General features: G+C 42.0%; 5 protein-coding genes across 6 annotated transcripts; 1 reads left to right on the top strand and 4 right to left on the bottom strand.

Annotated features, from left to right (window-relative positions):
- Positions 1–5,452: 5,452 nt before the first annotated feature.
- LOC108442753 (zinc finger protein 239-like) lies at positions 5,453–36,764 on the bottom strand. Of its 2 annotated transcripts, XM_037544336.1 has the most exons (7): positions 36,202–36,764; positions 34,206–34,286; positions 18,357–18,442; positions 14,371–15,283; positions 13,709–13,731; positions 10,136–10,301; positions 5,453–6,855 (listed from the first exon to the last, which is right to left on the bottom strand). In XM_037544336.1, exons 4-7 carry the CDS (start codon positions 15,201–15,203, stop codon positions 5,757–5,759), a joined length of 2,121 nt encoding a protein of 706 aa, XP_037400233.1. In that variant the 5' UTR covers positions 15,204–15,283; positions 18,357–18,442; positions 34,206–34,286; positions 36,202–36,764; the 3' UTR covers positions 5,453–5,756. The 2 variants fall into 2 exon arrangements, with proteins under 2 accessions (XP_037400233.1, XP_037400232.1); XM_037544335.1 differs by lacking the exons at positions 10,136–10,301; positions 13,709–13,731; positions 14,371–15,283; ... (1 more) ...; positions 34,206–34,286; positions 36,202–36,764 and adding an exon at positions 7,695–7,737 and having other exon boundaries at positions 5,453–7,080.
- LOC108442752 (zinc finger protein 208-like) lies at positions 19,782–52,108 on the bottom strand. The gene is made up of 9 exons (XM_037531948.1): positions 52,077–52,108; positions 50,903–51,026; positions 47,235–48,427; positions 41,790–41,895; positions 41,212–41,328; positions 39,652–40,506; positions 38,748–38,813; positions 25,984–26,454; positions 19,782–21,301 (listed from the first exon to the last, which is right to left on the bottom strand). Exons 1-9 carry the CDS (start codon positions 52,098–52,100, stop codon positions 20,361–20,363), a joined length of 3,897 nt encoding a protein of 1,298 aa, XP_037387845.1. The 5' UTR covers positions 52,101–52,108; the 3' UTR covers positions 19,782–20,360.
- Positions 52,109–53,666: 1,558 nt separating this feature from the next.
- On the top strand, positions 53,667–63,877 carry LOC108442757 (mitochondrial ubiquitin ligase activator of nfkb 1-A). Its single transcript, XM_017722940.2, has 6 exons — positions 53,667–53,779; positions 53,901–54,020; positions 57,314–57,401; positions 59,457–59,574; positions 60,693–60,836; positions 62,249–63,877. Exons 2-6 carry the CDS (start codon positions 53,904–53,906, stop codon positions 62,592–62,594), a joined length of 813 nt encoding a protein of 270 aa, XP_017578429.1. The 5' UTR covers positions 53,667–53,779; positions 53,901–53,903; the 3' UTR covers positions 62,595–63,877.
- Positions 63,878–64,716: 839 nt separating this feature from the next.
- Positions 64,717–77,783, bottom strand: eif2b5 (eukaryotic translation initiation factor 2B, subunit 5 epsilon). The gene is made up of 16 exons (XM_017722947.2): positions 77,560–77,783; positions 76,265–76,389; positions 75,985–76,170; positions 74,926–75,103; positions 73,637–73,717; positions 73,475–73,552; positions 72,389–72,701; positions 72,145–72,290; positions 70,968–71,112; positions 70,755–70,856; positions 70,182–70,289; positions 68,671–68,761; positions 68,077–68,200; positions 67,057–67,182; positions 66,384–66,494; positions 64,717–65,201 (listed from the first exon to the last, which is right to left on the bottom strand). The coding sequence occupies exons 1-16, from the start codon at positions 77,773–77,775 to the stop codon at positions 65,142–65,144; spliced, it is 2,190 nt and encodes a 729-aa protein (XP_017578436.1). The 5' UTR covers positions 77,776–77,783; the 3' UTR covers positions 64,717–65,141.
- A 12,957-nt stretch (positions 77,784–90,740) lies between these two features.
- Positions 90,741–124,271, bottom strand: si:ch211-168b3.1 (arf-GAP with coiled-coil, ANK repeat and PH domain-containing protein 2). Its single transcript, XM_017722939.2, has 24 exons — positions 124,136–124,271; positions 116,816–116,873; positions 116,194–116,313; positions 116,038–116,091; positions 115,320–115,378; positions 114,952–115,135; positions 113,364–113,408; positions 113,157–113,252; positions 112,563–112,637; positions 112,249–112,260; positions 110,206–110,318; positions 109,903–109,954; positions 109,517–109,617; positions 108,093–108,201; positions 106,545–106,747; positions 105,008–105,077; positions 103,449–103,543; positions 101,169–101,362; positions 100,843–100,944; positions 97,843–97,935; positions 96,379–96,593; positions 95,090–95,199; positions 92,922–93,032; positions 90,741–92,416 (listed from the first exon to the last, which is right to left on the bottom strand). The coding sequence occupies exons 1-24, from the start codon at positions 124,186–124,188 to the stop codon at positions 92,266–92,268; spliced, it is 2,475 nt and encodes an 824-aa protein (XP_017578428.1). The 5' UTR covers positions 124,189–124,271; the 3' UTR covers positions 90,741–92,265.
- Positions 124,272–124,743: the final 472 nt, after the last annotated feature.

Genomic DNA, 124,743 nt, shown 5'->3' with positions numbered 1-124,743 from the left:
ATCATTACTGTCTGCAAGGTAGTTGTCATCTTGGAGGTGTGTTTGAGGTCATTATCGAGTTGGAAAACCGCCATGTATTTACACACATATATATACACACACACACACACACACACACACACACACAGAGCTCAAAAAAAATAAAGGGAACACATAACACATCCTAGATCTGAATGAATGAATACTTGAATATCATTGAATACTTTGTTCTGTACAAAGTTGAATGTGCTGACAAAATCACACAAAAATCAATGGAAATCAAATGTATTAACCAATGGAGGCCTGGATTTGGAGTCACACACAAAATTAAAGTGGAAAAAACACACTACAGGCTGATCCCCAACTTTGATGTAATGTCCTTAAAACAAGTCAAAATGAGGCTCAGTATTGTGTGTGGCCTCCACGTGCCTGTACGACCTCCCTACAATGCCTTGGCATGCTCCTGAAGAGGTGGCGGATGGTCTCCTGAGGGATCTCCTCCCAGACCTGGACTAAAGCATCCGCCAACACCTGGACAGTCTGTGGTGCAAAATGGCATTGGTGGATGGAGCAAGACATGATGTCCCAGATGTGCTCAATCAGATTCAGGTCTGGGGAATGGGCGGGCCAGTCCATAGCGTCAATGCCTTCATCTTGCAGGAACTGCTGACACACTCTAGCCACATGAGGTCTAGCATTGTCCTGCATTAGGAGGAACCCAGGGCCAACCGCACCAGCATATGGTCTCACAAGCCATCTGAGGATCTCATCTCAGTACCTAATGGCAGTTAGGCTACCTCTGGCGAGCACATGGAGGGCTGTGCGGCCCTCCAAAAAAATGCCACCCCACAGCATTACTGACCCACTGCCAAACCGTTCATGCTGAAGGATGTTGCAGCAGATCGCTCTCCACGGCATCGACAGACTCTGTCACATGCGCTCAGTGTGAACCTGCTTTAATCTGTGAAGAGCACAGGATGCCAGTGGTGAATTTGTCAATCCTGGTGTTATCTGGCAAATGCCAAGCATTCTGCTCGGTGTTGGGCTGTGAGCACAACCCCCATCTGTGGACATCGGGCCCTCATACCATCCTCATGGAGTCCATTTTGTGCAGACACAAGCACATTTGTGGCCTGCTGGAGGTCATTTTGCAGGGCTCTGGCAGTGCTCCTCCTGTTCCTCCTTGCATAAAGGCTGAGGTAGCGGTCCTGCTGCTGGGTTGTTGCCCTCCTATGGCCTCCTCCACATCTCCTGGTAAGCGCCTCCAGCCTCTGGACACTACGCTGACAGACACAGCAAACCTTCTTGCCACAGCATGCATTGATGTGCCATCCTGGATGAGCTGCTCTACCTGAGCCACTTGTGTGGGTTGTAGAGTCCGTCTCATGCTACCACAAGTGTGAAAGCACCACCAACATTCAAAAGTGACCAAAACATCAGCCATAGGTACTGCATAGGTACTGAGAAGTGGTCTGTGGTCCCCACCTGCAGAACCACTCCTTTATTGAGTGTGTCTTGCTAATTTCCACCTGTTGTCTATTCCATTTGCACAACAGCTGTGAAATTGATTGTCAATCAGTGTTGCTTCCTAAGTGGACAGTTTGATTTCACAGAAGTTTGATTTACTTGGAGTTATATTTTGTTGTTTAAGTGTTCCCTTTATTTTTTTGAGCAGTGTGTATATATATATATATATATATATATATATATATATAGGTGGAATTACTATCCAGGTCACCACGAATGTGAATAAAAATTTGAATGATTAAAATAATAAATGAAAAACAAATATATACAGAAAACTGAATATAATTACATTTGTATTGTGTGTGTGTGTGTAGAGCGAGCTAACCGCTAACCCGAGGAGAGAGAAGCTGAGGGAAAGAGAGGGAGTTTAAAACCACAGCGAGCTAACCTCTAACCTGAGGAGAGAGAAGCTGAGGGAAAGAGAGGGAGTTTAAAACCACAGCGAGTTAACCGCTAACCTGAGGGAAAGAGAGGGAGTTTAAAAACACAGCGAGCTAACCTGAGGGAAAGAGAGGGAGTTTAAAAACACAGCGAGCTAACCGCTAACCTGAGGAGAGAGAAGCTGAGGGAAAGAGAGGGAGTTTAAAACCACAGCGAGCTAACCGCTAACCTGAGGGAAAGAGAGGGAGTTTAAAACCACAGCGAGCTAACCGCTAACCTGAGGGAAAGAGAGGGAGTTTAAAACCACAGCGAGCTATCCGCTAACCTGAGGGAAAGAGAGGGAGTTTAAAACCACAGCGAGCTAACCGCTAACCTGAGGGAAAGAGAGGGAGTTTAAAACCACAGCGAGCTAACCGCTAACCTGAGGGAAAGAGGGAGTTTAAAACCACAGCGAGCTAACCGCTAACCTGAGGGAAAGAGGGAGTTTAAAACCACAGCGAGCTAACCGCTAACCTGAGGGAAAGAGAGGGAGTTTAACACCACAGCGAGCTAACCGCTAACGTGAGGAGAGAAGCTGAGGGAAAGAGAGGGAGTTTAAAACCACAGCGAGCTAACCGCTAACCTGAGGAGAGAGAAGCTGAGGGAAAGAGAGGGAGTTTAAAAACACAGCGAGCTAACCGCTAACCTGAGGAGAGAGAAGCTGAGGGAAAGAGAGGGAGTTTAAAAACACAGCGAGCTAACCGCTAACCTGAGGAGAGAGAAGCTGAGGGAAAGAGAGGGAGTTTAAAAACACAGCGAGCTAACCGCTAACCTGAGGAGAGAGAAGCTGAGGGAAAGAGAGGGAGTTTAAAAACACAGCGAGCTAACCGCTAACGTGAGGAGAGAAGCTGAGGGAAAAAGACAAACGTAGTTTGTAGTGATAAAAAAACACTTTACATTTTATATTGTACTGGCTAAAGTTACACAAAATTTCCTATTCGTCGACTAACATTACATATTTAAATTTTCTATTCCACTTTAAATGGTGCACCAGCTAACTACATTGTGCCTGGTTGCATAGAACCCCTTAAGTTGTATGAAGTATTCCTTAAGGTTATTGCTTAAGGTTAAAATTGCCGCAATGCATTTTAGCTTAACTTTTGAATTTTCTTTAAGTATTCTGTCAAAAAACGCAGGTACCAGACTGTTTTGGGCCAATTCTGCCGTGCATCCACTGGTGTTCGTTGACTTCTGCATAGATATTAGGTATGTGGGCCAGAATTGAGCCAGATGCTGGAGAGCTGTGTAAGGTTTTGAGACATATTTATGTTCAAAGGCCAATTCAGTGGCCCAAAAGTGGTGATGAAGGAAGACGACCACGTGTTTATGCTGTGGCATATCAATGCTCAGTTGATTTACAAGTACTTTTGGCCCATGTCAGGCATATCATAAGTTACCCATTACTGAAGTTACAGAAACACCTGACGCTTGTCGTTTAAGAATGAAAGAATTAAGAATTTAAGAATTATATTAAGAATTTTACCACCCAAGTTCATCATTTTTAAATAGACAAGCCAGCAGCTAGGTTTGAAGAGAAAACAAATAGAAGAGTGCATTAAGAAGGTAAGTAATATATTTTAAAAAGCACACTATGGAAAACTAAAGTTATAACTATAGCTAACAATACCGCTAATTCGTTGAGAACAATGTTAACATATTCCTTTTAAATGTTCAGAGTAGTTAGCCAACGTTAGCTCGTAGTTAGTGCTTTAGCTCAGAGCTAATGCATTAGCTCCAAGCTAAAGTGCTAACTGCAAGCTAATGGTAGCTAACTACTCTGAGCATTTACATGGAATACGTTAACATTGTGCTTTTGAAGTGTTCAGCCAACATGGAACAGCATGTTTAGCACCAACGTTACAGTTTGCGGTTAGCACATTAGCTTGGAGCTACAGCGTTTGCTCACCACTAGCGCGTTATCTTGTGATAGCAGAATAAAGTGGTTGTAAACTGAGGCAATATTTCTGAAAAATATGACGGTCCATTGTCAGGAGTGCTTTCCATTAGTTAGACCTGTAAGTAGTTGCATTTTGATTATGGGTTTATTAATGATTGTTAGAACAAAAACATTCTTGTTTACAGATCTTGCAGTTGTGGAGTTCTTGCCTCATTATTCAGTTTCTAAAATAAAACTCATCTATTCCAGACAAGCTGTTATTAGAGTTTTGTTACTGCTTACAGCAGAACAACTTCCAAAGTAACAGAGCTCATTCAGTCTTCAGAGGGATCTGATGGAAATGCTAATGGTTGTGTTATTCCAGTTTGTCAAGAAAAAGTTGGTCAGTTTGAAACAAAAGGTGATATGGAAATAAGTTGAAAAAGTAAAAGCGTATTATTTCCTCAGGCATTATTGTTGTTATTGTTGTTATATATTACTACAGGTTATGTAATTAACAAAAACATGCTATTATTATTATTATTATTATTACCTAAATTAAGATTTTGCTTCTAATTTCTCCAGCCTGTTCGAACTTAAGGAGTCACTAGCCATTGTATGAGATTCATCTACAGTAGACCAAAACATTTGTGTATTTTGCTTTTGTGCATTAATAATTTTTTCTAGTTTTAAAATGTTTATCATTGTGGTGCACCATACACACTCTAATTACTATACTACTCCAAATGTTTTTGCTTTTTGTTTTGTTTAAGGGATTCTGCACTGGTGAAAATCAACGTATGCCAAGAAAAGCATTATGATCATAATATATGTACGCAAGCTCATGAGTCTGTATAGTTGATGTCTTATGTTATAAACACCATAGGTGGGTTTACAAACTGAGTCAGTTTACATGCAGAAGTGGGATCAAATGCACATCCCCAGAAGGGCCCCATGTTTAACATAATACAGGATAAAACCATGTATTTTAAATTATAAGCAAAACAGCAGATTTGTATTTGTCTGTGTGAAAAAATACTTTAGTAGTCACACTAATTGTCACATACAGAATCAGAAAACTTAGCTGTTTATCAAATTATATTACCAAACAGTGTCTTACAGCTGGATTGATCTCATGTATGTATTCGAGGCAGAAAAGACCATCTAAGCAATAAACAGTTAATAAGGAGGGAGTATAGGTTTGCCTGTCACTCGCTAGCAAACTGAAAGATGACCTCTACCATGCCACAAAGCTAGGTCTGCATAGTTGCATCATCTCAGTTATTTGAATGGTTCAATAAAGAAGAAAGTCTGTGGAAAAAAAAAAGTGGTAGCTAGTTTTAGCCACACGGTTTAGTCTGCCTCCTTGGGGATTGGAGGCGAAAGTAAACTGTACATGCCTGTCCATTGTTCCCCTAAAACACAGTGGTCATACTTTGCTAATAGTAATGTCTTTACAGTGTTGCCTCAATATGGCTGATGAGACCTCAGGGTCACTGTAACTTGTGAAGTGTAGATAAGTGCTGTACAAGAAGTCTTGGTCTTACACTTTTCACAAAAGCTAGTTTTACTCTTCTAGGGTATATTTAACCCATGACATATGTCCTGATATCCAGGAGGGGTCTTGAAAATATTCCTCACAGTCATTCCTGACTTGATGTCAGATTTTAATAACCTGAATTACATGACATTTACCACCAACACTTTGACCACCTCTATAACATGCTTTAATTTTAACTCATAAGGAACTTAATAAACAGCAATAAAAATTAAAACCTTAAAATTATGGGTTGATAGTTAATGTACATGTACAAGTCGGGATGTTCAATCTTACAATATTAATTGGTTTCATCAGATATTAGGACATAAATATGAAAAATTGAATGCAACTCTGTACATGTACATGAAAAAAAAAAAACAGAAAAGCTATGTTTATTAAACTGATACAAAGGTGTCAGGTTTCTGCCTCCTTCTTAATGCATTTGTGTCTCCGTAAACTTGTCAAATGCTTGAAACTCTTCTTGCAGTCTGAACAGTAACACACTGTCTGTCCTGTGTGAATGCGCTGGTGTTTTTGGAGATAATTCTGTAGAGTGAAACTCTTCCCACACTGTGAACAGTTAAACGGTTTCTGTCCTGTGTGAATGCGTTGATGTTTTCGAAGGTAATTCTGTAGAGTAAAACTCTTCCCACACTGTGAACAGTTATACGGTTTCTTTCCTGTGTGAATGTGCTGGTGGGTTTGGAGATTACTCTGTAGAGTAAAACTCTTCCCACATTCTGAGCACTGATACGGTTTCTCTCCTGTGTGAATGCGCTGGTGCTTTTGTAGATTAATCTTCTGATTAAAGCTCTTCCCACACTCTGTGCAGTGATATGGTTTCTCTCCTGTGTGAATCCGCTGGTGAATTTGTAGGTTAACCTTTTGATTAAAACTCTTCCCACACTCTGAGCAGTGATAGGGTTTCTCTCCTGTGTGAACGCGCTGGTGTTTTTGGAGAGTACTGTGTAGAGTATAACTTTTCCCACATTTGGAGCAGTAATACGGTTTCTCTCCAGTGTGAATGCGCTGGTGGTTTTGGAGATGGCTCTGTTGAGTAAAACTCTTCCCGCACTGAGAGCAGTGATATGGTTTTTCTCCTGTGTGAACGTGCTGGTGTAGTTGGAGAAGCTTTTTGGCCGTAAAACTTTTCCCACACTCTAAACAGAGATACGGCTTCTCTCCAGTGTGAACGCGCTGGTGAGTTTGGAAATGACTCCGTTGAGTAAAACTCTTCCCACACTCTGAGCACTGATATGGCTTTTTTCCCGTGTGAATGTACTGGTGTAGTTGGAGAAGCCTTTTGACAGGAAAACGTTTCCCACACTCTGAACAGTGATACGGCTTCTCTCCCGTGTGAACGCGCTGGTGCGTTTGGAGATGACCCTGTTGAGTAAAACACTTCCCACACTCTGAGCAGCGATAAGGCTTCTCTCCTGTGTGAATGCGCTGGTGTTGCTGGAGATTACACAGCTGGTTAAAACTCTTTCCACAGTCTGAGCAGATATGAGTTCTCACGTTGTCTTTAGTTTCCTTTGTCTGTTTGTGAGATGTGTTAGTGTGGAGAGTATTGGAGCTTCTTTTGGATGCCATACTCTCATATATACTGTCCTAGTTTCAGCGGTATGGTGTATTTCCTTTTTTTGGCCCCTCCTGAAGTGTTTGTGGAGGTAAATTTAGACAGTGTATGAAGATGAACATGTAGAGGAGAAGATCCACACTGGTAGGTCACTTATTTCTAAAGAAGTAGAAGGAAAACAATATTCAAAACAATGCTAAACACAGTGATCTCTCTCTCAGTGGTTACGATATATATTTTTTTTATTAAAGAGAAAATGAAAGAAAGAATAACAAGTGTTCACTGCATTCAAGTATGAATCTATTTCAAAATAGTCAAAATACAGTCTATTGTTCCATTTAGGTTTACTCAGTAATGGCAAGCCTAGAAAAGTCAGCACAGACCAGCAAGGCTAGTCACCAGCAAAAACGTGCTTTGGATGCTGGCATGCTGGTTAACCATCAGGACCATGATGGGGTGACCAGCTAAACCAGAACCTGTCCCGGAGCAGCTCAGACCATGAAAAGCATTCTGGCTTTTTCAGTAGTTTAATTGTATGGCCTGTGATTGTGAATTAAATGTCTAAATGTATTTTTAGATCCAGTTAATCTAAAAAGAAAGAAAAAACACTGTCATAGCCTGCTTGTTACAAATCGTTTTCAATCCATATTAGCAACACATTTTTACTGCATTAACCCTTACTTCTACACTAGTTCACATTCTTCCCTATTTTCCCCAAATGTACTGTTTATAGCGTTTTCTCTGCTTCTTCTTTAGCGAAAAACGATACCAACATAGTGAAGAACGCCTCCTTGCCTTCAGTAATGCAGCTTCTGTGTGCTGGAGCCTATCCCAGCATTCATCTTTCACTCATCAATCTTTTTTTAAAGTGTACATCCATACTTGCTGTGTCTCTTGAAAGTTGAGTCTCATGACTGTACAAGATTCTTATTACCCCACTTAAGGCACTGTACATTTTTGGTTGTCATTACAGATGTACTTAAATAGGTAAACATCTCTTTGTGAGAATCCCTGAACATTAAGTGAGAAACATGAAAAATTAGATAAGCACATAAAGAATGCGTCACATTCTGTAAACAGTCAGAAAGTTTAAACATAAACATTAACAACACAGCTATCCTGGAAATAGCTCACATCTAATACACCTGGAAAGTTCTATTGAAGAGGTAAGATTGCAGTATTTTTTTTTATTTAATTTTCCACAGACTGAATTTTAGACAAGGCACTATCTTGCAATTTACCAATGTTCTTGAGTGCTACCAAAATATATCTCATCAGAGCAAGTGACTTTGCAGCTGGGTGCTTGTCAGAGGGTTTCAGGTGATGGGGTGTCAAAGAAATCTGATTCAGAAGACTTTGCATAATTGTGAACCTAATCTGGAAAAACTATATCTTCCTTAGTAGTTAACTGTTTCTCTGTTCTAATCCAGTGGTGTCCGCAAACCATGTACTTGAGTTAAAGTAGAGGTACCCTAGGTAAAATATTACTCCAGTAAAAGTAGAAGTTCCTCCCTTTAGACCTCCACTTGAGTAAAAGTACCAAAGTATTTGCCTTCAAATGTACTTAAGTATCAAAAGTAAAAGTACTAAAAGATTAATTATGGCTCTAATGTCCTGTTATCATTTTTGTATTAAGACTCATTTCATCAACTCATTTTAGGTGAAAATAAACCAATCTTTTAATAGAACGTCATTAATTCGTCTGGCGCTGATGTTGATTAAAATGATCAAAAGCACAAAACAAGGGCAAACAATTTCAGAATTTCACAATTGCAGAACTGAGTGGCTATGACATTTTGCGAAGAAGCAAAGTTTCTGTTTAAGATTTATTTGCAAGTTTAAATTTATTAAAAACTTGGAGTTCTCTTAGTGCGGAGAGCACTGGTGGATGTTTGCCAAGTACTTGAGCTTATTTTGGATTCCATACTCTCATATATACTGTCCTGATTTCAGCAGTATGGTGTATTTCCTTTTGGTGGTTCCTCCTGGGGTGTATGTTGACGTAAATTTAAAGAGTGTATGAAGATGAACACGTAGAGGAGAAGATCCACACCAGGAGGTTATTCATTTCTGAAGGAAAAATAAAAATAAAATTCAAAACTTAATATAAAACACGATGCAATATTCAAAATATCCCCTGGTATTCTGGAGGTTCTCAAGTTGGCTGGCTGCTAACTCACCCACAGTGCTGGTACATGCTTCACTTGCAACAAAATGTTCGGCTCAACAATTCTTCTAGAAATGCTCTTTTCTAGTTTGGTTACGCGCTTTTCCAGACATTAAGTGAGATCTTACATATCTCTTTTGTTTTCTATAGCAGTTGTTTCCACCAGGCTCTTGGGGAAACTGGGCAAGTTTTCAGACTTACAAATATGCAAAAGCAAATTGTAGAGGTATCCCAGGCATAGTTACAGTTATTAGGTTACAGAGCACCAATTGGGTGAACCAATCTGCTACAGGACCACCATGAGGCAGACCATTGCTGCATCTCTAATTACTTAAGAATGGTAAAGACAGAAGCTCGCTGATTGTGGGTGAAACAGTTAAACAGTGACATTTCCCTAAATTTGTATTTGTGCGTCTATTTTTCCTTAACGGACAACATAATATCATAAGTTTATCTCCAAGTACTTTTCATTAGTTAAATGATTTTGAGACATTCAAGGGACTTAAGCGGCTAACTGATCGGGTCCCATACCCCCCAGGAGCCCCTGTATTTTGCACCTTGATGCAATGCTCAGTTGGTCTATGATAGAACTATTTTAAAAAGCTCTATATTAAACCATATCCAACACATTCTCCATCAATCTGAAGAAACATTTCACCATACAAAGAATCATTTAAGCATGCAAATGATTCTTAAAGTGTTAATGTTTCTAAATAGAACCATTTCCTATTTCTGACATCACTAAAATGTATTTCAATAATAACAGAAGAAGAAACATGGCCAAGTTAGTACAAGTGTACTATATTAATAAAATATGTTTCGTTATACTAATATTCTGGATATGAGAAAATGCAAAACAAGACAGGATGGTTTTTGATATGAAGATCTGCCTTCATTGAAAGCCATTTAAACATGAATATGAAAAAATTCTAAACAGATTACATCTATTCACAGATGTCCTAGAGTTCTGCTTCTGTCTTAAAGCATCTGCGTCTCTTTAAGTTGCTCAAATGCCTGAAGCTTTTCCTGCAGTTTGAGCCGTAATACGGATTCCCTCCTGTGTGGATGCGCTGGTGGGTTTGGAGACTAACCTTTTGACTAAAATTCTTTCCACACTCTGAACAGTGATGCGTTTTCTCTCCTGTGTGAATGCGCTGATGTGCTTGGAAATGATTAAGTCTACTGAAGCTGTTCCCACATCCTGAGCAGTGATCTGGTTTGTCTCCTGTATGAGTGCATTGGTGTAGCTGCAGATTCCTGTCTTGTAAAACTCTGCCTACAGTCTGGGCAGTGAAACAACTCAACTCCTGTGTGAATGCGCTGGTGTTCGTAGACAGCTCTGTTGCTTAAAACTCTTTCCACACTTAGAGCAGTGGTGAATTCTGTGAATTTGCTTCTGTTTTTCTGGGTTCATGTTTTAGTGCAGAGCGTTTCAGATGATGTTTGCTGAGTACTTGAACTTCTGGCTGCCATATTCTCATGTGATGTAGTCCATTTGAGTGGCATTTGATGAGTTTGCAGACAAATTTATTCTCAGTCTAGTTTTTAATCTCCCCAAACAGATTTTAAATACAAAGCCTTAGCATTAGCCTTTTATTTTAGAAAACAAGCTAAAATAAATACTATAAACAACTGAGAGAAAAAATAATGCCATGGTCTAATATAAAATTATTTTATAGAAAATGGTGTTGCTGACGCTGTGCTAAAATATTGTGTTAAAATACTTAACGAAACTATATTACAAGGTATAACTAAAGAAAGGAATGAAGGAAAAAATAAGTAAATTGGACTGTGAGAGGAACATGAAGTGGAATTTTGTCTATTACTCTGATTAACCACCGGTGGGCCACCCAGAAAACGCTGAGCAAACCACCAGTGGACAGCCAGCTTTGCCATCAGCAGGCCAGCAGTGTTCCACTATCCTCTTACTATCACTTTAGAAGCAGAAGGTCTAACAAACCTGGTGAAAACTTCAGGAAAACTAATTAAACTATTTCTATCTTTCATTTCATTAAACACAATGAGCTTGCTTCAAAGCATGCAAACATATTCATATTCTGGCCTTTCTTCAAATCTAAATGCAGGTTTGCCAATTCAGTTGTATATTAACAAATGCATTTCCAACGTGAGTGTGCATTATTACTGACATAATTCAAATTCAAATGCATTGTTTGTATTTATGTTAGCATTTTGGGGTATAATGGCTAAAGTTAATATGGGAAAGCAGCTGTACTAAAAAAACAGCATAGACCAGCATGGCTGGTCACCAGCAAGACTAGCATGGTTTTGGATGCTGGTATGCTGGTCAGCAGCGATGGAAGTTGATATGCTGTTTTTAAAATGCCATTTCATTTTCATTGTCATAATGATCTTAATCGGACACATTAAAACAGAGAATAACAGTCGTCTATTTGCAATTGCATTTCTTCATCGTCATACTCTGTCCCTGCCAAAATTAAAATGTATTTGCAACCCTGTTTACAGTTGCATTACAGGTGCGGGGTGGTTTTTTAAGAGGAAGTGACGAAAGAGTCTAAACTTTGGTGCTACTTCAGCATTGGTAGCCAATATTAGTGACATTTTAACACCGTCAACCAAGCCAGAGCTTAATTACTGGTTAAATAAATTCAGAAATTCACCACAGCCTTGTACATCTTCAATATTGATCAGCATGCTGACCTTTAAAAAATTACAAGCCCTTTCATGGCCTGATTTTCACCTCTTAACCTTAAAAGTAATAAACACATCATATATTACAGTGAAATTATGGTGGATGCTGCTAGCTGATAGGGAATGCACCATGCTCTCTGGTGCCAAACCATGCACTTAAGATGTCCTTTGTAACTAGGGCAACCATATTTTGGTTTTCAAAAAGGAGGACAGTGCTGTCCTCCTGGGCAGATTGTAAAAGGAAATGAGAACATGAAAGCAAAGCCAAATTTCAGACATTTTAGATAATTCAGAAATCCTGGTCAGGCATGTCGGGCAGGTCCCAAAAGGACGTCCTAGAAGACAAGGACGTATGCTCTCCCACTTGGTGATGGCATGACTGGTGAATGGAGTTTGGGTTGAGTAGTATAGTGGCTTATAAGAATGATTTTTTTCTAAGCGTAGTTGATATCAGATTTAACGTGCCTCATATCTCATTGTGAGTCTACTTTGGCTGATTAAAATCAGCTAAAGCAAATGGGAAATTACTCAACAGTGAACATAATGTCAATTGTCGGTCATAATTGCCAAAACCAATAAAGTAGCTAATGTTAGTACATTAAACTATCCAGTCACTCCAAAACCACATCACACCTTTCATAAAACAAGTGAATCCCTTTATTTCACATTGCATATCAGAATTATTCATGAAAAACCTTTATGAGCGATTTACAAAACAGTGTATTAAAATAGAAGAAAAAGTGTGGAGAAAGAAAAATATTGAATTTAATGATAACATTGCAAAAAGATCCATATTTATTTCACTTTCCTCCCTATTGATTTTTTGTAGCTGTACTAAGAAATAAAGAACTCTCAGACTCTCATCCATGGTGCTCCAGCTGGGTACTTGGAGTTTGGAGATTAAAGTAATGTGTACATGTCTGGCCCTGTCCTGCAACTCAACTTTTCCACCAGCTCCAAAATGAGTAATAGCTTTTATCTTTTTTTAATCTTACATCTTTTGCACAACCCCATTACCCAAAAAGTTGGGATGCTGTGCAAAATGTAAATAAAAACAGAATGCAATGATGTGCAGATCATTTAAACTCTATATTTAATTGAAAATGATTTTAAAAAAAGACAACATATGTTGAAACTGAGAAATGTTATTCGAAAAATAAATGGCCATTTTGAATTTGAGAAGGTGGTGACAGTGTTTCTGGATCCTGTTTATATTTGATTTCATCTTTGCAGGGTAGAGTTTTAACTTGCATTTGTAGGTGCAGTGATGAACTGTTTCCACAGACACTGGTTTTCTGAAGTGTTTCTGAGCCCATGCAGTGATTTCCACTACAGAATCATGTCTGTTTTTAATGAGGTGCTGTCTGAAGGCCCAAAGATCACGGCCAGTCAATATTGGTTTTTGGCCAATACTGACTACATAACTGACAAACATCATTCTTGATTTGTTGCACTATTTAATGGTGCAGTCTTTCACAGAGTGGTGATCCCTTTCTCATCTTTACTTCTGAAAGACTCTCTGGGATGATGTTTTTATACCCAGTCATGTTACTGACCTGTTGCCAATCAACCTAATTAGTTGTGAGGTTTTTTTTTTAGCATTACAAAACTTTAACAGCCTTTTGTTGCCCTGTCCCATCTTTTTTGAAACACATATATATATATATATATATATATACACATAGGGTTTAAATGATTTCCATGTCACTGTATTCTGTTTTTATTTAAATTTTGCACAACAACCCAGCTTTTTTTAGACAGGGTTGTATCCTCCAAGTACAAATTATAAATTCTCTATAGATATATAATAACCATATTACATTGAGACCGTATGTACTTTCTTGGTCTACTTTGCTGATACCAATGTCTCTTACCATGCGGCCACAAGATGTTTCATGCGACCTCAGGATCACTGCACTTTTTAAAGAATAAAACAATGTTTTTAGACACACAGGTGCACAAAATGAGTCTGGGTGTAAAGTTTGGTTGAGGAGGGATGATGCTATGGGGCTGTTTTTCAGGGGTTGGTCTAGAACCCTTAGTTCCAGTGAAGGGAACAATTGTTCACTTACAACTTTGTGGGAACAGTCTGGGGAAGAATACTTTCTGTTCCAGCATGACTGAGCCCAGGAGTTCCTGTAGATGGAATGTGTATGTTTCCCAATACTTTTGTTCATGTAGTGTATTTGGAGCCAAAATGACATCAGGTATCCATGGCCCAAAGGTCACCAGCCCTCCTCCTGGATATCTACCTTCCTATAGTTCCAACCTACATTTAACTGCATGACTTCTGAAGATAGTTAGCTGGAACAGATGTGGCAGATTGTGTACCAGACTCCACAGCAAGGTAGCATTCCAGGACCAGGCTTGGTGATCACTATCATTATTTACTTCATCTTCTTCTACTGTAGAAGGGTACAGAAATTCCTGAGACTGTAGGACAGTGGTCACCAACCTGTTCTGGAGACCTGCATCTACCATTCTCTTTTTCTGCCTTTACTTAAACATACATATAAAAACAATTTACATCATATTAACTTAAATAAACAGATGAAACTGTTTATTAAATTGCCACAAAAATTTAGTGGGATTCTGGCTCTGTCTTAATGCATTTGTGTCTCTGTAAAGAACTCGAATGCCTGTAGCTCTTCCCACATTCTGAGCAGTAATGTGGTTTCTCTCCTGTGTGAATGCGTTGGTGAAGGTGAAGATGAATCTGCTGACTAAAATTCGTCCCACACTCTGAGCAGTGATACGGCTTCTCTCCTGTGTGAATACGCTGGTGTTTCTTGAGAGTACTTGGATCTCTAAAGCTCTTCCCACACTCTGAGCAGTAATACGGTTTCACGCCTGTGTGAATGCGCTGGTGTGTTTGGAGATTATTTTGCCGAGTAAAACTCCTCCCACACTCTAAACAGTGATACGGCTTCTCCCCTGTGTGAATGCGTCGGTGTATTTGGACACTACTCTGTCTAGTAAAACCTTTCCCACATTCAGAACACCGATATGGTTTTTCTCCTGTGTGAACACGCTGGTGGGCTTGAAGATTATTATGTGTAGTAAAACTCTTTTCACACTCTGAGCAGTCATATAACTCCTTTTCTCTGTTTTGATGATTTTTTAGATGATTTTTTCCTCTGGAATATGGCTCAACTTCTATAATAACGCACCGGTGTTTCTTTAGGTTATGCTGTAGAATAAAACTTCTCCCACAGTCTGAACAGTGATACGGTTTCTCTCCTCCGTGAATGCACTGGTGTTGCTGGAGATCACGTTGTTCTTTAAAACTCTTTCCACAGTCAGAGCAGTAGTGAACTCTCTCATTGCTTTCATTTGTCTGTGTTTGAGATGTACCAGGTGATGTTGGCTGTGAACTGGAGCTGATTAAGTATTCCATATTCTCATACTTAATCTCTTCTGATTTTAGCTCTGAAGCGTATTCCATTTTTTGGCATCCGATGTGTTTGCAGAGGTAAAAGTACTGATGTGTGCAGAAGACACCTTGCACCAAGATGTCATGTGTTTCTGGAGAAGGAAAAGAAAAATAATATTTAGTAAAATATTCAAAATAAACAAACTAAATCAGTGGTTTCCTTTTGTGAGGTATCCCTGCATTACAAACTGTAGTTAGTAATGAAAATAAACAAATTACAAAAAATGATCGGTTTTTCTCAGTTGACTGAAAGTGGTTATACAGAGTAAGATGAGGCCTAAGTATCACAATATTTTATACAATCCCCTGTGGACTCCCTGAATCTGTATCTCAGCATTCTCAAATGCAGCAACTTATTGTGTAAAATACATGAAAATATGTGTAGCACACTAAAACAGCTTCATCTAAAAGTATAGGGGTCTAAAAACACAGAATTCAGTATTCAGTTTGATAGAGTGATGTCTTGATACAGCAAAAATAAAGTGTTCATATGTTAATGTGTTGTTTATTCTCAGTTGTGTAGGTGGGATGATGAAAGCTCTGTAGACACTAGCTGGATTTAAACATGAACAACTTTATTTAAAATGAAAGATGGCGCTAAAAGCCCTTGTTGCAGAGACCCAGGAGCCAATGCGGAATCTCTCCCAAAGTCCGAGATGCTTCAGCTTTTTAAGGCAAAATTTAAAACCATCCCTGACTGGTGTTCCTCTTTACTCCCAACACCCCACATCCAAATGAACACATTTAAAGTGACAGCTATGTGGCAAAGGAAAAACTGCATGTCACAATTAAGTAATAAACACCTTTTCATGCTCAAGACAAAAGCAAGCAAAAGGAAAAGATCTAAGTGATTTTGAAACAAGGTTCATTATTGGGAGTCTCTGTACTTTAAACCCTATCAGAATGTGGTGATGAAGTTGTATATAATGACAGCAAGTAAACAGAAAATCTTGTCTACTGACTTCCTGCTGAAGTTCTAACAATATTTACTTAGATATCTAACCTCTATGTTGCATAGGAAATCCACAGCATAAAAATGCTGCTTACCTAATTATTCAGATACACAAATTATTCTGGACTGTGCATGCCATCATTTATTCATTCAAATCAATAATACAGACCAACTGGAACATCACTGTATAATTCACACTCTGTGTACAACCACTAAACACTGTTTCTGTGTTTCATGAGCAGGGGTAGAATATGCCAAGTAAGAAAGGCTGTATCAAATTCTCTGCTAATTATCAGTCTATCAGCAGGTTTCTTCACTAATTGCTTAAGGACATAATAATACCTTATATTATTATTATAAATATGGTCTTGTGGGAATTCTGACCATTGAAGAAAAGGGTGAAATGGGTCAAACAAAGTATCAGAGAAACAGATGGACTGTAACTGTAGAACTACAAAGTGCAGCTATACAGTAAGTGGAGCTGATAAAATGGACAATGAGTGTAGAAACAAGGTGGTTTTGATGTTACGGCTGATCAATGTGAAACGCACAAGAGAGATAATCATAATATGTTTTCTTTAATCCTAATTGCTGCAGAAATGACAATCTGTGACCCAACTGACTTGGCCACCTACATGATTTGACAGTATGATAGCCTAGTCATTAAATATTACAATTTCTTAGTATGTTGCACATGGTTTTATTTTAACATGTACAGTCATGGCCAAAGGTTTTGAGAATGATACAAATATTAATTTTTACAAAGTCTACTGCTTCAGTTTTTATAATGGCAATTTGCATATACTCCAGAATGTTATAAAGAGTGATCAGCTTAACAGCAATTAATTGCAAAGTCAATATTTGCCTAGAAAATGAACTTTATCCCCCAAAACACATTTCAACTTCATTGCAGCCCTGCCTTAAAAGGACCAGCTAACATCGTTTCAGTGATTGCTCCATTAACACAGGTGTGGGTGTTGATGAGGACAAGATCAATCTGTCATGATTAAGTAAGAATGACACCACTGGACACTTTAAAAGGAGGCTGGTGTTTGGCATCATTGTTTCTCTTCTGTTAACCATGGTTATCTCTAAAGAAACACGTGCAGTCATCATTGCACTGCACAAAAATGGCCTAACAGGGAAGAGTATCGCAGCTAGAAAGATTGCACCTCAGTCAACAATCTATCGCATCATCAAGAACTTCAAGGAGAGAGGTTCCATTGTTGCCAAAAAGGCTCCAGGGCGCCCAAGAAAGACCAGCAAGCGCCAGGACCGTCTCTTAAAAGTGTTTCAGCTACGGGATCGGGCTACCAGCAGTGCAGAGCTTGCTCAGGAATGGCAGCAGGCAGGTGTGAGTGCCATGAATAAAGAATGGTACCAGAATGTCCTCCAAGAGCAACTTCTCCCAACCGTCCAAGAGCAGTTTGGTGATCAACAATGCCTTTTCCAGCATGATGGAGCACCTTGCCATAAAGCAAAGGTGATAACCAAATGGCTCAGGGAACAAAACATAGAGATTTTGGGTCCATGGCCTGGAAACTCCCCAGATCTTAGTCCCATTGAGAACTTGTGGTCAATCATCAAGAGAAGGGTGGACAAACAAAAACCTACAAATTCTGACAAAATGCAGGCATTGATTGTACAAGAATGGACTGCTATCAGTCAGGATTTGGTCCAGAAGTTGATTGAGAGCATGCCAGTGAGAATTGCAGAGGTCCTGAATAAGAAGGGTCAACACTGCAAATATTGACTTGCTGCATTAACTCATTCTGTCAATAAAAGCTTTTGTTACTCATAATATGATTGCAATTATATTTCTGTATGTGATAAAAACATCCGACAAACACACATAAAAACCAGAGGGCAGCAGATCATGTGAAAATATAATATTTGTGTCATTCTCAAAACTTTTGGCCATGACTGTAATATTGGCATCATCCTTGAGCATTAGTTTTGAGTGCTTTACATCTTTTGAACATAATGTTTTTTTTTATTTATTTCTTAGAAGGTGTAGTGTACATCCTTGTGTATGCAATGGACCAGAATCAAAAGGAAACTCGCCTATGATAAAGGAGAGGGAGACTCGTTCCATCACTAACACTAGATAAGTGCAGAGTGATCTTTACAGCCTGTATAAGAAAAAAGGAGCTCTAAAGACATTATACAGAAAAAAATATGTATTGTACACTCTTAAGAGTGTGCATACTCACCAGGAGTGTCTATAGGAATCACCTTCTGGAGGACAGACGGTTCCACAACGATCCCAGATGTGTGCTGCAGGGTGACTTAATGTAACCTATAAATTAAAAAAAAGTATTATTAAGTAAAAATAATATGTTTGGAGAGCGAGTAAGATATCAAGAACAATCTTCTTCAAGATAGAGCGAACCACCAGGCCATAAGTAGGGTGTGCTCCAAACATCGACACAATATCATGTCATCCATATCACAATATTGATCATATCACACAATATGACAAAATATCACAGATGAGTTTGTGGCGAGACACATATCAATACAGTGATGGCTCCAAACATATTTCTAAATTTACTTGAAGTTTAACTCATTAGTATTTACATAAAAAGCCCCCATTGGGATGTCGCATGTTCTGCAAAAACAAAAGGGAAGTTTGTTCATTAGTTTATGGTCTGATGAGTGCATGAATGAAGTGAATGAAGCGTTGTGTGCTAACTTTTGTAAAGGCCTATGTAATCAGTTGTCTTCTACATTGGCCCTGACTGAGTCGACAAGCTGCCCCTAGAAAAACTACAGACTGTTTCAAGGCCTGAATGAATGATTTTCCCCTCATACCTAAAAACATACACCATATCTTAGAGAGAACCTGCGGTGGATGCTGGAACACTTCAGGCTTTCTAATACCAAAGCACTCCGTTAAGATACCCATGGTTAACTCTGACTGGTGAATGGATGACAGGCAGTGTAGTGAAAACAAAGATGAAATCAGACAGAGATGCAACTACAACATTGTATGTTATTGTAAGTATGCATTGGCAAATTAATATGAACTACAAACCAAATGGAGGAGCTTCTCCTCAGTAAACAGAGTGCCGCTTGTAGTTTACAGTTGCAAAAAAAAGGACAAATTATTTAAGTTAGTTCACTAAACTGTCCGTTCCCTCTAAAGCCCGTCACATCTTTATTAATAAAAGTCAGTCATTGATTCCAAACTGCATCAGATTTATTCAGTGGAGTTTGATAATTACAGAAATTGATTTCATTTAACAACATTAAAACAGTAGAAAAACGGGGAACCAAAATATTTCATAGGCAGTTCATAACACTGCAAAAGATATATACTGGTTAAAGCTGGTTTATCTCCATTTCAACAACTTACTGCATGCTGTTACTCTTAAAAAAAAGATGGTTCTTCAAGGGTTCTTCAGTAATGACAATGGTTCTATATAGAATCATGAACACTCAAAAACATTTGCATGTCTAAATCATTCCTTGCCTGGTGAAATAGTTCTTCAGACTAATGGAAATTGTGTTAGATATTATTATTATAGTTGTTTTATGTATAGACACAAATTTTTGGGAAAAGGGTTCTATATGGCACCAAAAGGATTCTATTGATAAGAACCCTTTTCAAAAAAATTCTATATAGAACCATATATAACACAACTCCATCAACCTGAATAACCATTTCATTGTGCCAAGAATCGGTTGAGCCTTGCAAATGGCTCTTTGAGTGTTCATGGTTTTATAAAGAACTACTGTGTTTACTCAAGAACCCTTGAAGAACCACCATTTTCAAGAGTATACTAAATGAAAATAAGTTTAAGGCTCATGCCTAGCCATGTTTCTCCATCGGTGTACAGCAGTTCTAGACATTTGACCTCATTATCTCTCAGATCTGCCAGGCACAATGGGAAGGGAGAAAATGCTCAAAACCCTAAAGCGGGAACAAAGTGATTTATTCATTAAGACACTAACTAAACTTACTGTCCTGAAAATATTTCACATGGTCATTCCTGACACGGTACAAGATTAACAGGCTGAATTCCATGAAATTCGCCCCCACCATCCCTGCACCTGTTTCATGCTTAATTCAGAAATCACACTTAACTAAAGATGCAGAATTAAACTTACAGCTGTTTAGGTATAACAATTACAATCATATACACACTAAATCACACAGCTTCCATATAGGCATTTAGTCAATATTAACAACCACATTCAACAGAACAAACATCTTAGGTTTCTGCCCCTGTCTTGATGCATTTGTGTCTCTGTAATGAACAAGAGTGTCTGTAGCTCTTTCCACACTGGGAGCAGTAATGTGGTTTCTCTCCAGTGTGAATGCGCTGGTGGATCTGGAGATTACTCTGTTGATTAAAGCTCTTTCCGCACTCCAAGCAGTGATACGGCTTCTCTCCTGTGTGAATGCGCTGGTGGGTTTTGAGAGTACTTGGATCTCTAAAGCTCTTGCCACATTCTGGGCAGTAGCACGGTTTCACTCCTGTGTGAATGTGCTGGTGGGTTTGAAGTCTATTTTGACGATTAAAACTCTTCCCACACTCTGAACACCGATACGGCTTCTCTCCTGTATGAATCCGCCGATGCGCTTGGAGACTCCCCTGACGAGTAAAACTCTTCCCACACTCTGAGCACCGATACGGTTTCTCTCCTGTGTGAACGCGCTGATGCGATTTGAGATTACAGTGTTTAGTAAAACTCTTCCCACACTCGGAGCAGCAGTACAGCTGCCTGTCCCTGTTCTGGTGTTTTTTGAGATTATTTCTTGCTCTGGAAAATGGTTTGACTTCTATAATAATACACCGGTGTTTCTGTAGATCATGCTGTAGAATAAAACTTCTCCCGCACTCTGAGCAGTGATACGGTTTCTCTCCTGTGTGAATGCACTGGTGTCGCTGGAGATCACGCTGCTCATTAAAACTCTTTCCACAGTCAGAACAGTGGTGAACTCTCTCATTGCTTTCATTTGTCTGTGTTTGAGATGTACTAAATATTGATTGAGAACCAGAGCCGATTACAGATTCCGTGTTCTTGCATTTAGTCTCTTCTGACAGCTCTGCAGCGCATTCCATTTGTGGCATCTGATGCGTTTGTGAAGGTAAATGTAAACTGTATAGGAAGACGGACACGTAGCGCAGAAGACGACTTGCACCAGAATGTCATTTCTGGAGGAGAAAAAGAAAAACAAAACCCAATGTGAAATACAAAGAACCAAACAAAAACTGAGATTCTAATTCAGTTCTCAGTATGTTTTTTGAAGGATCCCTGCACTACACAGTTTAAACAGCGCTGCAGATGACCGCTTTTAATTTGACTGTGAGTTTGCAAAACAGTTTTACAGACAACGTGAAGCGTAATTATTGCAAACGTTCAAAGAATTCACTGCTGAAAATATCTTCTGTCCTTGAGTCTGTGTCCAAGCACCAGCCCTAAATAAAATAAAGATCTCTCCAAAAGTAACAACGTTTTTATATTACATACACAAAAAATTGTATAAAAGTTCACAGTAGCTTCTGTCAATAGCAGGGATGTTTTCTGCATTTTACTTGCTGTTCCAAACTGAGAACTGGGATTGAAGTCTGGAGATTTTGTTGGTCAGTCAGTCTCTCAGTGATCCCTCCAGAAGCTGGAACATTACTCTGATAACAACCTGTCTCTCAATATCTAGAGCAGGGGTATTTAGCTAAAATACAGTAAGTTCCAGTTAAAGAAAATTTCCTCTAGCGAAGGTCCAGAACATCATAATGTCTAACTTCCATTATAATGCAGTGCCATATACTGTTTACTGAAGTAGCCGAGTAGGAATATCAACATCTTATACAGTCAATAACTGAATATCAGATCAAATAAAGTCCAGTTCAGTCAGATTTCAACAACATTTACTGTCAGTTTTCTCTTTTTAGATCACGTCATGTGAAATAACTTCTCTCTGACTGCTGTTTCTCTCCTCGTCCCTCCCCTGTGTGGCGTCACTCACTCGAGTCTCAGTGCTCATCGTAATGCACAGATCTGATTGGCTGAGTAGTGTCACGTGTGATATGTACAATGCATGTGTTGGGCTGCGAGTTTCCTAGGCCGCTAAAGCTACCGCAAAGGCTTGAAAAGTTACGCTGATTAAAATAGGACCACCGAAATTACATAATTCTCAATAGTTTATCTGTTATAGGTCTAGGTCCGCCTAGATGATACTATGATGCTGAGGCATAGCCACGGGCCTGGGGGGTCATTTACAAGTCTATGTAGATATGTCAGTTACAAATATTATAACACCTAACATGTATTTACAAATATGCCATGGTTTATCAGCATCTCTGACTTTCCTTGGTTTTTCCTAAACAACCATTACAGCGTCTGGAAAGTGATGTGCAAGAAAATCATGTGCAGACACACAATGATCCATTTCTAACCTGTTTCTCATGTCAGTTTTCCCCTTTAATACAAATACTTGGCTTTCCCCTTATTAAAGCAGGGTTAAACACTGAATCATAATTCTTCAGTGTGAGCAATGTTTTCTGAGACTTTTTGCAAGTCACATTACAGCCTAACAGAGGGTCTTTTTAAAAAGCATATTTTGCCCTCTGGCAAGGGAAAAGAAAAACAGTGAATCATCAAATAAAAAAAATAATTTTGTACTTGGAGAAAAAACAAAGTTTATTTGGTTCTGTTACTATATAGACAAAAAGAAAAAGTTGCCAAAATCATTTCTAAATAGATTGGGGGAAAAAAACTTGGGTGTTGCGTGGGAAACATTGACAACCTGCGCACACAGAGTACAATAAACACATCACCAAACACTGCTCCAAAATATCAGTCAAATCTAAACATTTGTCTGATTTTTTTAAGCAATATTGGCCGATATAATTCTGATATTCATCCCTATCAACATCAAGAAGACCACAGACTTCGCTGTAGACCACGGGAAATGTAAAGGCTGGCAAGAGAACACATTTAGCTTCAAATACCTGGGTGTGCACACCTCTGATGACTTCTCTTGGGCCCTCTCCATCCTGGTCAAAAAAGCACAACAGAGAAAAGTTCTTCTATCCTCTCTACACCTGGTGAGCTTTTACTGCTGTGCCATCAAGAGTATTCTGACCAACTCACAGTGTGGTACAGCAGCTGCTCCATCTCTGACCAGGCACTGCAGTGGGCGATGAAAGCCACCCAATGCATTCTCAGTGCTGTTTCCTGTTATCGAGGACCTCTAGTGCAAGCTCTATACAACAGTCAAACGATCTGACCTCAAATTTGGATTAAATAGGAAAATATCTAAGTGACTTTAAAACAGAGTTCATTATTGGGTGTGTGTGTTTTAAACCTCAGCAGAATGTTCATTAGATCAGTGACAAAGTGATGACAATGTTCTATATCACCCACTCACACACACACACACACACACACACACATCTTCTAAGCCACTTGTCCTGGAGCCTATCCCAGCTGTCACTGGGTGGAAGGCAGGATACGCCCTGGACAGGTCACAAGTCCATCACAAGGCAGGCAGACACATACATGCATAATCACACCTAGTGGCAATTTAGCATCTCCAATTGGCCTGACTGCATGACTTTGGACTGTGAGAGGAAAACAGAGAACCCAGAAAAAATATATGAAATCCACAGAATTAAAATGCCGCTTACCTAACAGTTCATGAGTTACGTTATTTTTATTGACAATGACAATGTATGTCATAACTTACTCATTCAGATCAACTGTATTTTTCACTCCTCTAAATGCCCAATTTCTACTGTGTATTTACACTATATTTCCAAAAGTATTCACTTTTCTGGCTTCACATGCATATGAACTTGAATGACATCCCATTCTTAACCCATAGGGTTTAATATGATGTCGGCCCACCCTTTGCAGCTATAACAGCTTCAACTCTTCTGGGAAGGCTAGGAAGGTTTAGGAGTGAGTTTATGGGAATTTTTGACCATTCTTCCAGAAGCACATTTGTGAGGTCAGACAGTGATGTTGGACGAGAAGGCCTGGCTCGCAGTCTCCACTCTAATTCATCCCAAAGGTGTTGAGGTCAGGACGGCAGGCCAGTCAAGTTCTTCCACATCAAACTCACTCATCCATGTCTTTATGGACCTGCTTTGTGCACTGCTGCGCAGTCATGTTGGAACAAGAAGGGGCCATCCCTAAACTGTTCCCACAAAGTTGGGAGCATGAAATTGTCCAAAATCTCTTGGTCTGCTGAAGCATTAAGAGTTCCTTTCACTGGAACTAAGGGGCCGAGACCAACTCCTGAAAAACAACCCCATACCATGATCCCCCCTCCACCAAACTTTACACTTGGCACAATGCAGTCATTGTTCTTCTGGCAACCACCAAACCCAGACTCGTCCATCGGATTGCCAGACAGAGAAGCGTGATTGGTCACTCCAGAGAACACATCTCCACTGCTCTAGAGTCCAGTGGAGGTGCTTTACACCACTGCATTCCACGCTTTGCACTGCGCTTGGTGATGTTAGGCTTGGATGCAGCTGCTCGGCCATGGAAACCCATTCTATGTAGCTCTCTACGCTGTTCATGTGGCCTTCAAGTCAGCTCAAGAAGTTTGAGGTCTGTAGCGATTTAATGCAGAAAGTTGATGACCTCTGTGCACTATGCCCCTCAGCATCTGCTCTGTCATTTTATGTGGCCAACCACTTCGTGGCTGAGTTGCTGTCGTTCCCAATCGTTTCCACTTTGTTATAATCCCACTGACAGTTGACTGTGGAATATTTAGTAGTGAGGAAATTTCACGACTGGACTTGCTGCACACGTGGCGTCCGATCACGGTACCACGCTGGAATTCACTGAGCTCCTGAGAGCGACCCATTCTTTCACTAATGTCTGTAGAAGCAGTCTGCAGGCCTAGGGGCTCGGCTTTATACACCTGTGGCCATGGAAGTGACTGGAACACCTGAATTCAATTATTTGGATGGGTGAGTGAATACTTTTGGCAATATAGTGTGCTCATTGTTTACAGTGTACATATTATAAGCGCTTACATATTGTAGACCTTTGCCTACTTTGTGCATACATTTTCTTCACTTAATTTTCCTGGTAGTTTGTGTTTAAAAGACAGTACTAAACAAGAATTATAGCAGACCTTTTTGTTGGTTGACATCCAACATTTAATGAACTAAACTGTGATTAAGTTCATGAGAACAGCTTACTCAAAGAGAATTTATTTGAAAACTATTTGTAATCCACAACTAACTGACAGGTTAACTTGCGTCCTGCACTGTACACAGACAAGTGCCTCAAGTGGCATTTATGACCATAATATTGTAGCCAGCATTAAAGAATTTATACAGCAAACGCAACACAAATAAATCACACAAAAACATAAAATATTCTGAGCATTTAATTTTGACAGGCAGAATATTGATCAATAGGTTCTTTGCTTCTCACAAAACAGGTAAACTGTGACATTGTGCAGGACGGTCAACAATCAAGAGAAGACTTGGCACAAGTTGCAAACCACTGGCAAGCCCAAAAACAGATCAGACTAGTTTGCGTGTGAGCCCAGATTGGAGCGATTAAAGAAATGCTTTGAGTGAGGAATGTAAATGTCTGCCACTCCGCTCCACTCACATACTCTGCTGTAGATGTTTGAAGACAGTCAACAGCTGTCCATACCCTATTTTATCTGCTACAAGTGCCGAGATGTGAGTTACAGAAGTTCCTTCTAAGACTGTAGGGCAGCTTTCACCAACAACACCAACCTGGAGATTTGCATCCAGCAAAGGTACAGTTTACATCATTTATGTTCACATAATCACACAATGAAAAATGTTAATTAAACTGTTGCACAAATTTCATAAGCTTCTGCCTCTGTTTTACTGCATTTGTGTCTCTGTAAAGAACTAGCATGCCTGTAGCTATTTCCACACTCCGGGCAGTAATGTGGTTTCTCTCCAGTGTGAATGCGCTGGTGGGTTTGGAGATTACTCTGTTGACTAAAACTCATCCCACACTCTGAGCACCGATACGGTTTCTCTCCTGTGTGAACACGCTGGTGTTTTTTCAGCGCACTTGTATCTCTAAAACCCTTCCCACACTCTGAACAGGGATGCGGTTTTTCTCCTGTGTGGATGCGCTGGTGTTTTTTGAGATTGCTTGGATCTCTAAAACTCTTTCCACACTTGGAGCAGTAATGTGGCGTCACTCCTGCGTGAATTCGCTGGTGTTTCTCGAGTCTACTTGGACGAGTAAAACTCTTCCCACATTCTGAGCAGTGGTACAGTTTCTCTCCTGTCTGAATGCACTGGTGGGCTTGAAGATTACGCTGGAGAACGAAACTTCTCCCGCACTCTGAGCAGTGATACGGTTTCTCATCTGTGTGAATGCGCTGGTGTCGCTGGAGATCACGCTGCTGATTAAAACTCTTTCCACACGCAGAGCAGTGGTGGATTCTTTCGCTGCATTCATCTGTCCGCATTCGAAATGTACCAGATGATGTTGGCTGAGAACCGGAGCTGATTAAGGATTCCATGTTCTCACATTTAATTTCTTCCGATTTCATCTCGGCAGGGTCATCCATTAGTGGCGTCTGATGTGTTTGCCAGAGTAAAAGTAAACTGTATAGGAAGACAGACACGTAGAGCAGAAGATGACTTGTGTCTGAACCAGGTTTTCATGTATTTCTGGAGGAGAAAAAGAAATTGAGTTTCATTTGTGAAATGCAAAAACAAACAAAGCAGGTGTTCAGTGTTTCTCGGCTGCTTTTGTGGGCGATCCTTGTACTACACAGCATAGGCATTCATGAGAATAAATATTCATGAGTGAACAAACACAAGCAGTTTTACAAAGATTTGATCCAATTCACTGTTGGAAAAAATTGCATCCCTGAATCTGCGTCGGAGCACCAGTCAAAAAAAAACCTCTCAAAAGTAGCAAGTTTTAATATAGCACATGTTATAACTAGGACATGTAAGAATAAGCAAAATTCAATACTTGATTTGATTCTTTATCTTTATATGAATGTGCATCTGAATTTATGCAAAGTGTTTATAAATTATTGTTTTCAACATTAACATAAGCATTTACAGGATGTGCCCATATGCCTTGTTATCACGGCCAATTTTCAGAAGGTCTCTCATTTATGAGATGAAGAAATTTACATTTCAATACAGTTTCATATTTACATTTACATATAACTGTACTGACAATTGGCTGTGGTCATAGGCAGAGTCCCCCCCAGCTAACCAAACTTTATAGTGTTAAAATTACGATGACTGGAAAGAATAAAATATGAAATAGGTCAAAACAAATATTATATCACTTACATTTTTTACATTACACTATATATACGTTGAATATATGAACATATCATTTAAGATCTGCAGCAAGTTTCTTATTCTTTGACACATGATAGACATTTGCATGATTATTACTGCGACGCACTTATTTTACTGTCAGTTGCCCTTTGCCTCTTCTGAGATCATTTGTATAGTGTGCATACTGCTATGTCGACGACCTGGTTGCAAGCATGAAATGTCATCTCATGTAAGCAGTAGAGTGACTGAGACTGAAAGTTGTGTAGTATCCACATGACCTTATTGTGGCAAGTTATTTGTGCAGTGCTGCATTTACTTTCTGACATATGCACAACTATATTTCACTGTTCTAGTAACAATTAATCTATAAGCTGCTGTATACACTTTTAATGGCTATATAATTTCTTGACTATTAACACGGTTTCTGCCTTGACACTTTTCAGATTTCTGCAGTGTATGTTACTTGTAAGGCTCCAAACTGGGAAAAAAAAAAAAATACCTTGATGGCCTGTAAAAGAACCCAGTTTGCGATATCTGGCACAATAACATGTGAAGGAGAGTAATGTCGCCATCTAGAAAGCCTAGAAAATGATGTGGTGTAGATTCCAAGAGTCAACATGTTGGGGTTGACACTTGACCAATGACTCAAATAAAATCAATGAAGAAAAAAAATAATAAAAAAAAAAAATCACATCACTATGATCTGTAGCTACTCTAAACTGTGTAAACCTATCAACAACTTTGGCACCATCAGTTAAAATTAGAGTCAAAGCATCAGGGCCAGCAGCAGGAGTCCAGAGTTGATGTTGACTCCAGAAAACCCGGAGTGCATCACTTCACAATGGAGTTGGGCTAATGGAGCAAGTTACGCTATTGTGTCCTTATGTGTACAATCAAAAAACAGTCCTCAAGTTGAATGAAAAACCAAACTATCAAATATCAAGTGTTTATCAGAAATTAACTTTTAACTTTTTGAACCTTAACTAAAAGCATTGGTCAAACATGTGTCGAGTTATTATGCAAAAATTGAAAAACTCACAAAACGTGGTGAAAATGAAAGGAAATCTATATATTTCCTGTATATGTATATATAAATATTTACAAGCATGAACGTTACCACTCATGCATGGTTTTACTGTAACATCTCAATCCCTACCAAACATGAATTGCTACTATAACGGGAACATGCGCATGCACAAGCTAGTTGCCATGCTCAACTCTCCATTCCTCACTGCATTTCATAATTTCTCCATCCCATCTGCTTGATGGTTTCCTGAGAACAAGAGGCTTCTTGCCAACATGCAGGTCCATTTCTCACAATGCTGAAACCAAGCCTAACAGAAATCATTCTACTCCAATTTTCTCATGGTTCAATGTCCTTTTTTGAGTAACATGCTGTTACTACCTTTCCCCACTGAACTTCATATCATTGTCATGCATCAACCTCATTGTCCTCTATGCAACTTTATAGATGAAACAGACATGTTTCTGGAGTCTCTTCCTAATCAATGGAACCCCACTTATTCTCCTTCGTGACTTCAACCTTCCATTGGACAAGCTGCAGTCATCCTGCTTCCCACCACTGTCATCTGTTGACCTCAACCTCAACCAGTCTCCTCCAGCATACATCAGGCAACGTTCTGGACTTGATCTTCAGCAGACCCATTCCTGCACTGGATATTACCATAACCCCTCCTCACTGCTCAGATCATTATGTTCTTTCACACTCTTCCTGTGCACTTCAACCCTTCATGCTCTTCCTTCAATCTGCACAACCTGCACTCCATCCTTCTAATCTCTTGCTTCAACTATCCTCACCACCCTTCCTCAACCTGTCTCCTTTTTTTCCCTCTCTCCCTGGATACGGCTACAGATACATCCCATTCTTCACTCTCAACTCCAATTATCCCTCTTGTCCTTTCACCTCCAGGTCAGAATGCTCCTCCCCACTTGCCCCTTGGCTGACAAGGGTCCAGAGCAACCAGAAAGAACCAAGAAAAGCTGAGCAAAAGAGGTGGAAATCCCACCTTGACTCTGATCTTCGCTTTTACTTATCCTTTCCAAGCTCTCATTTGAAGTAACTGCTGCACAGTCATCTCCCTACAGAGGGAAACTGGAAGCATCCGATCTGATTCACGCAAGCTATTCAGCATTTTCTCCTCTCTCCTTAACTCTCCTTCTCCATCTTTTCTCAGAGGATTTTGACTCCTTATTTAAGAAGTTTAACAGACACTGCCATTTTTTCATCTGTCTCCACTTCCTCCATTAGGCCTTGTCTGCTTCATTCTCTACCCTGTTCTATTTTGTCTTTCCACAGATTACATCCTACAGCTATTCAAATCTAACAATCCAAGCACCTGCCCACTGGATCCCATCCCCTCCACACAGCTCATTCAATTTCTGCTGTCCCTCATCACTGTCAACATAATTTGACGACAAGGAGCAGTTTGTTCCATCAGCATCCAACACTGCCAGGGTGGTTCCCATCTTGACGCCCACACTTGACAACTCTGATGTCAGCTGCTACTGACCAGTATCACTCCTTTCTTTCCTCTCAAAAATTCCTGAATGTGCAGTCTATAATCAGTTGTCTCTCATATGCAGAACCAGGTCCTTCACTCAAACCTGTCTGGCTTCAAACCAACAATGACTCCACGCAGCAAGATCAGCCAAATGGTCATCTGTTCTTATCCTTCACAACCTCTCTGCACCCTTCAATATGGTCAACCATAAGATTCAGCTGCCTGTCCTCACCAACCTTGGAATCACTTGCTTTGCATGAAGGTGGTTTGAGTCCTATCTGGAGGGGCACTCTTATCAGGTGGTCTATATTCACTCCATGCAGACTCTCCACTGGTGCCCCCAAGGCTCAGTGCTGGGTCCTTTTCTCTTTTTTACTCTGCACGCATTCTCTCGATGACATAATATGGTTCCTATCTTCTGATACTCAAATTTCCAGTTGCATCTCAGCACATCTGACTGGCTGGACCGATCACAACCTGAAGCTTAATCCTAGCAAGACTGTGCAGCTTTTCATCACTAGAACTACAGGTCATCACCATGAACTTGCCATATCATTCGAGGACTCCTTGGTCATTCTGCCTGAAAACGCAAGAGGCTTTGGAGTGATTCTGGATAAGTATTTGTTGTTCTCAGTTCATACTGCGAACCTGAATCAGTTATGCAGGTTTCTCCTCTGCAACATCTGGAGGATTCAACTCTTTCTCTCTATGTGCTTGTTCAGTCTCGACATCTTAATGCTTGATTACTTTAACATGCTCCTGGCTGGTCTTCCTATGCAGGTCATCAGGCCCTTGCAACTGATCCAGAATGCAGCAGCATGGCTTGTCTTCAGTCTTCCTAAGTTCTCACATCACTCAACTGGTGCGTTACCGTCACTGGCTTCCAATATCAGATTTAAAAACCTAATGCTGGCCTACAAGGCCAAAAATGGACCAGCCTCCCCCTACCTGATGGCAACAGTCAAAACTCAATTTGTTCATTGAACCCTTCGAGCTTCGAATACAGCTTGGCTTGACATGCAAAGATGCAGGGCAGACAAGCATCAAGACTCTTCTCTGTCCTGGCACCCAGGTGGCAGAACAAACTTGCTGTCTGAACAGACTCCCTTGCATCTTCAAATGTAAACTGAAGACCCATTTCTGGGTGTGTCTGAAATCAAGGGTAAGTTGGACTAACCTATTTATACTTCCTAGGTTACACTGTCTGAGAGGACAATAAAGCACTTTTGAAAGTCACTTTGGGTAAGAGCACCAGCTAAATGCCGTAAATGTATATGTAAAAAAGTAGAAATACCAAGTCCCTCTGCTACACATAAACAAGGAAAAGGGCAAGATGGCAACCACAAATGCCTTTAGTCCTATAGATCATTCAAGAAGTTTCAAGCAAAACTGTAACTATGCTAGCAGAGAAACTCAATCAAGTGGTCAACACAACAGCCTCAAACAACTTGGAAAACGGTAGAGGTAGACAGAAAAACATCAAAATTATTAGCCTACCTGAAAGTGCAAGAGGAGATCACCCGTCGTCTTCCTTCAGAAATGGATTCCAAAAGCGTAAAGCATTTGCCATCTGGGCTGAAGAGGGCACCATCAAGATTGAGCCGAGTCCATCACACACCAGGAGAGCATGGCCAGAACTAGCTATAGGACATTGACGTGCAGGTCTCAGTAGTTTCAAAAGGCTTTTTGATCTATCTCCATTCCTAAGATTAAATGTAGAAAAAGGGCCAATCTGATAATGTGGTAGCCTTCGCAGGGGCACAGCCATGGGCATCACAGAACTACCTAAACAAATCATTTTCCTGCTCACCATGTTTATCTCTTTATGAGACGTTACGCTGCCAGAGTACCAGAGTAACTTTGACTTCTTAAGATGTACAGGTATGCGGTACCCAAACACTCTTAAATAGATATTTCTTAAACAGTTCTTTAGTAAAGTGAACAGGTCTATTTGTTTTACACAGAACCATTTTGTGCTTTTTGTTTTTTTGTATGGTGAAGTGTTTTTTTTTTACATTGACAAAAAACATGTTGTATAAGGTTTTATATACAACCCCATTTCCAAAAGCCAGGATGCCTTGGAAAATGTAAATAAAAACCTCAGTATGAAATATAATATTTGCATGAGATTTTATAGTGTTGCATCACCTCTTCTTTTAACACTCTAAATGGGAACTGAGGGGACCAAGCTGTTGACTTGAAATATTTCCCCACTGTTGCTTTATATAGGATTTCAGCTGCTTTTGTTTTATTGTTTTAAATGGGCGACAGGTTTGAACTGCAGGCAGTTTAGCACTGGGTAATCTTTAAGACAATGTCTTCCTTATGATACTGAAACACCTGAAGTAATGGATGGGTAAGGTTAGTATCATTTACATGAATACCTAGAATCATCAAACCATCACAACCGATTGCTATGGTGCTTGAACTTTTTTTGCTATTAGCAGCTTTCTGTGGGCAGGCAAGAGGATCATCATCCATTTTATCAGCTCCAATTACCAAATAGGTGCACTTTGTAGTTCTACAATTACAGACTGTAGTCCATCTGTTTCTCTGATACTCTGTTACCCTGTTCTTCAGTGGTCAGGACCCCCATGGACCCACACAGAGCAGGTAGTATTTATGTGGCGGATCATTCTCAGCACTGCAGTAACACTGACGTGGTGGTGATGTGTTAGTGTGTGTTGAGCTGGTGCGAGTGGTACAAAGTGAGCCTCATCACATTGTAACAAAAACAAACAAGCAGAATGTCTTCAGGTGGCAAAACAGACATTAGTGAGCTTCTTTCCATTTTTAAAAGTTAAAGGAGCACAGAGAGTTTCACCATCTCAATTAGGAGCTGGAACTTTGTGCTCTTTCATATACAGCTCAAACATTTGTAATTTAGTTTGAGTCCTATTTGAGTTGCTTTAGGAGATGATAAACCACCAGAGAGAAACCACAGCACAAACAAACCCAGTTACCACAGAAAGCGCACAAATATCAAACAGAGTGCAAATAAAATAAAGTCTCATTTCTGCCATCCGGAAAAACGTATTTGCTGTGTGGAATATGACCCGTTATACATGTGATCGAATTAATTCACTGTCGTCATTCGTAATGAATTAGAACAGAAAGTGATCAACTGCCGCCCCGTACTGAATGCTCAGTAAACTTTTTTACATAAAGAAGCCAAACAAAACACGGCGTCCTAACTTGTGTTTTATTACAAACTCAAGGCAAACTGCCTGGCTGTTATTGCATTTCATTATTGTATTACATTTGTTTGCACTTTGACTGATCTCACCAGTTCAATTCTGTGGGCTACAGAAGCTTTTGTAGTCATTTGTGTGGGCCACATGTTACAAAAAGTCAGGAACCTCTGCTCAAGAGTATTTCGGGGGGAGTTGAAAAGAAGGGGAAAGATAAAATACATCATGCAAAAACAGCAACTTATGGCTAACCTTCTTTTTAATGTCAGTTCCCTGTTAAAGCCATGGTAAGCAGTCCAGCATGAGGCTGTCAAGACTCTGTTACTAACTGTTTGAATTAGAGCTCTAATTTGAGGAAATAATATCTTCCTGGTAAAACCAGGTTTTAATGACCTGGTTCAGTCCAAATGCGTTTCCTACTGCTCTGTATTACTGGCTAAAATGTATTCCACTCCATTTGCTTCCAGGTATTATCAATATCATGCTGGTTACCAAGCTACCTGTCTGGAGCAGAAGGAAATATCTTTGTAAGATTTTACAGCAATTAAGAGAAAAATGGTGATGAGACAGACATGGCTGACTTTAGCATGAATGAGGTATAAAGTGGTTTTGAGCAGCTTAAACACTAGAAGAACCTGAAGCATGGTTACCCCCTTACTCACTGACAAGAAGACTTTGTGGTTAAGACTCAGGCTGGTGCTACTTATGACTATTTATTAGTGATGTTCCTCGAATACCGTGTAGCATATCTAAAAATATATATAATATAAATTAAAAGATTAATTAACAGGTTATTTAAAACCCTACATAGTACCAATCGAAGAAAAAAAATCCAATAAATAATCATAAAGAAGAATAATAATGATAAGAAAACAGAAATTGCTCTGATTCAATCATGAATGTCAAACACACATGATGAGCTTTTCTTGGTCTTCTAGTATATTCAAATACTCAAGATACTCAATATCATAGAAAACACTCAAAGTATTCTAGACGGCTGTTAAAACACAGTCACTCTAAGAACATTGCATTGGAAAAATATACACAGTAAACTAAAAACTGTGTGCACTCACCAGTCGTCTCTACAGGAATCACCTTCTAGGGGCTGGACAGATCCACAACGTTCCTGAGAGGGGGCGCAGGGTTGATGGAACCTGTAAAGAAAAGGAATACGGTCAAATCTAAGGTAAATAATGTGCTTTGAAGAAAGGATGATACATTATGATATGACGTTGTGGCCCTGGCGGAGCACACAGAGACATCCTTTCCCATTTTGGTGTGTAAGGTCTGTTTTTTTTCCAACTAGATCCAAGGCTATAAGTACAGCGTGAGAAAACTGGTGACCATCAATGATAACGGAGTCCTCTTATGAGTAGAAAGTAACTATGTTAAACTAGGCTAACACAGTGAAACCTTGTGAGTTAAATCTTAATCTATGATAAAAAATAATAAAAGCCAAGTTCAGTGATATCGGGAGTTGTAGTCTACTGCCATTTTTGACTTGGCCATGAAAGTGTATTGAAAAGTGTTAATTAATTAAGCAAGAAAATTTAAACAGCCAATATTTCTCACATTTTACTGTCTGCAAGTTTGAGCTCGCTAAACCCGATGCCTTCTTCTCCAAAGCCATTTCACCTGGGAAGGACTCTTTCTGCCCAATATACAAAAGAGGAGACTTTTTCCATGTTTTTCCTGAGTCACAAAGTCATTCTTTCTGACAACAGGGACATGACGCTGTGGTGTGAGGACGTCTTAAAATGTAAAATGTGCTTTTTGTACAGGCGTGACATCTATGTGCTGCACCTTTAACCAGCAAAGCCATTGCTGTCTGTGCAACAATCTTATCTGTGCTAGGCACAAAAAAAAGCGTTTAAGATATTAGAAGCAGGATATGACATCACTCAGCATGTTTAAAAGATCAGTTATGTTTACACTTGGGGACGGTAGAGTCACACTGTCCTGCTGCATTGCATGAAGATGCTTTCATAGACTGATCGCCTTATTAATTCTTCAAACTGGTGGTAAGTGAGTTTTTACCGTTACTAAGGGGCTGTTACCATGGGTACAGCCCTAGCCAGAGGGTTGATGAAGTTATGTAAAACAGCATAGTGATCAAATGTAGTTTTCTCTCAACCCAGGACTGTAAGAAATGCTTCAAAATCACCTTAATCAGGCCATCGGTAGTTCAAAACATCTAAGGCAATATACTGTGGATAAGCTAGTGGTGATGAGTATATTAATACAGCTGGACTGATAAGCATAAACGTACTTTAAATGTAGTTTTTTCTTTGTGTCTCATTCTTACTTGTATAAAGAGCTACACTGGAAACAATGGCCCAGGTCTAGTTTGGTCTCACTCCAGTCCCTTCTGTGTGTCGCATTATCTGGAGAATTCGACCACCAACCGTCCTCCTGGAGATCTACCTTCTTGCAGGTTTCATCTCCAACCCAAACCTAGCACACCTCATTCAGCTAATTAAGGACTTCGGAAGACAGTGATAAGATTAGGTGAGATCAATTACGGCTGGAGCTAAAGTCTGCAGGTCCATCGCCAGGAGCAGCGTTGCTGACCACTGAAATAAACAGGATCAGATGTGCTCATGCTTGTTTGGAATGAAACTGCAGCCACACCAGCTGTTTAAACTGGACACCTCGCACTAACTACACCCTCTATATACATACACACACCTACTGAGCACTTCATTAAGTACACCTTAATCCTTAACTCTTGTATCTAAACTCATTGTTTTTAAACCGCTCAGTGTCGCTGCTGGACTGAGAATAGTCCACCAACCACAAATATCCAGCCAACAGCGTCCTGTGACCACTGATGAAGGACTAGAGGATGACCAGCACAAACTGTGCAGCAGCAGATGAGCTGTCACCTCTGACTTTACAATGACAAGGTAAGAGTGTCTAATAGTGTGGACAGTGAGTGGACACAGTGTTTAAAAACTCCAGCAGCACTGCTGTGTCTGATCCACTCGCACCAGCGCAACATACACTAACACACCACCATCACGTCAGTGTCACTGCAGTGCTGAGAATGACCCACCACCCAAACAGTACCTGCTCTGTGAGGCTCCATGGGGGTCCTGACCACTGAAGAACAGGGTAAAAGGGGGCTATACATACATAAACATATTCCCACCCCGTTCACTGCCCTGTGTTTACATTCCCAGGTCGGTTCTGTTCACCCGGATCTGATGTCCAAACTCAGCTCAGACGGCCAGATGGTCCTGCGGTAATGCATCCCTGTTTCCATCAAAACACTGTCTCAGATGAACAGCCGATAACTGAGAGGAGTGGCTTTTACTGCATAAAGGGGAAAACGCACGTTTAACACACCAAATAACGAGACTTTATGGTTCCAGGCTGTCAAACCTGCAGCAGATCAGTCCAGATTCCCAAACACAGAGCAGGCAGAGCTCCCGTTCCACCTTAAATGGACCAGCAGATACATTGTGGCGCCTCTAACTGTGGCATCGTTTAAGGTGGAATGGGCAAATCCGAACAAGACGCTGGCCTCAGCCTCGCGGCCGGTTTGGACTGAGTAGCCCACGCCTTCACCTGCCGTTCAGACACGCCCACTCAGCGCTCTGCGCCAAATAAACACCGAAGAGCGCCAGAACCGCTCACCTGAGACAGAGCAGCTCCCCGACCACCTCCACCAGCACTGTAAGCAGATCTTCTTCTCCTCTTCGTGCAGACACAGAAGCTCAGTTATAGAATTAGCGCCACCTGCTGGACTCCAGAGGGGATTGGAACCATGTGATCAAAAAGATGGTGGGGTGTGTGTGTGTGTGTGTGTGTGTGTGTATATATATATATATATATATATATATATATATATATATATGTGTGTGTGTGTGTGTGTGTGTGTGTACGTATATATTGAGGAACAGCTTCTTCCCTGAAACAGTAAGACTCTTAAATTAATATAAGACAATCACTGCAATGGCACTACATGTCCACTTCTTTATCTCTGCTGCTGTACTGAATCAGTGCCTCCACTATATCACCCCTCCACTTTTCCCATTCATGCCATAAAAGCCATATGTGTGTTTTCTGTATTATATACTTTGTTATATATAGGGTGATTCAAAAAGATCCATCTGATTTCGAAATGATTGATTTCTCTTGTAAATCATTACAGATCAGTGCAGTGAACTGTAAACGGTTTAAATGAGCATAAAGTTTATTATGTAATTCTACAAGGTCTCAGTCTGAACCTCCTCCAGCTTTATGGACGACATCAACGCCACAGTCAAACTCGTACTACATACGGGCGTCGCTGCTCTCAGAGCTCTTTCAGTGGGATTTCGGAGATCATCCAGTGCTGTGGAACCAACTACGAACGCTCTGAGCTGTTGGAGCTTCACTGCTGATGAAAATCACCCTGCACAGTTATGACTGATTCACTCTTATTGACGTGGAGAACGAAGAACGTTTTCTGCTCAGGGGTCTCATCTCCTCTCAGACTGAAGGAGCCCATCAGAAACTCTATGACCCCTCTTACAATTGGATTGTGATTGGTTCCTCGGCGCCTTATGGTTGTAAATGTATGGCTCTTTGAACCTGGCTGAAGCTTTATATATAAACCCGTTTAGGCTGTTAAGGCTGTTTATACAGTCCTGTACAAAAGTGTGAACCTTCCCGTTCAAATGGCGTGTTGTTGATTTTCTAAGTGAGTATAAGTTAACATATCCAAATATTCAGTGACTTTTGTGCCTTTTTTGTTTAATATATTAAATATTCAAATTTGGCAAAGCTTAGGCATGTCACATTTTCTGTTCTATGTTTTTTCTGCAACACCCTAAATTCAGCAAAGAATAATTGTGTATTTAAATGTGCAGAAGTCTGTTGTCTGTACAGGATGTGTTCATTTATTTATAGCTTGACAAAACGTATTTTGATGGGGGCGTCCCATCTGTAGGTCTCTCCACCGTGCCGGGTTTTCTGGGATATTTTACCCAGTCATGCTCCTTCTGCAAAACTGGCCAGATTTTCAACCTAGATCTCCAGCAGATTTTAATGATGTCACTTGCTTTCAATCATGTGAAATACATATTTTTATGGCTACATAAGTGTGTGTTTGCAGAGGGTACTGGTTTTATTCAGTTATAATGTATATATGGAAAGTTACCATGCTACTCATTTCTAGCAGAGGATTCACTGAGGCAGATTTAAAAGCATCTGGGAAAGAAACTGTTGATAGAGAACCGTGTACAGTAGTTTGGATCTGTCCTGGAATCCAGCGTCTTTTGGACCCCCAAACTTTAAAAAAAAAATAACACTACTTTCCAAACTCTTCATGTTTTATCATAAAAGTCTAGTTGGTCAAACTCAAGCACACAAATTGAAGTACTTATCAAAACATCTTCACCCTGCTAACTTTTGAACAACAGACTCATTTACGAATGTTTGTTGCTTATAATTTTATTAAGATAAAATATCTTCTATGTTCTGAATATGTATATAATTTTTTATGAGGCCTGCACAACCCCCCCCACACACACTCATACCCGCCAACTGTATTCAAAGGGTGGAAATTTAAGATCAACATTGTTCTACTTATTTAAATGCTCAGCTGCACGTCAAACCCTTGAAGTTACCAGACAGGCCATACTGCAGACCCCAGCCTTCCTTCCCAACATCACTAACCAACTTGACCCAGTAAACTGAGGGAAATGATTTGCTCTTATTTTACACATATAATGAGAAGAGCCACTTAATTAGTAAACAAGCTTGTCTGACAGTTCTAGACTATATTTAAAGTCCACAGCATGTTCTGACAACTGTATGTTACCTTAATATAAATATCCAAATGTCTTTGATATGCACTTAAATCATAAAGTATGCCTACAGAACTAAAAACTGGAGTTGTTGAAGCATAATATTAAATATTAAATATACAGGGTGATTCAGCAAGATGCATCTGATGAATTCCAATTGTAAGAGTGGGTCAGAGTTTCTGACTGTCAGTGGAAGATGCCTCCCTTCAGTCTGAGAGGAGATGAGACCCCTGAGCAGAATCTGTCATAACTCACATGATTTTCATGGCCAGTGAACCTCCAACAGGTCAAAGTGTTCGTCATGGGTACCAAAAGTTCCTAGAAAAAGGTTGTTTCTGTAAAGGGAAGAACACAGGATGGCCTTGCGTTTCTGATGAAAAACGAGTTTGGGAGGAATTTGACTTTCATGTTGATGTCGTCCATACAGCTGGAGGAGGTTTAGACTGAGCACCAGTAAAATTACATAATAAACTTTATGCTCACTTAAACTTTTTACAGTTCACTGCATTGATCTGTAAAGATTTACAAGTGAAATAAATCATTTTGGAATTGGATGAATCATATGAATATAATAAAGTACATAATACAGAAAAGGTCTTAACCTTAACTCTTACAACATAAACAAGTGCGATATTTAGAAGACAAGCGAACAACAATATGAAAAAAATACAGGTTTCAACAAAAAATATCACTAAAGACAATCGTGCTCATTAAGCTCGCTAACAGATATCATAGGTTTCCGCCTCTGTTTTAATGCACTTGTGGGTCGTTAAAGTGTTTGCGCGCCTGTAACTCTTCCCACAGTCTGAGCAGTGATGCGGTCTCTCTCCCGTGTGAATGCGCTTGTGTCTCTGGAGGTTACTCTGTATGGTAAAACTCTTCCCACATTCAGAGCAGCGGTACGGCTTCTCTCCCGTGTGAATGCGCTTGTGTCTCTGGAGGTTACTCTGCAGAGTGAAGCTCCTTCCGCACTCGGAGCAGTAATACGGTTTCTCTCCTGTGTGAACGCGCTGGTGTTTTTGGAGATTCCCCTTCAGGGTGAAACTCTTGCCACAGTCTGAGCAGTGATACCGTTTCTCCCCTGTGTGGATGCGCCGGTGCAGTGAGAGAGTGATCTGTTGAGTAAAGCTCTTCCCGCAGTCTGAGCACCGATACGGTTTCTCTCCTGTGTGAACGAGGTGGTGTTTTTTCAGAGAACCCGAGTCTCTGAAACTCTTCCCGCACTCAGAGCACTGGTGCGGTTTCTCTCCTGTGTGAATGTACTGGTGTCTCTGAAAATTACTGCGGCGAGAAAAGCTCTTCCCGCACTCCGAGCAATAGAACGGCTTCTCTCCTGTGTGGACGCGCTGGTGTCGCTGGAGACGGCGCTGCTGACGAAAACTCTTTCCACACTCTGAGCAGCCGTTCTTCTTTTTTCCTCCACGACACGCCTTAGTGTGGTTAGGGCCAAAGGACTTGGTTGCCTGAGAATTTGAGCTTCTTCTGGATGCCATATTGTCATATTTATTCCCTCCTGATTTCAGCAGACTGGTGTATTCCTCATGCTGGAAGAGGCCTTGCACCAGAACGTCTATCTTTTCTGAAAGAGAAAAATAAAAATAAATATTCAAAGCTCAAAGTTAAAGGCAACAAAGGCTACGTCCACACGACAGATAAAAGTGGCCGAAATCTGATTTTCTCACCAAATCTGATTTTTTCTATTAGGTCGTTCACATTTTAAACCGGCATTAATCTGGCAGGTCACCAGTTTGAACCCCTGAGCCGACAGTGCGTGACTGAAGTGGCCGTGAGCAAGACACCTAACCCCCAACTGCTCCCCGGGTCCTGAGGGCAAGTGTACTTACTTGCCCTTACTGTGTGTGTTCACTAGTGTGTATGTGGTGTTTCGCTGCATGGATGGGTTAAATAAGGTGAATTTCTCAGTTTAATGTATAACATGCAAACAAAACACAAAAGAAAAACTGTGCAAAGCCAAAAAAACCATACTTAAAACGCTAATCCGACTCAGTACTGTCGGCGGTACAGGTAAGTATAATTAGCCCCAGGCCGCAAGGCCATAGGACTATACTTTTGGCTTGGCTCTACTCCCTTTCCCTCCCCTACCTCTTATAGGCTTAGCCCCGCTACAGCATCACCTGAGCTAAACCATTCCACTCCGCAGGGGTGTTGCTCTCCTAGACGAGTGGGTTAAAACAAGGGTAACTAAAATCTTAATCCACATCATAAGGCCTTAATATATTATATTACCAGTAAGGTGTTTAATACAGTGTACACATTTATTAACCTGTCTCACTGTTTTCTGTGACCTGGGTTAGAGACTTTGCCCCTCTAGTGAGCCAGCCGTGGGCCCTCTGGACACTCATGAGTAGGCTCCTTCTGCTCTGCATCCCTTCTGCTGACTCTACTAGGAAACAGACAGCAGGTGAGTGTTCAGGTAGGTATCACACACACACACAGTCTCTGGTGATGGGCAATGCCTTTGCCTCATCACAGGCTGACACAAATCATAAAGCAGCGAGATGCTGTTACATCAGCTCGACTAATATACTGGCTAACAGCTGTTTAGTGTCCCACTGTGAACTGAACAGGGCTGTGGGGTCTATATTAATGCACAGCCTGCATTAATCATGTGTGTCAGTGCTTCATCCAGCGAGCCTGTGCTTGCTGTAATATATGTTCACCACAAGATGTCGCTGTTTCCAACGCACCAAGGCGTCAAAGCATTTGGCAGCACAATCAGGGAAAAGTCTTAAAGCTTCCCGAGGCTCCAATCAGCCATCGCTGCTTCCTGCTGCACACCCAGGTCTTTAAGGACGGATGAAAAATAACAAAAAAACAATGGAGAGAAGTAGAACATCTCACCCGCAGCAGGGCAGCTCCTGATCTCCTCCTCCAACAACACTGGAGAGCTTCTTCTCTGGTTTGTGGAGCTGCAGAAGCAGTTATGGAGATAGCGCCACCTGCTGGACTACAGGAGCCACATGATCCAGACCCTGGTGGAGCTGGGATCTGTAATCTCATAAAACATCTCTCTTGGTCTTTCATCCCTGCCAAAAAAATAAATATGTAGAACCCATAAAAGATTCTCTTGGTTTCTGGTGGTGTCCAGTAGTCACTAATGGTATTCTGTGTTTTCCTGATGGGTTGATATCGCAGTGTAAAGGACTCTGATGGTTTAACAGGTGGTCTGGGACGGATTCCAGATGTATTTGATGTTTTTTTTTTTTTTAATGGGATCTATACAAAACTAGTGGTATCTAATGGTAAGCATTAAGCCAATTCCCATTAGGAAACAAAACCATCAGGTTTTAATGCTAACAGTTCTACTAGTCACCAGGGGCCGTATTACAGAAATGTCCTCTCTTTTTTTGTCTTAACTGAAGATCCGACAGGTCAAGATAAGATTTTTCACAAATTCATGATACAGAAGTAAATCTGATCTAAACTTAGGAATCTTATCTTCTGCGATGGATCATGGGTGGTGATGTCAAAGCTGGTGGTCCACTGGCATCTTGCTCAGCATTTTCTGGCCGGTCCACCAGTGTTTAAGCAGAGTATCCGACAAAGCTCCTCTCATCGCGTTCATTTTCACTCAGTCCAGTTTACCGATTGTCCTTCCTTCATTTCTTTAGTTACGCTTAGTTCAGTAAACAACTTTAACCCAGCTCAGTGTCAATGACATTTTCTACAGAATAATTTTCATATCAGGCCTAGGCATTATTCTCCATCTCTCCGTCGTTTGTAATATTTCATCATCATCATCATCATCATCATTGACCACTTAATCCAGATAGGGTCATGGTGTTTGTAATATTTGTTTTGGTTTATTTTCCAAAATAAAAGTGTCTGTGCATTTAAAGTTGTTTACTAGTTAGAGCTTGTATGCAGGACAGTAATCTGGACGGCCCGTGCTGTGACAATCAGTGGCAAACAGTCAGTGGGGTGCCCCGTTTCAAGACAGTGGACTGGAATATGCTGCTATCTGGGCTGTTACTGATGTACAAAAATGGTCAAACAAAACTAAAGTGTGACGACCTGTAAGTGCCATCACTGCCACATTTTAACCTGATTTGAGTTCTCGTGAACATTATAGCACGTCTCGTACACGGTGACCATTCAAAGTGCTTTACAAAGAAATATCAATCCATCAATCAACGTTTATTTTGACTCAGTAGGACACTGAGGGTGATCCTCATTTGGAGTGTAGATGAGCAAGTTAAACAGGACTGAAAAATTAAAAATCAAGTTTATCGACTAAAACAAATGAAAATCTACAATTATGTTATGTAATATGTAATATAATTCAAATAAAGCACTGAAAAGGTGTAGGAAAATAGAAATGAATGTTACTAACATTGTTAGTGAAATTAAACATGAAATTAAACATTAAATTAAAAAAAATATAACACAAACCACAGAATTCAAAAACATCTCCCAGTGAAAGCCACGTTTTACAGTAGAAATAAATGGAGCTCATTATGCTGGTAGTGAACTACGCCGCCTGACTCAGCCGCCTAAAAACCACAGAAACGGACCTTAAACAGAAGTCAGGACCCTGTTGGTGTTCATCCTAAAGTTAGGACAGGATTTAGGAGGTTTAGTCTAGTCAGGATGTTTTTGTGATGCTGTTTTCTGATCTGGAGTTAATGATGAGATCATGGAGTGAGGACCTGTTATTCTGGAATAGCTACTGTCCTGAATTTAGTCGTCACAGAGACTAAACAGATCAGATGTCAGACTTGATGTTTCAGGGTTTCAGTCCTAATGGTTCTAATGGAAATCAGGTTTTAATCCCAATTTTATATATACGTCTATATTCATTTATATATATATATATATATATATATATATATATATATATATACACATTCATTCTTCATTATATATACTGAATATGATATCAAATTAAAGATTTATTCATCAGCATTTAAAGAAATAACTGGTGAAATGACAGCATTTTTGCTTTTACTGAAAATATTATTTTAAATAAGAAGTTGTTCCTGTATTATCACAGCCTTAAATTATAAAATGATAAATAACAATGTAATAAAATAGTAATTTTCCATTTTGAAGGCATAACTGATCAAAATTGCATTTGATAACCTTAAATAAATCGGTAGTTGTAATTTTGTGTGTGGTAAAAACCATAAAAAGGTATTTAAAGTACTGAATTAGATCATTATAGATAAACAGATTAATTTTTTTTTAATCAGCAAAAGGAGTCTTGATGTATTTCAAAGCGTGGCGATAGCTCGGCGTGTATAACTGACCGTAAAAGGGCTTCTTTAGAAAAGCAGTAGAATGGCCCACATGACCCACACTCGGACAGCAAAGAAACGTTGAAACAATGATGAATCAAAGTTGATTTGTGGCTGATATCTGGTCATCAACCACAAAAAAAACGAAGACGACGCGATATCATTGTTGATTCAATGTTACTTCGCTATCTGGGTTAGTCCACTAACCAAATTATTCAGTAACTGCATGAAATAAATTTATTTATGTTTATTTTAAATGTCCCCTCAAATGAACAGAACATGTGTTTTATGATCTCCACATATCACGATATGCTTATAATTTACTGCTGAAAGCCAAAAATCTCCGACGCTCTTTGTGTTATTCTCTAAAAGTGATGTTTCCAGAGCAGATCACTGAAGAGACGCCGTCTGTTTATAGTTTAGAGCCCAGATTTGGGGAAAAACGGGTCGACTTTCAGTAGAAAAACAAACTGAGTTCAGCTTCTTTTATTATAAGGGTTTAAAATGACGTCACCGTCTATTAGACTGGAGAGAAGAGCTACAGCCTCACACGACGCCCAGCTTCTGAATGGAGCTTATGAAACATGAACGTTATGAAGAACATGGCGGAGTGCGTTTTGGACCCACCGGTGGTCTCAAGGAGTTGAAGGGGTTTATAGTTGGAGAAATTTTACAAAATAATATATTGGCTCCACCTCCGTGGTGCAAGCTTCTTCCAGGGAGGTGGGAGTCACTACATTATAACTTTATATTTCTGGCTTTTTCTGTGAAAGTGCTCTGGCCTGCAATGACTGACCACTGTATTTGAAAGGCGCCAACTGTATTAACAGCGGTGACCTGTATGGTGTCAAATCCGATTCACAAGAATTGACAAGAAGGTCGCCAGTTCGATTCCCAGCGGTGACAGTACGTGACTGAGGTGTCCTTGAACAAGACACTTAACCCCCAACTTCTCCCTGGGCTGTGGATAGGGCTGCCCACCGCTCTCCAGGCAAGTGTGCTCACTGCCTCCTAGTTGTGTGTCATTAGTGTGTATTTGGTGTTTCGCGCAAAAGACACCCTGAAATCCGATTTGAGCGTCCAGAGCATCCACACTGAGACGCGTCTGTAAATATCAGATTTGACTTGCATTTCAAACCACCTCCAGATGTGGTTTGGATCCGATTTGCAAAAGAGATTTTTGATGGAGTCTGTGATTCCATGTATCCGAATAAACTGTCCAGGGCCTTCGGAAGAAAAACATCCCAACAACATCAAGATCCACCACCATACTTCACTGCAGTGATGAACTTTTCTGCATGGCCGTCTGTGTTCATGCCAAACTCACCTCTGGTACACAGAACACAGACAAGTGAAAATTACAGTAACATCTGTCAAGCTGTAGGTGCTTGAGTTTGTTGGTCACTTGATAGTTTTTCATAAAGAATGATGGTAAACTTTGAATTAATATATTTAGACCATTCCTGGTATTTGGTATCCCCAAAACGTTTGAAGAGTTAATACTGTTTTCAAGTCATAAGCCATGTAGGACAAGCTGAATCATACACACCATCACTTATCAAACATTTTCACCCTGGTGAGGACAGTCTGAACGTTACAATTTATAACTGTATAACACGGGCTCATTTACAATTGTTTACTGCTTATAACTTATTTTAAATTAACAGATATTATATGCATTGAATTTATGTATTTTTTTGAGGTCTGCACAAAAACATCCCACCAGCAACAACATCCTCAGCCTCAGCAATCGCAGCCAAAGACGCAGATGGGAATTTAAGCTATTCAGTCAGATTTTGAAATGTCCTTCTCAAAATACTGACTCCTGGCTTCCTCCCAACATCACCAACCCATTTACCCACATCAAGTGATGGAAATGATTTGCAACCAAACAGTTACAACAATAACAGACCATGTTATATTATTATATTATAATTAAACTTAGTGTGAATTAAATAACAAATTTAAATGTTTGTCAATTCTGACTTGAAACATCTGGTTTAGCAGCTGTACAGATCAGGTAGATTCGCACTTGTTATGATTAAGCAGTCAGGGTTTACTTAAATTCTCAGTTGTGCGCCAAACGCCTGAAGTTTCTCATAACTGTATATTTGTAAGACAACATACAAACGGCTGCTACATGCTTAAGACCCAGTCCCATTTCACCCCTCGCGCCTACCACTGAGCCCTAACCCTGTTTTGCATGTTCACGTCTCGGGGTAGGACGTCCTGTTTCTTGTTGAGATGGAGGGGGATGGTGAAGTGTTGAGGCTACATGACCTTTCAAAATGAGGTTTTTCAGAGTCTCTAAACAGAGAAGAAAAACTGGTGAGACGGACCACAAGAGACCAAAGAAACCCACAAATGCGAGAATTTTCTGTTAAAAATGACAATAACCACTGTTTTTTCTTACTGTAATGTGGCTTTGGTGTATTTTGGTCCTTTTTCTTCATAACAAGCATAAAAATCGCTAAGAGCATGCTAATGTTTTGGTAGCTAGCTGGCTAACTTTCCCGTTCCACCTTAAATAGTCCAGCAGTTCTGACGCCTGAAGCTCCAGAATGTAACTGCTGCACCATTTAAGGTGGAACGGGAAAATTCGAACAAGAAGCTGGTGAATTTCTGACTTTAGCTTCATATCACTGAGGAATTAGGGGTGGGTGATAATAAATAATTGCCCCTCTCTGAAGGCGTATGATCCCTAAATGTAACTAATGTAAATGTAACTTTCTGTCCCATTTCATAGGGCAAGATTTTAACCACTGCCCGTTCCAAGGGGTTAGGGTGACAGTCGAAAACAAGGGATAGGGATAAAAAGAAGAAACGGGACTGAGCCTTAATCATGAAGCACAGATACAAAACTAAAACAGAACACTTGGAGATGTAAAACATAATTAAATTTTAAATACACATGAAGTATGTAACAAAGATAAGGTCTTAACCTTCACTCGTAACATTAACAACTGCTTTCTTTAAAAGACCTTCAAACATCAACAAGAAAAAGTACAGCTTTCAATTATGTGAAAAAAAACGCGCGTTAAACTCGTTAAACGGTTTCCGCCTCTCGTTTAATGCACTTGTGCATCATTAAAGTGCTCGCACGCCCAAAACTCTTCCCACACTCAGAGCAGTGATGCGGTCTCTCTCCCGTGTGAATGCGCTCGTGTCTCAGGAAATTACTCTGAACGGTGAAGGTCTTGCCGCACTCTGAGCAGCGATACGGCTTCTCTCCAGTGTGAAGACGCTGGTGCAGTCGGAGAGCGATCCTCTGATTGAAACCCTTCCCACACTCGGAGCACTTGTGCGGTCTCTCTCCCGTGTGAATGAGGTGGTGTGTCTTGAGAGCACATGAATCTCTGAATCTCTTGCCGCACTCCAAGCAGAGGTATGGTTTCACTCCTTTGTGCATGCGCAGATGGATGTGGAGATTCCTCTTCCTACCGAAAGTCTTCCCACACTCCGAGCACTGATGTGTTTTCTCTCCTTTTTGAATGGAATGGCGTGTTTTGCGAGGACTTGAATCTCCAGGACTCTTCCCACTGCCAGAGCAGTGATCTGGTTTCGCTCCAGTGTGACTGCGCTGGTGATTTTGGAGACTGCTCTGTCTAGTAAAACTCCTTCCACACTCCGAGCACTGAAAGGGCTTCTCTCCCGTGTGAACCCGCTGATGCGTCAGGAGGTTACTCTGGACGCTGAAGCTCTTCCCACACTCGGGGCAGCGATACGGCTTCTCTCCGGTGTGAGTACGCTGGTGCAGTCGGAGACCGATCCTCTGATTGAAACTCTTCCCACACTCTGAGCATTTGTGCGGCCTCTCTCCCGTGTGAATGAGGTGGTGTGTTTTGAGAGCACATGAATCCCTGAATCTCTTGCCGCACTCCAAGCAGAGATGCGGTTTCACTCCTGTGTGAACACGCAGATGGATATAGAGATTCCTCTTTCGACCAAAAGTCTTCCCACACTCCGAGCACTGAAATGGTTTCTGTCCTGTGTGAGTCAGATGGTGTGTTTTGAGAGCAGTTAAATATTTAAAACTCTTCCCACACACTGAGCAGCTGTGAATTTCGCTCTTCCGTTTTCGTCTGCGACGTCTCTTGGTGTGGACAGGACTGAAGGACTTGGTTCCCCGAGAATTAGACCTTCTTCTGGATGTCATACTGTCATAGTTGATCTCTCCCGAGTTCAGCAGACTGTCGTATTCCTCATGCTCAAAGATGTCTTGCACCAGAAGGTCCATCTTTTCTGGAGAAGAAAAGGAAAAACATTCAAAACTCAAAGAGAAATGAAACGTTCACTCAACTGTTTGAAAGCTCTTGTAAGGAAAACTCTTACGGCTTCAGATGAATTAATCCACTTTACAAACCTAATGCTAGTCTATATGGCCGTTTGCTGGACACTGTATTGTTGCCGTCCTGAAGTGTCGCATTACGCTGATGTAAAGGTCTGCACAATTTTGTTTTGACCCAGGTCATTTGGGGAAATTACAGAGATCTTTTATCCTAAAAGAAGCACCCAGTCAAATCATGCACAGATTACATTACTGACCTCCTCTTGTAAAACTAATCCAGCTCAAACAGGGCTTATGACTATAAGGTTATGTTTACACAGCAGGTAAAAGTGGCCCAAATCTGATTTTTTGTTTGACTGTTCAGATTATCTTTTAAATGTGATCTGTATGCAATATCAGTCTGAACAGATAAGCTCCTAAACCGACCCACATGCGCAAAAGTACAATGCTTTGAATGTCGCAGATCGGATACGGATGGGATTTCAGTACCACATATGAAAGCATCAGAGTTCGGAAATTCAAAATGTCAGATTCAGTGCATCTTTGCTGTTCACACTGCCACAAAGACGACACATCTGTGTCACATATGAAGAAAAATTTGGATTTGGGCCAATTTTACCTGCTGTGTAAACGTACCCTTAGTGTGTTCAAGGAATACAAATGAAAAGTGGAGAAACAAACAATACTTTTCTAGTAATTAAACAAAACTGTTCTTTTTCTAACCAGTTTCAGAATGTTATGTTGGGGTGTGACTGCAAGATTCTCAGAATGAAAGAACTTGTCTTTTTCTTCACTTTCAGTGTTGGATACCAATGAGTCTTGCTTAAATATATTAAGTGACCCTTATTAGTCCCACAACGGGGAAATTTCACCTCCGCATTTAACCCATCCACGAAGAGAAATACTACATACACACTAGTGAGCACACTTGCCTGGAGCGGTGGGCAACCAAATCCACAGCACCCGGGGAGCAGTTGGGGGTTAGGTGTCTTGCTCAAGGACACCTCAGTTATGGACTGTTGGCTCTGGGAATCAAACTGGCGACCTTCTGGTCACAGGGCCAGTTCCCTAACCTCCAGCCCATGACTGTCCCACTCGTATATGACACAGGAGGGTGGACGCTGTTATTCTTATTCAAAATCCATCGTGTGTCGTTCTGCATCTACTAAACGACTGATTAAGCCAAGATAAAGATCAGTGCTTGTTGTTTTACTGTTGTTAGCTAGCTAAGCCTGTCTCTCCGTTTCTGTCTCCAGTGTCATTACTGATGTAGCTTAAGACCACATATTGTCTCTCTGCACTGATTTTACACTTTTTAATGTATGTGCTCCATTGGCTGTAGTATTTCTGGCCACAATGCTAAGATGAATTAAAATCAGAATTAGGATATTTACATGCCAAGTACCAGACGTACAAGGGATTGCTTTTGGTGCAGGTGTGAACATAAAACTGAATCTAATAAACACAGAAAAATATCGGAATCATATCAGTATTAGCTGAATCCTCATCGGATCAACGATTAGATTTGGCCAATATTTAAAATCGATATTTGATGACCCATTTAATGTATGCTGGAATAACACTTCTAACGTTTAGGCGATGCTGGCTGCCACAGCACCACACACACACGCAAAGCCTACATGTTATCAGCTCCTTCAGGAATAAAACAAATCAGAGTAAAACAGGCCAAAAGCCTTAAACATTACGACAAAGCCGATGGAATTTGTATTAAAAAAAAAAAAAAAAACATGATGAAACAGTTTTAGGAACCTGAGAAAATTACATTTTAAAAGCTGTTTATCTGGTTGGAAGGAACTAATTTGTTCAGAAGAACACTAATACTAAACTAAACACAAATAATTTTAACTAGTATTTTAATTTGAGATTGAAATACCTGATTCATCTAATCAGGTCCTTGTTAAATAAGTCAGGTGCTGATGATAGAATTCAATAAATTCATGTGACATTTAGAGGAGTCCAGGAGAAATATGGAACCAAGCTTTTTTTTTTCTCTCAACACAAACATGTTGGCTATTTTTACTGTATTCATATTTGAATGTCATTTTTGGAACATTTTGGCTGTTCCGTTGATTCACTAATCATGAAATGCTCACACAATGTAAAGGACTGCAAGTGTTTTCAAATTATAAATAAAAATACTACTAATAATAATAATAAACAACTATGTATGTTGTGTAAATCCAATCAAACTGAAATGTGGTGAAATTTGAAATTTTACATGATACACCAAACAGTTTCCTGACTAACCATTAATGAATTTAATTGTTATCCAGTCGGAGATTTAGACTACAGAGTGATGGAAAGCTGGGCCAGTCAATAAGAAATAAATCATACACAGGTATGAGGTAGAACAGGCTGCAGTGCCTCATGATGGCGGTGCTGTTAGAAGATGCCGTGAAGGGTCTTACTCTGGAAGTAGGCGCGGTTCTGAGGCCGAATGAGCTCCGCGGTGCTGCAGCCTTTAGCAGAGCGAGAGCGATCTTCAGCAGCAGCCTGACTCTCCACGTCCTTACACAGCTTCACCACCTCATCCTGAGGGAACACAACACACACGAGATGCTCATCCTGAGCTCAAAACATACACACAAAACCATACAGAGTCATAATACATGCTAGTGAGTCATTACTGGGTCAATCTCAGTAACGATACTGGGTGACAGTGACCACTTGGTGACCACACACGTGTATGTCGCTGCTGTCAGAACATGCCTGTTGCCCTTTATAAATGTGTATAATGTCATGATGAATGAACCAAAAAGAGAATATAAACTGCTGTTGGAAGAAAACCTTGTATCGCCAAAATGGTAACTTTACAGGAGAAGCGAAAAAAAAACGACTTTACATTTAATGAAAGTCAATGGAACCAGAATTTTTTCATCTGGAGCTCAGTCAGGTGGGCCTTAGAGAAGGAAAACAGAGGAGATTGTTACCTGGGCTTGAATTCCCCAAGGAGGACAAGACTGCTTATGAGGGGCTCTAAACAGGATCTGAGCGCCGAGATGAAGACGGGATCCAAACAGCCCCACATTACAGCCCGGCACCAGACCGAACTTGGAGTTGGGCTTGAGCCTAAATGAGCTTATAAGGCTGATTCTCCGTCAAACGGGGTCTCCTGCGCGAAGCTTTAGTCAGCTACTTATCCGAATCTCCCCGTTCCACCTTAAATGGCGGAGCCTTTATTATTATAACGCCTGAGGGGCCAGAATAGACCTGCTGCACCGTTTAAGGTGGACCGGGGAGATTCGGACCTGAAGCTGGAAAATATGCAGCGACTTCGGCTCCGAGTTTCCCGCAGAGCCTCGCATTAGCAGCTAAAATCCCGGCCCAGCCCAGAAACACACGCCGCGGCCCGAAAGCGGGTTTTAACGTCCGCGCTAACGGCTAATAAGTTTGCAGGGAAGGAAATTTGTTAAACTCAACAAGTTTTAACGCAGAAAAACCGCCGCGACCGGACCGGCGCTGCCGGAGACCCGTCCGCCCTTTACCGGCCTTAGCAGGCGGCCCGGCGGAGCGTCGGCGGGAATAAAAACCGCCACTTTTACTGTTTGTTTTCGGGGGAAATCAGGAGAGTTTCCGTCCTACCTCCGCCATATTCAGCCGCTGCATACGGGGCACTGAGGGGGGGCGGGGGCGGGGGCGGGGGCGCGGAAAGGTCCGGATGTAGCAGAGCTAGCAGGCTAACACGGCTAACGCTGATTACTAGTTTACATTATAAACACGATGTGAAAGTGTTTTAAAAGAGCGCGAACGGGTTCACATGACATTTAATATCAGAAATAATGTTTAATATGTCAAAATAGATCATTTCTAATATGAAAATAGAGGCGGCGTAACATTAGCAGGACAGCCTGGAGCTAGCAGGCTAACACTGCTAACGCTAAGCAGGCTAAACAAACCGCTGAAGTTTTCAGTATAAGAGAGTTACAGAGTTTAAAAACAGAATAAAATTCATTTAGAAATAGAAAACTGTAATTCATCAATGTGCAGTTGATATGAGCAATATTAGAAAAATATCTAATACCTGGTGCAAATATTCAGTGTTTTATAATAGTTTTAAATGATAAAAACACAGACAGGCCCTTTAAAAGGTCTGGATCTAGCAGAGTTAGCAGGCAAATGCTACTACGGCTAACAGACTGATTCAGTCTCTAAAGAACAGGAACTTATAACACTGCTGTCAGACGAAACCTCGTATCTCCAAAATCCTAACTTCCCAGGAGAAGCAGAAAACATACTTCACTTCTAATGTACGGCAGTGGATCCAGACTTTTTCATTCATCATGAAATTTACACATAACGTAAACAGGTACATGCAAATTATGTAAAAACCCAAATCACCTTACACCAGTATAGATCAGCATAGACCAGTTCAGACCAGCATAGACCAGTTTAGACCAGTATAGACCTGCATAAATCAGTTTAGACCAGCACAGATCAGCATAAATCAGTTTAGACCAGCATAGATCAGCATAAATCAGTTTAGACCAGCACCAACCAGTTTAGACCAGCATAGATCAATAGAAGTCAGTTTAGACCAGCACCGACAAGTTTAGACCAACATTGACCAGTTTGGATCAGCAAAGACCATCTTAGAGCAGCATAAACCAGCACCAACCAGTTTAGACCAGCATAGATCTACATAAGTCAGTTTAGACCAGCACCGACCAGTTTAGACCAGTAAAGACCATATTAATATAGCATAGACCAGCGTAGACCACCTTAGCACTGACCACAGAATGTGTGCTTAATGTAGTGCAACACTTTAAGCTGTGTTTATGCTACACAATACTGATTTTTTCTGAAATGTGATAAGTTGGAAAAGACAAAGCACTGCCACATTAAAACACTAGCCTAGACTATGGATACAGCGATGAATCACTGCACTGCACTAAACCCACTCATCAGGAAAGGCACTGATGATAAACACCATTCAGAAAGACGAAACTCATCAGGACAGTGATAAACAGCGCCACACTGAGACTCTACGATCCAGCCCCAACCTCTACACCCACCCTCCGGTCTAGCCCCAACCTCTACACCCACCCTCCGGTCTAGCCCCAACCTCTACACCCACCCTCCGGTCTAGCCCCAACCTCTACACCCACCCTCCAGTCTAGCCCCAACCTCTACACCCACCCTCCAGTCCAGCAGATGGCAGTAATACACCTTACAGTTGGCCGCCACACTCAGAGAATGACGGGAACTCAAACCGGACTGCTCTGTTGAGCACTTTCACTTTCTTGCGCCGGGGAGACCGGAGGAGATAAACCCGGAGACTTTGGGTGGTGAGTGGTTTAAATCCGCTGCCACTGACTCTGTAGTGTCTCAGTGGGACTGACTGGGTTAAGGGGGTCCTGGCTGAGCTTTAAAGGGGCTTCTGATACCAGTCTGTTATTTTCTACACAGAAAATGAGTGACTCTTTCGCCAGTCCACTGACCCTCATCGGAGTCGGGGCCAGTCTGGCCTTCTCTTCCATCTTCTACAGTCACTACCAGCAGAAGAAGCTGGAAATACAGAAGCTGAAGGTGAGAGAACTCCACTGTCTCCAGAGAACCTGTAGAGAGGAGCGCTCCCACGCTTCCTCCGTCTTCCGGATTTCTCAGACGCTAGGGGGCGCTCCCGAGCGAGTCCAACATGAATGGGTTGATATGGAGCTTTTGAGTAAAATCATAGTTTATAAACGCTAAAACATTTTTAATGTAAGAGAATAAAATCATTTCCTGAACACTAAATATCATTTTAACGCCGCTGTTAAGTTTTAAGAGCTTTTAAACTTGAGATATAGGAGTTTAAAACGGGGCCTCATATACGTTTATAATGTCTGTGAGCAACCATTAGCAGTAACGCCAACCAATCAGCGCTCAGTAGCAGTAATGCCAACCAATCAGCGCTCAGTAGCAGTAATTCGCGCCTTCTGCCCGTTTGCTGTTGAATAAAGTAAATATATTGTTAGTTTCCCAAAAGCATCTCAGTGATAAGATTATCTTAACTGGAGGAGCGAGAGGTTCAGGGCAGGGTTAGTATAGTCAACCAGAACTATCCCATTTCTTCTTTTCACCCCTACCCCTTGTTTTTGAGTGTCACCCCATTGGAACTGAGTTACAGGGTAATGGTTGAGATCTTCTCTCTGAAATGACACCCTCTAATAAAAGATCACGTCATTAACAGCTACCAGCGCCATCTGTAGGCGACCCTGCACGTCTGCAGGGACAGCAGAAGAGGGGAAAGTTCAGCTCCTCACTGCTGGGCTTTAGTTACATTTAGGGCATCATACGCCTTCAAAGATGGGGGCAATTATTACATATGAAGCTGAAGTCAGAGATTCTCTAGATTCTCGTTCAGATTTTCCTGTTCCACCTTAAGTGGTGCAGCAGTTACATTCTGGAGCTTCAGGTGTCAGAACTGCTGGACTATTTAAGGTGGAACGGCAAAGTTAGCTAGCTAGCCACCGAGACATTAGCATGCTATTAGCAATTTTATTATGCTTGTTATGAAGAAAAACGACCAAAATACACTGAAACGACATTAAGCTAAGACAAAACAGTGGTTATTGTGCCTTGTCATAACTTTATAACATAGAAAATTCTCACATTTCTTTCTCACATTCTTCCTCATATCTCTCTGTCTGGAGTCTCTGAAAAACCTCCGTTTGGAGGGTCATGTAGCGGCAACACTTCGCCCCACCCCTCTTATCTAAACAAGAATCGGGACACCCGACCCCTAGACAAGAACATACAAAACACAGGGGTAGGGCTCAGTTGTAGGGGCGAGGAGTGAAATGGGACCGGGCCATATAAACTAAAATGAAATGTGCTTGTTAACCGTGAGACAAAAACTAAATCAAAAAGTTTTTTCGGAGTGTGAAGGAGAGTTTGGGAATTCTTCTGAGTTTGGCTCTCTTTGAGCAAAGCTAGAACTAATGTCCTAATTATAAATCAAGTCCAGCTTTATTTATGCAGCAGTTTTAACAACAGGTGTTGTCACAAAGAAGCTTTACAGAACAACCCAGGTCCCTAAGGGCAGGAGGAACCAAAACTCAGAAGGGGGATCCATCTTCCTCTGCTCAACACAGGATAGCGAACGATAATGTGCAAAATGAACAAAGGATAAGATTTTAACATTGGTGTGAAATACTGAAATACAGAAAAGGGGAAAAGCAGCTGAAGCAGAGGTTCTAATGAAATAGTTGGAGCCTGTGTAGAGGCAGCTTCATCTGACGGGTCAGTTCATGCGGGTGAGGTTTGCACAGCGTGGTACAGTTGGAAGCTCCATGCTGGTCAAACCAGTCCAGAAGGCTGGTGAGCAGTGGGCGCCCGATCAAGGCAGAAGCATCAGACGCACAAGATGAGCGGTTTTATTCTTTTAGCAAATGTCTGCCACCACAGCTTTCATCATAATATTAACAGCTGAAACTGAAACTTAAACTAAATAACTGAACTGAATCTATTACTTCTCAGAAAGTGAGGAACACAACTGAAACTATTAACGCCCCTTAAAACTAACTGGAACTGAAATAATTATAAGCTAAGATCACTAGAGTGATGCTCACTCGACTAGATAAGAATCGTCTTTGTGCTGAGATGCTTTTGAGGAAACCCAGTAATACATTTGCCGTGTTAGCGTAACTGTTTCTGAGCTTCTCCTGGAGGAAGTCCAGTATTTACACTCACCATCCAAAACCTGCTTCATCTAAACAGCATTTTGTTATAATAAACCAGCTGACGGAACTGAACAAACCGTTGTGGTGGCTGGAGCTCAGTGAGAAATCAGGAACCAAACCTGTGATCTTCTTTCTCACTGTATTAATCTAACCCACATATCCATACCTTTACTGAACCCTGCACACTCTGTTCACTGCATTTGTTTATTTGTATTTATTCTAATGAAATGTTGGGCATTTTTCTTCCTGTGTTTTAATTTTGAATATTTTACATGGTTTCCGAAGACCTGCATGTAAATAATTAAAACGGACAATTTCAGTTTATTCGTCCAGTTTAACATATTGGAAAAATAATGAAACGTAAAATATAAAATGTGCCATAACTTTCGTACATGTTTAAATTTTTCCACCATTGTGCCATTGGGGGTAGTCGTGGGCTGGAAGTTAGGGAACCGGTCCTGTGACCAGAAGGTTGCCGGTTTGATCCCCAGAGCCAACATTACTTGCCTGAATTGCCCTTGAGCAAGACAACTAACCCCCAAGTGCTCCCTGGGCTCTTTGGATAGGTTTGCCCACCGCTCCCGGCAAGTGTGTTCACTGCCCCTAGTGTGTGTGTGCTCACTAGAGTGTATGTGGCGTTTCACTGCACAGTTGGGTTAAATGCAGAGGTGAAATTTCCCTGTTGTGGGACTAATAAGGGTCTCTTGATCTTAAATTCAACAAATAAACAGTGATTGTGCATTGCAGTGGTGTGTCTCTGTGGAGGATGTCTAACATAATTACACTCAGTAAATCAACAACAACATGGAATTTGAGCAGAGGTGCCCAGACTTTGAATATAATAATATAATATTGTTCTACATTTGGAATTGCACTGCTAAGACGTCATAACGCCAGACATTGATGTGTATTGTACATACATGTTTTGTTCCATATTGATTAACATGCCTGATTCAGCTCATCAGTTTCCGAAACCACTCATACGGGTATAAACAGAGACAAAACTAAAGTTAAACCACACAGAGGAGAGAAGGAGCCCCCCACAAAAGCAGCTACTCTTTTCTACAGGCTCCAATGAGAAGTTTTATTCTTTTCACAGTTTCGTCTGTTCAGTCTTGTTCATTTGTTCAAGTTCAAGCAGTTGTTTGTCTTTTTCAGGAAATCCCAAGCTTTCAGGCTGATCAGCACCTGCTAAAAATACTCAACGCCTCTCCGGAGAGAAGGCTGCATTATGTGGCTGTGGAAGGTATAATATCATCAGCACCTTCAGTCGTACACGTTAAATGAGAATTCCACCAATTTTTCTAAACTTCTGCATAGTTTAATCCTTGAGATGTAAATAAAGTCATCCAGAGTGGTTTGGCGTTAAATGCTTTGTTGCAGAGAAACGTAGTGAGACATAACTGCTCACAGCAGGTTCTGATAGGAATCAAATGTCTTTAGAGTTTATTGCCTGTAAACGTTATTACAAGAAATGGTGGTTGTAGCGTCTGCATAAAGTAAGACACAGTGGAGGTCATGATTTCCACTGCAAGAACTGCTCCAGGCAGACAGGGACATACAGAGCGCTGAACAACACCAACAACACACTGGAGTACTCCTCCTGTGAGCTGAGCCTCTCAGCGCAGAAGGCTGCATAGCCATGCCTCAGGAGCTTCTAGATGCCAGTTTCAGCCAGTAGCAGGTCACTACACTATGAATGCACTGCTGATGTCTAAGGCGTTGTTTTCTGATAGTTTTTTTGACAATCTTTTGTCTTAAAATATCTATTTTTGACACACGCAGGGTGTGGTGAGGTAAAATAGTTCCCAATGAAGCTCATGTTTTTTTCAAATTTACATCTATTTTACCATCATCATTACATTTCAGTACGCAGAAGACATGTGTAGGTTCACTGGTGGTTTTGGAGAGTTCATAAATATATTATTAATTATATTTGCACTGTAAAAATATCAACTGCTGGTTCCCATCACCGCCTGTAAAGAAATTCATATCACTACGTTTCTCTACAATGAAGCATTTCAAGCCAAACCACTCAGAAGGACTTTGTTTACATCTTGACGACTGAACTGTGCAGAGGTTTTGAAAAATCGGTGGAATTTCCCTTTAACCAGGTAGTCAACCAGGCAAAGACATGTTTGAAATCTGAAGCTTGCTTTTTTTTCCAGTTTTAACACTGGAGCTACAACGCTGACGTAGCTGTGTGGAGTTGTTCAGTATCTCTAATAGCAGTGGTGGACAGTAACGAAGTAAATGTAATTAGTTTTTGTACTTTGTATTTTTTGGTGTATCTGTACTGAAGTTTCGTCATTCTGGGTGGCTTTTTACTTTCAGCACTCCACTACGTTTCAGAGTCTAATGTTTGACTTTTTCCTCCACTACATTTTGAGGAATCTGTTGTTACTTTTGCTTTCTGTTTGTATAAAAATGTAACATGTCAAAATGAAAGAAGTGCAAAGTCAGAGCACCAATCATCATTGCTTTTATAATTTTAATCAACATCGTGGGGCAGTCGTGGGCTGGAGTTTAGTGATCTGGCCCTGTGACCGGAAGGTCGTCGGTTCGATCCCCAGGGCCGACAGTCCATGACTGAGGTGTCCTTGAGCAAGACACCTAACCCCCAACTGCTCCCCGGGCGCCGTGGATAGGGCTGCCCACCGCTCCGGGCAAGTGTGCTCACTGCTCCCTAGTGTGTGTGTGTTCACTAGTGTGTTTGTGGTGTCTCACTTCACGGATGGGTTAAATGCGGAGGTGGAATTTCCCCGGTTGTGGGATCAAAAAAGTATCACTTACTTAACTTAACATCAGCGTCACTAATTAATGACGTTCTATTAAAAGACTGGTTTACCAAGAGAGACGCTGGAGGACTTTCACCTGAAATGAGTTCATGAAGCCAGTCTGGTTATAAAAATGATAACAGGACATCAGAGCCAGAATTCCTCTTTTAGTACTTTTACTTTATACTTAAGTACATTTGAAGGGAAATACTTTAGTACTTTTACTCAAGAGGAGATCTAAAGTACATGATTTTTGTACTTTGTCCACCACTGTCTAATAGACTTGATATGATTTCTCACTGTTATGACTATCACTGTGGTGACTGACTGTTATCTATAAACATGGACTAAAGAACATTAGCATAGCTAACACAGTAGCAAAGAACAGCATAGATGCTGGTTTATGCTGGTCACCCAGCATGGTCAGGCTTCAAACACCAAACACGTCTTAAATGTGTAGATTTGGTGATCTGTTGTAATAAAAGTGTCCAAGGGTCAGACCCAGTGTTGCGTCCTGTGTGCAGGTGTGGTCCAGCCGGCTGGTGAGCCATTGGCTAGTCGATACATTCCACGGTGCTACGGGGTTGTACAGAAGGTCACCACCCAGGAGCACTGGAAGGTGCGGAATGCGTCCGGAACATGGTTAGTGCTTTATTTATTTCAGTCCAGATACCTTCAGATCTGGACCAGGAGCCGAATTACAGAGACATGCTAACTCTGAAAGTCTCCATGGCAACTTCAGTTCGGACTGAGTTTCGGGCAGTAGCTATTCCAGAATAACACGTCCTCGCTTCATAATCTCATCATTAACTCCAGATCAGAAAACAGCATCACACAAACATCCTAACTAAACGGAACCTCCTAAATCCTGTCCTAACTTTAGGATGAACCCCAACAGGGCCCTAACTTCTGTTTAAGGTCTGTTTCTCTGGTTTTTAGGCGGCTGAGTCAGGCAGCGTAGTTCACTACCAGCATAATGAGCTCCATTTATTTCTACTGTAAAATGCGGCTTTCACTGGGAGATGTTTTTGAACTCTGTGGTTTGTTATATTTTTTTTAAATTTAATGTTTAATTTTGTGTCCTTTAAATCTGTTATAATGTTAGTAACATTAATTTCTATTTTCCTACACCTTTTCAATGCTTTATTTGAATTATATTACATAACATAATTGTAGATTTTCATTTGTTTTAGTGGATAAACTTGATTTTTAACTTTTCAGTCCTGTTTAACTTGCTCATCTACACTTCAAATGAGGATCACCCTCAATGTCCTACTGAGTCAAAATAAACGTTGATTGATGGATTGATATTTCTTTGTAAAGAACTTTGAATGGTCATAGTGTATGAGACGTGCTTTAATGTTCACGAGAACTCAAATAAGATTAAAATGCGGCAGTGATGGTGCTAAATAACTGTACTGTAAGTTACATGGGCTGGAGGTCAGGGAACCAGCCCTGTGACCGAAGGTTCAGTCCCAGTTTGACCGGTTCGACCCCCTGAGCCGACAGTACATGACTGATGTGTCCTTGAGAAAGACACCTAACCCCCAACTGCTCCCTGGGCACTGTGGATAGGGCTGCCCACCACTCCGGGCAAGTGTGCTCACTGCGCCCTAGTGTGCTTCACTGCATGGATGGGTTAAATATGGATTTAATTTCCTCGTTGTGGGACTAATAAAGGTCATTTAATCTTAATCTTAATGAATGATGGTCATAAATCTGTGTTTTTGCTCTGAAATCTAACCTGCTTCCTCGTACAGGGTCTCCAAAACGATGAACGCGAAGGAGACGAAGAGCAGCGTCCCGTTCCGCCTGTTCCAAACAGGCTCGTACCTCAGCGAGATCTCTGTGAAGGTGGAGTCCCCGCTGGAGGCGGGAGGGGACTATCTGGAGGAGGTGCACAGGTGAGTGAGCTGAGGAGCTAATGTAGCTCATAACCCGCCAGCAAAAGAACACAGCATAGCTAACACTGCTTACACTACACCCTTAAAGATGGTTGAGTTTTTTAGTATTGAAAATGGTTTTATATAGAACCATGAACATTTAGAGAGCACTTTGCATGATTAAAAGGTTCCTTGCATTGTGAAAGGGCTCTTTAGGATGGTAGAGAATGATTTTTCCCATAAAGCAAAATGTCTCTGAACTGGAGTTCCTGACATGAGTAGATGGGCGGTTGCGTGGATGGGTGGTAGGTTAGGTGGATGGGTGTGTGAATGGGTGGGTTGGATGATGGGCATTTCGGGAATGTAGGTGGATGGATGGATGGATGGGTGATTGGTTGGGTGGATGGGTGGTTGGATGATGGGCATTTGAGGGACGTAGGTTGGTGGGTGGATGGGTGATTGGTTGGGTGGATGGGTGGTTGAATGATGGGCATTTGGGGGATGTAGGTGGATGGGTGGATGGGTGGTTGGATGATGAGCATTTGAGGGATGTAGGTTGGTGGATGGATGGGTGATTGGTTGGGTGGATGGGTGGTTGAATGATGGGCATTTGGGGGATGTAGGTTGATTGGTTGGGTCAGTTGGATGATTTGGGGGATGTAGTAACAAACACACTGGAAATTAAATGCATGATGAATACATAATTGTATGGAGCCCTGCTGGTGAGATACTGTATAAATAATAATGCGACATGGCCACAACTTAGTAAAGCATGGGAATGAGATAATTAAGTTATGGCTTAGTAAGGCATGGGGACAACATCCTAATGTGTAACAACGTAGTAAGGCTTGGGAATGAGATAATGAGGCCTTGGCCACATTTTAATAAGGCATTATATCTCGTTCCCACACCTTACTAAGTCGTGATCACACATTAGGATTTCATTCCTACTCGTTCATACAACGTGGCCACTTATACAGGATGTCAATAGCAGGGCTCCTTAGTTACACATGCTTGTTGTCTCTGTCAGGACAAAACCTTGTATCTCCAGGCCTGTTTTTTTTTCTCTATTGATCTTTTACATTAGATTGTGTCAACAGTATAATGATGAGCAGACCGACAGAAATGGTCCAGAACTGCTGGGAATAAATCACTTCTTCATTCATTTCTATTAAAAACTTCAATACTTTTGCAATAGATGACCTACACTTTGTTGTGAATATCTTTAGAAAAGTGCCTGTTAAGGAACATATCTACAAAACGTAATATAAAAAATTTACCAAGATAATTAACGGTAACTGATAACTGTATCGGCCAAAGTGAGATCTTAATTATTGATTACTGACTCTGAAATTCCATATCAGTGCACCCCTAATGTAGAGCCATTAGAGCATGACACCATGCAGACACCTGAACCGTGTAACTGTGTGCAGGGGTGTCCGGAAGGCTGAGGACGGGCTGCTAGATGTGGTGGTTCAGGGTCTGACTGGAGAGAAGCTGACCGCACAGGAGGAGAGGGAGGAGGTTCTCCGTGTGGGGACGGTTCTGACAGGTTTTGGGGAGGTGGTCCTAGAGCACGGGGGAGTGATGAGGCTACAGCCGCCGCGGGACGGACGCGCCTACATCCTCCTGCCCGGAGACCACCAGAGCTTCATCCGGAGACACGAGAACACAGCTGGAATGTGGAAGGGGCTGACGGGGCTGTTCGGGATCACCGGGTCCACGCTGCTAGCCGCATTCATCTATGGATCACTTAATAAAGACAGTCGGAAAAGATAGCAGCTTTCTACAGAACTGAGGAATGTTCTGGAATTAGTGCTGTGGGGGGACGTTGGGGTGGGCGATATGACGATATTAATGTGATGAATATTAGAATACACAACACGATGAGTATATGATGGGTATGGTCCCAATGCTGGTCTGAATGATTTAATATTGAGTACTGATAGTCTACCAGTCAGCACTCAGTAGCAGTAGTGATAACCAGTCAGCACTCGGTATCAGTAATGTTAGCATCCTGCTGCCCCAAACCCGTTTGCTGTAAAAAGGAAACCTATAGGTGAGTTTTCTTTGTTTTTAAGTGAAATTTGTGCTTCTACTGTGTAAAATTAAAGGAAAGTTCTGCGCGACTGATTAGAAACTCTAACATTTCGTTTTTAGCTGTTAAGCGCCATTTACTTCCATTCACTGAGGACTTGCTCCCGGGTACCCTCTGCTGTTTTGCAGTCCTGTTATATAACGAGGGAAATAGGAAGAGGCCAGATTCTTCATGAACTGACTCTTACTGCGGTTATTCTTATGTTAGCAGCTGCGTCTGTGATACTGCAGTAGCTTAAGTGTTCTAGATCAACAGAACCTGGAGTCTGGAAACAACAGCTGGAGTGCATAAGCAGCATAACTGTAGTAACTGAACCGTACTGAATGTAGATCATCCATCACCTCCCTTTTGCTGTCATTTACTTTTAGTTTCTTCTTTCTTTTGAAAAAAAAATAATAAAATTATATATTATTTAAAATTAAAAATTAATTATTTATATATAAAATTATATATATATATATATTACACACAAAATTATATATATTTATAAAGATTTAATTTCTAAACATTACTTTCAAGTTAGCTGTGCTGTTTGTTGGTGCTTGTCCTCTGTTTGTTTATTCACAACCCTCAGAAAAACATCATAAATGTCTCAGTACTGCAGCGTCATATCGCCCACCTTAACACTGCTTTCACTTCCATTCCAGTTAAACTGAGAGCTCCCTGATTGGGGGTCAGTGTCTCAGCCTGCCGGGAGGCAGAAGATCAAGCTAAAATGATCTAAAAGATATTTAATCATGAATCAACAAAGGGATTTAAAGGGTCCTGTTTTTTTACTGGAGTTTTCCATCAAAATGGGATGTCGGTTTGGTGCTGATGGGTTAGTCCTCTGGCTGTTGGGTGATGGACACATAAAAAGGGTTAATAGTAAATATATATTAATGATTTATTATAAAGGGATTTTAATCACGTATTACCTCATTTTTGTAAGTATGCTGACATAAAATAAAACTGGATTTATTCACTTTTTTGTCTGTTTTGTAACATTAGAAGCTTTGAGATATTAGCCCTTTTTCTGTTATAATTAGGCAGTAGAACCCACGAGGGAGTGTGTTATCATGAAATATCATGATGTTATTGTTGATAACTCACTCCTTGAGTGTTCTGCTTTAATACAGCAGTTAAATAAATACAGTAAGAATTTACTGTACCGTTCAATATGTTTTAATGGTTCCTTCCTCCAAATTATAGTTCCTAACAAGCAGCTTGTTGCTACGTCAGAGTAACGAGCTCCACCCACTCACTGCCCAGCCGGCAGTTCGTTCTCCAGCTCCTTACACTAAATTCCCAAATTGTCGTCACCACTGAGCAGCTAAACAACCTAGAATCGTCCAGAAATTAACCCAATACCATTCGCCTAACGTGTGGTCTGATCTTCAGCGTCTGACCAAATCAGACTGAGCCATAAAACTGCCACAATATCAAGTTCAGCTCAGTTTGGTCAGATAAATATTAATGACATTTTGGGAACTTAGTGTCATCTCAGGAGTCTAGGACTGTATATCTGTCTGTCTCTGCCCTGCGATGAACTGTCCCGGGTGTATCCTGCCTATCCTACTTTTGGCCCTTTTTTGTTCTTTTTTCCCTCTTTTTTAATAATTTTTCCTTCCGCACAATTATCTGAATATCCCTTTATCAACTCCTACAGATAACTCATTATGAAAAATTGATCATAATGCACATCCCTACTGCATAAATGATGAGTCTGTATAGAAAAAAACTGTTTAAAAACTGGCGCTGAAGCTTTTAGAGCAGCACTGAAAGCACATGACCTGCCAGTGACCTCAGAAACAACAAACAGGGTCTCGGTATTTCATTTCAGCCTTTAAATATGTTTTACAGCCATCAAGCAATAACGCAGGACCAACATTGTTTTTCACACAGCAGAGCCAATTCACTCCACAGGACTCTCAAATGGAGCCTGAAAAACAAAATAAAAATGTCCAAACAGGTCCATCACTGTAAGGTCGGAGGGTCCGCAGGCGTATCCCAGGGGAAGATGACCAGCAGACAGACACAGCGGAGTCACACTCACTGCTATAGTGTTTAAACATAACCATCTAAAGATGATCTGTGTTGTGATGTTGAAGAACCAGCCAGGCCTGAGCTGTGGGCTGGAACAGGCTCAGCTGGTGCAGTGGTGGTCCAACAAGATGAGCAGGTCCGCAGTGTCCAGTGAAGCTGTGTCTGAAAGCGTGAAGCCCTGGTGACCACGTCCCTGCTGACCTTCATTCGTCTCCTTCTGAAGACTCCTCAGCCTCCTGCAGCCACTGGATGAACTTCAGCAGCTGCAAACAGCAGAAAATAGACGACACTCAGAAAATCATTAACTATAAAAACGGTTAACGAGCCCACTGCACAGCAGGGCTGGGATCAGAAACCAAGTGAGAAGTCTGTCCTTTTGGGTTTGTCAAACATTCAAATGTACGAGTCGTATGCAAGTTTCAACCCTTTTGGACATGACTTGTTTTTCTTAGGCTGCGTACACACAGCAGGTAGAAGAGGCCCAAATCTGACTTTTTTTGTTTGGCTGTTCTGATTATCTTTTAAATGTGATCTGCATTTGACAGTCTGAACAGATCAGCTCCTAAACTGAGCCTCATGTGCAAAAGAACAGAGCTTCTCGCAGCTTCACGCGGCTTATCCAGAGGTAAACGATGACAACCGCCAACGAACGGTTGTTTGGAGGATCAGCTTCATCTTCACCAGCATCACAGAAGCCAAGATGAAGCTTCACTTACTGACAGCTGGGCTCATCACCAGAATGTGTTTGAGCCGTAAAAAAGGCGTGGTCAATTCTTTGGTTCACGTCCTTGGATTCTTTAAACTTTGTTTTCAGACTTTTACCTGTTCCGATCTGGCTGTTGAGACTGAGTCACGTTGCCAATATCAGATGCACTACATTTCCAAAAGTGTTCAGTCACAGATCCAAATCATTGAATTCAGGTGTTCCAGTCTCTTCCATGGCCACAGGTGTATAAAGCCGAGCCCCTAGGCCTGCAGACTGCTTCTACAGACATTAGTGAAAGAATGGGTCGCTCTCAGGAGCTCAGTGAATTCCAGCGTGGTGTTGTAGGAGGAGACTAAGTGCTGTTTCATTGGCCCAAGCTTTGCTTTAAAAGCCAAGTCCTGAGACATTAGGAAAATAGAAATCCTGTATAGAAAAAAGGTGCATCGATAATCGCTTTATAATCGCATCGCAGCCTCTGAATCGTAATCGAATCTTGAGGTGCCTAAAGATTCCCACCCCTATTATATAAGCTAACAGTACATTCAGTATCATTCAGGCAGCGCACCAGAAATGCCTTGAACTTGCAGAGCTAGCAGGCTAACAAAAAGGTATATAAGCCTATTCTTGCACTTTCCATAGTCTTATAGGAGATTTAAGTTATAGAGTAAAGAAGTTATTTTGTTCTTATAGAAATATAGTTATATATCACATTTGAGCCACGGCGCCCACCCATACTCACCCCCTGGTTCTTGCGCAGCTGCCGGCTCTTTTCTGTAGTGACCTTCTGAGAGAACCACCGCATGATGGTGTCCTCCTCTAAGATGTCCAGCCTGTACATGGTCATCAGTACCTGCAGCCACAGAAGAGACCAAAATTATTTTGATTTTCTATTCAAATTAGCCCATTTCACAATGCACTGCACTACAATCCACAGCATGCAAACACATCAGCTGCATTTCTACCAACATAAACACTAAAAACACCCAGTTTAAACATTATAAAGCATTATAATAACGATTATAAAATGATTATGAATAAACTGAAATGGTGCCGCATTTACGATTGGCGTCTCAGTCAGAATTTAAGGTGGAACGAAACATCTGAACGAGAAGAAGCGCCTTCAGGCTCGTAAAACAGCCGAACAATGAGAGACATTTTACAATAAGCTGCTCTACTTCTGAGGTAAAGTTTCCTAGTAAAGTAACAGTGAGTCGCTCTGGATAAGAGCGTCTGCCATAAATGTAAATATGGATTTTGATGATGTTCTGGTGAGTTTACAGCTAGTGTGGATTTTTGCAAAACAGGATTTAAAAATAAAAGACGTTCTCTGTCCTACAGATTTGTTGAGATTTTTAATGTGGCCCTTTTAGTGGTTAAGCAGCCCTAACAGCCACAGTTAGAGCAGCACTGACCTTGACCAGCGCAGGCCACTGTGAGTCGTGCTCCAGGAACACCTCCTCCAGAGAGGCAAGGCAGTCCATGTGGTCCTGCTCACGCTTCACGTAATTCTTAAAGACGGGAGCCCACTTCTTCAGCAGCTGCACAGAGAACACAGAGAAACTCGGTCATTAGAGGCTCAAACTACTAAGTCACGCCAAGATAAACGGGCACATCTGAGCTGCGCTGTACATGGAAACACTTCATGTGTGGACGGAGGACAGTGGACAGAGTAGGAGACCAACATGAAACCTGTAAACAGAGCTGGGACTGATTTTAAGGAGCTGAAACCGAAGAAAAGAAGTAACAAGAAGAGAACTGATAAGTACAGACGTTACAGTTTGATCCTGGTTACTATATAGACCATATACACTCACCGGCCACTTTATTAGGTTCAGTTGCTTGTTAACACAAATAGCTAATCAGCCAATCACACGGCCGCAACTCAATGCATTTAGGCATGTAGGTCAAGACAACTTGCTGAAGTGCAGGCCGAGCATCAGAACGGGGAAGAAAGGGGATTTAAGGGACTTTGAACGTGGCGTGGTTGTTGGTGCCAGATGGGCTGGTCTGAGTATTTCAGAAACTGCTGATCTGCTGGGATTTTCACGCAGAACCATCTCTAGGGTTTACAGAGAACGGATGATGAACCAGATGATAGAAAGGCAACAGTAACTCAAATAACCAAACAAAATCTCTGAGGAACGTTTCCAACACCTTGGTGAAAGTGTGCCATGAAGAATTAAGACAGTTCTGAAGGCAAAAGGGGGTCCAACCCTTTACTAGCACCGGTACTGTACCTAATAAAGTGGCCAGTGAGTGTATATAATACTACATTCTACTAAATTGGTCCAAAGTCAGAGCTCATATTTTGGACTTTTAACTCAGGTGGACTTCAGACTAAAAGTAACACTACTGAAAACTTCAAAACTATAACAGCTCAATTAAATACCAGTGACCAAAAAGAGATTCAGCAGCAGATGCCGTGCACTCACGGGCAGCAGCAGGGCGGAGTACTGCGCCGGGCTGATCTGAGCTCCTTGCTGCTGGAAGGGAAACTCCAGCACCACTCTCGTGAGCACCTGCATGACCTCCTTCAGCGAGATGTTGTAGGCGTACCTGACAGCACAGAGCCCACATTACACCACTGCTACTGCTACGGCTACTCACAGCACAACCTGCATCAGGATGACCCTGAGACTATTTATATATATTTACATAATAAACAATATTGTTACAACGAAAATAACATTTATATTCATTTTATATTCTGAATGGGCAGGTTAGAGTCTGAACACCTGATGTTTTCTGCTTGTTTTGAAGTCAAAATGTGACAAAAACAACAAAAATGTAAAAGATGTTTTTACAATAGCTGTTCAACTTACAATCTTCAAAATACCTACTTTTCTACTTACAAATACAAATGAAAGTTGAAAAACATTTTTCTTTTTTTTTTTCGGGAGCTAAGAGTGAGAAATGCTTTGCTGAGTGTGATTTTTAAGGGTTAATACCCAATTTAGTTTAAGCGAACGCAGGTACAGTCTGTATATGTGTAGCAGTGATGTGGGAGGTGAAGAGCTCTGACGTACTTCAGTGAGTTAATCTCCAGGACCAGATTATCACAGCCGATGTTTTCCTCCAGGCCCCTCTGCAGAGTGCCCAGCACCTCGTTCTGAAACACTGAGACGGAGGAGATCAAAATGTTAGAGCTCAGCTTGCGGTCTCACTGTAACCCTTTAAAAGTGAGGGAAAAGCTCTACTGGAGCTGGATTAGTGTTCCTAACCAAGGATCCATGTGAACAAATGTAACCGTAACACAGGACCTCTGGTTATAACTTGTAAAGGTCAATTTTCAAAAAGATTTAGGGGCAACAAATACGGAACAGGCTTCACATGCAGCTAAAATGGTTCTTTAAAATCTCTGATAGTAAGAGGATAGTGGGCCACTGTTGGCCTTCTGACAGCAAAGCTGGTGGTCCGCTGCCATTTTGCTCAGCGTTTACAAGCGGCCCACTGGTGTTCATTATTATTGCCTCTCCCTGCACTGTGTATTATTATCACTCTTTATTTGTTTATTTAAATCATGCAACAAACTACATTTTACTGTAAAGCAGCCACTGTTGTTGCTTATCAATTGGTTGGGTCATTGTCATGAAACACTCTCACAAAACTAGGGCTGAACAATTTGAGAAAAATACCTAACTGCGGTTTTTCCAACTAATACTGTGAACGGTATTTAAACCGGGATTTTTTTTTTATTTTATAAATTGAGATTCAGGCCTGATTTATTTTGGCCAAGAAGACCAGAACATCCACCTTCTCTGGCTTGAGGCTCAACCCCTGAACGTAGTGCGTCAAAGTGCCAGTAAGTTGTGGTTGTGATGTCACAACACATGGAGGTTTGGTTGCCTCTGATTGGTCTAACTCACCTACAGTCAGTTCACAAACCCTTATTAGACTCAATCTCCCCCCTTAAAGCTAAAACAATGTTTTTGTTAATGCACACACTTAAAAGAAGATGGTTCTTCAAGGGTTCTTTAGTAAAGACAGTGACTCTGTATAGAACCATAAAACACTCAACAAACAATTTGCATGCATAAAAAGTTCTCTGCATGGTGAAATGGTTCTTCAGACTGATGGTTCGCTATTTTCTCTATGTCTTTTGCAAAAAAAGGTTCTCTTAAGCACCAAAATGATGTTCTATTGTAACAAGCTTGACATTGTAATAATACTACAATCCCTTTTGGTTCTAAATAGAACCAAATACCACACATTCTCCAATCTGAAGAACCAGTTCACCAAGCAAAGGACCCTTCATGAATGCAAATGGGTCTGATTTTTTATGGTTCTATGTAGAAAGACCGGAGACTGTTACTAAAGAACCATCTTTTTAAGAACCTTAAGAACTATATTTTTTAAGAGGCTATAACTTTTTAAAAATTGCAGCTCTTGCGATTTGAAAATTGCAATTTCAATATAAATCGATTAACCTTTCAATCAAAACTACACACATCAATCTTGTTGATGGTGATGTAAACACCAGGACCTTCACTGTGTAAAACTAATCCAGCCACAATAGGACTTCAGAGCGTTTCTGTACCTCGGACATCGTCCAGATCGGGCGACATCGGGCGGCTCCCGGCATCTTGTGACCCTTCACTGGCCTCGCTCTCGGTCTCACTGTCAGTGTCAGGTTTCAGCACCAGACCTGGAAACACAGCAGCATCAAAACAAGCTTAATAACGATCTCATAACCTTAAACATAACTGATTCACACAGGACACACAGCTAATTATTAACTGAATAATACCGGATTCATACTTAATTTATATCTGATTCATACTGGATATATACCAGACTAATACTGGATAATACTGGATGACTAATACGAATAACTGATTTATACACCACAGATAGTTGATATATAACTGATTTATACCGGATACATATCCATTTAACAAGTGCCTGATACTGAATTCATACCTAATGCATAACTGATTCATACTGGATACACACCTGTTTAAGGTCATGACTTAATTATAAAGCCCTGCATAATTAAGCTCAGCCAGGTGTGACAGGTGAATTAAAACCCTGTCCAGATGTTCGTATATGTACTTAAACCTTGTTTAAACTTATTCAGCTGAGACAACCGGCCCCAGTGTACGTGTCTTACCCCAGATGCACTGTGCTAACACATCATCCTCCGTGTCATCCAGACTGCTGGTTTTCCACAGGTAGCCCCGCCCCTCAGAGCCCACCTCCGCTGGGCTGAACGCTGAATGAAACACCAAAATATCAAGATACACCAGTGGCTGCTTTTTTTTTATGTCTATTAAAGGCCGCAGTAAATGCTCTGGGCTACACGATTCCGTCGTGGTGCGATTACCTTTCTGTTTGGTCTTGTCTTTATTAAGTGCAACATCGTTATCGTCACTCAAAAACTCATCATCATCAGCCTCGTCTTCCTCGTCCGGGTGGTGCATGGACACCACGGTGCCCTCCGGGAGAGAAATGTTGGGCCCCACCACAACCTGCAGACAAGGTGCAGTCAGGATTAGAGCACCTGGACTTGCTAACACATTCTAAAGGACCATTTCCTGTATTTTATCTTTTGTTATTCTTCTGAAGTCAGCGTCTGTGAGGTTTTGGGTCATCACTGACATTTACATGGTCATTTTCCAGCCTCTCTCTCTCCCTCACAGGCTGTTCGGTTACTGTAAAGGAATCGGAGTCTCTATAATGAAACCATTTCTCACCACAACACTGAATGATTCTGTTCACATCTCACTCCTGAATCGATCACTATTGTAAATTTGCAATAGTTCCTGTTTTTGGCTTAATCTTAGGCTTAAACAGCTACATGACCCACAGAGATGGTTCTCAAAAACGGAACAGAAGCTAGGTGTTTACATTGCAGTCATAACTTGAAGAACACCTAGAGCTGTATGCAAAAGTAATCCTTTACTACATGGGCAGACAGAAAAAACTCCATGGGTCACCTGAATCTTGTGGCCAAATCTAAGAGCCTGTGGCCACAATAACTCCAGCAGCACTGCTGTGTCTGATCCACTCATACCAGCACAAGACACACTAACACACCACCATCACATTGGCATTACTGCAGTGCTGACAATGATCCTCCACCCAAACAGTACCTGCTCTGTGAGGGTCCATGGGGGTCCTGACCACTGAAGAACAGGGTAACAGAGTATCAGAGAAACAGATGGACTACAGTCTGTAACTGTAGAACTACAGAGTGCAGCTATACAGTAAGTGGAGCTGATAAAGTGGACAGTGAGCGTAGAAACAAGGAGGTGGTCAGGATGTTATGGCTGATCAGTGTACTTTCCCAGAGTGGACAACAAAGTCGGTCTGGATAAGAGCGTCTGCTAAACGCTGTAAATATAAGTCGCTATAAAATACTCCATAAACACTCTGGCTTCCCACATAAACTATATTCTGTGTGCCGAGGTTTCTGCTTTGGTCCAGACCAACAGAACTGAACCCGTTTCCCTGTTCAAGCGTTCTTACAATGAAAGGTTCTCACACTGAAAGGTTCTTACATCGTAAGCGAGCACACACTGCTCATTCAGCGTGACGCCGTCTTTCACCTCCACACCATCGCAGATCAGCGACTGACAGACCGTCACACCGCTGCCGATGCGGACGTTGTTCCATATGTACGCCCGGTCCAACACCACCCCGTCTCCTAGAAAACGGAGAGAGAGGAGCCAATCAGAGTGAAAGACAGAGACAGTATCTTACAGTGTAATTCAGAAAATCGGCAGCTGATTAAGGAGGTGGTACCGATGACACAGTTGGCCCCGATGACGGTGTTGGATATGCTGCAGTTGGCCCCAATCACAGTGTTTCGGCCAATCAGCACGTTCTCCTCCATCAGGCTGCCGTGTCCCAGGCTGACGCCCGGCTCGCGGTACACGTTGTGGCGGGAGTGCGTGCAGCTCCGCCCCTCGGCGTCTGCGAAGTTGGCCTCCGGCGTGATGGGGTAGACCCAGCGGCGAATGAGGTCTGACGACACCGAGTCATACATCAGCAGGTTGGAGACGCGTGCCCCGTAGCCGTCCTTACTCACGTACATGTGGATCTGATTCCCCAAAATCTGGCAGGAAGACGAGGAACAGTTACAGCGTGCCGGCTTTAGAAGTGACCGTGTGGATAAAATCATCATCAAATTCACACAATTACGTACAGCTGCAACTGTCGAATACATCCGCCAATATTTCAAATATTCTACCAAAAACTGACTCAAATATTCCATAAAAATCATGAAAGCTGTGTTTCACTTTAATGGTTAATGAAAAAGAAATGCTCTTGATTTTATTATTTTATGTTCTTAAGTTATTAAAATTATTGAACCTACGATGAAATTGCTTTAAAAAAAGTTACTGACATAACTATTCATATTAGTCATATCAAGTAGCAAATGCTACTCTGGGGGGGGTGCCCAATCTGGCAACCTTAAGCAAGTTGTCTTGATAAATTGAGTGTCTTATAAACAGCTGTAAATTAGCCGGTGGGGGGGGTCAACTGTGTTTTATTCTATTCTAAGTTGCTCAAAAACAGCTTTATATCTGAGCTAAACTCAGCTGTATAGGTGTATAGGGTGCAGTTTAATTAAGTTCCTTTCTGCTCTGAGTGGACTTAACGCTTTCAACTGTTCTCAGAAGTGTGAAGAGCAACTGGCTAACAATCCAGAGCAGCAGGAAAAGCTTTTGGACTGAACCGGATGAATAAATCCGACATCATCGCACAAGTCCATACTCAAATTTTCCATTCCACCTCAAACGGTGCAGGTGCAATAATGTAAGGGCTGCACCACTGAAAAGAAGGTGAAATCACGAGGGTGTAACAGGGCGGGTGTCGAGTGCTGACCTCCTCGTTGACGAGAATGCCCCGAACAAAGTCGTTCCTCGTCTGGTAGTCGAAGTTGTCTGTGAACAGCTGAGCCACCTGAAAAACAACCGTCAACACGTTCACTTCACTCCTGACGTGACTCTGTAGCAGCTCTGACACAAACCTCACCGCTGAACCCACCTGTGGAGAACAGATGCTGATGTGACAGTCCAGCAGATCGTGACGGATTTCGAACTCGTCACTGCCGCTGTGGAAGATGTTCTGAAACGGTAAGAGTTCATTCATCATTTCAAAACAGCGATGATACGATACGCCTCACAGCCGAACAGAACTGTTCATATGTGATCACTTCTCATATTAATAAGGTCTGTTATTTATATACAATTACTTAAATATTAATTGTTTTAGGTGAAATATACAACATTTTAAACACTAATATAGCAGCAAACAACTATTTCCTATGTAAAGACATAGTGTGGCAGTAATGGTATCCTGAGCAGAGAACAGCCACGCCCCCTGTGTGTGTGTGTGTTGTGTGTGCGTGCGTATGTGTGTGCATGTGTGAGCTGAGCTTCACTGTGTTTTGTTTTCATAGCCGGTCTAGATGCGTGTGCATGTTAGTCAGGCCCTGTGAAAACGTCGCCCTGCCCACGTTTTGTTTTGCCTTCCACAGACAGTGACCACTCACATAGCGTCCACGCAAGGCTTAAGGTGGAACGGGAAAATTCAAACAAGCAGCTGAGGCACATGCTTGCAGTCCAGTTCCTGCACCTTTTAAGGTAGAACGGGAAAGTTTGAACAAGAAGCTGGCGAAAAAGAAGCTGACTTCCGCTTCACTGAGAGCGGAAATGAAAAGGGATGAGGAAGCTGCTCCTGCTTGACAGATGGGTCACATATTTTTGCTGTTTCATGGGATTAACAGGTCAGTATTGTTTTGTCCAGTTTGCGAATGCTTATGACAGCAAGTGGTTAGAATCACAGCAGCAACATCAGCTACATTGCTTACTGTGCTGTTCACTCTGATCTTATGTGATCCTAGACTTCAGTAAAAACTTTAATAGGTTTATTCAATATATAGAATAACTTCTGGATGTACATTTTGTTAGAACTTCATCCTAATATTTTTATTAGACCTTTATTCTGGGTGTTCATTTTATTAGAACTTCGTTCTTGAGGTTCCACAGCTTTCTCTGTCATCTTCTACAGCTCTGATTTTTTATATATATATATATATATATATATATATATATATTTTAGAAAGCTCAGTAGAAGTCACTGAGCAGTAGTATAAAAAGATTTAATATGTTTATTTGTAAAACAATGTTGTACATAAATTATTAAGACTTAACACTTGCGTATGTAAGTACAGCTCATTCTGCCCCCTGTACGGTGTTGAGTCTATGCAGCTCAGGTTGTACATGTTTACATTCAGTTATCTGTAAGTTCAGCAGTGGATCAGGGTTGGATACCATGGGGAACTGGAGCTTCTTCAGGCCCTGCGTCCTCTGGTAGTGAAGCACACGTTTGCTCTTGCTGTCCACAGCAACAATGATGTCATCCTCATCACAGCGTGTCCTGTGGCCGGGCGAGGACTCCTTGAACATCATGGTCATCACCGAGATGTTCTTCTCCAGCTTGCGCCGGAGTCTGAAAGGAGAGTAGCAGACAAGACGGAGGGAAGGAGTAGACTTACGATGTTTGTGTTATTGGATGGCTTATAAAGCATTTACAGTGTTCATACAGTGTTCATTCTTATTCCATAGAAATAAACAGAGAAATGTTTACAGTCACTCCACTTGTGTAATATATAATGTTCTAATCGCTGCCTCGGGGTGGAGAACCGCAGGCCTGGAGGGAAAGGAAGAAAAACTGTGCAGGTCTCTCCAGGACTGGAGTTCGCCACCCCCTGCTCTACCTCTCAGTCCACCAGTCTGTTCACTCTGTAGAGAAATGTTTTTAGACACTGTTCTTGTCATCTAACAAGTATGCTAGCAAAACCTTAGCAACCACCTGGGATACAACAGCAATTGTCTAACATCTTAGCAACCAAATGGGATACAATCAACATTTCTAAGGGTAAGAACATTGAAACAAAACATTTAGCGACAAAAAAACTACAAGTTTTGGTGGACATAAGAGAACATGGTCAAAACTCAAAAACAGTCCCAGAAACACTGCAAGATGGCTTTATACTAGACATGCGTCTAGTCACACATCATGAGTCACACAGCCATCAAAAGGGAAAATAAATAAATAAATAATTTTAAAAACGTCTTTAAATTAAGAATATTTGATGAGCCATTTTGCGCCCCAACAACGTTATACATTCTCATATTCAAGAATCATGCGATCTGTGCAGAGCAGCGTCTTACGTCTGGTAAAGGAAGCAGAAAGACTCCTGCAGCCTCTAAAGCCAAACAGTTCAGAGTCGTCTATTAACACAAGTTTACTCTCAACTCGCACAGACTCTGTGTGACACTGCATATCGTCCTATGTGGATCTTTTTTCTGGGCCCCGAATTCCCTCACCTGTGCTCCTGAAGGGCCTGGGACAGGTCGATGTTGGACACCACGTCCCCGTAGACCAGCACGAAATCTGAACGGACCAAAGACTTGGCGTCCACGTCCCTCAGAACGTCCCCGAGGGAGCGGTAGAGATCAGAGGTGATGATGTGGACCGTGTTCGGAGACGTGGGGCGGCACCATTTCGACTTTCTGCAAGAACACAACGAGACGGCAGCACTGAATCATGGGAGTCCACGGCAACACAAACGACACTGATGAGCGCTGATAAATCATAGAGTCTCACAGCAGGTGGTCTTTTATCTTGTTGGACATCCAGCAGCAGAAAACGAACGTCTCCTGCACCCCTGTGGAGGTCAGGAACTCTAACGTGTAGTCGATCATGCAGACGTTGGCCAGCGGCAGCAGAGCCTGAGGAGGAGAGACAAACACGGCTGAAACAGTGATGGACGCCACCTGGTGGAGCTCTAAACGTTCTCACTGTGAACTGCTACCTCAGCCTGGACAACCTGGACAAATGAATACAAATGCTTTATTGAAAATAGTACAAAGACAACACATCAAATATTGAAACTGAGAAACCACTGTTTTTTTTAATATTTGCCCATTCACTCCAGAAACACTGCAGTAACAAAGACGCTCCAGAAACACCAGCAGTAACGAAGACGCTCCAGAAACACCGCAGTAACGAAGACGCTCCAGAAACACCGCAGTAACGAAGACGCTCCAGAAACACCGCAGTAACGAAGACGCTCCAGAAACACCAGCAGTAACGAAGACGCTCCAGAAACACTGCAGTAACGAAGACGCTCCAGAAACACCAGCAGTAACGAAGACGCTCCAGAAACACCAGCAGTAACGAAGACGCTCCAGAAACACTGCAGTAACGAAGACGCTCCAGAAACACTGCAGTAACGAAGACGCTCCAGAAACACCAGCAGTAACGAAGACGCTCCAGAAACACCAGCAGTAACGAAGACGCTCCAGAAACACTGCAGTAACGAAGACGCTCCAGAAACACTGCAGTAACGAAGACGCTCCAGAAACACCAGCAGTAACGAAGACGCTCCAGAAACACTGCAGTAATGAAGACGCTCCAGAAACACTGCAGTAACGAAGACGCTCCAGAAACACTGCAGTAACGAAGACGCTCCAGAAACACCAGCAGTAACGAAGACGCTCCAGAAACACTGCAGTAATGAAGACGCTCCAGAAACACTGCAGTAATGAAGACGCTCCAGAAACACTAACCCTACAGTGACACCGCAGGTTGTTGAACTTGTCCCTCTCTGTCTTTACTCCCTGGGTTTACTCCCTGGGTGACTGTGTTTTTAGGAGACGCGGTTAAAGTGAAATATCAGGTTTAGCATTTCTGCAGAATCCTAAGACTCACAGAAAAGCCTGGAAAGACATTCCTGGCGATCGGCGGCCTGAATCTGTGTCTCAGAGACCGAATGAGCTCAGAAAGCGAAGTTAGTGAAGTTACAGCGCTGCTATGCTGGTTAGCGTTAGCGTTAGCAGCTCTAGGCTAGGCTAGGCTAGGCTAGGCGGTTAGCAGCGCGGTGTCTGGGTGTATCTCACCCTCGGCTGGTCCTTGGAGATGGGGAAGAACCTGCGGTTGAAGCTGTCCGCGATGAGGACCGCCTGCAGCGGCTGCTGTTCATCGTCCTGCGGCTGCTCCGCTCCGCCGCGGCGCTGCTTGCCTGCTTTACCCGCCATGATCACCTGCCAAATCGCGGCTACAGCGGACTGAGACACGCTGCTGTAACCGGCAGCAACATTGTGGGCGCGTCTCATTCAGAGGCGCCCTGAGCCCTGTTCCCTATTCCCTACACCCTACTCCCTACTATCTACACCCGACCCCCTACAATCTACTCTCTACTCCCTACCACCTACTCCCTATACCCTACCATCTATTCCCTACCCCCTACCCCTACCATCTACTCTCTACTCCCTACCACCTACTCCCTATACCCTACCATCTATTCCCTACCCCTACCATCTACTCTCTACTCCCTATACCCTACCAAATACTCCCTATACCCTACCATCTACTCCCTATACTCTACGATCTATTCCCTACTGCCTATCATCTATTCTCTACTCCCTACCCCCTACCATCTACTCCCTATACCCTACCATCTATTCCCTACCCCCTATACCCTACCATCTACTCCCTATACCCTACCATCTTTTCCCTACTCCCTACCATCTATTCCCTACCCCCTACCCCCTACCATCTACTCTCTACTCCCTATACCCTACCATCTACTCCCTATACCCTACCATCTTTTCCCTACTCCCTACAATCTACTCTCTACTCCCTACCACCTACTCCCTATACCCTACCATCTATTCCCTACCCCCTACCCCTACCATCTACTCTCTACTCCCTACCACCTACTCCCTATACCCTACCATCTATTCCCTACCCCCTACCCCCTACCATCTACTCTCTACTCCCTATACCCTACCATCTACTCCCTATACCCTACCATCTTTTCCCTACTCCCTATCATCTATTCTCTACTCCCTACCACCTACCATCTTCTCACTAATCCCTATACCCTACCATCTATTCCCTACCCCCTACCATCTACTCTCTACTCCCTATACCCTACCAAATACTCCCTATACCCTACCATCTACTCCCTATACTCTACGATCTATTCCCTACTGCCTATCATCTATTCTCTACTCCCTACCCCCTACCATCTACTCCCTATACCCTACCATCTATTCCCTACCCCCTATACCCTACCATCTACTCCCTATACCCTACCATCTTTTCCCTACTCCCTACCATCTATTCCCTACCCCCTACCCCCTACCATCTACTCTCTACTCCCTATACCCTACCATCTACTCCCTATACCCTACCATCTTTTCCCTACTCCCTATCATCTATTCTCTACTCCCTACCACCTACCATCTTCTCACTAATCCCTATACCCTACCATCTACTCCCTATACCCTACCATCTATTCCCTACCCCCTACCCCCTACCATCTACTCTCTACTCCCTATACCCTACCATCTACTCCCTATACCCTACCATCTTTTCCCTACTCCCTACCATCTATTCCCTACCCCCTACCCCCTACCATCTACTCTCTACTCCCTATACCCTACCATCTACTCCCTATACCCTACCATCTACTCCCTACTCACTACCATCTACTCTCTACTCCATATACCCTACCATATATTCCCTACACCCTACCATCTACTCCCTGTACCCTACCATCTACTCCCTATACCCTACCATCTATTCCCTACTCCCTACCATCTACTCTCTACTCCCTACCCCCTATACCCTACCATCTACTCTCTACTCCCTATACCCTACCATCTACTCTCTACTCCCTACCATCTACACCCTACTCCCTACAATCTACACCCTACCCCCTACCATCTACTCTCTACTCCCTACCCCCTATACCCTACCATCTATTCCCTACCATCTACTCTCTACTCCCTATACCCTACCATCTACTACCTACTCCCAATACCCTACCATCTACTCTCTACTCCCTACACCCTACCATCTACTCCCTATACCCTACCATCTATTCTCTACTCCCTACCCCCTACCATCTTCTCCCTATACCCTACCATCTACTCCCTACTCTACCATCTACTCACTATACCATACCATCTATTCCCTATAACCTACCATTTACTCCCTACACCCTACCATCTACTCTCTTATTCCTACACCCTACCATCTACTCCCTACAACCTTCAATCTACTTCCTACACCTTAACGTCTATGTCCTGCTCCCTACACCCTACCATCTACATTCTGCTCCCTACACCCTATAATGTCGATCCTACTCCTTAGTCCTTACCATGTACTCCCTACATCCTATCTTTTACTCTCCACACCATACATACTACGTCATACAACTAAAACACCCTATTATGTCAATCCTACACCTTAGTCTTTATTATCTAGTCATTACATCCTACTCCCTACACCATATCCCTCACATCATACTCTATACAACCTACACCCTACGCTACATTACATTATATTACATTACAATACATTTAGCAGACGCTTTTATCCAAAGCGACTTACAAATAATGAGGTACATAGAACAAACATAGTCAGGCCTTAAAGGAGGCCAAAGGGTAATAGCGGGGTAGAGAAGGGAAGGAGGGCAAGAAGGAGATGAGGTTGGTAGTGGTTAGATTGCAAGAGGCGATTAGAGTAAGTGCTCCCTGAAGGGCTCTGTCTTAAGGAGTTTCTTAAAAATAGCGAGGGACGCCCCTGCTCTGACAGTGGAAGGTAGCTTGTTCCACCATTGGGGAATCAAGTATGAGAACAGTCTTGATTGCTTTGTGTGACTGTGTGGCAAAGCTAAGCGACGTTCATTGGAGGATCGCAACGGCCGGGCGGTGCTGTAAGCCTTTAGGAGCGAGTGCAGGTAGGAAGGAGCCTGCTCTGTTAACACCTTGTAGGCAATCGTAAGAGTTTTAAATTTGATACGAGCAGCAACAGGTAACCAGTGGAGCTCAATGAGCAGTGGGGTGACATGCGCCCGTTTTGGTTGGTGAAAGACCAGACGCGCTGCAGCGTCTGAACCATCTTCAGTGGTTTTACAACACAGGCCGGGAGGCCCGTTAGTATGGCATTGCAGTAGTCAAGGCGTGAGATGACCACTGCTTGTACCAAGAGTTGGGTGGCTTGTGTTAGAAACGGCCTTATCTGTCTGATGTTGTACAGGCACATACCATACTCACCATATCATACTCCCTACATCATACAGAATCATGTCTGTTTTTAATGCAGTGCTGCCTGAGGGCCCAAAGATCACAGCCAGCAAATACTGGTTTTGGCTTCGTCCCTTACATACTGAGATTTCCTAAGATTCTCTGAGTCTTTTAATGATATTCTGTACTGTAGACGAAAAGCTTCTTGAATTGATGGACTCTTTGATCATACAGTCTTTCACAGAGTGGTGAACCCCTCCTCATCTTTACTTCTGAAAGACTCCGCCTCTCTGAGATGCTCTTTATACCCAATCATGTCACTGACCTGTCATTCCCTGTTTTATGTACAAACAGACAGAATAAATCTAATTCCCTCTCCCTGCCTTTTTTCCGAGCATATGACTGCCCACATGCCCGGCCGGACACTGAAGGACAACTGACTGTCGAGCCCTCCTGCTACCCACTTCAGACCAGCTGCCCACACCCCAGCTACCACCACCTGCCTTGGACTAGCTGCCCACCCTGCATTGATGCTTTCATAGACTCCTAGCTATTATTACTACTAATAATACTGCTATTAATATTAGTAGTATAGTAACTCTGTAGGTAGTTTGACCAGAGGAGGATGGGTCCCCCCCTGGTGAGCCTGGTTCCTTCCAAGGTTTCTTCCTCAGCTCTGAGAGAGGTTCTCCTTGCCACTTTCACCCCTGGCTTGCTCACCTGGGGGTTTTACATTCTTGTTAAAACTTTGTCTTTTCTGGAACTCTGTGAAGCTGCTTTGTGACATCAATTGTGAAAAGCACTACAAATAAAATTAATTTGATTTGATTTGATTACTGACCTGCTGCCAATCAACTTAATCAGTCGTGAGATGTGGCACCTGTTTTTTTTAACATTACACAACTTTAGCAGGCTTTTGTTGCCCCCATCAAATTAAAAATGGTGATATGTTTCTCAGTTTCAACATTTTGATTTGTTGTCTTTGTCCTACTTTCAATTAAATATAGTAGTTAAACGATTTGCACTGTATTCTGTTTTTATTTACATTTTTGGAAAAAAGCTTCTATGTATTTTCTTAAAATGTTGACTTGGTACATAAAAATAATGAGTTATGTAGAAATTTTAAGGAAGTAAGTTGTGATTTTAAGATAGTCACCATTTCGAGACAGGAAGTTAACACTTTAAGGAAATCTTCCAGGTAAGGGGAAAGGACTTGCCCCAGGTGATGGAGTTTCAGTATCTGGGGGTCTTGTTCACAAGTGAAGGGAAGAGGGATCGTGAGACTGGCCACAGGCTGGGACAGGCGGCAACAGGAATGCAGTCACTGTACGGACTGTAGTGGTGGTCATTCTATATCCCAACCCTCGCCTGTGGTCATGAGCTGAGGGTAATCGAGGATACAAGCGGCAGAAATGTGCCTCTTTGCAGGGTGGCGGGCTACACTCTACTGACAGGGTGAGGAGCTCGGTCATCTGGGAGGAGCTCGGAGTAGAGCCGCTACTCCTCCACACGGATTGGAACCAGTTAATGTGGTTCAAGCCCCCCCCGGACGCCTCCTAGTGGGTGTTTACCAGGCACGGCCTACTGGGATGAGACCCCAGGGTTCTCCTAGGACCCACTGGAGGGACTATCGCCAAGCTGGGCTGGATGTGGCTCGGGTCCTCAGGGGTCATTATTTCATGATCCTAGTGCATCATTCTAACAAACTGCTACCACAAACACAGAAGGAGAAATAAAGCAGGTGACTTTTTTCTCCTTTATTTGGCAGAAACAGGCTTCCAGAGTTTCTTGTGATTTGGACAGACACCAACTACAAGATGACAACATGATCTCTGATTTTTGTTGCCTCCAGATGTGGACACAGCTGTGTAATCTCCCTAGAAAACCATGGGCAGTAGAATAACCTCAGTTCCTACAGTGATAGATGCTGGATGTTCAGTGCAGTAGTTTTACTGCAGGACGGCTTCAGGTCAGTCTACATGGCTCTGTTTATTAATAACACCTCTGATTTTGGAAACGCTGGACAACTAGGTGAAGAACTTCTTGCAGATTTTCTAGACCTGACCTGACTATGAGAACCAGAAGGGCAGATAAGACAGAACAGAGACAGAGGACAAAGGAAGAGGACACAGTCAGTTTATTAACAACCAGAGATGTATTTTAAAGTGCAGATTGACAGAAGAAAAAACTGGAGAAAATGAAAAAGGCACAAGCTGTGGAGATTCAGGTGGACCCACTCCAGACATCATCAGCACCACGGCGTAGAGCTTGGCCCCGTTCCAATAACTTGGTTCACCCTCAGGAGGCAGTTATTGCGCAGGATAATAAAACGTGCTGTGATTTTATATGAATTACTTCGGACTGTTTTACTGAAACGAGCAGAGAAACTGCAGAAAGTGTAGATTTAAATCCTGACCACGTTATTACTGTCGGTGAACAGAAGAGGGGATATTTATTATGATTTAAAACTGATGAAAAGTTGTTGTGTACAGAACAATAATAAAAACATTTTACGTTTTAGCAATTGTTGGTATTTTTTTGAGAGAAAGTAAAAAGTACAGATTCAAACTTTTAATAAATGCAAATGTATTTTATAATGTAATTAGTTATGTAAATATCCCATTTGGAATAATTCTATAATTACCATAATTACAGAAGCGCAGACTCTGGAACTATGTTTAATTAATGTAACTGGGCTTTATTGTGTAACTGCGTAAATTACTGAGCCCTTGCAGCGAAAAAGAACAGTACGTGCAGTATTTTGTTATAAATGTCCTGCTCATTTGAATCCGTGTGTTAAAAATACAGGAGTTACTACTAAAACAGAACTAAAGCAAAGTTTGGCTTTTTAATGTAAATCGTTTGCAAAATAAAACAGAAAACAAAATGACTGATAATCCGACGTGTGGAACGGGTAATAAACGCTTTTTCCCTGGAGGGGCTCAACTGTGTAAACGATATCTGAGATGATTCTATAATGAAAGAACATTACTGTTCATTACTAAAGGGGTGGAAATGGGCCAGTACTAGCATGTGTGCTAATAATGTTAGTGCTAGCTGTTGAAACCATAGCTACACACCTAGATGCCACATTACAGAGCGGCAGTTTAAGAAAAATACTGTCCAAAATTCCACTATTTCAGGAATATCGCTCCAGAAAGTGGGACAGGATCATATATCGGAGGGAACGCAGTGATCCACGCTCATATTGGTGTGGTGTTTATGTGTAGATATGGCCGTGTGGTCAATGAGGCCCAGAGAACCTGTTGATGTGATTGTTTTTCCTCTGGCGTTATATTAATTAATATTAAATTAATATTAATTATATTCTTACTGTGTTTTGGGGGTTAATTTTTTTGTTCTGTGTATTAATATTAGAAGTGATTCACACACTGATGGATTTGTTGATGTGTGTGTGTTTCTCACGCTAAACTTGGTTTTTAAGGTCAGGACGCACAGACGTATCACCTCAGAGTGAGAACAACAGACAACGCACATCTAGGTCTGTGTATCTACGGTTGAAACAGACAGAAGTGAGCCAGAAGCGCAGACTGAAACGCCTCCGCACAGAATCATGTAAATGTGATTCATAATGTAATTACGCTACGAACAGCAAAGTCAATCATAACTGCACCCTTCTGAGGGACCTGCCGCCGTCTGTGCAGCTAAATCTCCAGATTTACCCATCTGTACCCTTTCGGTCGTCGCTCAAGGACAACAGAGGCTCTGTGCAGAGGGTTATTGGAACGGGACCGCAGCCGTTTCCTTCACTGAACACGGCTTCACTCCGCACTCTCAGCAGACCGGCTCTAATAGTTCCACACAACAACAAAACATGAGCAAAATAAAAACACAGCTTTCTCAAACACCTTCTACACAGTCCGAAGCTCTCGATGCTGAACTGTACAAACTTTAACACACGTCATCCTGTAGCCGCACCCTCAACTCTGCCATGGAGGGAAACTAACCGGGCCTGCTGCAGGAACGGTTCGGCTGAAAGTTCCCAGAAATTAAAAAATACCTTTAAATTAATCTGAAAGGTCCCTGGTTTTCCCCGTCTCCGCTGAAATGCAGTCGATCGATTTTTCAGTTTCAGCACTGGAGCTACTTAGCTAGGGTAGCTAAAAAGCGACTGTTAGCTTTCTTGCGTTAGCATGGCGCTAACTGCATGCCTAAGTCAGCGCACAGAAGCCTCGAACGGTGTTGAGCTGTTAATTAGCCTCTAACAGACCTGCTCATATATAAAGTGACCAATTAGGCTGATTTGATCGATAATGGGGAAAATATCAGAGATTAATTAGAAAGTAATTAACGGGTACAAAGTCTTGCCCGGCTCTCTCACTGCACACCGGTCAGGAGATAAACCTGTGCAGACACTGAAAGGGGGCGATGTTAGATGTTCATATTCATCGGCAGATATCGTCTCAAGATTATTATGTTTATCATTATTTATTAGAACTTGGGTTCATTATCTTCAGTTAGAAATGCAGTCACCGCTGAGCGAACTGCTCCAGTTAAGCAGCCACCATGTTAAATGGTTGGGTAGGCTTCCATTGCTAGTTAGCTACATTACCTTTGTAGCTCTAGTTAGGTAACCACCATGCTACTCTGTGGCGGTAAACTTCCATTGCTTGCTAGCTACACTGGACTCATAGCACCATTCAAGTATGGTGCTATGATTCCCATTTTTGTAAAGCTGCTTTGTGACAACATCAGTTGTAAAAAGCGCTATATAAATAAATTTGATTTGATTTGATATGTAGTTAGCCACCATGCTACTTGGTTGGATATAATTATTGGATATAATTAAACTATTGCCAGTTAGCTACATTAGCCTCATAGTACCAGTTGGGTATGTCGTTAGCCACCATGCCATTTAGTGGGATGTAAGCTTTTGTTAGGTTTTAGTTAAGTTTAGTTAAGCAGCCACCATGCTAATTGGTGAGGTATGCTTCCATTGCTCGTTAGCTACATTAGCCTAGTGATATAGCCACCATGCTAATTGGTGAGGTAAGCTTCCATTGCTCGTTAGCTACATTAGCCTTGTGATATAGCCACCATGCTAATTGGTGAGGTAAGCTTCCATTGCTCGTTAGCTACATTAGCCTTGTGATATAGCCACCATGCTAATTGGCGGGGTAAGCTTCCAATGCTTTTGAACTATATTAGCCTCGTAGCTCCAGTGCTAAAACTAAAGAAGCAAACTTTCTCCCCTAAACAGGTTTTGGCTGATCGACCGCATTTGGAGAAAAGAGGGGAAACTAAATCTCGTGGCTGAACTATCCCTCTAGAAGGGACACTGATATTCAGAGCACTGCAGCGCGATTCCTTACAAGACTGGGCCAAAAGAAGGAGGCGGTTTTCCATACAGCAGGAATACGAGTCCATTCTTCCCTCACACATATTCACAGCTAAATACGGGAAGATGAAGCAGATCTACAGCAAATATAATAAGAGTTCAAAGATCAACTTTACACACTTTCACTCTCAAAACAACGTCAGGCCATCAGACGTGTTCGGTGTCTGAAGTTTGCTTCTTAGTTTCAGCGCTGGAGCTACGAGGCTAATGTAGCTAACATAATGGAGGCTAGTTAGTGTTAGCGTGGTGCTAACTGCACGTCTAAAATGCTACTGGCCTCAAACTGTGAGGATAATAATCTCATATAGACCTGAGTGCGTTGGACGCTTGTTTACTGGCAATTTATTGTTTATTTAGTGTCCACAGCTTGTTAGCCATTATTTACCAACCCTGCTGAAAAACCCATAGAAACCATTAAGTGTTTCTAATGGTTTTGTAATGCATTTTGACTTTTTTAATGGGTTGATATTACAATGTATAGGATCCTTAATGCATATGATGGTTTGGGAATCCATTAAGCCAATTTCCATTAAAATGCTAAAGTATAAGGTTTTAATCCTAATGGTTTCTAATGGCCTTCATCAGCAGAGAACATATATACACAATACACTCATCAGCCAGGCTTTAAATCCACCTCCTTGTTTTCACGTTTGGTCGATTTTATCAGCTCCACTTACTGTAGAGCTGGACTCTGTAGTTCTACAGTTACAGACTAGTCCATCTGTTTCTCTGATACTCTGTTACCCTGTTCTTCAGTGGTCAGGACCCCCATGGAGCCTCACAGAGCAGGTACTGTTTTGGTGGTGGATCATTCTCAGCACTGCAGTAACACTGACGTGGTGGTGGTGTGTTAGTGTGTGTTGTGCTGGTCTGAGTGGATCAGACACAGCAGTGCTGCTGGAGTTTTTAAACACCTTGTACCAGCACAACACACACTAACACACCACCACCATGTCAGTGTTACTGCCGTGCTGAGAATGATCCACCGCCCAAATAGTACCTGCTCTGTGAGGGTCCATGGGGGTCCTGACCACTGAAGAACAGGGTAACAGAGTATCAGAGAAACAGATGGACTACAGTCTGTAACTGTAGAACTACAAAGTGCAGCTATACAGTAAGTGGAGATGATAAAGTGGACAGAGAGCGCAGAAACAAGGTGGTGGTTTTCATATTAAGTCTGCAGTTTAAGGCTATTGTGTAATAATTCAGACATGCTGCTAACACCATGCTAATGCTAATGAGCTAACAGCGGCATCTTAGCTGCTTTAGCCTCGTAGCTCCAGTGCTAAAACCAAAGAAGCAAACACCAAACATGCCTTGAATGATCGACCACATTTGCCGTCTGGTGAGGAATTGTGTAAATCTGACGTGTCAAATGTGGAGTACAGAGTTAGCCCTAAACCAGCGTATCAGGCTATGGAGGAGAAACACTGTAACATCAATATAAACGACAAATAAGTCATCAGGAAATGATACTGACAGGGGGAGGAGCATGTGAGCAAACAAGGCAGGACTTGATGTTGGGGGCGGGGCCTCATAGATAGGGAGGCGTGGCTCAGATTCATGCAACCCTTCCAAGCGATGTTACAACAGCATTTAAGTACATATAGTAACATTAAAGGGTGAAAAGACCCATGAGTGCATCTGATTGAAGGTGCAGACAAGTGGAGACCCTGATTCCAGGACCAGCAATAAAAAGGTTTCCAAACGTCCGAGTTCTTCAGACGAATAAGCAGAACAGTCAAGAACAAATGTCCTCTACGCTAAAAAGTTTGATACGCTGGCCTTTATGAATGGCAGAGCGCGACTTTACCTTGTGGACTTTGCCAGGTAAGATGTACACAGGTTAAGATATAGTGCGATATTAGCATGAATACATACAGCAAATCACAGCTTATGGTGTTTTAATACATACAGTGGTTTTCTTTTATCGTATGCTGAGCGTTTCCACTCTTCACCTTAGCAGTCCCATGAGTACAGTTCCAAAAATCAGCACATGCAGGTTGACAGGATTAGTTATAAGTGTTATCACTAGTTTAAAGTGAACCTGATAAGAAATGGAATGAGCTGATATAATAAACTGAATCGATTACATGAAAATATTGCTAGCTGTGGTAAAAGGTGGAAACATTTGTGTTAAAAATACAACACAGTACTGTATTGAGAGTGCAGTAAAAAGTCACCAGGCCTTTGCACAAAAATCTGAATAAAAAATGTCCCTAAGGCCCCCCGTTCACAGCTGATATTAATATACACCATGTGGCCAAAAGTAACTATCGCTAACAAGTGTATAAAATCAAGCACATAGCCGTGCAGTCTCCATAGACAAACATTGGCAGTAGAGGGTCGTACTGAAGAGCTCAATGACTTTAGACATGGCACTGTCATAGGATGCCACCTTTGTCACAAGCCAGTTTGTGAAATTTCAGCTCTGCTAAATCTGCCCCAGACAACTAAGTGCCATAGTTGTGAAAGCGGTAGACGACACAAACTCACAGAGTGGGGCCGCAGAGGACCATATAGTGTGTAAAAATCTCCTGTTCTCTGTTAAACCGCTCACTACAGAGTTCCAAACTGCCTCTGGAAGCAACAAAGAACTGTGCTTTAGGAGTTCCATGATATGGGTTTCGATGGCCGAGTAGCTACACACAAGCCTAAGATCACTATGTGCAATGGCAAGCGTCAGCTGGACTGGTGTAAAGTGCTGCCACTGGACTCTGGAGCAGTGAAACGTGCTCTGTGGAGGGATGAGTCACGCTTTACTATCTGTCAGTCTGATGGAGGAGTCTGGATTTGGCGAATGCCAGGAGAATGTTTCCTGCCTGACTGCACTGTGCCAGCTGTAAAGTTTGGAGGAGGAGGGATGGTGCTATGGGGCTGTTTATCAGGGGTTGGTCTAGAACCCTTAGTTCCAGTGAAGGGAAACCTTAATGCTTCAGCAGATCAAGGCATTTTGGACAGTTGTATGGTTCCAACTCTGTGGGAAAAGTTTGGGGAAGTGCCTTTTCTGTTCCAGCATGACTGACTGAGCCCCAGTGACCAAAGCAGCAAAGGCCTTGACTGGGTGGTTTTGGTGTGGAAGAGCTTGACTGACCCTCACAGAGCCCTGACCTCAACCCCATAGTACACCTTTAGGATGAACTAGAGCAGAGATTGTGAGCCAGGCCCTCTTGTCCAACAACAGTGTCTGACCTCACAAATGCTCTTCTGGATCAATATGTGGAGATTTCCAGATGCCTCACTATCTGCTAGTCTGATGTCCTTATACAGGCATAACCACAACCACAGAATGACATCACGACTTCAGAGTCCTACACAGTGCGTCTCATTGTTCACTTATTAATAGCAGGTATGAACGGGGTTTGTTACATTGACTTCAAGATGGAAAACATTTTTAAGCTTCAATGTTATGAACTTGAGGTAGTTTCATAAAAGTTACGCCTCAGATTTCCAAACAATGACCATTCGACAGGATACAAAACTGAACGGATTTGTTTGTACGTGCAAAGGCCGAAGACAAGGAGTGTCTGAAACTCTGGCAGCACATGCAGGAGAGAGTGTGAGTATGTTCGGGTCACACACTCAGTCTGCGTGCACAGTGCTTAGGTGACCTGTGTGACATACAGCTGTGTATCTGTCACTGCACCACGAGTGAAAGGCAAGAGCGATTCAGGAAGACTAAAGGACTGCACGTTAGGGCTGCACGATACATACAAAGTATCAGCATCGTGATTATATTGCTACATACTGCAGTGGTGGTATCTGATATGTTCATAGTTTACCTGTTTATCATGGTTTTTTTGTGCATAATTTTGACCAAAAGAGTTGAATATTACTGGATGAATAACATGAACATCTTGATGAATGAGCAACTCATCTGGAGCTGTGATTGGTCAGGATGAATACAGATTGTTACAATTGGTGAGAGGGCTCATTTGCATATTGATATCAAACAATATCGCATTAACAATAAACAAACAATATACACCGATCAGGCACAACATTCTGACCACCTCCTTGTTTCTACGCTCACTGTCCATCTTATCAGCTCCACTTACTGTATAGCTGCACTCTGTAGTTCTACAGTTACAGACTGTAGTCCATCTGTTTCTCTGATACTCTGTTACCCTGTTCTTCAGTGGTCAGGACCCCCATGGACCCTCAAAGAGCAGGTACTGTTTGGGTGGTGGGTCATTCTCAGCACTGCAGTTACACTGATGTGGTGGTGGTGTGTTAGTGTGTGTTATGCTGGTCTGAGTGGATCAGACACAGCAGTGCTGCTCAAGTTTTTAAACACCTCAGTGTCGCTGCTGGACTGAGAACAGTCCACCAACCAAAAATATCCAGCCAACAGCGTCCTGTGGGCAGCGTCCTGTGGACTAATGAAGGACTAGAGGATGACCAACACAAACTGTGCAGCAGCCGATGAGCTGCTGAGCTACAGTGAGTGGACACAGTGTTTAAAAACTCCAGCTGATCCACTCGTACCAGCGCAACACACCACCACTACGTCAGTGTCACTGCAGTGCTGAGAATGATACACCACCCAAACAGTACCTGCTCTGTGAGGGTCCATTGTGTCCTGACCACTGAAGAACAGGGTAACAGAGTATCAGAGAAACAGATGGACAACAGTCTGTAACTGTAGAACTACAAAGTGACCCTATACAGTAAGTGGAGCTGATAAAGTGGACAATAAGCGTAGAAACAAGGTGGTGGTCAGAATGTTATGCCTGATTGGTTTCGTGCAGCCCTACTGCATGAAATATTATTAAACACCAAAGTCAGGCCCACCTCGCCCAGCAGGCTCCGATGTGAATCAGCCTCTGGAGGATAAGGTCTGAGTGGCTGTACGCGTTTAGTCACGAACAAGCACCTTTAAAGATGAAGTATTTTAAAAATCCACAGGACACAACACTCACATTTAAGGGTAAATATAAACCGCTAGCGCACACGGAGGTTGAACAGTCTACTTGTGGTTCTGCTGGCGAAAATGAGGTTCTGCGCAAAACATGGGGAAAAGAATCTATGGCTTGTGTGCTGTGTTCAAGCACAACATAAGACAAAGTGAGGTGGGGTCACACTGTACTTTCCTGGAGGCGGAAAAACGTGAGGTGCACTGCACTGCCACGTCTTTACACTGTGTTTCTGGAATGCTGTTTCCGGTGGGGCTTGAACCCAGCGCCATAATAGTCGACCACCTGGGAATTTCTGTCTAGGAGGCTAACTCAGGTTAACACTGTCTAGCACAGCTAGCGCGCTATCATTCTGATACATACAGGCAGAACATGCTCGTATGAACCCTTTCAGAACCCAGTCATCTACTACTGACCATCTGCTAACTGGTGTCGACCAGAGGAGGATGGGTTCCCCCTTTGAGTCTTGGTTCCTCTCAAGGCTTCTTCCTGTTGTTTATAGGGAGTTTTTCCTTGCCACTGTCGTAACTGCCGACGCTCATGGGGGCTTGGACCTGGATTTTTCTGTAAAGCTGCTTTGCGACAACGCCTGTTGTGGAGAACTCTATATAAATAAACTTGGAAAAGATTAGAGAAGCAACTGAGGCTTCCAAGAAGAGCCCTATCATCACAAGACACTCAGCAAGCCATGCAAGCCAATACAGGCGTCTGCTAGCTGTTGTAACAGAATTAGCAGTTGGCGTTCTCCTCCGAAGAAAGTTGAGATCCAATGACATTGTGTCAGTGGGGGAGAAGATGCAGTGGAGCTTCACCCTCCCAGCTTGATGGCACATGATAAAAGAAGATCTAGCTAAAAATAAAAACAAACAAACAAATAAATAAATAGATGGCTAAAAAAAAGTAAATAAATAAAATGAAGATGAGCGACTGCAGCCACTGGAGCCTCTCCTCCGAATTTATGCTGACACCCACACCGAAGCCCTTCCGTCCCATTCCGCTTATGGGGTTCTGAGGTTCTGACTGCTACGAGTAAATAGGTAATATTTTAAAAAATCTGGGGCTCCTGCGGCCCCGTCCAGAAACAGCGAGCAGACACGTTTCCCACTGAAATCAGTTAAAAAAAGAGCCAGTTAAAAAAAAAAATACGTGTACAGTGTGACCCCCCCCCAACCTCCCCAACCTCCCCCCAGGTACTCGTCTCGCTCACTCAAGTCTACGAGGGTAATACGCCTACGGAGCTCAGCTGAGGTATCAGGTGTTAACACAGCTGTGGTGTTTGTTATTGTGGACTCATTAGGACTCATCAAGCTGCTGGGAAATGAACTCCTGAATGCACTTCTTGTACTGCTGCTCCGTGTTACTCTGAGAGTGGACGTATTGACCTGGCTGACCCAACGGGCCCTCAGACTCCTTCAGCTCCTCATTCATCTTAGCCAGACGCAACCTGAGAGAGAAGAGAGAGAGAGAGAGAGAGAGAAGAGAGAGAGAGAGAGAGAGAGAGAGAGAGAGAGAGAGAGAGAGAGAGAGAGAACGGAGAGAGGATAAATGAAAAAGCCTCACTCAGTGAAGACTATTAATGATCAATAACTATATATATATATATATATATATATATATATATATATATATATATATATATATATATATGTTACACAGTATTATAATATTGCACATAATCCATCCTGTAGTAATTGGAAGTTTTCTACAACCCATCAATCTATTCCTACAGGGACTCATATAAATCACAGGAAGGATATGACACAAATGGCCTTCAGTAACACTGCCACTAATATTAGCACAAACATTAAAACCTGAAAACTAAACGTGTCATTTGACCTGATTTGGCTAAAATATATCAGGTAACTGCAAATCAATAAACACTAAAGGCTCACTCAAATCACTACAGGCGCCTGAACTTTTGACTGGCAGTGTGTCTGAGTGAGGCGTACAGGGTGACGATGTCGGCGTTAGCTGCCTCCACAGCGATGGACAAAGGGGTTCGTCCGTCTACGTCCACAGCCCCCTGTCGAGCTCCACGCTTTAGAAACAAGCACACCTGCCTGAAAACAACAAAACGGAGAGAGATCAAAGCAGGAACAGCAGCTACAAGCTAACATACAGCCGCTAACACTAACCTAATGCTCAGGGGCTAACTCTTACCATACAGTGACGGTGCACTAACTCTAACCGTACAGTGACTGTGCACTAACTCTAACCGTACAGTGACGGTGCACTAACTCTAACCGTACAGTGACGGTGCACTAACTCCAACGGTACAGTGACGGTGCACTAACTCTAACCGTACAGTGACTGTGCACTAACTCTAACCGTACAGTGACGGTGCACTAACTCCAACGGTACAGTGACTGTGCACTAACTCTAACCGTACAGTGACGGTGCACTAACTCTAACCGTACAGTGACGGTGCACTAACTCTAACCGTACAGTGACTGTGCACTAACTCCAACCGTACAGTGACGGTGCACTAACTCCAACCGTACAGTGACGGTGCACTAACTCCAACCGTACAGTGACTGTGCATTAACTCCAACCGTACAGTGACTGTGCACTAACTCCAACCGTACAGTGACGGTGCACTAACTCCAACCGTACAGTGACGGTGCACTAACTCCAATCGTACAGTGACGGTGCACTAACTCTTACCGTACAGTGACTGTGCACTAACTCCAACCGTACAGTGACAGTGCACTAACTCCAACCGTACAGTGACTGTGCACTAACTCCAACCGTACAGTGACGGTGCACTAACTCCAACCGTACAGTGACGGTGCACTAACTCTTACCGTACAGTGACGGTGCATTAACTCTTACCGTACAGTGACGGTGCACTAACTCCAACCGTACAGTGACTGTGCACTAACTCCAACCGTACAGTGACGGTGCACTAACTCCAACCGTACAGTGACGGTGCACTAACTCTTACCGTACAGTGACGGTGCATTAACTCTTACCGTACAGTGACGGTGCACTAACTCCAACCGTACAGTGACGGTGCACTAACTCCAACCGTACAGTGACGGTGCACTAACTACAACCGTACAGTGACGGTGCATTAACTCTTACCGTACAGTGACTGTGCACTAACTCCAACCGTACAGTGACGGTGCACTAACTCCAACCGTACAGTGACGGTGCACTAACTCTTACCGTACAGTGACGGTGCATTAACTCTTACCGTACAGTGACTGTGCACTAACTCCAACCGTACAGTGACGGTGCACTAACTCCAACCGTACAGTGACAGTGCACTAACTCCAACCGTACAGTGACAGTGCACTAACTCCAATCGTACAGTGACGGTGCACTAACTCCAACCATACAGTGACGGTGCACTAACTCTTACCATACAGTGACGGTGCATTAACTCTAACCGTACAGTGACGGTGCACTAACTAACTCCTCATTCAGTACAACAACAACAACAACAACAAGGACTTTTATTCTGACATGCATTTAGGAAAGAGTGGACAGGGTACTGCATCATGAAAACGATCCAAGTGATCTTTGTGGCTCAGTGACAAGGTCAGTCTCCACTTAAATGGTGATTCTTAAGCTTTGGTCAGGTGGTGCGATACCAGAATTATTATGATTATTATTATTGTTTTAAAAAGTAAAAAAAAATTAATACATGTATAACACAGGCTTCAAAGGTTTATATGAGTCTCCAAGTAAATAGATTAGTTTTTATGCATTTTCAGTGGCAACTAAGGCATTTTTTTGCACCACCTGACGTTTTCTGGATGCTTAAATGCAACGATGATGTTTATTATAAAAGCGTTCAAAAAATTATGCATTGAATAGAATATTGCAGAAACAAAAATCTCCATTTAAATACCTTTTTTAATTATGCCTTATTTGTCATATATAAAGCCGTGTGCAAAAATTTTGGTGCCTTCCATTAAAATTGTGTTTGTTGATTTTTTTGTAAGTTAAAAAAAAACTCTGTAAGTCTTAATTCAGAATTACTGCTTATTTGTTTAGGTTAGTTCAACGTATCTGGAAAAATGAAAACATAAAACGTGTCCAGTAAAAAAGTAATTTTATATTTTATAGTTAGATAATATTTTACCGTTTTATGATTTATTGTGTGTTTTACCCTGTATGGCCCAGTATGGTAGCGTGGTGGAGAGCTGCTCTGCCGCGAGCGTCCGACTGGTCCACATTGGCAGCGTTCTGCAGCAGGAACTCACAGGTGACCAGAGAGCCCTGCACAAACACACACAGCACTTTATTCACAGTGGCCTTCACTGAAAAACTGTGTACAGTCAGATCTGATCATAAAATGAGTGCAAAGTTCAACCAGTTCCGTTATTCATCGGTATCCGTATCAAAATCTGGTAGGACTGTGTGTAGATTTGAGTGTAAAGGTTTATCAACCTGCAATATGCTTGTTATTCACAATCACATCTTTCTACTGGCTCTGAAAAGTGGGAAAATCTTGTTTGTTTTACACTTGATTCTTTCCAGTGGTCGTCATTTTAACACTATAAAGTTTGGCCAGCAGGGGGAGCAGCGTACTCATCAATTCACCTCAAACTCCGCCTACACACACAACAATTGGCTCATAAGCCACTGAACGCTGTTGTTTTATTGGCTCAGTACTAAAGATCTGTATGAATTAGGTCCTGTTTCATGTAAATAGTATGTAAATGAGGTGCTGGTGCTTGATTTCACGCACTGCCGCTGATCAAATATCCACTCATTTCATACAAAAGTTTGGTGGTGAAATCTCTCTGTTTTACCCAATGTTAAAGAATAAGGGCCAATCTGTTTATAAGAAAGATACCTGGCTTAAAGGAAACACTCAGTACAGAGATCTCAGTACTTGCTGTGGATATGATGTTATGTAAGTGATGTGTATTGTGAAGCTGGTCTGTGTTTGTACTGCACTGTGTTTAATGCGCTGCCATGATGGTAACTACGCTGATAAGGGCTGCACTGAAGACTAATTCCACTGTGCGGTCACTGGTGTTTACGCCATCATCCTTATATAACTAATTACACAGTTAGCATTAAATAACTACAGCTGTTTGCAAACGTTTGATTCTAAAAGTGAAAATAGGACAACACACCCTCTTGAATATGACATTTTTTGGCAGATTGTAGAGCACAATTTATATTTATTTGCCGAGTTTAACATACCGAAAAACAATAAAACATAAAATATTATATGTGCTATAACTTCTGCACAGGCCACATTTTATGTTTTATTTCCCCAATACGTCAAATTCTGCAAATAAACAGTAACTGTATATTAAAACACACAAAAGCGTCTCTCTGTAGAAGATGTGTCCACTTATTTACACCACCCCAGAATTTGCCACTGCACACTGCTGTATGTATCATACACTGCACAGCAGAATGTCAGTAAAAGCTCCAGCTCACCCCCTGCACTGCCTGCATCAGAGGGGTGCGGCTCTGGTCCTCCATGTTGACCCAGTTGGCGTCGGCACCCAGGGCGAAGGCTTCAGCCATGTCCGGCAGGCTGGAGGCGCACGAGGCCCAGTAGAGCAGCAGACTTGGACACAACTCCGTCAGCTCGGAGAACACGGGCGGAGGGTCCCGCTGAGGCAAAGACACCGGAGACTCCTCCTGCAGCTCTGAGACATGGACGAGATCTTCAGAACATTAGACACATTCAGGACCAGCTCACATTGAAGCCAGACGTCCATCATTAAGCGACGTCCATTCGCCGAGACACGATTACAAACTCACAACGTAGATTTAAATACAAATATAAAAGGCAATTTTAGACGTTTTATTCAATATTTCAATTGTGCATTACTTAACAATACATGTAACTCAGTGTCAATTTCATTAGAACTTCATTCTGGATGTTAATATTATTAGAACCTCATTCTGGATGTTAACTGTATTAGAACTTCATTCTGGATGTAAATTGTATTAGAACTTCATTCTGAATGTTAATTGTATTAGAACTTCATTCTGGATGTTAATTGTATTAGAACTTCATTCTGGATGTAAATTGTATTAGAACTTCATTCTGGATGTAAATTGTATTAGAACTTCATTCTGGATGTTAATTGTATTAGAACTTCATTCTGGATGTTAATTGTATTAGAACTTCATTCTGAATGTAAATTGTATTAGAACTTCATTCTGGATGTTAATTGTATTAGAACTTCATTCTGGATGTAAATTGTATTAGAACTTCATTCTGGATGTAAATTGTATTAGAACTTCATTCTGAATGTAAATTGTATTAGAACTTCATTCTGAATGTAAATTGTATTAGAACTTCATTCTGGATGTAAATTGTATTAGAACTTCATTCTGGATGTAAATTGTATTAGAACTTCATTCTGAATGTAAATTGTATTAGAACTTCATTCTGGATGTTAATTGTATTAGAACTTCATTCTGGATGTAAATTGTATTAGAACTTCATTCTGAATGTAAATTGTATTAGAACTTCATTCTGGATGTAAATTGTATTAGAACTTCATTCTGGATGTTAATTGTATTAGAACTTCATTCTGGATGCAAATTGTATTAGAACTTCATTCTGGATGTTAATTGTATTAGAACTTCATTCTGAATGTTAATTTTATTAGAATTTCATTCTGAATGTTAATTTTATTAGAATTTCATTCTGGATGTTAATTGTATTAGAACTTCATTTTAGATGTTAATTTTATGAGAACTTCATTCTGGATGTTGTATGAATTTTTACACTTTTTCTATCACTTTAAAACGTTTTATATTTATTATTATTTTTATTTTGTGCTACTGAAGCAGAAACCAGGAGCTCTCCTTTCAGCGGGATTGAGATTAATGTTACTGGAGTGATTTTGGCTCAGAACCAGGGATAAAGATCAGAACTTGTACCTGGTTCACTCAGGCTGTTGCTGGACGGTGTGGAGGCCAGCATCTCTCGGCTGCCGTCAGCGCTGTTCTGGATGCCGCTGTCCGCACTTCTCACTGACAAACATACAACACTCTTAATAATCAACACTAACCAGCATCACATTAGGAGAGAGCGCATCATCACAGCCATGACATCAGCACATCTGACAGACTATATCAGAAACTCACACAGAGCAGAGCACTCAGCTGAAAACTGACACACATTTTAGTCTGGCTTTGATAAGCACTACTAAACCGGAGAAACATCTGCCTTTGAAGACACTGTCTTACATCAAGCTGGCATGACGTAGCCATTTATTGATTACTATCTAATTGATTATCTATCTAGCGGCTGATGGGTAAAATGTATCAGGTTGTTTTTCCTGCAAACACGTTTTTTGCCATTCTTAAGAATGTGAAGGCGAGCTATTCTTGAACAAACGAATATTGTTAGGTAGTTTTAGATGGTGGTAGGTGTTGCCAATACGAATAATTCTCTTAGAAATAACAGGCTTATATATACACACACCAATCAGGCATAACATTCTGACCACCTGCATGTTTCTACGTTTAGTCCATTTTACCAGCTCCACTTACTCTATAGGGTCACTTTGTAGTTCTACAGTTACAGACTGTAGTCCATCTGTTTCTCTGATACTCTGTTACCCTGTTTTTCAGTGGTCAGGACCCCCATGGACCCTCACAGAGCAGGTACTATTTGGGTGGTGGATCATTCTCAGCACTGCAGTAACACTGACGTGGTAGTGGTGTTTTTAAACCTCTCAGTGTCACTGCTGGACTAAGAATAGTCCACCAACCAAAAATATCGAGCCAACAGTGTCCTGTGGGCAGCGTCCTTTGGGCAGCGTCCTGTGGGCAGCGTCCTGTGGGCAGCGTCCTGTGGGCAGCGTCCTGTGGGCGCTGATGAAGGACTGAATTCAGAAGGTTTTCAGCTGGGGGAAGAGCTTTTTCTTATAAAGCCCCCAAACTCTGGAATGATCTTCCAGAAACTGTTCGGGACTCAGACACAGTCTCAATCTTTAAGACTAGGCTGAAAACTCACTTGTTCAGTTTAGCTTTTGGTAGCTAATGTTCCCCCTAGATAAAGGCAGCAGATCCAGGGGTCCATGGATACAGGGAATTATAGTAAACTGAGACGCTGGTGCTGTCGTCCTGCACGCGGTCACTCAGGTTTGTGGACGGTGGAGTGGAGGGATGACGAACTGTTTCAGAGTGCTGCCGTGTCTGTGTGTCCTTCTGGTTCTCTCCTGTTAGTTAAGCTGTCATAGTCAGATCTGCCGGAGTCGTTAGCCACACTCTGGAAATGTTTACATTCTCTGTTTATGTACAAACGGATAGAACAAAACTAATTCCATTTACCTGCTTTCTTTCTGAGTATACAATCACCCATATATCCGGCTGGACACTGAAGGACGACTGACTGCTGAGCCCTCCTGCTACCCACTTCAGACCAGCTGCCCACGCCCCAGCTGCCACTACCTGCCTTGGACGAGCTGCCCACCCTACGCTGATGTTCTCATAGACTCCCAGCTATTCCTACTACTAATACTACTGCTATTGATATTAGTAATATAATCACTTGTAGGTAGTTTGACCAGAGGAGGATGGGTCCCCCCTGGTGAGCCTGGTTCCTCCCAAGGTTTCTTCCTCAGTTCTGAGGGAGTTTTTCCTTGCCACTGTTGCCCCTGGCTTGCCCAGCAGGGGGTTTCTGTACATTCTTACAGTCCTGTTGAAACTTTGTCTTTTCCGAAATTCTGTAAAGCTGCTTTGTGACAACATCCGTTGTAAAAAGCGCTACACAAATAAATTTGATTTGATTTGATTAGTGGATGACCAACACAAACTGTGCAGCAGCAGATGAGCTGTCGTCTCTGACTTTACATCTACAAGGTGGACCAACGAGGTACGAGTGTCTAATAGAGTGGACAGTGAGTGGACACAGTGTTTAAAAACTCCAGCAGCGTTGCTGTGTCTGATCCACTCATACCAGCACAACACACACTAACACACCACCACCACGTCAGTGTTACTGCAGTGCTGAGAATGATCCACCACCCAAACAGTACCTGCTCTGTGAGGGTCCATGGGGGTCCTGACCACTGAAGAACAGGGTAACAGAGTATCAGAGAAACAGATGGACTACAGTCTGTAACTGTAGAACTACAGAGAGCAGCTATACAGTAAGTGGAGATGATAAGATGGACAGTGAGTGTAGAAACAAGGAGGTGGTCAGAATGTTATGCCTAATCTGTGTATATTGCCAACTGTACTTTATAAGGGAGCCCTGATTACTAAGATTTGTGTGCCTTAGAACAGTCTACATGTCCAACAGTATTAAAATATGAACCAAATAAAATAAAACAAATGGAAATGTTTTGTTTATTATAATGTTTAGTATCTGCTAATAATGCAGCACTGTCGACCTGTGATGTAACATGGCTGCACTGGAGTGAGTGTTATGGAATTTGTTCTCTTGGCCAATGTAACGTTCTAGCTAAAGGCTGAATAATATATTTGAGTTAAATCAGATCTTTAACTCACTGTTCCTCGTTCAGCGGACAAGAGAGAGTGTGATATGATGTCACAACAAAGAAAAATGACACCCTACCAGTGATTGTCAAATTTTTATAATAAAGCATTTTGTTTGGTTTATACAACATATTTTAATAGGACTGGATGTGTACACCATAATAAGGCTTACATGTGTCTCGGGGTTCTGTAATTTCTAATTTTAGTTGAATGGATTAATGATCAAAATGAAGCTTTTAGTGCCCCCCCTCTGGTGAGAAATGGAACTGCCTTAGACATTCTGAACACTGAATCGCACAAATCTTGATTATAAGTTGTTAAAATTCCCACTGATCTACAATTTTTAGGAGAGGAAATTGTGTAAATTTTACATTTTTTGGGAAACAATCGCTTTAAGAACCCTAACCCCTACACTCTGAATCCAGTACTTACAGCTCCGCAGCTTGGAGGAGGTGTCAAAGTAGGAGAAGAGAGAATCGAGCTCGTCTGGGCAGAAAAGTGAGTCGCGCCGCACCTCCTGGCCACTAAGGGGTGCTATTCACAGCCAGGGCACGATGCAGGACAGGGGTCAAAGAAGCCAACAGAGTTATTAGCACAAAAGCAGAGGACAAAAAGAAAGGGAGGCAGAAGGAGATGGAGATAAAAAGCAGATTGGAAGCAATGAAGTGTTAGTACATCAGCTGAAGCAACCAGAGAGGAAGAACAGCCTCATAAGCAGAGCAGATCACAGGCGGCGCAGAACAGGTACACAAACACACCTGAGGTGCTGGATGCAGTGCGGAGTTTGGGCGTGGGAGGGGGTGGGCGGGGGGGCAGGAACTCCACACTGCCTTTCAGACGCTTGTCGTGTTTACTCAGCGCCATGACCTTCGACCTCTGCTCCTGGGTCCCGGGCCTCTGTACGAACTTCTTCTCCACGTACTTGGCCCGGATGTAGGCTTCAATCTCCTGCCTGGGACAAAGAGGGACAGTCAGCCAACAGACATAACCAGGTTAACTGGCTCCACCACTATATACTGTGAGGTAGGAGGTGCATAGAATGATCTATCCACTAGTGGGCGCTGTGGGCAGCAGCAGACTAGTTGAAGACCTGAAATATAGCGGTGATAAAAACAGGACAGAGAAGCAAAGCACTTTACAGTGAAGATCAGATGTGAAATGAAATTCCATTAAAAGCCGAGCCCACAACCGGAAGGTCATGGGCTCAAATCCCAGGATTGACTGGGTACACCTGAATGTGTCCCTGAGCACCGTATTTTAGATTGGGCATATCACCTCTTGTAGGATCAATAAGATGAAGAACATAAGGCTGTGCAGAAATACAGTCTTGTAAGCCAGACCTGGCAGGTTTTGAGAGCCACCGTCTTTGATGACTGACATGTAACACAATCACAGAACCTTTAGTGCAACAAAAGTAAACTCTCTTTAAATAAAGTGGAGTACGGCAAACGCACAAAATAAATAAAGCCCAGGAACAACGTCTTCAAACCTGAAGGTTTTCTGGTCTGGAGTGAGGCCAACTACTCACTCAGAAAGGCTTACTGATGTGCAGAGATGACAACCATCATCTAGAATTCAGCTTGAGAAACAATGGTTTGTTCCCTATTGGACAGATGGATGGAAATGTGGATAACCAGAGCTAGTTTCCACTCTTAAGCCCAACTCCATTTCTTCTATTCACCCCTACCCCTTGTTTTTGAGTGTCACTCCAAGCCCTTGGAACTGAGTTACAGGGCAGTGGTTGTGATCTTCCCTCTGAAATGGGACCCTGAAAAAAAAAGACGACCCTGTAGGCGACCCTGCCCGTCTTCAGGGACAGCAGGGACAGAGGGGAAAGTTCAGCTCCTCACTGCTGGGCTTTAGTTACATTTAGGGATCATACGCCTTCAAAGAGGGGGGCGATTATTTATTATCACCCCCCTCTAATTCTTCAGTGATATGAAGCTGAAGTCAGATATTCTCCAGATTCTTGTTAGAATTTTCCCGTTCCACCTTAAATGGAGCAGCAGTTACATTCTGGCCCTTCAGGCGTCAGAACTGCTGGACTATTTAAGGTGGAACGGGAAAGTTAGCCAGCTATCTACTGAGACATTAGCATGCTAATTAGTGATTTTTTATGCTTGTTATTAAGAAAAATTACCAAAATCCACTGAAATCACATTAAACCAAGATAAAACGGTGGTTATTGTAACTTTATAACATAGAAAATTCTCACATTTGTGGGTTTCTTTGGTCTCTTGTGCTCGGTCTCGCCGTTTTTTCTTTATTTCTCATATCTCTCTGTTTGGAGTCTCTGAAAAACCTTCGTTTGGAGGGTCATGTAGCCCCAACACCTCACCCTACCCCTCTATCTCAACAAGAATCAGGGCACTCTACCCCTAGAAGTGAACACACAAAACAGAGGGGTAGGGCTCAGTGGTAGGGGTGAGGGGTGAAAAGGGACCAGGCCTTAATTAGAGATTCTGTGGTGATTTTAACGTGCAGTTCACATCAGACAGTCTGTGCACTTCTGTGTGCAGTGTCTGTGATTGAAATACAGCAGAAAAAACTCTGCAGTGCACATGCTGAGTAACAAAACCAGCCGACAGTGTCAGGAGCTGACAAACTAAGCTTAATCCAGCATGTGAAGAAGTCTGCACACGCACCATGTGCATACCAATAATCTCACAGACACTCGTCTGCCTGGAAAGGCTGGATTCATATATCTGAAGCAGGAAAACTGCTGTAACACTTTCAGTTATCTGTCTACATAACAGTCCACATTATTTGTAGGAAACAAAAGAGCGATTTTTTTGCAGGAAGAGTAATTTTAAACATGAAACTGCTACGGTCACTCAGGAGCAAAGAAGACAGTGACAATATTATTATAAATCATTATAAATTATAAATTATTATAAATGATGTAAATCATATTAAGGGATCCATTTGGTATCGATAATGAGGTAAGAAAAGCTCGTATCAGTGCTGAAGAAAATTTTTTAGCAGTCAGTGAATGACCCTGATCGCACAAAGGGTGGAGGAAGGTTGGCGTCCAGTACCTGGGGTCTCCGGGCTGTGGTTTCCTCCAGCCCATCTCTGCTCGGCGAGCCTCGTAGATCTGATTAATAACTCCATTTCCCAGCTCACACATCAGCTACAACGCAAAAAAACAGACACTAAGTAAAGAAACTGTTTTAAAAACACAACAAAGTTTTCAGATCTTAGATATTTACGTTCTGTTCTGATCTCTTTAAACACCAAGGCATTCATTAAAATAACAAACTAAATATATATTTAGAAAATCATAATTTATATAATGATTCGTCCCCAACCCAAACCTCCAAATTTACACTTCTGAAAATTCTACTTACAATTTAAATTTTTTAATTCTTTAATTCAGTTTTAATTCTTTAAATATGTCTTCTTGATTTCTTTAAGAGAAAACGTTTCGATTGATCATGAGTTCAATTTTTAAGTAGACATTACTGACCCATGTTTTCATGTCAATAAGAATTTATTTTGTAGGCGGAGCCTTATTGTAGCCACGCCCCTGTATTTTAGAGCAGGAAGTGAGGCTGCATCCCTGTCCCTCATGGCCACATGGTGAGCAGTTAGATCCCATTGTTTTGAAGTAAATGTGTCCCAAAGTCTGAAAATCAGCCCACATGCTGGCCCAAAGGTTTATAACACACTTCTATAACCTAAAAACAGATCAACCAGTTTGCATAATAGTCCCTGTAATCGCTGAATAATAAGCCTTAGTATGTAATAAGCCTGAGATGTGAAAGAATTAAGTAAACTTGTGTTTTAATGAAAAATGATTAGTTTTTGAGCTCAAAATTAGCTTAAAATGGTCAGTGAAACAGTTACTACTGAAAAATTTGGTAAAGTTTGGTTAGTTATAATTGTTTTGCTAGTGACAAAATGGAACATCCAATCATTTATTTTAATAAAATAAACACAATGAAGGTATCGGGTCACTCAAAGCAGAAGGATTTTAGTCCCAAGATCTGTTTAATTGTCCAAAATATAAGAAAATATTTTCAGTTCCAACTTTCAATTTAGCAGAATGATCTGTTTGCTAAAGGTTTAACAATTTCAGTACAATTTGAACAAGTCAATGGAACATTTAAAGCAGTGTATGACAATGTAAAGTGTTCTTATGTGCTGCCTTTTGTGGAAAACAATATGATTGGCATCTGGATGAATCCAATCACATTAAATGCTGAGCTAATGCTGTGGACACACCCACACTCAAATAACTGGACTCATTTTCTGAAGAGCTGATAAATTATAGAGGTTGTGATTTGGGGTTTATTTGTTTTTAGGGGACGGCATATCAGGTGTGGAAAAAGTTCTATTGGAGAGCTTATATTTATCTGAAACAAACCATCCTATGTAGAATATAATGAGAGCTCTGTAACCAAGAACATTTCTACACTGAAAATCCTAAAAACGAAACTGAAAATCCTCTTTTAGGCTTCAAAAACTTGAGTATCTTTGCATTTCTACCGTACATCTGGCCTTTACTCCTTATGGACAGACTGACTTAATGCTGAAGTTTAGTTTAATCTTACTAAATCACTCTAAACTACCTCTGAAGTTGAGTAACACTCACCTTGAGCAGTTCTGGTTCCCACGAGTCGAGAGTGAGAGATCTAACCTTCGAGTTATGAACACCCAAACTCCTGCAACACACATTCAACGTAACATGTGAAATATGAATCTGTTATTACAAAACGTGCTTTTAACATGAATTTATTAGGAATTGCTGTGTTTGAAATGTTTGTTATTCTTGGCTAATTTTTAAACAAATAATACTGAAATATTCCAAAAACAATATGATATTATGTCACTTATTTTAGGCACCACTTTTCCAAGACACCCCTGCTTTTTTTTACCTGTGGTCACCACAACGTAGACCACTTATACCAACTTATACCAACATAAAACAACTATTAATTTTGTCATATAATCACAAATATGCACATATTATACAACAGTGGAGGGTATACAGTACAGTATAGAAAAGTGAGTGCAGTACAGGTTGTAACAGAGGGTGTATGAGTGTTGCAGAGACTGTAGAGGGTGTTTTGGGTGTCATAGAGGGCATAGCCTTTGAAATGAACGTAGTACAGGGTTTAGGGGTGTAGAAGAGGGTGTAGGGGCGTAGTAGTGGCTGTAGTGGGTGCAGTAGAGGCTCTAGGTGGTGAAGTAGAGAGTGTAAAGTTTGAAGTAGAGGCTTTAGAGGGTGTAGTGGGTGCAGTAGAGGCTTGAGAGGGTGTATTAGAGGATCTAGAGGGCGGAGTAGAGGCTCTAGAGGGTGTAGTGGGTGTCAGATGATGAAGGAATATACAAGGTGTAGTACAGGGTGTACTAAGTGTAGTAAAAGGGTAGCAGAGGGTGTGGTAGGTGTAATGGAGGGTGTAGTCGTGACTAGTCTGTGCAATAGAGGATCTAGGTGGTGTAGTAGAGGGTGTACTGGGTGTAGGATAGGCTTTAGAGGGTGTAGTGGATCTAGTAGAGGCTCTAGAGGGTGTAGTGGGTGTCAGAGAATGAAGGGATATGTAAGGTGTAGTACAGGGTGTAGTAAAGGGGTCGTAGAGGGTGTGGTAGATGTAATAGAGTGTGTAGTAGAGGTGTAGAGGATGTAGTCAGTGTAGTAGAGGCATAGTCAGTGTAGTAGAGGCATACAGGGTGTAGTAGAGGATGTAGAAGATGTCGTAGAGTGTGTAAAAGATGTTGTCGAAAGTCAAGAGGCTTCTATTGTCATTCCCTCTGTGTACAAGTACACAGTGGAGTGAAATTACGTTCCTCCAGGAACATCACGGAACAACACGGAACTAAAGAGAAAACAGTGCGACGTCCAGACAAAATACTAAACTAGAAACAATACAATAAAAACCATAAATTAAACAGACATTAGACACAGTAAACAGACAGGACAGTGCAGCACAGACACAGCACTCATTTCTGGACGTGTAGTAGAGGATGTTGAAGGTGTAATAGCAGGTGTAGAAGGTGTAGATGATGTAGAAGGTGTAGGAGGGAATGTAGAAGATGTAATAGAGGGTGGAGAAGGTGTAGTAGAAGGTGTAACTGAGGTTGTAACCCGAGGGTGTAGTATGTATACAGTGTAGTGTGTGCATTAGTACCTGTGTATTCCGGAGCACTCGATGCAGAGTGTGATGCCGAGGTTAATGCTGGCCCAGCGCGGCTCCGTTTGTCCGCAGTCACAGCAGCGATCATTCCCACTGACGGCCAGCACACGCTGCAGAGCACTCTCAGCCCTCAGACCCCGGCCCTCGCCCAAAGAGTCCAGACTGCCCACCGACACCGACGCCTGGCGGTCCAGCGGCTACAGCGCACAACCGACAAACAGCTCTACTTTACTGTCCTAGCTAGGCCAGCAGTAGCTTACCTGTCAGGCTAACAGCTTCACACACCACAAAGCAGGTAACACTTCAGCTAAATAACGAACCACTGACGCACGTTTAGAGGAGAAAGACTCAAACCTGAGCTAGACAGTGAAGTAACTGGAGCTGCACTGACAGGAAGACTGAATCGAACCTGTTCTGTGGTGTCTGGGGCTATTTTATTATTTTATTTTGTATGAAATGTATATATCTCATGTTCTTGTTCTCTTTTTTAGCTTTTCTGGATGAACCTAATCTGGTGCCAACCTGTAAAACACTTAGTTATAATTGCTTGCAAGAAAGGTGCTGCTTCAATGAAGAGCACCAGTTTTAGTGTGTTCGGTCAACAATCATAAGATTTAGTTTTAGTGCTCCATTTCATCTCCTAATACATGATGTTACGGGACAGCAGGGAGGTGGATCCAAGTGCAGAGGGGAAAACCAGTGAGAAAGGGTTTTAATTAAATTTAGTGATGTGACGTAGTTTGAATTTGCTGATCATGCACGTTGATGTGGCTCAGAGCCAGGCTAAAGCAGGAAAAACACCTCAACAAATGGGAATTTTAAAAAAACGGTGGGAAAAAGGCAAACAAAGGGGATGCTGAAAGAAGCTTACTCAAATAAAGGCTGGATTAGAAATGTGAAATAAAAGATAATCAGAGAACGCTGACACTTCCTCTGTGATGAATGAGAGGAAGGTCGACTTTATGTCTCACCTGTTCGCTCTTTGTGGAGCAAACACTTTTTGTATGCCCTGGAACCGTTTCCTTATTTTTCCATTCCTTTTTTCCTTTTGTTATATACCCACCTTGGCTGCGTACCGTACTGATCACCCCTCTACAAAGGCGTGACGAAGGGCTGCTGTTTGCCACAGCCTTAAGAAGAGAAATCCACAGGTGTGCCAGGTTAGGCCTAATCAGCCCAAGGGCTTCTGGGAATTGGAGTTCCCTAAACTTATGGCACCTCGCTGCTGTCGCCCTCTGCTGGCGGATTGCTGCGCAGGCTGGGCCCTCACACATGATTGTTGATATTTGTTCATTACATAAGTTCCCTGATTTTCGTGAAAAGACTCTTCAGAATGTGAGTTTGCGTGTGTATTTTGTTTAGTCATTCATTTTCATACCTTTTATTTACACTGCAATCTTAATGACTAAAGGTTTAGCCAATTTATATACCATTTTATATTTGAATATAAAACTCATACATAAAACGTTTAGCATTGTACTATTCTCTTTAAATGAGCTCAGTTCATGGGAAATGTCTGCAGGCCTTGCATGCTTTACTCACGGCAACAGGCTCATCTCCATTCTCTCTGTAAGCGGTGGCGATGCTGTTCTGCACAGCTTTGGTCCAGGCCTGACGGAGCTTCTCTGAGTCAGCCTGCAGCATACAGCTCCTACAACACACCATGCAGTTCACACACTCAGACCAAACAACTGATTGAAGCAGCCAGAATTCTTTTTCTTCAAATTTTCTACATAATTAAACAAGTAAGATTCACAGTGGTGGTGATTGAAACCAGATGTCCACCTCTAAAAGCTCCCTCACATAAAGGTCCTACATGAATGCCTGATGTCTGAGACATTATTTTACAATAGTTTTGAGAAGATTTTGGCCTAAAACCTTTGAAAGAGAAAGTAAATGCAGGGCACTGTGAGACAAAACAGTCCCCACAGAAATAATTATAATTTATTATTTCAGATTTTACAAACTCAAAAGACTCGAGTTCACTGGTGGTTCTAGATGGTAAATAAAATGTCTATATCTGTGTTGTAGTCATGTCGTAGTCTGGTTCCTATCACCACCACTATAAAGACATCTGAACCATTTCACACCAAACTGCTCTGGATCACTCTACATCTCACACACTGAGTTATGGTAAGATTCCATAAAAATCAATGGAATTCCTCTTTAAATGTAATTTAAAATGGGGTTTTGCTACATTTCAGATATTTTTCAGAATAGAAATAGTTGCACCAACTATGTAGTGTGTTTTATTATTTCAAAAACTGAGATAATTTTTCTCCCCAAATCCAGTCGCTAGCTAGATCTTCCTCTATAACATGCTACACAGCAGGGAGGGTGAAGGCTGAATGTTCTGCCTCCAAAATACACAAAACTACATGAAACTTATGCTAATACAATGTTAATAGAGCACAATACACTTGGAGGAGAATGCTAACTGCTAATTCTGTTAAGTGATCATTATTAGTCCCACAACAGAACTATTTGACCCATCCATGCAGTGAAACACCACATAAACACTAGTGAACGCATACACACTAGGGGCAGTGAGCACACTTGCCCCCTAGCCCTGCATACTTGGTGGGCAGCCCTATCCACTGTGCCTGGGGAGCAGTTGGGGGTTAGGTGTCTTGCTCAAGGGCACCTCAGTTACATACTGTTGGCTCAGGGGTTCGAACCGGTGACCTTCTGGTAACGGGACTGGTTCCCTAACCTCCAGCCAACTGACCCCATCAGGCTAACAGATGTCCATGTTATCTACTATTATGCTGAATGATGCAGGGACAGTGATGATCATCTGACCCACCCAGAGAAATACCGGACAATTATAATGTCTCGGACTCTGATTACGTATGGCTGTGGCATCACTGGGGATTGAGTTTTTTTTCATCTCTATCCCTCCTGCAGTAATGTCCATGTTATGATTCTTATAAACTACCTGCACAGTCAGTCAGTCAGTCACTCACTTGGTAGGAGAGACGACCTCGAAGCAGAAGCGCCGCTCCACGTCCTCGCACTGTTTAACCGTGCACAGCCGGAGATCCTCAACCACTACGGTGGGATTATCCTGACACGCAAACAAATAACAGAAAGATCATGCTCAGATTCTGTCCATACTGCACTTTAACCATTTCGGGTCAACTCAGTCAAGTGTTGGTTTCAACTGTATAATCTACTCTTCTGTTTTATTAACACGATTCCTCAGTGCTTTTGATATTTTGATCTGAAAAGAACATTATTGTTGGAAACTACATTTTAAACATATATTTCACATTTTAGTATCAATCAATTATAACTTTTAAAAATTACTTTTAACACAAACCTTCTGAATGAGATGATAAATCTGACTCACCCTAAACCTCTTCTGATACACAAGCTGGCTGTTCTGAATGGAGAACCAACGCCTGTTCAAAGAAGAAACAAGTTAACTACTACTATTGAACTGGGCTGCAAAAGCATTCTTTCTGAGATTGACTAGTTTTCCCTAGTGAAGAACCAGAAAAGCACACCTGAAAAGTAAAAATGAAAGTAACCTGAACTATGTTTTTACTCCATGGTAAACAGATATCCGTTTGTGAACTCTTGTGAACACCCAATATGAAACTCAGCTGGAAAGCACAACCCCAGAGTGTATATATGTGTGCATGAGCTCTACCTGTTCCAGGTTTTGAAGGCGTTGCTGGCTCGTTTGAACAGATAACCTTCCATAGCAATGCCATTCTCTGTGTCTATGTTATACTCCAGTTTAGTGTCGTCAGTAGAAAAGTCCTGTGTTGGAGCAGAAACAAAGTACACACATACTGCACTGCACTTTTTTTTTCATTTCAAAGAGTATTGTCAAAAAAAAGAGTACTGTGAGGTCACCTCAGAGGGCACCACACCGGTGACTTTAAGGTTGCCATCCCATGGATATGAATGGTACCACATGACCACCCATGACTTGAACAGTTCCACTCCAGTGACCTGAAGGGTACCCCCTCAGTGACTTGAAACGTACTACCCAGTGATTTAAAGGTTATCACCCTAGTGACTTGAGGGGTTCAATCCACTTGGGTGTTATCACTCCAGTGACTTGATGAGTACACTATATTTCCAAAAGTATTCAGTAACCCTTCCACATCATTGAATTCAATCACTTCCATGGCCACAGGTGTATAAAACCAAGCCCCTAGGCCTGCAGACTGCTTCTACAAACATTAGTGAAAGAATGGGTCGCTCTCAGGAGCTCAGTGAATTCCAGCAGGGTACCGTGATCGGACGCCACCTGTGCAACAAGTCCAGTCGTGAAATTTCCTCACTACTAAAAGTTCCACAGTCAACTGTCAGTAGGATTATAACAAAGTGGAAGCAATTGGGAACGACAGCAACTCAGCCACAAAGTGTTCGGCCATGTAAAATGACAGAGCAGGGTCAGTGGATGCTGAGGTGCATAGTGTGCAAAGGTCGCCAATTTTCTGCAGAGTCAATCGCTACAGACCACCAAACTTTATGTGGCCTTCAGATCAGCTCAAGAACAGTGTAGAGAGCTTCATGGAAAGGGTTTCCATGGCCAAGCAGCTGCATCCAAGCCTTACATCACCAAGCGCAATGCATATTGTTGAATGCAGTGGAGTAAAGCGCCGCCACTGGACTCTAGAGCAGTGGAGACGTGTTCTCTGGAGTGAACAATCACGCTTCTCCATCTGCCAATCCGATGGACGAGTCTGGGTTTGGTGGTTGCTAGGAGAATGGTACTTGTCTGACTGCATTGTGCCAAGTTTAAAATGTGGTGGAAGGGGGATCATGGTGTGGGGTTGTTTTTCAGGAGTTCGGCTCGGCCCTTTAGTTCCAGTGAAAGGAACTCTTAATGCTTCAGCACCAAGAGGTTTTGGACAATTTTAGGCACCCAACTTTTTGGGAACAGTTTGGGAATGGCCCCTTCCGTCCATAAAGACATGGAGGAGAGAGTTTGTTGTGGAAGAACTTGACTGTCCTGACCTCAACCCGATAGAACACCTTTGGGATGAATTAGAGCGGAGACTGCGAGCCAGGCCTTCTCATCCAACATGAGTGTCTGACCTTACAAATGCGCTTCTGGAACGAACGGTCAGAAATTCCCATAATCACACTCCAAACCCTTGTGGAAAGCCTTCCCAGAAGCTGTTATAGCTGCAAAGGGTGGGCCGGCATCATATTAAACCCTATGGATTAAGAATGGGATGGGATGTCACTCAAGTTCATACTTTTGGAAATATAGTGCATCACCCCAATGACTTGAGAGGGTACCAACCTATGGACATGAATGGTAAGACACCCATGGCTTGAATGTTCCCCCTAGTGACCTGAGGGGTAAGACCTCAATAACTTGAAGGGTATCACCCCAGGGACTTGAATCGTGCCACCCCAATGACTTTAAGGGTACCACCTCTTTGAGCGAAGAAGGCACCACCCCAGTGACCTGAAGGGTACCAACCCAGTGACTTCAGGATTACTATGTTGATGGTAAGTTAGGGAATAACACAGCAAGGATGAGAAAAAAAAGAAAAGTGCGCGAGAGAAATAGAGATTGAGAAAAAAGAGAATAAATCGAGAGAATGAGAGTAGGGGAAGGTTGTAAGAAGAGATAAAACGAGTGAGAATGGGAGACATAGAAAGAGAAGAATGAAAGAGAGAGCACAAGTGAGAGACAGGGAGAGGGTAAAAGCTCAGTAGCTCTTACCTGAAGTGCAGCCTGGGGGAGCAGGTCGATGAGCAGAGAATAAAATCAGAGAAACAGTTTTAGACAGGAGTCTGTCACGTCAGTGGTAACAAATTCAAAGGGACAGCACCTGACTCTAATTACATTCAGCAATAGTGAAATCACTAGAAGTTATGACCAGTAATAAAAAACAATTATGCTGTAATTTTATATTAATAATTTCTGACTTAAATCTCACTGAAAGAAGGGAAGAAATCATGTGGAATGCCTAGATTCCCTCTGGAATATAAACAGTAATTACACATAACAGCTAGAACTGGGTCTTTACTGAGTACCTGCTGCTGGATGGCTGAATGTTTCTGCTCCATGTCTCTCTTCTCCTTGGCTGAGTCCACCACCAGCTGATCCAACTGATAAACAAAAACACAGAGAGGAACTGTCAATGGTAACCCTCAGTTTGCTTGGTGCCTCTCCTAATTAGTAATTTCAGGTACTTAAGCACACACAATTTGTATAATCTTTATTGAAAATAAACCAATAGAATGGAAACAATACAATGGAACGGGGCTGTGAAGCAGTGGAACTGCATTCTCTGGAGTGATAGAACTCCATCCAGGTACCTTTGGGATGAGTTAACGTGATCCAGAACTGACCACCTGACATCAGTACCTGACCTCACTAATGCTCAATCAAATCCTCACAGCAATGTTCAACATCTAGTGTAAAGCCTTCCCAGAAGAGTAGAGGCTGTTACTACAGGTAAGGAGGACAAACTCTCTATTAATACTCTTCATTTTAGAAAAACGCTGGATAAAGTATACACAAACCTTTGGTCTCACACAATTGTATTTAGCAGGCTAAAAATTTTCCACTAGGGGGAGCTACACTGGCACTCAAAGCCTTTATGTTGCATATGTTGTGTGTAGCACCTGTCCCCCGAGCTGCTTCATGAGGGGCTGCAGGTCACTGAAGAGGTGGTAGCCCTGCTGGAAGAAGCTCAAGTTGGCATTCATGAACGACAGCATCTGAAAAAACAACAAAAAATAAAGTTTATTGTAGATCTGAGCTTTGGGGGACTGGTTTGCATTTTACAAATATAAGACATAAATCAACCTTAAGACTCTACAAGCTCCTACCGATTTGAGGATTTCCAGTCGTTTCTTAGATTGAAGAACATTGATCTGAAACCAATGAAACAGATTAATTACAACTTTTCATATTTTTTCTATAGTATGCAAGTATTTGAACATTTGTGCAACAGGTTTACATCTAAAATGCCTTTGTATACCTCTGAGTTCATGATGACTCAAAACACATCTACCCTTGAGAGTTGAAATAGTGTTATTCTATTGGTAATGTTTCTCCAATTTAGTTGTCTCCAATTCCACCCACTTGTTAGGACTCCCTAAATCACATGATACCACCAGCACTAGGAGGGTGAGCACAATCCTCTTCCAAGATCTGTGAAGCGTCACTACATCTTTTTGAACTGCCACTCTTTGGACAGCCGTGTGCTCTCAGAGGAGAACGATAACTGCCAGATCTATTACGTCAGCTGTCAGACGCCTGGGCTGACAAGCTTCACATTGAGTGACAGGGAGAGATGGGGGACCATCCTACCCACCCAGAGCACACAGCCAATTGTGCTCCGACAGACTTCCACAGGCGGCTGTAGCATCACCAGGGATCGAACTCGCAAAAACATTTTTGAGACACAGTAGGTGGTGTACCATATACGTTACCAGGCACCTCACCAAGCGCTGCGAGAAGGGCTGTTCTAGGTACTGCAAGGTACCACATACCATACAACACATTGTACTAGGTGTTGCACTACATGCTGTACCAGGTGCTTGTCAGTCACTGTACAAGATTCTGTACCATGCACTGTTACAGGTACTACTCTAATCACTGTACTACACACTGTACCACAAGGTGTACTAGGTGCTGCACTAGGCAATATTCCAGGCACTGTTCCAGATATTAAACCACACATTGTATTAGGTGCTGTAGTAGGTGCTATACCAGTGACTGTACCAGATTCTGTACCATGGATTGCTCCAGGTACTACTCTTATCACCGTAATGGATACTGTATCACATGTTGTTCTAGGTGCTACACTAGGCATTGTACCAGGTTCTGTACAATGTGCTGTGCCAGGCACTGTTCCAGGTATAGCACCAGGCATTGCACTAGATATTGTATCACATGAACTAGGTGCTGAACTAAGTACAGTACCAGGTGCTATATCAGTTACTGTACCAAATTCTGTATTATTTACTATACCAAATTCTGTACCAAACACTTTCAGGTACTAAACTGATCACTGCACTAGATACTGTACCACAAATTGTTCTAGCTGCACCGTACCAAGCGCTACACTAGGAATTATTCCAGCCATTGTACCATGTATGTACCAGGTGGTGTACCTTGTGGATCTCAGTTAAATTCACCCCACATAGCTGAGAAAAATACGTGGCCCTGCTGATGATCTCATGGCCATGCATTATGATCATGTTCCCACGACTCACTAAGCCATGTCCAAGCATTAGGATCTCGTTCCCATGTGTTACTAAGTTGTGGCCATGCATGAAGATCTCATTCTTACACCTTATTAAGTCATGGCCACGCATTAGGATCTTGTTCCCATGCCTTATTTTTATTTATACAGGATGTCACCAGCGGGGCTCCGTAGAAACCCTAGAGTTCGTTAGAGATCAAACTAACCTGCAGGACATAGTCGAGGGCGATGTGCCGGAAGCACTTGCGAGTGGTGGTCAAGATGTTGGTAGCTTCATCCACCTCGTGCTGTTTGTTTCTGGGAACTTGGGCATTCTTCACCAGCGCGACTTCCTTTTCCTCACTCACCTTATCAAACTGCTTCTTCGCATCTTTGAACTTCTTCAGGTCCCTGAGACAAAAATATCTGATGATTCATTAAGAATAAATGAAGGAACCTCAGTGGAAAATGTTCAGTGACGAGAAGATATGAGCAGCCTTCACTCACACACTGTTTCTGGGATTTTCATGCAGCCAGTGAGAGTCTTAGGAATCAAAGAGCAAAAAGGCTCAAAGGGAAAAACCAAGCTACTCACTCTTTCACAAACGTGTGAAGCTGAGATTTGATTGATCGCTGAGCTTGGTCAAACAAAATCTGTGAGAAAAGAAAGGGCAGTCTGTGAAGCAGCCATAGAAAAGGACAACACATCTTTCATTAGCTGCGGACTTCAGATGCACACTGTATGTACAAACAACTGTAGACTCTGGTGTTTGTTCTGAATTGAAAGTAGTGCCTATTTAATTAGATCAGCTACTTTAAGCTACCTACTGCAGACACCGGTGTTCACAGAGAAGAGCTTGTGTCTCCAGAGAAGAGCATTTCCAACAGAATGGGACACCAGAGCAGCCACACGTAAGCTCAGACATGCAAACTCGTAAGGTGTGAAAAAGGTGATGTACCGTGTTCTGTGGAAAACATCAATTTCAAACCAAAACACTATCTGACTGGCCTGTCTGCAAACAGTTCACTGCTTTAACCCTCTGTGTGAAAGTTCACCATCCAACATCAGTACTTGACCTCACTAATGCCCACTAATCAAATCCTCACAGCAATGTTCCAACATCTAGAACACTTCCCAGAAGAGTGTTACTGCAGCACAGACTTCACTAACACCTTAATTTCAGAAGAAACGCTGGAGTCGACAGACCTTTGGACAGTTGAGGCTAAATGTTGATTGAAAACTTCATTACAGTCTTGAAGAAATAAAAAGGACACAATGTTGGGGTCACATCGTCTCAACCCAGCAATCTTACTGTGTGGTAGTTGTTCATCTCCTGCAGAGTCTCAGCGAAGGCAGCTAAACTGGACTGGAGGGAGGAGAGAGGAAAGAGGCAGAGTGAGAATCAACACAGCTCTAAAATTGGACTGGCTGCTGAAGAGTGCGCCAACTAACAGAGAGAACTTCCTACCCCGATAACGTCATCTCTGGTGGACTGCAGGGCCAGTTCTCTGACCCCATTAACGAAGTGTCTGTTAGCCTGGCTGTAGGCTCGGCCGGCGTCGATCATCCCGATGCATAGCTTCACCAACTGGAATATAGCACTGAATTAACTCAGTTCTAATGACACATTTACTCATTAGCCTGAGTAAACAGACATTCAAACGGAGGGATTCAAGCTGGACGATACCAAAACAAGCTCTTTCAGGTTTTTAAGACATTCTTTTAGCCCAGAGCAGCGGCGCTAAGGAAACACACCCAGACATGACTGTGCGTTTGGGATAAACTTTGGAATGAAATCTCCTCTTATACAACAAAAATGCACAAAATGTATATTTTCTGTACGAAAAGGCTAAATTATTCATTTTATTAATGGTAATTTTACTAACATCATTAAAGCTAACCTATTAACTTTTACATGCTAACATGTTTACAATGCTAAGATATTAACTTTATTTATGCTAACTTATTAACCTCAATGCTGACTCATTAATTTCACTAATGCCAACAATTATATTTTATTAAAGCAGACTTGTTAACTTTATTTATCTTAGCATATAAACTTCATTAATCCTTTATTAAGGCTAACTCACCTTGTCCAGTTTACACTCCAGTTCTCCAACGTCACCCTCCACATCTTCTATGGTGGCCCTGCACACATCATCACCATCACCATCAATACCATCATCATCATCATCATCACCACCATCACCAATAATATCATCAGGATCATCATCACCACCATCAGTATCATCATCATCATCATCATCATCATCAATATCATTGCGATCATCAATTCATCCTAACCATTACCATCAATATCATCATCATCAATATCATCACTATCACCATCAATATCATCACTATCACCATCATCAATATCATCATAACCATCAATATCATCATGACCATCAATGTCATCATCAATATCATCACCACCACCATCATCAATATCATCATGACCATCAATGTCATCATCAATATCATCACCACCACCATCATCAATATCATCATGACCATCAATGTCATCATCAATATCATCACCACCACCATCATCAATATCATCATAACCATCAATATCATCATCAATATCATCACCACCATCATTATCACATCACCACCATCATCAATATCATAATTCATAAATATCATAACCATCACCATCATAATCACCATCAATATCATCACCATCATCACACAATCAGACTCAGAGAGGAACTCACAAGCGTGCAGTAAACACTGTTCACACGTTGAACCAAACAGTGCTGAACTGAACGAGCCTCCAGCTCTGCAGTAACACTGACATGGTAGTGGTGTGTTAGTGTGTGTTGTGCTGGTCTGAGTGGATCAGACACAGCAGTGCTGCTGGAGTTTTTAAACACCTCAGTGTCACTTCTGGACTGAGAATCGTCCACCAACCAAAAACATCCAGCCAACAGCGTCCTGTGGGCAGCGTCCTGTAGGCAGCATCCTGTGACCACTGATGAAGGACTAGAGGATGACCAACACAAACTGTGCGCAAACCGTCTCTGACTTTACATCTACAAGGTGGACTGACAAGGTAGGAGTGTCTAATAGAGTGGACAGTGAGTGGACACAGTGTTTAAAAACTCCAGCAGCACTAGCAGTCTGATCCACTCGTACCAGCACAACACACACTAACACACCACCACCACGTCAGTGTTACTGCTAGTACCTGCTCTGTGAGGGTCCATGGGGGTCCTGACTACTGAAGAACAGGGTAACAGAGTATCAGAGAAACAGATGGACTACAGTCTGTAACTCTAGAACTACAAAGTGCACCCACAGTGTTGCTTGAAAATTTGTGAACCCTTTAGAATTTTCTGTATTTCTGCATAAATATGACCTAAAACATCCTAAAAGTAGATAAAGGGAACCCAGTTAAACAAATGACACACAAATATTATACTGGTCATTTGTTTATTGAGGAAAATGATCCAAAATTACATATTTGTGAGTGGCAAAAGTTTGTGAACCTGTAGGATTAGCAGTTAATTTGAAGGTGAAATTAGAGTCGGGTGTTTTCAATCAATGGGATGACAATCAGGTGTGAGTGGGCACCCTGTTTTAAAGTACAGGGATCTATCAAAGTCTGCCCTTCACAACATATGTTTATGGAAGTGTATCATGGCCCAAACAGAGGAGATTTCTGAGGACCTCAGAAAAAGAGTTGTTGATGTTCATCAGGCTGGAAAAGGTTACAATACCATCTCTAAAGAGTTTGGACTCCACCAATCCACAGTCAGACAGGCTGTGTACAAATGGAAGAAATTCAAGACCATTGTTTCCCTCCCCAGGAGTGCTCGACCAACAAAGATCACTCCAAGAGCAAGGCGTGTAATAGTCGGCGAGGTCACAAAGGCCCCAGGGTAACTTCTAAGCAACTGAAGGCCTCTCTCACATTAATGTTAATGTTCACGAGTCCACCATCAGGAGAACACTGAACAACAATGGTGTGCATGGCAGGGTTACAAGGAGAAGCCACTGCTCTCCAAAAAGAACATTGCTGCTCATCTGCAGTTTGCTAAAGATCACGTGGACATGCTAGAAGGCTACTGGAAGAATGTTTTGTGGACGAATGAGACCAAAATAGAAATTTTTGGTTTAAATAAAAAAGCATCATGTTTGGAGAAAGGAAAAACTGCATTCCTGCATAAGAACCTTATCCCATCTGTGAAACATGGCAGTGGTAGTATCATGGTTTGGGCCTGTTTTGCTGCCTCTGGGCCAGGACGGGTTGCAATCATTGATGGAACAATGAATTCTGAATTATATCAGAGAGTTCTAAAGGAAAACGTCAGGACATCTGTCCATGAACTGAATCTCAAGAGAAGGTGGGTCATGCAGCAAGACAACGACCCTAAGCACACAAGTTGTTCTACCAAAGAAGGTTAAAGAAGAATAAAGTTAATGTTTTGGAATGGCCAAGTCAAAGTCCTGAAATGTTCCCATAGAATCCCATAGAAATGTTGTGGAAGGACCTGAAGCGAGCAGTTAATGTGAGGAAACCCACCAACATCCCAGAGTTGAAGCTGTTCTGTACGGAGGAATGGGCTAAAATTCCTCCAAGCCAGTGTGCAGGACTGATCATCAGTTACCGGAAATGTTTAGTTGCAGTTATTTTTATGTTTAACTGGGTTCTCTTTATCTACTTTTAGGACTTGTGTGAAAATCTGATGTTGTTTTAGGTCATATTTATGCAGAAATCTAGAAAATTCTAAAGGGTTCACAAACTTTCAAGCACCATTGTATATAGTAAGTGGAGCTGAAAAATTGGACAATGAGGTGGTCAGAATGTTCTGCCTGACCGATGTATTTTAGTGAAGTAACCCAGCACCACCTAAACATTCTTATACAATAAATACATCATGAAATGCTGGTACAGAACCGACTCACTGGGCATTTCCGACAGATTACAGGTTCAGGCTGTGGTCAGTAATGAGTGGAGGGTTCTGTGAGAACAGCAGGTCATTTGTGGAGTGAATGTAGGCCAAAGCCGTCCCCCATCGGCCGGTGATGTAAGAGGCTGTGAACGTCACACTACAGGCCTCTCTAAACAGCCACACACACAGTAACGATGTCCACACACACATTTTAACCAACACACTTCAGGGCTGAGAAATTCATTATTCATCAGCATCACGACGGGAAACAGCAGCTTTTAAACCACAAGAGCTGCAGATTAAATTAAGGCCTGGTTCCGGGATTTTTAACAGAACACGGAGCTTATAAACCGCCTGTAGACTGAGAAGCAGCTCAGCACCCACCTTCAGACAGCCGGCAAAGGCAGCCCAGATCTGACTTCCTGCCCGAGTCTGATTCCGTTGAAATGACCTGTTCAATGTGCCTTTATCGGACGCTGGTCTGAACAGATCTCACCCCTGAACTGACCCACGTGCACAAAGGACAGTGATCCACCTCACGACCTCCAGCTACACATTCCTAGGTTATATTAATCCTGCGATATAAAACAAACTGTAGAAATAATCCCAGGTTATATTAACCCTGTGCTGTAAAACGAGCTGTATAAATAATCCCAGATTACAATAACCCTGTGCTGTAAAATTAACTGTAAAAAAAGTTCCAGGTTATATTAATCTCAGATTATATTAATCCTGATCTTTAAAACAAACTGTAGAAATAATCCCAGATTACAATAATCATGTGCTATAAAACAAACCGAATAATAATCCCAGGTTATAGGAGTCCTGAGCTTTACAGAAAACTATAGAAATAATCCAATTGTGTATTAATCCTGTGCTTTAAAACAAACTGTTGAAATAATCCCAGGTTATATTAATCCTGTGCTGTAAAAGGAGCTGTATAAATAAACTCAGATTACAATAACCCTGTGCTATAAAATAAGATTCATAAATAATCCCAGGTTATATTAATCCCGTGCTGTAAAATGAACTGAAGAACTAATCAGAGATTAATCAGACAGTGAAATCACAGTGAACGCCAGTGTTGACTGTCCCACACTAATGAAACACTGTTGGCTCGTCTAAATTAAATAACGGCTAAATGAAAAGTGCGACATGTTTTCTACCCTGTTTTGAAGGCAGAGCAGAACTGAAGTAGCCACTATAATCAATCATTTCTCGCCCAGCGTGACTCACAAACCTCACAGGCGCCCTGCGGGAAAACTACATTTCCCATCTCCCCACGGAAAACTGGCACAATCCCAGCGTGAGGTCTGAGCATAAATATCATTATTCACCAAGTCTTAAATACAAAAGCATCAGTTTCACATCAATCAAACAAAGTGCTACAGTCACAGTAAGAGCAATGAATTCAATTCACTTCAATTAATGAACTTATTTAAATAAATCTAATCAAATAAAGAGCAACACTGAAATAGACATGAATGTGATTAAAGCACAAATAAATTCACTTCATTAAAACGTCTATTTAAATAAATCTAATCAAATTAAGAGCTGCACTGGAGGTGCGAGGTGACCGTGAGTGGGGCGGTTATATACTGTGGTTCAGGTGCATCAGGCTGTGTTGAGCTTTGACCTGCCTCACCTGATCAATCAATCAATCAATCAATCAATCAATCAACCTTTCTTTAACCGTGGAGAACACTGAGGGCACCCCTCATTTACAGTGTTGCCGAGCTGATGGGAAACTGATGATGTGTAAAGAACATATCGAATCATAAAAGTACATTTAATATAAAAACAACTCAAATCAGTGAAGAATAAAAGATTAAAAATCATAGTAAAAACACAAAACAGAGAATATAAAACAATAATTAGTGTTTTTCAAATGTAAAAGTTAATACAATCAATAGAAGACAAAACAAAAGGAGGATAAAATCAAAAAAGGAAACTAAAATAATAATAATAATAATAATAATAAATGATAAAGATTAAGAGACCCTTATTAGTGCCACAACAGGGAAATTTCACCTCCACATTTAACCAATTCATGCAGTGAAACACCACACACACACACACACACACACACACACAAGGGGGCAGTGAGCAGCCCTATCCACAGCTTAGGTGTTTTGCTCAAGGACACCTCATTCATGTACCGTCGGCTCTGGGGATCGAACCGGCGTCATTCCGGTCAATAGGCCAGTTCCCTCACCTCCAGCCCATGACTGTCCCCAGTCGCTAATATAATCATAATTAAAACAAGAATAAGAATATGAATAATAATAAATATTCAAAAGCACCGGTCAGGCGTAACGTTCTGACCACCTCCTCGTTTCTACGCTCACTGTCCACTTACTGTATAGCTGGTCTCTGTAGTTCTACAGTTACAGACTGTAGTCCATCTGTTTCTCTGATACTCTGTTACCCTGTTCTTCAGTGGTCAGGACCCCCATGGACCCTCACAGAGCAGGTACTATTTGAGTTGTGGGTCATTCTCAGCACTGCAGTTACACTGACTGTGATGGTGGTGTGTTGCTGTGTGTCGCTGGTGCGAGTGGATCAGACACAGCAGTGCTGCTGGAGTTTTTAAGCACTGTGTCCACTCACTGTCCACTCTATTAGACACTCCTACCTTGTCAGTCCACCTTGTAGATGTAAAGTCCGAGACGACAGCTCATCTGCTGCTGCACAGTTTGTGTTGCTTGATCTAGTCCTTCATCAGTGGTCACAGGACGCTGTTACCTGGATGTTCTTGCTTGGTGGACTGTTCTCAGTCCAGCAGCGACACTGAGGTATTTAAAAACTAGAGCTGCACTGCTGTGTCTGATCCACTCAGACCAGCACAACACACACTAATAGATAATAACTACATCAAATAAAACAGTGACAATTAAATCCAACTCACCGGCCACTTTATTGGAAACACTTACACTGCAGGTTCACAGTCACGCACTGCAGCTCATCTTCTGATGCACAGTGTATCAGCCCATCCAGTGGAACGGGACCACCGCAGGACCCCCACTGAGTGATCAATTTATCAAATCTACCCACCTTGTAGCTACACCGATTGGCCACTTTATCAGAAACCCCTCTCCTGTAGCTCCACCCTGCTGACCAATCATGAATGAGGCAGAGGGGCTCATGCACTCTACAGTCTGTAACTGAACAACTACATAGGAGAGCTATAATGTGGGTGTTTCCAATAAAGTGGCCGACCAGTATAGCTATAAGGGATGTGGACATAATGATGTGAACACTCAGTGGGGGTCCTGCGGGGGTCCCTTTCCACTGGATGGAGTATAAACTGGCTACAGTCTGAAACTGTAAACCTCTACACTTAAAAAGGTTCTTCACAGGTTCCTGAGTTCTATATAGAACCTGGTGGAATGGTTCTTCAGAGTGAAGGAGAAAGTGTTGTATGGGTTCAGTAGAGAACCATATGCAACACATGGTGAAATGGTACAGAGAACCTTTTTGAAAAGGGTTCTACACAGCACCATGAAAAGGATCTGCTATTGTATATAAGCTTGACATTGTACACAACAGTAGAACCCTTTTTTTAGCATTATACAGAACCTTTTTAATACGGTTCTCTGCAGACCCGTAGACTACACATAGTTCTTCAGATTGATAAAGAATGTGTTGTGTACGGTTCTACATAGAACCTTTTGGGAAAAAAACGGTTCTATGTAGCATCAATAAGGGTTCTGCTACTGGTACAAGCTTGACATTGCACACAACAGTAGAACCATTTTGAGTACTATACAGAACCTTTATCAAAACGGTTCTATGTAGAACCGTTTACAACGCATGGTGAAATGGTTCTTTAGATCAATAAAAATGTGTGGTGTATACAGAACCATATACAACACGTTCTTCATCAATCTGAAGAACCTCTTCACCATTTAAGCATGCAAATGGTTCTGTAGAGAACTCAGGGTTGCAAAACAGAACCACCTTCCCTAGAGAACCATCTTTTTGAAGAGTGCAGATTGGACCTATGCTGTATGGTGGGTGTTTCCGATAAAATGGCCAGTCAGTGTAGCTGGCCATAATAACGTGAACACTGCACGTGAACATTAACGCAGTGTAATGTGATGAACCTTCATCTGACCCGGTACCGCAGCCCGTAATGAGACCCCCGCTGAGACCCCCGCTGTCAGGCTCGGAGCAGCGAGGGTCCTCCGGGTCCTCCTTTCCGCAGATGCAGGACAACAAAAGCAGCGCGAGGCTGGAGCAGGATGAGCTCACAGCCTCAGAGGAGTCGGTGCGGAGGAGCAGGAGGACACACAACCGCTCGGAGCCAGGACGCCGAGGCTGAGCGGGCCGGAACCGGCCCGGAATCCTCTTCTGAGGATCAGCTCATTCATTCAGCCTCCGCTCCAGGCCTGCTCTGCTCCTCCTCCTCCTCCTCCTGCTCCTCCTCGGCCTCCCGACACAGGCTGATAATAACGATCCGCTCCGGTTAAACCGGGACAAACCGGGACAAACCGGGCCGCGCCTTACCGGAACCGGGGCGAGTCCTTCAGACAGTCCTCAAAGTCCACCATCACCTTCATCTTCGCGCGCAGCTGAGCGGACACGCACACAGAACCGGGACGCACGCGCTGCTGAGGCTGCCTCCGGAGCCGGGCTGAGAGCTTCAGCCCCGCTACTGCTGCAGCGCCGCTCCGCCGCCAGCCGCCAGGGGGCGCTGCGCCCGCAGAGCGAGGGCGACACCTGCTGGACGACCGCGCTCACAGCGCTGATCTGGGCTCTGATCAGGAAGAAGAGCGAGAGAAACGAGCGGATAAATCACTGGATTAATCGCTGATCTGTACTGTTTAATCTATAAACCACTGGATTAATCACTGATCTGTACTGTTTAATCTATAAATCACCGGATTAATCACTGATCTATACTGTTTAATCTATAAATCACAGGATTAATCATGGATCTGAACTGTTCAATCTATAAACCACTGGATTAATCACTGATCTGTACTGTTTAATCTATAAATCACCGGATTAATCGCTGATCTGTACTGTTTAATCTATAAATCACCGGATTAATCGCGGATCTGAACTGTTTAATCTATAAACCACTGGATTAATTGCTGATCTGTACTGTTTAA

The sequence above is a fragment of the Pygocentrus nattereri genome, chromosome 2 (assembly GCF_015220715.1).
Source record: "Pygocentrus nattereri isolate fPygNat1 chromosome 2, fPygNat1.pri, whole genome shotgun sequence".
Taxonomy (NCBI): Eukaryota; Metazoa; Chordata; class Actinopteri; order Characiformes; family Serrasalmidae; genus Pygocentrus; species Pygocentrus nattereri.
Note: the sequence above shows the minus strand (reverse complement) of the source record. Positions and strands in the feature narration are given on the sequence as shown.

Coding starts and splice junctions, on each gene's coding strand:
- eif2b5 (XM_017722947.2), bottom strand. CDS start 77,775: ATGAGACGCGCCCACAATGTTGCTGCCGGTTACAGCAGCGTGTCTCAG. Junction 73,718..74,925: donor AGAAGCTCCAGTTCCCCATG/GTATCCAACCCT, acceptor TTACCGTTTCAG/AACATCTTCCACAGCGGCAG. Junction 72,291..72,388: donor CGGGGCCAACTGTGTCATCG/GTACCACCTCCT, acceptor TCCGTTTTCTAG/GAGACGGGGTGGTGTTGGAC.
- LOC108442753 (XM_037544336.1), bottom strand. CDS start 15,203: ATGGAATACGCTTCAGAGCTAAAATCAGAAGAGATTAAGTATGAGAAT. Junction 10,302..13,708: donor GACTCATTTTGTGCACCTGT/GTGTCTAAAAAC, acceptor GAGACAAACCAG/ATCACTGCTCAGGATGTGGG. Junction 6,856..10,135: donor ATCCACACAGGAGGGAATCC/GTATTACGGCTC, acceptor AGACAACGTGAG/AACTCATATCTGCTCAGACT.
- LOC108442752 (XM_037531948.1), bottom strand. CDS start 52,100: ATGCAGCGGCTGAATATGGCGGAG. Junction 48,428..50,902: donor GAACCGCGCCTACTTCCAGA/GTAAGACCCTTC, acceptor TTTCTTCTCCAG/AAAAGATGGACCTTCTGGTG. Junction 40,507..41,211: donor CACAGAAAACAGTGAGACAG/GTTAATAAATGT, acceptor TTTCTCTTTCAG/AAAAGATAGACGTTCTGGTG.
- si:ch211-168b3.1 (XM_017722939.2), bottom strand. CDS start 124,188: ATGAAGGTGATGGTGGACTTTGAGGACTGTCTGAAGGACTCGCCCCGG. Junction 116,092..116,193: donor CCAGAGATGACGTTATCGGG/GTAGGAAGTTCT, acceptor TCCTCCCTCCAG/TCCAGTTTAGCTGCCTTCGC. Junction 106,748..108,092: donor ATGGAGATGAGCCTGTTGCC/GTGAGTAAAGCA, acceptor TGTGCGCTGTAG/CCGCTGGACCGCCAGGCGTC.
- LOC108442757 (XM_017722940.2), top strand. CDS start 53,904: ATGAGTGACTCTTTCGCCAGTCCACTGACCCTCATCGGAGTCGGGGCC. Junction 57,402..59,456: donor GCATTATGTGGCTGTGGAAG/GTATAATATCAT, acceptor TCCTGTGTGCAG/GTGTGGTCCAGCCGGCTGGT. Junction 59,575..60,692: donor CGGAATGCGTCCGGAACATG/GTTAGTGCTTTA, acceptor TTCCTCGTACAG/GGTCTCCAAAACGATGAACG.